The 144,179-nt window shown below is 46.7% G+C and overlaps 1 long non-coding RNA gene across 1 annotated transcript; it reads right to left on the reverse strand.

Annotated features, from left to right (window-relative positions):
• Positions 1-19,964: 19,964 nt before the first annotated feature.
• On the reverse strand, positions 19,965-84,307 carry LOC138296114 (uncharacterized). The gene is made up of 2 exons (XR_011203766.1): positions 84,181-84,307; positions 19,965-20,546 (listed from the first exon to the last, which is right to left on the reverse strand). It is a non-coding gene; the product is annotated as an uncharacterized lncRNA (long non-coding RNA).
• Positions 84,308-144,179: the final 59,872 nt, after the last annotated feature.

Here is a 144,179-nt window from a genome sequence, read left to right on the forward strand (position 1 = left end):
CAGACTCAGGGAAGGCATGAGAGCATTTCACAGCAGGGTGGTCACCAGAAGAGAGAACTCGGGACCACTTTGTCTTGAATCAACAGTTTCTGTATCTGAACACAAGTGGGGAGGGAGGAGTAAATCATTGAAAGTGATCAGTCAGAAATAAAGGTCTGTCCGCGAGATGGCTTTATTGACAATAGGTGCAGATTTAAAGTGTTTGGGCTGGAATGTAGCTAAGCCAATGTGGCTGTCCAAGCACTGCTTTGATGTGTTGGTGCCGCCTGTTACCTTTGGCAGGGTGATTGATTCCTTAGAGCTGAAATTGGCTGACTAGATATTGAGGCAGGCTAAGGTATTAGAAGTCAGCAAAAGCATGACTTGCAAGTGACCTTAGTTTTTGCCTGTAAAAACAGAGACGTGGCAGTCTGAACACACAAATCCCATATCCTGCCTTCTCCGGCTGGAGGCACTGGCTATGTATATTGGGTTAGCGCTCTGCAAAGCTGAGATGGGTTTATCATTATTCGTTAAAAAATAATTCATATTCTCTGTCTTGGCATAATTTAACTAGAGACAGCGACCTGTCACCCATGAATGTATGGCTACAGAACTTGAGGGTAGGGATTGGGAAACCCGTCGACCAGTTCCGAAGAGAACCTTCATGTTATATAAGTAACTGAAGAGTTGAAGGCTAAAATCATCTAGCTGAATAGCCAAATCTTCTAGCAGAATAGCCAGCGGCTTACATATACATTGAAAAGAACTGCATGTAAAGATGAGCCCCAGGGAGACGAAAAATTTGGAAAGGCCACATCTAAGAATGGTCTATGAGGAGGGAAGCAAACCATTTTATGGCAGGGCCCTCCACAGTTGTATTCATATTCAGTTGTTTAGTGTGGCAAAGGCTGCAATAATTCATATTGGATGAAGGTTCAAACAGGGCTAGGATTTCCATCAAATCTAAAATATATGGGCTCTTAAAGCTCAGATGGAGGATAAGAAGCTTATTTTATGTAATTTAGACATCAGTTGAGGTTACAGATAGTATGCTATGTTCAAGGAATCTTCAGCTGGCCACTATGGTAACTTTTTTTACCAATCTAGTGGTTAAGTGTGTAATTCAATGGGCCTTTGGTAGAGTTTCTGGATTTGTACAAACACCAGAGCCTAAATCAGAGCTGAGTAATAATTATTTTTAAGTTTGTGAGAAAAGCCAATTTTTTAGCATTTTCCTGAACTGCAGCAAATTTGATTGAGATCTTAGGTTCAAACGGCAGAGTATTCCAAAGTTTAATAACACCGGATAATAAACTCCTGCCGCCCGATCTTGCTTTATTTATTCTGGGGACAGCCACTAGTCTAGCAGAACTTGATCTAAGTAAACAGTCAGGTGAGTGCCAAACAAAGATTTTTTTGAAAGAATTCTGGTCCTGCCCAGTGAAGAGCTTTGTGCACAAGACATAGGCCCTCATTATGACAGTGGCGGTAAAAAACACTTACCGCCATGGCGACTGCCGCCAAAAGACCGTCGCTGCGGCTACTAGCCGTCTGCCATATTATGACCGTAGCTGGAATTCCGCCAGAAGGATGGTGGAATTCCAGCTGCAGTCATGTCGGTGTATGGCGGTAAAGTGGTGGTGCGGCCAGCAGCAGCGCCACGCCTGTAGACTGCTGCAGACCGTATCATCACCTATGATATGGCCTGGCGGTGTTCTCCTGGCAGACGCTGCTGCTGGCAGCAGCGCCCCATCATGTCTCCTGCCGGAGAACCCCCTGAAATCAGGTAAGTTGGGTGCTCCTACAGGGGAAGGTGGTGGGGAGTGTTGTGTGTGTGTGTGGGTGTGTGTGTGTGTATGTTTATGTGTGTGTGAATGCGGGTGTGGGTTGTGTGTGATATGTGTGTGCATGCATGTGTGCTTGTATGTATGTCAGTGTGTTTGGATGTGTGTGTGAAAGGATGTATGCATGCGTGGGTGCATGTGGGTATGAGTGTGTGTGATGGTGCATTAAGGTGTGTGTATGTTGGGGGATGGGTCTGGAGAGGGAGGGGGGTTAGGGGTATATCCGGGGAGGGAGAGGGGGGGCGGGGAAGATCCCTATCAGTGACAGGGAAGGAACTCCCTGTCACTGATAGTGCCTACTGCCATGGTTTTCGTGGCGGAAAGGAGGCCACGAAAACCATGGCGGTAGGCGGGGTCATAATCCCGCGGGCATGCTAGTGACGGTTGCCTGGCTGGAGACTGAAGTCTCCAGCCCGGCGGCTGTTACCACCGTGGCGGACGGAGTGGTACATTGGCGGTTTGGCTTGAGCCAGACCACCAATGTCATATCGTGGGGAAAAGTACCGCTAGCCTGTTGGCAGTACTTTTCTCCACAATACCGCCGTCCGCCAGGGTCGTAATGAGGGCCATAGTGCTTTGAAATGAATCCTCTTTTCCAGACTCGTAACCAGTGAAGACTCTGCAAGAATGGAGAATTGGGAGCGAATTTTGAAATTTTCAAAAGCAGCCTGGCAGCTGCATTTTGAAGAGCCTGAAGTTTTTTTTTTACCAAATGCTTCTGGGTTCTCATATACAAGGCAGTACAATAATCAATCCTTAAGATAACAAGTACATTTTTTTTGTAATTCTAAAGGAATGAAGGGGAAGATCTAATTAAGAGTCATATGCAGGAAGAAACAGGAGGAGGTGGTTTGATTTATTTGGTCTGAAAAACATAATTTACTGTCAAATAAAACTCTCAGATTTTTTACCTTTTGAATTGGGGAGGGAAGCGTACCAAGAATGGTCAGCCACCAAAAGGAATTCCAGAAGGTGGAGTCATTCCCAAAGAGCAATACTTCAATGTTAGACTTTTCATCCTTGGCGTGGTCTCCCGTAACTTTTTGCCTCTGTTTCCCAGGTTGTTGATGTATGCTGGACTCTGATTTTGCTGTTTTTGTTACTCTGGGCACTTTACCACTGCTAACCAGTGCTAAAGTGCAAGTGCTCCTTTACAAAATGTGTATGTAATTGGCTTATCCATGATTGGCTTATTTGATTTATTAATAAGTCCCTAGTACAGTGCACTAGAGGTGCCCAGGGCCTGTAAATCAAATGCTAATAGTGGGCCTTCAGCACTGGTTGTGCCACCCACATAAGTAGCTCGGTAATCATGTCTCAGACCTGCCACTGCAGTGTCTGTGTGTGCAGTTTTTACTGTAAATTCGACTTGGCAAGTGTTCCCACTTGCCAGTCCTAAACCTCCCCTTTTCTTACATGTAAGACACCCCTAAGGTAGGCCCACGGTAGCCCCAAGGGCAGGGTGCAGTGTATGGTTAAGGTAGGACACATAGGCCCTCATTACAACCCCAGCAGTAAATGCCGCCTACCGCCGTGCTGATGGCCGCCAACATACCGTGACCACTTGACGTGACCATTTGATTTTGATTTGATTTGATTTGATTTGACCACTACAGTATTCCGCTACGGGTATTATGACCCACACTGAGAAATCCGCCACTATAAAGACACCCACCCAAGTCCGCCAGATCAAAGGTCAGTGATAAACTGGTGATAGCAGAACCCACACTGTTACGCCAACAGGAATACGCCCACAGTATCACGACCCACGAATCACCGCAGCGGTCTTTCAACTGCGGTAAACCATTGGCGGTACACAACGCTCAAAATACACACACATTTACAAAACACCACCACATTGGACAATTCAAACTACACACACCTGACACATACACACACACCACACCCACACACTCACACCACTATAAAACACACACCCACATTACCCACAACCCCTTACAGCGAAAAAAACGATAGCACACAGAGAGAGACAAGCCAGGAGCACCCACTCAATCAGAGGCACTGAACACCATCACCCGTACACCATCCACGCACATCACAACATACACCACAAAACATCACGCCACACATCACCCCACATATCACTCGCACCACATCCGTGGCACCCCAAAGACACCCCAGGTTTTCCGAGGAGCAGCTAACGGTAATGGTGGAGGAAATCATCCGGGTAGAGCCACAGCTTTTCGGATCACAGGTGCAGCAGACGTCCATTGCTAGGCAGATGGAGCTATGGCAGAGAATAGTGGAAAGGGTCAACGCCGTGGGACAGCACCCAAGAACCAGGGATGACATCAGGAAAAGGTGGAATGACCTACGGGGGAAGGTGCTTTCCGTGGTAGTAAGACACCACGTAGCAGTACAGAGGACTTGCGGTGGACCCCCACCTTCCCTCCACAACTAACAACATGGGAGGAGCAAGTTTTGGCGATCATGCATCCTGAGGGCCTCGCAGGAGTAGCAGGAGGACTGGAATCTGGTAAGTCATATCTTTACTATTAGATCCCCCATCCCAATACCAAGCCCTGCATGCAGCACCAATGCATGGACCCCCATCACAGACCTGCAGGTACACCCATTACCACAGCATGCCCAGTGAATCACCACTCACACAAGGCCAAGCTGGCAGGGAAATCACAGGCATAGAGGGAAACACACCCATGCACATTATGGCCCACGCAGATACACTAACACTGCATTTGCATCCCCACAGGACCCCTACTCAACGTCACCGGAGAGGAGATGCCAGCTACATCCAGTCCCCCCACAGAAAAGGCCCACAGTGACGAAAGCAGCTCTGCACCCCTGGATCTCAATGACCAACCTGGTCCATCTGGGACCTCTGGACAGTCCGTTCCCCTGCCCCAGTCCCAACCCACCACAGAGGCTCCCCCCTCAGGAAACACCACCACAGAACCCACCCGGCGGGCCCATGCCACTGTCCCCAGGACACGTCAATCAGTAGTGTGTCCACCACTACAGGGATCCCAGACAACCCCACAAACCCAGGACGATCAGGGACCTGGGATAAGTGGCAGTGGGCACCAGGTTCAGGGGACAGAGGTACAGGACAACAGGGAAGCACGGAGGACTGCTGTGTGACAGGGGGAGGACAGGCCCAGGGAACCCACTTTCCATGAGGCACTCTCCAACATCCTGGGAGCATACCACCATTCCCAGAAGACGATGGGCCAGATACTGGCCAAGCTGCAGGAGACCCAGCGGCTGCAGGAGGGACAGTACCTGGGGATCAGGGAGGACCTAACAAAAAATACACCATCCTGGTCAGCATTGCAGGGGTGCTGGCAGACATGGGCAAGACCATGAGGGAGGCAGTGGCACAACAACGGGCGCCTAACACTAGCCAAACCGAGGAACAGCCTTCCACCTCTGCCAGCACTAGTGGACAGGAGGCCCTGCCACAGGACCAACAGGCCACCAGCACCCCACCCCCTGCAGAAGGAGAACCACCCCACAAACGGTCCCTGCGATCCAGGCAGAAGACAGAGAACATCGCCAAGACCCCCGCCAGGAAATAAGACTCTCCTGATTGTCAACCTTGTGTCCCACACTGTCACCCTGTCCACCTTGAACTGCCATTACTCCCCTTCCTATGCCCCATTGGACAATGCACCTGTGATACCACAAGACTGGACTTTACCTTGAACTTCCTTCCACCATCAGCCCAGCCCTTTGCACCACCCCCTCTACTTATGAGCACCTAAATAAACACAGTTGGAGCAAATACCAATCTGGAGTCTGTCAAATGATTCAAATATGTATTAGTACAACATTATAAAAGCACTGCCACTCAAAAGTACAGTGAAATATAATTTAGGATGACCTCTGGTGGGCAGCAGTACACATAGCAGGAACCAGAGTGGGGCACAGAGATCTGAATATAGAGATGCCAAAGGGTACAGTCAGTGGCCATAGACATAGGCTGCCTTGTACAATGTCCAACAGATGGACTGAAATGTTAAGTGAAGTTACATTGTCTTACCTGTGTGTCACTGGAAGTACTGCTGAATAATATTGGTTCTGTTGTCAACATCTGTTTCCTCTGCCTCCTCTTCCTCACTGTCCACAGGCTCCACTGCTGCTACAAGACCATCTCCAGGCACATCCTCCTGCAGAAAAGGCACCTGGCATCTCAAGGCCAGGTTGTGCAACATGCAACATGCAACGATGATCTGGCACATCTTCTTGGGTGAGTAGTACAGGGATCCACCTGTCAGATGGAAGCACTGGAACCTGGCGTTCAGGAGGCCGAAGGTCCTTTCAATAATCCTCCTTGTACGCCCATGTGCCTCATTGTAACGTTCCTCTGCCCTTGTCCTGGCATTCCTCACTGGGGTCAGTAGCCATGAGAGGTTGGGGTAACCAGAGTCACCTGCAAATATCGAGGGACAACTGTTAGTCACACACTAACCCTTAGGGCCAACCCCATACCCAGACACCTACTCATACTGTGTGGGGACCTTTGGCTCACCTATTAGCCACACCCGGTGCCTCTGGAGTTGGCCCATCACATATGGGATGTTGCTATTTCTCAAGATATAGGTGTCATGCACAGAGCCAGGAAATTTGGCATTCACATGGGAGATGAACTGGTCCGCCAAACACACCATCTGGACATTCATTGAGTGATAGCTTTTTCTATTCCTGTAAACTTGTTAATTTCTCCGGTGGGGGGACAAATGCCACGTGTACCATCAATGGCACCAATGATGTTGGGGATATGTCCCAGGGCATAAAAGTCAGCTTTCACTGTGGCCAAATTCTCCACCTGGGGGAATATGATGTATCTGCGCATGTGTTTCAGCAGGGCAGACAACACTCTGGTCAACAAGTTAGAGAGCATTGGCTGAGACATCCCTGATGCCATGGCCACTGTTGTATGGAAGGAACCACTTGCCAGGAAACGGAGCACTGACTGGACCTGCACTAGAGGGGGGATACCTGTGGGTTGGCGGATGGCAGACATCAGGTCTGGCTCCAATTGGGCACACAGTTCTTGGATTGTGGCACGATCAAGTCTGTAGGTAATGATAATGTGTCTGTCCTCCATTGTCGCTAGATCCACCAGGGGTCTGTACACCAGAGGATGCCGCCATCTCATATTCTGTCTCAGCAGTTGAAGCCTATGGAAGAGAACGGTGAGCAGAGGGTCACAAAATTCACACTTATATTGCACTAATGACGAATTGTTGACTTTACAGAAACAGTATGTGAACTCGAGAGTCTGTTGATGTGCCAATGTCTGCTGTGATGCAGTTAGGTGCCATGCCCTGTGCCCCCCTGAAATGGCAGCTGCCTGACCTGTGAGGAGGGACAAGTGGAAATGAGGTAATTGCACTGGCGTTGTGCGCCGTCGCGATAGGCGGTCGATGACATTCGCATTGGTTATCATTGGGCCCTATGGGTTCCAGGAGCCAACAGTGATGTACGCCGGTGGTGACAGTACGCACCGCCGCAAACGTCACCGACATTTTCTATCTGTTCACTCACTTGCTACCTGACCTTCAACAGCATAGGACCTACACTACAAGTGCTGCTGTGACCTGTGTCTGGAAGCGACAATGCCTCATGTGTCTGGGGAAAGGGCCCCTGCCTTCACTGCGGAGGAGTTGTAGAAACTGGTGGATGGGGTCCTACCCCAGTACACGTTACTCTATGGACCTCCAGACAAACAGGTCAGTACACTGTGAGCATGATGCGTGGGCCATGAATGTATGGAGTGCTGTGTGTGTAAGCCACATGTAGGGGGGCAGAGGGGCCCTGGCCAGTGTGCAGCATGTGAGGTGGTCAATGTATGTGCGTCAGGTGATGTGTGGGATCTGGTGGGCAATGAGTATGACTGTCCGGACCGGTGAATAATTCCCTTTTTCTGCTGTCTTTTCCCTGGAGGTCAGAACCCACCAGAAAAAGGGTATTTGGCATGCCATCGCCAAGGAGGTGCAGATCCTGGGGGTCTTTGACAGGCGGAGCACCCACTGCCGCAAGAGGTGGGAGGACCTGCGCCACTGGGCAAAGAAGATGGCGGAGGCCCAGCTGGGGCTGGCCTCCCAACGAGGAAGGGGTGCCCGTCGCACCATGACCCCCCTGATGTTCTGCATCCTGGCTGTGGCCTATCCGGAGTTGGATGGGCGCTTGAAGGCATCACAGCAGCCACGAGGGGGTGAGTACAGAATCTGAAACATGACTTTGCGCACCTTAGGAAGTACCTGGGTGGGGGATGTGGGCTGTGGGTGCCCCTAGGCCAGGGCGAACATAACAGGGTAGGTCTCTTGTTGGCAGGCTCAGAATCACTCCCACCCCAATAGTGTTGGCGGCCATCTACTACTGGGCAGGGTCCTGTGGGTTTCAGGTGTGCAGCTAATGGTGTTAGGCATTGAACCCCATGGGCTGGTGACTGTCATAGTAAATTGTTGGGCATGGCCTAGTGCAGGGTTCTGCAAAGTCGGTCCTGGGGAGCCGGGTCCATGGCAGATTTTTTGCATATCCACATTTAGAAAAATGTAGATTTCTGAAACAGCTTTTTTCTAAATGTGGATCTGCTAAAAACCTGGCATGGACCCGGCTCTCCAGGACTGACTTTGCAGAACCCTGGCCTAGTCCATAGGGCTGCTCCCTGTGTGTTGTGTACGGCAACTGTAGTGGTGTTGCTGGCATTGACCAAGTGTATCCTCTGTCTCTCCCCTTTTTGTTTTGTCACCCTGTCCTTGTGTGCATTAGCATCATCTGGCGGAGAGGATCAGAGACACCGGTGACGGAGGGAGCTGCATCCCACATGGCCCATGAGGCCAAATCCACCAAGGGTGAAGGCACCAGTGGGACGGATGGCGAGGGGAGCACCACAACAGGGACAGGAGGGGAGACCACAGACAGCGACTCCTCCTCCGATGGAAGCTCTATGGTGGACACCTCTGTGCCCACCCCAACAACAGGTACAGCCGCCACCCCCCCTACCAGCACCGCCCTCCCAGCAGCCCCTCAGCGTGTTTCCCCTGTCCGCTCACCCAGGAGGGTGGGCATCTCCTTTGCCAGACACCTCAGGCCCTGCCCTAGTCAGCCCTGCTGCCCTCAGTGAGGAGGCTACTGACCTCCTGAGATCCCTCTCTGTTGGGCAGTCAACCATACTGAATGCCATCAAGGGTGTAGCAGGGCATTTGTAGCAAACAAATGCATACCTGGAGGGCATTCACTCTGACGTGGCGGCCCAACAGAGAGCATTTCAGGCTCTGGCCAACTCCCTGATGGCAGCCCTTGTCCCTGTGTCTAGCCTCCCCCCTCCAACTTCCTCTACCCAGAGCCAATCCCCTCAACCCCAGCCTATCCCAAGCACACCTTCAGACCAGCATTCACCCAAATCAACACACAAAGGTGGCTCAGGCAAACATACGCACCACACTTCATCTCACAGGCACTCACACAAACACCATCCCCATGCAGACACACCAACATCCACTGCTTCCACTGTGTCCCCCTCCTCCTCTTCGTCCACCTCCCTCCCAGTATCGTCTCCACTCACACTTGCATGCACTACATCCTCATCCACTACCTCCATCACCAGCACGCCCATCACAACACACCCCTCACTGACAGTCACCACCCCCACAACCATACACACGTCCCCTCTGTCCTCTCCCAGTGTGTCTGTGACCCCTCCTCCCAAAGTACACAAATGCAAGCACCCACCCACCCAACAGCCATCCACCTCACAACAGCATCCAGCCCATGCACCTTCACCCAAACTCAGCAGACAGACACCTCTTAAAACCACCCCCTCTCCATCTTCCCGTCCCAGTGTGTCAAGAAAACTTTTCCTGGCAAACATTGACCTGTTCCCTCCCCCTCCCCCCTGTCCTTCCCCTCGGGCAAGGGTGTCCAGAACCTAGGCCAGCACCTCGGCCACCAAGTCGGCGTCCGCTGTGGTACCTGCAACTCCCAGAGGCTCTAAGGGGGCACCCATCAGGCCAGCCAGTGTGCCACCGACCCCTGCAAAAAACCATTCCGCCACCTGCCAAGCTGAAGAAAGGGACAACATGCACCAAGGGCAAGGAGCACGACCCACCCAGCAAGACCTCCTCCAAAACTCCAGCTGCCAGAGCCAAGGTCCTAACAGCAGCTGCCAAGGTGAAGGGGCAGAAAAGCCAAGGCAAGGCACCTCAGGTGTCGGTGCCTGCGTCTGGGGGCCTGGGGCCCACCATCAGAACCGACAGCCCCGCCACCTGCACCACGGCCAGCACCACCAGCATCCCCACCACAAGCACCACCACCTGCACCGCCACTGCCATCACTACTGTCAGCAGCAGCATCCCCAGTGGCCCGCCGTCCAAGGCTGCAGGAGAAGGGCTGGTGCCTCCCTCCACCACTGGCAGCACCGGCACCTGCACCACGGCCAGCACCGCCAGCATCCCGCCGCAAGCACCGCCACCTGCACCGCTGACAGTAGGACCACTAACAGCAGCAGCAGCCTAGTGTGCGTCTGTCCGGGGCTGCAGGAGACGGGCTGGAGCCTCCCACCAACACTGGCAGCCCCCCCACCAGCACCACAACATCCACCAGTTTGCAGCCTTAGTCGCCGCAGGATGGAGTCTGGCCCTGCCTCCATGGATTTTCCTGCCACCTGTCCCCTGCAAATCTTGTGCCTCAGACACCCTGGTGATGGAATGTGAACTGCCACACCCCATGTGCTGCATCACTGGGCACAAAGCCCCCTCCAGAACCAGTGGAGATATTCATCCACTCACCCAATCCTAAGCAGGATGAAGCACACTGGGCCCCCTCCAGAACCTGTGGAGAAAGGCATCCACTCACCCAATCCTTGGCAGGATGAAGCAGAGTGGGCACAAAGCCCCCTCCAGAACCTGTGGGGAAATGCATTCACTCACCCAATCCTTGGCAGGATGAAGTAGACTGGGCACCAAGTCCCCTCCAGAACCTGTGTGGAAAGGCATCAACTCACCCAATCCTTGGCAGGATGAAGCAGACTGGGCACCAAGCCCCCTCCAGAGCCTGTGGAGAAAGGCATCCACTCACCCAATCCTTGGCAGGATGAAGCAGACTGGGCACCAAGCCCCCTCCAGAACCAGTGGAGAAAGGCATCCACTAGAGAGACTGTGGCCTTGCACTCCCCCGGACCAAGCAGTGGGCAAACCACCCACTTGAGAGACTGTGGCTTTGCACCCCCCAGGACCAAGCAGTGGGCAAACCACCCACTAGAGAGACTGTGGCCTTGCACTCCCCAGGACCAAGCAGTGGGCAAACTACCCACTAGAGAGACTGTGGCCTTGCACTCCCCAGGACCAAGCAGTGGGCAAACCTCCTACTTGAGAGACTGTGGCTTTGCACTCCCCAGGACCAACCAGTGGGCAAACCACCCACTTGAGAGACTGTGGCTTTGCACTCCCCAGGACCAAGCAGTGGGCAAACCACCCACTTGAGAGACTTGAGAGACTGTGGCCTTGCACTCCCCAGGACATTGCTGTGGGAATGGAGCCCCCTCGAGGAGCAGTGGTGTTATTCCATCTTCAATCAATCAAACAATCAATCAAAAGAATTTATAGAGCGCCCTACTCACCCGTGAGGGCCTCAAGGCGCTTGAAGGGGGGGGGTGGCGGAGAGTTACTGTTCGAACAGCCATGTCTTGAGGTTCTTTCTAAAGAGCAGGAGGTCTTTGTTTTTGCGGAGGTTGGTGGGGAGGGAGTTCCAGGTTTTGGGGGTGAGGTATGAGAATGCCCTGCCTCCTGTGGTGGTTCGTTGGATGCGGGGGGATGTAGCTAGTGTGAGGTCGGCTGAACGGAGGTTGCGGGTGGGAGTGTGGAAGTTCACTCTTTCGTTGAGGTAGGTCGGGCCTGTGTTATGGAGGGATTTGTGTGCGTGGATGAGGATCTTGAAAGTGATTCTCTTGTCTATGGGAAGCCAGTGAAGTGATTTGAGGTGTGGTGAGATATGCTCGTGGCGGGGGAGGTCGAGGACGAGGCGTGTCCGGCCGTGTTCTGGATTCTCTGGAGTTTGCGTTTGAGTTTGAGTGTGGTGCCAGCGTAGAGGGCGTTACCGTAGTCTAGTCTGCTGATGATGAGTGCATGGGTGACAGTCTTCCTGGTCTCTGGGGGAATCCATTTGCAGGATTTTTTCAGTGTACAGAGTGTGTGGAAGCAGGAGGAGGTTACTGCATTGATTTGCTGCGTCATGGAGAGGGAGGGGTCCAGGATGATGCAGAGGTTGCGTGCGTGGTTTGCGGGGGTGGGTGCGGGGCCTAGGGTGGTGGGCCACCAGGAGTCATCCCATATGGTTTTGTTGGGGCCGAAGATGATGATTTTGGTTTTGTCAGAGTTAAGCTTGAGGTGGTTTGTTGTCATCCAGTTGACGGTGTCGAGGAGAGCGGCCTGTAGGTTGGTTTTGGCAGTGGTGGGGTTGCGGGTGAGGGAGAGGATGAGTTGGGTGTCGTCTGCGTAAGAGAGGATGGTGACTCCATGTGGTCGGAGAATGTTGGGGAGGGGGATCATGTAAATGTTGAAGAGTGTGGGGCTGAGGGAGGACCCTTGGGGGACTCCGCAGATGATTTCCTCAAGAAAGTGGGATAGGCGGGCGTTGACTAGTTTCTCGGCGACCTTGGCGGGGAAAGGGAGGAGGGAGATGGGGCGGTAGTTGGAGAGGGCCTTCGGGTCGGCTTTGTTTTTTTTTAGGAGAGTGGTGATTTCTGCGTGCTTGCAGGGGTCTGGGTAGGTGGCGGAGTCGGATTAGGAGTTGATTATGTCGCGGAGTATGGGGGCAATTGTTGGGCTGGCTTTGTTGTAGATGCGATGAGGACATGGGTCAGAGGGGGATCCGGAGTGGATGGAATTCATGGCTTTTTCGGTTTCTTCGTGTGTGGCAGGGGCCCAGGTGGTAAGTGTGGTGGGGGGGTCGCGAGTGGGGTTGGAGTTGGGCGAATGAGGGTTGTGTGTGGTGGGTGTGAGTGGTTGGAGAGGGCATCACATAGGGGTTGTATGTGTGTGGGGTCTATGTTGCTGGCTTTGGGTTTGGATAGCTCTTTAATGATGGTGAAGAGTTCTTTGCTGTTTTGAGAGTTGTTGTTAAGGCGTGTCTTGTAGTGAGCTCTGTTGGTGGTGCGTATGAGTTGGTGGTGGGTGCGGATGGAAGTTTTGAGGGTGGAGAAGTTGGTTGTGGAGGGTTCTTGTCGCCAAATTTTCTCCGCTTGGCGGCATTTGCGCTTGGAGTTCGGGGGTGAACCAAGGGGCATTCTTGATGTTGCGGGTGGCGATGTGTTTTCTGAGGGGGGGCTAGTGTGTCTGCGCAGGCAGTGATCCATTTAGAGAGGCTGTGCGCTCCTGTGTTGGGGTCGTTGGTGTGGAGGGGGGTTATGAGCCAGTTGGGAGTTCAGGCGTTCTTTGGGGACCTTGTCCCATACGTGGTATGGCGTGGTGTGTTGCCGGTGGTGTGTGGTTGGGTTTGGTGAAGGGGAAGTGGACGCAGTGGTGGTCGGTCCAGTGGAGTTCGGTGGTGTGGGTATAGGTTATGTGTTGGCTTGAAGTGAAAATTGTGTCAAGCGTGTGTCCTGCTGAGTGGGTGGGTGCTGTGACCAGTTGTTTGAGTCCGAGGTTGGTGAGGTTGTCTATGAAGGAGGTGGAGTTGTGGTCTTGAAGGTTCTCCAAGTGGAAGTTGAAATCACCGAGGAGGATGTAGTCTGTGGAGGTGAGGGCGTGCAAGCTGATGGTGTCGGCGATGGTGTCGCAGAAGGCGGGCGTGGTTCTGGTGGTCTGGAGATTAGTGTACCTCTGAGGGTGGAGTTGTTGTTAATGTGGATTAGGAAGTGCATGTGTTCTGTGCTGTCGATAGTGTCTTGGGAGCTGGTGGTGACTTTAATGGTGTCTTTGTGCGGATGGTGATGCCACCTCCTGGCTTGTTAAGGTGGTTTTTGCATTGGAGTTTGTATCCCATGGGGATGGCAGTGGCTATGTCGGGTTCTGAGGAGGGGTTGGTCCAGGTTTCCGTGAGGAAGACGATGTCAGGTGAGTGTGATGTGATGAGATCCCAGAGTTCTATGGCATGTTTGTGAAGGGAGTGGGTGTGGAGGAGCAGGCAGTTGACGTGGTTATGGTGAGTGGTGTTGGTGTGTTGTATGATGGTGTTGTTGCGGGGTGTGTTCTGGTTGTGGGGTGGTATGCGGTGGGGCTTGTTGGGGGGCATGGGGGCAGAGCAGGTGTATATTGCGTTGGAGGTGTTGTGTTTGTTGGGGTGGTCGCTGTGGTTGGTGTGTGGTGTGAGGGGTGTGGAGCAGGAGAAATGACAGGTGTAGCAGGTGAATGGGCCGTGTGTGTGTGGGGCTGAAAAGGGTGCAGGTGGGGTGGGGGCCTGGGTTGAGTGAGTGGAGGGTGAGAGGGGAGTAGAGTAGTCTCGGGGGACCAGTGTGACTGGCGCTGGGCGCGGTCCAGGCACGGACGGGCGCAGACGGTCTTGCCTCTGGCGCGACTCCAGCGGCACATCCGCGCAGCGGCCGCCATTAAGAGGGTGTGGCAGCTGGGAGGAGGGAGGGGGCCAATGGGTGTGTGCGGGGGCAGGGCTGCATGGGAGGCAGCGGCAGGGAGCTGGAGGGCTGAAAGAAACGGGCGGGGGGAGGGAGAGCGAGGGAAGAGAAAGCGCGGGGAAGGGGGTCAAGAGAGCATAGAGGGGCAGAGAAAAACAAAACAGGCTGGAACAATGAGGCGGATTACTATTTAAACAAATATACCAAAATACAAAGGCCCAGAAATGCTAACGCAAAGAATACAAAACAGGCTGGAACAATGATGCGGATTACTATTTAAACGAATATACCAAAATACAAAGGCACAGAAACGCTAACGCAAAGAATACAAAACAGGCTGGAACAATGATGCGGATTACTATTTAAACAAATATACCAAAATACAAAGGCACAGAAACACTAACACAAAGAATACAAAACAGACTGGAACAATGATGCGGATTACTATTTAAACAAATATACCAAAATACAAAGGCACAGAAACGCTAACGCAAAGAGTACAGAAAAAGTCACAAGAAAGCACTTACACGATTATCGGAGATTGGAGAAGCCTACCACTAGGCACCAGGGATGAGGCGCAGGTGCAGGGGCCTGCGGGTAGAGGAGGGCCTCAAACTGCTGTCCAGGCGGCAGTTGGGGGATCAGGAGCACGGGCAGGCTGGTGGAGCCGAGTGGACTCCTGGCCAGAACCAGGTTCAGGCTGAAGTGCCCCCCTTCCCTATCCCCCTGAGGTGCCTGTGTGTTTTAGACCTGATGCCCCTGCAGTGTTCTCTCCGTATTGAGGCAGGAGCCAAGTGTGGGCTTGGCCCATGATTTTTGGCTCAGTGGTCCACAGACATCTGCAAAGGACAATGTGCAACCTTATGTACATATTGTATATTTTTGTAAATACTGTTTTTGAATTTGTTACGTATATCTGCCTATTTCTAAAATATCACTGTTTAACTCAATTCCTTTTGTCTTTGCGTTTTTCCAGGATGTTACGGGGTGTATATGTAATGTTGCTGCATGTGTTTGTGTGTATGGTGTTGTGGGTGAGGGTGGGGGTGGGGGTGTTGCGTGCTGCATGTGTGTGTCACTCTCTTTTTCCTCCCCCCTCCCCTGTGTGCTAGGTGCAGTACTCACCGTGGTCGTCGCCGCTGCCTTTGATATTCCTGGTTTATGAGGAGGTAAACCAGCATGGGGAGGACCTGTAACTCAGGCTCTATGGCGTCCTGGTTCTTCGTTGAGTGTTGAGAGGTGAGTGGTTTCCCTTCCAAAGACTGTTTCCGCCGTGCTTTTGATGAGGTTGGTACCGCCCCGGAAAAGCTGGTGGATTGGCTGGTTGTAATGGGGTGGGCAGTACATTGTCTTCCGCCTGTCTGTTGGCCGTGGCCGCCGTGGTGTTGGTTGCTACCGCCATAGCGGTCGGAGTGTTAAAGTGGCAGTCTATGCTGGCGGTTTCCGCCGTGGTCTTGATCCAATTTTTTTTACCGCTGACCTGCTGGCGTTATTACTGCCGCTTTAACACCGACCGCCATGGTTGTAATGAGGGCCATAGTGATGTGTTTTATACGTCCTGACAGTGATATATTGCTAAATTTGTTTTTCACTGTTGCAAGGCCTGTCCCTCTCATAGGTTAACATGGGGGCTACCTTTAAATCTGATTAACATGTAGATTCCCTTTGGGAGCGGATGGACATGTGGAGTTTGGGGTCTCTGAGCTCACAATTTAAAAATACATCTTTTAGTAAAGAGATTGTGGGGGTGATTCTTACCTTGGCGGGCGGCTACCCCCGCCAGAACACCGCACCGCGGTCGTCAGACCGATGCAGTGATTCTGGGATTTCCACTGGGCTGGCGGGCGACCGCCAAAAGGCCGCCCGCCAGCCCAGTGGAAATCAACCTTCCCACGAGGACGCCGGCTCTGAATGGAGCCGGCGGAGTGGGAAGGTGCGACGGGTGCTGTTGCACCCGTCGCGTATTTCAGTGTCTGCAAAGCAGACACTGAAATACAAAGTGGGGCCCTCTTACGGAGGCCCCTGCAGTGCCCATGCCATGCCTGCAGGGCCCCAAGACACCCCATACCGCCATCCTGTTCCTGGCGGGAGAACCGCCAGGAACAGGATGGCGGTATGGGCTGTCAGATTCTCCATGGCGGCGCAGCTTGCTGCGCCGCCATGGAGGATCTATTTGGGCAGCGGAAAACCGGCGGGAGACCGCCGGTTTTCCGCATCTGACCGCGGCCAAACCGCCGCGGTCAGAATGCCCTGCGGGGCACCGCCAGCCTGTTGGCGGTGCTCCCGCCAACCCTGGCCCCGGCGGTCCATGACCGCCGGGGTCAGAATGACCCCCTGTGTGTTTGAAAATGCCACTTTTAAAAAGTGAGCATTTTCTTGCTGATACCATTTCTGTGAACCTGCCTGTTTGTGGATTCCCTGTCTGGGTCAGTTTGACAGTTGGGCTGGTTGCACCTCACACTAGACAGTGACACAAAGGGAGCTGGGGTGTAGTCTGCATTTCCCGATGAGCCATCTGTGCTAGGAGGGAGGGGACCAGTGGTCACTCACACCTGAAAGAGCTGTGCCTGCCCTCACACAATGCAGTCTCGGACCCCCTGGATGAATGTCTGGGGCCTGGCCTGGGCAAGGCAGGATTTCACACTCAAGAGAGACTTTGCTTTGAAGTATGCCTACTTCAAAGGAGAAATTGGATATAAGAATGGCGCCCAAAACCACAGACTTGAGAAAACTTCTGGAAACCAAGAGGAACCTCTGCCTGGAGAAGAGCTGAGGAAGAAGAGCTGCCCTGCCTGTGACTGTGCTTTGTGGAGCTATCCTGCAGTTGCTGCTTCTGCCAGAGTAAGAGGGCAAAGACTGGACTTTGTGTGCCTTCCATCTTGTAAAGATCTCCAAGGGCTTGATTTAGAGCTTGCCTCACGCTGATTGAAGTCTCAGGGACAGCAAAGACCTCTCTGCCATCACCTGGAGTCTCTGGAGAGACTCCTACTCTGCCCTGTGGTGCCCATCCAGTTCCTAGAACCCTGAAAGGAGAAGCTGGCACCCTAAGAGGAAGAAAGCCACGCACAGAACTCTGTGCGGGGAAAAAATCGACGCAACTCTGATCTGCGGCTGAAAAATCAACGCACCACTGGCTTCGCAGCTGAAAATCGATGCTCGCCTGCAACGCAACAGAAGAATCGACTGCACAGAACTGGTGAAATGAAGCGCAGCATCGCTGACAGAGCCTGGTGAGATCGCAACCCGCGCTGCGGGGTTTTCGGATCATCGTGTGGCTGGATTTCTGATGCAGGTACCGCTGGGTGTGAAAAAACAATGCAAGGCCTGCCCGGACCCGAGAGTGCTGACCAGATCGAAGCATCGCTCTCCTGCGGAGAGAAGAAACAACACCCCAGACCCGACGTAAGGAGAAACGACGCAAGGTCCCGCTCGTGAGTAAGTGAAATTGATGCATCGCAAGCCCTTTTTGACGCACACTCGCCCGTGCGGGGTTATTTTTGACGCACCCAGGAAGAGTCTTTTTGCTTTTTAATTGATAACTTGACTTGTGTATTGTGGATTTTTGTCATTTTGGTCTTGTTTTGTTTAGATAAATATTCTCTATTTTTCTAAACCTGTGTTGTGTCATTTTGTAGTGTTTTCATTAAGTTACTGTGGGGGTCATTCCGACCCTGGCGGTCCTTGACCGCCAGGGCCGGGGACCGCGGGAGCACCGCCAACAGGCTGGCGGTGCTCCATTGGGCATTCTGACCGCTGCGGTACAGCCGCGGTCAGAAACGGAAAACCGGCGGTGTACCGCCGGTTTTCCGCTGCCCATGGGAATCCTCCATGGCGGCGCAGCTTGCTGCACCGCCATGGGGATTCTGACCCCCATACCGCCATCCTGTTCCTGGCGGTTTTGCCCGCCAGGAACAGGATGGCGGTATGGGGTGTCGTGGGGCCCCTGGGGGCCCCTGCAGTGCCCATGCCAGTGGCATGGGCACTGCAGGGGCCCCCTAACAGGGCCCCATTAAGATTTTCAATGTCTGCCTTGCAGACACTGAAAATCGCGACGGGTGCCACTGCACCCGTCGCACCCCTTCAACTCCGCGGGCTCCATTCCGAGCCGGCTTCATTGTTGAAGGGGCTTTCCCGCTGGGCCGGCGGGCGGCCTTCTGGTGGTCGCCCGCCGGCCCAGCGGGAAAGTCGGAATGACCGTCGCGGTCTGTTGACCGCTGAGCGGTCTTCCGACGGGGTTACTTTGGCGGGCGGCGGAGTCGGAATGACCCCCTGTGTGTGTTGGTACAAATACTTTACACCTAGCACTCTGAAGTTAAGCCTACTGCTCGTGCCAAGCTACCAAGGGGGTAAGCAGGGGTTAGCTGAGGATGATTCTCTTTTACCCTGACTAGAGTGAGGGTCATTGCTTGGACAGGAGGTAACCTGACTGCCAACCAAAGACTCATTTTCTAACATTCAGGGTTTATTTAAGTTTAATTTCAGTTTATTTAAGACAGTTTCTTTGCATCTAGCACACAATGTGAAGCATGAAATTCCACACATTTTTACCCACCTTTTCTGCCTCAGATGATACAACACCACAATTTGTGTGTCATCAGCGTAGGAGATTACAGCAAAACTGTGGCTGTGGATAAGATTAGCCAAGGGGGTGACACAGATGTTAAAAAGTATGGGGCTAAGGTAGGATCCCTGAGTCACCTCACACAAAAAGGAGAAAGGATCAGAGAGGAAGTCTCCAAGTGCCACCACCTGCTCCCTATCACACAAAAATAAGCTAAGCAACGCGAGTGCTGAGTTTCTAAAGCCTATCACCTCGAACCGGTAATATACTATTCTGTTTACTATTTAGTATTGTCTGAAGTATGCATGTTAATTTATTTATCTGCATGTACTGTACCATAATAAGATTTAAATTTAAATATACACCGCTGTTGTCAAGCTCATCTAAGGGAGCTACAAGGAAGGATTCTGTCCCTCATTATGGATGAAACACAATCAAAGTGATCAACAATTACATTTAACGACTGGCCATACACTAGCAGGGTCGAAAAGGCAATAAATCACAACTGAAGATATTATAAAAGCATACATCTGCTGCAACATGTGCTGTGTTAATGAACGATGGATGCAAGCATATCCCTTAGTTGGGAATGCAGTGAAAGATGAGAAATATGAGATATCACACTCTGGATGGTTCTCTTCATGCTGAAGTAACTTATTTGAGCCATACAGACAAAATTCTTCTCCTTTCTACTACATCTCTCTGTACGTTTTATCTCTGTAAAGCGTTCTGATACTCCCTGGAGCCTGGATCAAGCCAAAAAGACCTGAAAATAGACAATAAAAATACACACATGTTAGAAATTGGGTTCCTTGTTGACTGGGGTGTGAGCCCTAGTCAAGCAGCAATCATAATCCTAGTCAGGGTCCGGCACACGGAAACCTCAAATTAACCTGTTCTTAACTCCATGGTAGTTTGGCACAGAGTAGTAAGGCCTAACTTAGAGGCAATGTGTAAAGTATTTGTGCAACATTTCAAACAGTATTAAAGAGAAAGCGCCACACAGAAAGGATCACACATTAAGTTAGAACACTAGAGCTTTCTTTACTAAATACAACAAGACCAAAACCACACAATTCCAATCAGTAGAACCAGAGATATTCAATTTTAAAGATTTTAGTGAAAATTGTGCCAAAAAGCACCAAACGCCAGCTGTCGGTATCTGGTCACCCCGGACAGGGACAAAGTCATAACTTCAAGTCAACAGCACTGAAACAGGCTACAGAGACCCAGTTTGGCTCACTGAACAAATGACCTTAAAACCTGGCTTGTGGAGTGTTGCCAGGATCAGTGTCAAAGGAGCGTTGGGCAGCCAAATCGATGCATCATTCCAAGATACGGTGAGGCTGCATTGCGAGGGCCCATGTCATCACCAAGGATCCCATTGACAGGGCTTTGAGGATGAAGAACTCAGTATGGACGATGCATCGATTCCAAAGAGCTGCGAGTCCGTTGCCATCGTTGAGGCTGCCGTCGACGAGGGATGCGAGGTCCTGCTCCGAGGAGGTGTTATGCAGTTGGGCGATGCAGCAGTTCCAAAGAGCTGTGATGTGATGCAGGTCTTTGTGCCTGGTCTAGTCCCCCCAGAAACTGTGATATGTTGGCTCTGCTTGGGGAAAACACACCACACAACAAGATTGCCACACCAGGTTAGAAAAATAGAGCTTAATGTATTAAATAAAACAAGACCAAAACAGCACAAATCCAATCAGAACCAGAGATATTGAATTTGAAAGTTTTTAGAATAAATAGTGCCAAAAAGCATAAAGTCTATATAGGGAACAGTGGTTCAGGGTGGAAACAACCCTAGTGAGATTCTCTGTATTCAATATGGAAACAATAGAAGGTACTTGGAGACATATAGCAACAAATATAAACACAATAAAGATGTTATCCCCAAACATTGATTTCAAACACAGAGATCAGGCAAAGTTACATTGTGTGATAATTTAGTTCCAAAGTACAAAATAGTAGTATGTGTAGTATTTCTAGTGTTTTTGCAGTGTCTTCAATTATTTAGAGAGATCCAGTGCTCTCAGACATGGAGTAAAAAAATTAAATGTGCAGTGATAAGTGGCAAGTTAACAGAGCATCAAAGATAATAAAAAAGACATATGACTCCTAGGGCCAGATGTAGCAAAGGGTTTGCGCCTCGCAAACGGCGAAAAACGCCGTTTGCGAGGCGCAAAAGCCTCTCTGCTATGCAGAAATGCATTTTTCTAGTCGGATCCGACTCGCAAAATGCATTTCCGACTCGCAAATAGGAAGGGGTGTTCCCTTCCTATTTGCGACTCGCAATGCTATTCAATTTCATTTGCGACCGCGAAAGCGGTCGCAAATGAAATCGCAGTTACCATCCACTTGAAGTGGATGGTAACCCAGTCGCAAACGGGAAGGGGTCCCCGTGGGACCCCTTCACCTTTGTGAATGGAAACAAAAATATTTTTTCAGAGCAGGCAGTGGTCCAATGGACCACTGCCTGCCCTGAAAAAAAACGAAACTAAAGGTTTCGGTTTTTTTTTCCAAATGCAGCTCGTTTTCCTTTAAGGAAAACGGGCTGCAGATGGAAAATAAAAAACTGCTTTATTAAAAAGCAATCACGGACATGGTGGTCTGCTGACTCCAGCAGGCCACCATCCCCGGGAGTGCCCATACTCGCAATGGGGTTGCAAACTGCGACACACCTCATTAATATTAATGAGGTGGGTCTTTGCGACCGCATTGCGAGTTGCAGAAGGTGTCTGAGACACCTTTCTGCATAGCAAATTGCGACTTGCAATTTGCGAGTCGCACGGACTCGCTAATTGCAAGTCGCAATTTGCTTTTTTGCTACATCTGGCCCCTAATTCCTTCCATAGTTTTTGAAGTAAAAAGTGGGTTCTATAAATATCTGCAGTCAAAGGGGTCTCGACCTCAGATTAGAACGAGGTCATCATCAGAACAAGACAGTGAGCACCCAGTTACTATAGATAGAAAACATAATTATAAGTCAGAACAGGGGCTAAATGGGAGCCTGTCTAAACAATAAAGTGTATAGAAAAAGTAGGGGAACCTTGCTGGGAAGGTCATGAAAAATAAATCTCTATGGGCATCCCATGTGGCCCTACAGAAAGAAGGAAGAGTAAATAACTGAATAAAACTCATTAAGTCACAGAAAACCCACAAAAATCTGATAAAATCACCAAGGCGTAGCATGTCTTACCCTAAGGTGAATAGGCACTCCTTATCCATTTAGACGTCTTGTGATTTTTTTAATACTATACAGTAAGTAAGAGGCCCTGTAAATAACAAATGTTCAATTACGAAGTAAAACATATGGCTCTCTGAAAGTAACTTAAATACTTACCCGTACAAAGTGGCCTGGGAGATTCAAGGGTCAGAAAGCAAATTATGGGCCAAAACCAAGATGGAGACCTGGACAATGAGCCACCAAAATCGAGGCAGCAATGGTGTGCGTCAGTTCCTAGTGCTGGAACTTGGATGCGGAGTCCGGCATCGTCATCGAGGCTGCTGTCAATGGGGGATGCAGGGGTCAGTGATACATTGCGCAGCAGCGGTTCCAATGCAGAAATCGGGCTGCGATGCAATGTGGGTCTTTTGTAGCAGTTCTGGTCCACGCAGTGCGGCGATGCCTCTCTTCTGCTCGAGTTTGAGCCGCCCAGCAGAGGAGATGTGACTGTTGTGCTAGAAACACAGAGTCTGTCTGAGCACCTTAGACCCACTTCCAGAGGTTCAAGACTGGGGTGGTACGACTTTGCTGGGAAGACTCACAGATGGCAGAGTCCAGTAGCAGATACAAGGTTGTTGGAAGCCTATCATGTCCTTGATGATTCAGATCAGGAGACCAGCCAACTAGCCTTTGGAGTCACTCTGAGTTCTGGGTTCAAGTGATGCAGGTCCAGTCCTTCTCACCCAGGCATGAGGGCAGCAGCAGCAGGTCAGCACAGCAGGACAACATTCAGCAGAGTGACAGTCCTTGTAGCATCACAGCCATCCTTCTTGCTGGCAGGGTATCCACAGGTCCAGAGGTGTACTGAAGTGGTGGTATCTGAGGTCCTTCTTTTATACACAGTAGTCGCTTTGAAGTGTGGAGAAGCTTTGAGAGGCATACCTTTGAATTGCATAGATGCCCTGCCTTCCCTGCCCTGGCTGTAGACTAACTACACCTTTGTGTGGTGCCAGAACACAGCCTATTCAGAGGTAAGTGAGGCTGGGCCAAGCTCCTCCCTCCCATTCTGCCAGTAATCGCTCACCCAGCCACATCTAAGCTCCCATTGTGTGTGGCTGTCTAGCAGGAATACACAAAGCCCAACTGCCAACTACACCCAGTCGTGTGTCGCGACACAGTCTGCAGACACCAAATGGCTAAGGAAAGAAAATGCCAACTTTCTAAAAGTGGCAATTTTAGAATTGTAATTTAAAAACTGACCACAAGATAGAATTTTAAATTTGGATTCCAGAGACACCAAGCATGAATCACTTATCTCTTCCCGTTTGGAAATTACACTTATAAAATGTAATAAGGCAAATCCAAAGTTATGCTATGGGAGAAACAGGCCGTGCAGTAGTGAAAAACAAATTTAAGAGTTTTTCACTGCCAGGACATGTAAAACTTGAAAGTACATGTCCAACTTTTTAAATACACTGCACACTGTTCTTGGGGCTGTCCAGGGCCTACCTTAGGGGTGACATGTATTAAAAGGAAGGTTTGGGCCTGGCTAAAGATTTATTTTGCCAGGTCGAAATGGCAGTTTAAAACTGAACATACAGGCTCTGCAATGACAGGACTGAGACATCTTTAAAGGGCTACGTAAATGGGTGGAAGGATCAGTGTTGAAAGTCCACTACCAGCATTAAATTTGCAGTCCCTGGGCACATGTAATACACTTTACTAGGGACTTTATGTGGGAGGCTGGGCTGGCTTATAGTGGGTACCTTGTGGTACTCACACCTTGTGCCAGGTCCAGTTATTCCTTATTAGTAGAATAGAGGTGTTTCTAGCAGCTTAGGATGATAGAGGTAGCTATAGCTGAGCAGCTTATGCTGAACTAGGAGACATGCAAAGCTCCTCCTATACCACTTATACCATATAGCACTATATCACAAGAAAACACAATACTCAGAGTTACTAAAAATAAAGGTACTTTATTTTAGTGACAATATGCCAAAAGTATCTCAGAGGATACCCTCACTTAGGAGGTAAGTAATATAAACAAATTATATGTACACAAACCAAAAATCAGGTAAGTAACAGTTAGAAAAGTATTGCAAACAATGTAGAATCACAATAGGATGCAATAGGTAGAAATAGGCCTGGGGGCAACACAAACCATATACTCCAAAAGTGGAATGCGAACCACAAATGGACCCCAGGCCTATAGTAGGTTGTAGAGGGTCACTGGGACTGTGAGAAAACAGTAAGGGTGTCCAAAATACCCAACCCCAAGACCCTGAAAAGTAGGAGTAAAGTTACCCTACTACCCCAGAAAGACAGTATAGTCGAGATAGGGGATTCTGCAAGAACAACAACTGCTACCAAAACACTGAAGACGGATTCCTGGACCTGAGGACCTGTAAAGGAAGGGGACCAAGTCCAAGAGTCATGCAAGTGTCCAGGGGGGCAGGAGCCACTAAACCCCGGATGAAGGTGCAAAAGGGCTGCCTCTGTGTGGAAGAAGCTGCAGATTCTGCAACAACAGAAGGTGCCAGGAACCCCTCCTTTGGTCAGAAGATGTCCCACGGCATGTTGGAGGATGCAGAGTTGTTTCCACGCAGAAATATTGCAAACAAGCCTTGCTAGCTGCAAGAGTCACAGTTGAGGATTTGGGTGCTGCTGGAGCCCAAGAAGGACCAGGAGGTCGCCCTTTGGAGGAGGAGACTGAGGGGGTGCTCAGAAACTCAGTGAGCCCCCAAAGAAGCAGGCAGCACCAGCAGAAGTACCGGAACAGGGACTTAGAAAATCTGAGGACAGCAGTCAACTCAGAGTCACAAAGGAGGGTCCCACGACGTCAGAGTCCAACTCAGCGAGTTGGGCAATGCAGGACGGAGTGCTGGGGACTCAGGGTAGGTTGTGCACAAAGGAAGTCTTGGAAAAGTGCACAGAAGCCCGAGCAGCTGCAGATCACGCAGTACACAGGATTACTGTCTGGCGTGGGGAGGCTAGGACTTACCTCCACCAAATTTGGACAGAAGGCCCACTGGACTGTGGGACCCAGCTCCTGTGTTCCAGGGACCACGCTTGTCAGGATGAGAGGGGACCCAGAGGACAGGTGATGCAGAAGTTTGGTGCCTGCGTTAGCAGGGGGAAGATTCCAGATTTCTTCTTGGCTTCCAGTGCAGGGTAAAAGCAGACAGCCCTCAGAGCATGCACCACCAGGAAACAGTCGAGAAAGCCGGCAGGATGAGGCGCTACAATGTTGCTGGTAGTCGTCTTGCTAGTTTGTTGCGGTTTTGCAGGTGTCCTGGAGCAGTCAGCAGTCGATCCTTGGTAGAAGTCGAAGAGGGAAGTGCAGAGGAACTCTGGTGAGCTCTTGCATTCGTTATCTGAGGAATAGCCCAGAGGAGAGACCCTAAATAGCCCAGAAAGGAGGATTGGCTACTGAGAAAGTTAAGCATGTATCAGGAGTGGTCTCTGACGTCACCTGCTGGCACTGGCCACTCAGAGCTGTCCATTGTGCCCCAGCACCTCTTTATCCAAGATGGAAGAGGTCTGGGACACACTGGAGGAGCTCTGGGCACCTCTCCTGGGAGGTGCTGGTCAGGGGAGTGGTCCCTCCCCTTTCCTTTGTCCAGTTTCACGCCAGAGCAGGGCTGGGGGAATCCCTGAACCAGTGTTGACTGGCTTAAGCAGAGAGGATACCATCTGTGCCCATCAAAGCATTTTCAGAGGCGGGGGGAGGCTACTCCTCCCCAGCCCTTCACACCTATTTCCAAAGGGAGAGGGTGTAACACCCTCTCTCAGAGGAAATTCTTTGTTCTGCCCTTCTGGGACCAGGCTGACCAGGCCCCAGGGGGGCAGAAACCTGTCTGAGGGGTTGGCAGCAGCAACAGCTGCAGTGGAGACCCCGGAAAGCAGGTTTGGCAGTACCCGGGTTCTGTGCTAGAGACCCAGGGATGCATGGAATTGTCCCCCCAATACCAGATTGGGGGTGATAATTCCATGATCCTAGACATGTTACTGTGAGAAAGTAGCCTCTTTCTAGCCTTGTTACCCCCACTTTAGGCCTGTTTGTGAGTGGATGTCAGGGTGTTTTCACTGTCTCACTGGGATCCTGCCAGCCAGGACCCAGTGCTCATAGTGAAAACCCTATGTTTTCAGTATGTTTGTTATGTGTCACTGGGACCCTGCTAGTCAGGACCCCAGTGCTCATAAGTTTGTGGCCTATATGTATGTGTTCCCTGTGTGGTGCCTAACTGTCTCACTGAGGCTCTGCTAACCAGAACCTCAGTGGTTATGCTCTCTCATTTCTTTCCAAATTGTCACTAACAGGCTAGTGACTAATTTTACCAATTTACATTGGCTTACTGGAACACCCTTATAATTCCCTAGTATATGGTACTGAGGTACCCAGGGTATTGGGGTTCCAGGAGATCCCTATGGGCTGCAGCATTTCTTTTGCCACCCATAGGGAGCTCTGACAATTCTTACACAGGCCTGTCACTGCAGCCTGAGTGAAATAACGTCCACGTTATTTCACAGCCATTTTACACTGCACTTAAGTAACTTATAAGTCACCTATATGTCTAACCTTTACCTGGTAAAGGTTAGGTGCAAAGTTACTTAGTGTGAGGGCACCCTGGCACTAGCCAAGGTGCCCCCACATTGTTCAGAGCCAATTCCCTGAACTTTGTGAGTGCGGGGACACCATTACACGCGTGCACTACATATAGGTCACTACCTATATGTAGCTTCACAATGGTAACTCCGAATATGGCCATGTAACATGTCTATGATCATGGAATGGCCCCCTCTATGCCATCCTGGCATAGTTGGCACAATCCCATGATCCCAGTGGTCTGTAGCACAGACCCTGGTACTGCCAAACTGCCCTTCCTGGGGTTTCACTGCAGCTGCTGCTGCTGCCAACCCCTCAGACAGGCATCTGCCCTCCTGGGGTCCAGCCAGGCCTGGCCCAGGATGGCAGAACAAAGAACTTCCTCTGAGAGAGGGTGACACCCTCTCCCTTTGGAAAATGGTGTGAAGGCAGGGGAGGAGTAGCCTCCCCCAGCCTCTGGAAATGCTTTGTTGGGCACAGAGGTGCCCAATTCTGCATAAGCCAGTCTACACCGGTTCAGGGGACCCCTTAGCCCTGCTCTGGCGCGAAACTGGACAAAGGAAAGGGGAGTGACCACTCCCCTGACCTGCACCTCCCCTGGGAGGTGTCCAGAGCTCCCCCAGTGTGCTCCAGACCTCTGCCATCTTGGAAACAGAGGTGCTGCTGGCACACTGGACTGCTCTGAGTGGCCAGTGCCACCAGGTGACGTCAGAGACTCCTTGTGATAGGCTCCTTCAGGTGTTGCTAGCCTATCCTCTCTCCTAGGTAGCCAAACCCTCTTTTCTGGCTATTTAGGGTCTCTGTCTCTGGGGAAACTTTAGATAACGAATGCAAGAGCTCATCCGAGTTCCTCTGCATCTCTCTCTTCACCTTCTGCCAAGGAATCGACTGCTGACCGCGCTGGAAGCCTGCAAACCTGCAACATAGTAGCAAAGACGACTACTGCAACTCTGTAACGCTGATCCTGCCGCCTTCTCGACTGTTTTCCTGCTTGTGCATGCTGTGGGGGTAGTCTGCCTCCTCTCTGCACCAGAAGCTCCGAAGAAATCTCCTGTGGGTCGACGGAATCTTCCCCCTGCAACCGCAGGCACCAAAAAGCTGCATTACCGGTCCCTTGGGTCTCCTCTCAGCACGACGAGCGAGGTCCCTCGAATCCAGCGACTCTGTCCAAGTGACCCCCACAGTCCAGTGACTCTTCAGCCCAAGTTTGGTGGAGGTAAGTCCTTGCCTCACCTCGCTGGGCTGCATTGCTGGGAACCGCGACTTTTGCAGCTACTCCGGCCCCTGTGCACTTCCGGCGGAAATCCTTTGTGCACAGCCAAGCCTGGGTCCACGGCACTATAACCTGCATTGCACGACTTTCTAAGTTGGTCTCCGGCGACGTGGGACTCCTTTGTGTAACTTCGGGTGAGCACCGTTTCACGCATCCTCGTACTGCCTGTTTCAGGCACTTCTCCGGGTGCTACCTGCTTCAGAGAGGGCTCCTTGTCTTGCTCGATGTCCCCTCTCTCTGCTGGTCCAATTTGCGACCACCTGGTCCCTCCTGGGCCTCAGCAGCGTCCAAAAACGCTAACCGCACAATTTGCAGCTAGCAAGGCTTGTTGGCGTTCTTTCGGCGGGAAAACACTTCTGCACGACTCTCCACGGCGAGAGGGTCCGTCCACCAAAGGGGAAGTCTCTAGCCCTTTTCGTTCCTGCAGAAACCTCAGCTTCTTCTGTCCAGTAGAAGCTTCTTTGCACCCGCAGCTGGCATTTCCTGGGCATCTGCCCATCTCCGACTTGCTTGTGACTTTTGGACTTGGTCCCCTTGTTCCACAGGTACCCTAGATTGGAAATCCATAGTTGTTGCATTGTTGGGTTGTGTCTTTCCTGCATTATTCCTCTAACACGACTTCTTTGTCCTTAGGGGAACTTTAGTGCACTTTGCACTCACTTTTCAGGGTCTTGGGGAGGGTTATTTTTCTAACTCTCACTATTTTCTAATAGTCCCAGCGACCCTCTACAAGGTCACATAGGTTTGGGGTCCATTCGTGGTTCGCATTCCACTTTTGGAGTATATGGTTTGTGTTGCCCCTATCCCTATGTTTCCCCATTGCATCCTATTGTAACTATACATTGTTTGCACTGTTTTCTAAGACTATACTGCATATTTTTGCTATTGTGTATATATATCTTGTGTATATTTCCTATCCTCTCACTGAGGGTACACTCTAAGATACTTTGGCATATTGTCATAAAAATAAAGTACCTTTATTTTTAGTATAACTGTGTATTGTGTTTTCTTATGATATTGTGCATATGACACTAAGTGGTACTGTAGTAGCTTCACACGTCTCCTAGTTCAGCCTAAGCTGCTCTGCTAAGCTACCATTATCTATCAGCCTAAGCTGCTAGACACCCTATACACTAATAAGGGATAACTGGGCCTGGTGCAAGGTGCAAGTACCCCTTGGTACTAACTACAAGCCAGTCCAGCCTCCTACATTGGTTGTGCAGCGGTGGGATAAGTGCTTTGAGACTACTTACCACTCTTGTCATTGTACTTTTCATAAGAGAAAAATATACAAAACAAGGTCAGTGTATATACACATAGCCAAAAAGTTTTGCATTTCCTCTTTTCACTCTTTTCTAAGTGCTGAAAAGTACTTCTAAACTTTCAAAAAGTTCTTAAAAGTTTAAAAAGTTTTTTTTCTGTCTTTCTAAAAAGTTCTGAAAACTTTTTTTCTTTTTCTATCACTTTACTCTCTAAAAATGTCTGGCACAGGCCAAAATGTTGATCTGTCCAAACTTGCATATGACCACCTTAGCTGGAAAGGAGCAAGGAGTCTCTGTGTAGAGAGAGGTTTGAGTGTAGGGAAGAATCCTTCTTTGGAATTATTGCTTAACATGCTTAGAGAACAAGATAAGGCCATAGGGGCCACATCTGTTGAAAAAGTAGCAAATGGTTCCCAATCTGATCCAGGGACTCCCCCAGGAAAAGATTCAGGAAAGAAACTTCCTAGCCTGCCCATTACTAGACAGTCTAGCATAGTTGGTAATGATGATGAGCCACACCATATAAATAGTGTTGTCTCACATCATAGCAAAAGCATTTATTCTCACCATACTGGTAGTGATGTTTCTGTTAGCCAAGCTGTTAGGGTGGCTTCTGTAAGGGACAGGCCTCCTTCTGTCCATTCTCACCATACTTCTGTTTCAAGGCATGTCCCTCCCACCCACCCTGATGACAGATTGTTAGAAAGGGAGCTCAATAGATTGAGAGTGGAACAAACCAGACTGAAGCTCAAGAAGCAACAGCTGGATTTGGATAGACAGACTTTAGAAGTAGAGAAGGAGAGACAGAAACTGGGTTTAGAAACCCATGGTGGCAGCAGCAGTATTCCCCATAGTCATCCTGCAAAAGAGCATGATTCCAGGAATCTGCATAAGATAGTTCACCCTTATAAGGAGGGGGATGACATTAACAAGTGGTTTGCTGCACTTGAGAGGGCCTGTGTTGTACAGGATGTCCCTCAAAGGCAGTGGGCTGCTATCCTATGGCTATCATTTAGTGGAAAAGGTAGGGATAGGCTCCTTACTGTGAAAGAAAATGATGCCAATAATTTCCAAGTTCTTAAGATTGCACTCCTGGATGGTTATGGCTTAACCACTGAACAATACAGGATAAAGTTCAGAGAGACCAAAAAGGAGTCTTCACAGGACTGGGTTGATTTCATTGACCATTCAGTGAAGGCCTTGGAAGGGTGGTTACATGGCAGTAAAGTTACTGATTATGACAGCCTGTATAACTTGATCCTGAGAGAGCATATTCTTAATAATTGTGTGTCTGATTTGTTGCACCAGTACTTGGTGGACTCTGATCTGACCTCTCCCCAAGAATTGGGAAAGAAGGCAGACAAATGGGTCAGAACAAGGGTGAACAGAAAAATTCATACAGGGGGTAACAAAGATGGCAATAAGAAGAAAGATGGTGAAAAATCTCAAGATAAGCATGGGGATAAGGGTAAAACCAAAGATCCCACTTCAAATCTTAAACACTCTTCAGAGGGTGGGGATAAAACTAATTCTTCCTCTTCTTCTCAACCTGCACACATTAAAAAGCCTTGGTGCTTTGTGTGTAAAAACAGAGGCCATAGGCCAGGGGATAAGTCCTGTCCAGGTAAACCCCCTGAGCCTACCACCACTAATACATCAAGCTCTAGTGCCCCTAGCAGTAGTGGTACTAGTGGTGGGACTGCTGGCAACAGTCAAGCAAAGGGTGTAGTTGGGTTCACTTATGGGTCCATCATAGAAACTGGGGTAGTCAGTCCCAAGACAGTTTCTGTCACACCTAGTGGCATTGGCCTTGCCACACTGGCTGCTTGTCCCCTTACAATGGATAAGTACAGGCAGACAGTTTCAATAAATGGTGTTGAGGCCTTGGCCTACAGGGACACAGGTGCCAGTATCACTTTGGTGACTGAAAACCTAGTGCACCCTGATCAACACATCATTGGACAACAGTATAAGATTATTGATGTCCATAACTCCACTAAGTTTCTTCCCTTAGCTATAATTCAGTTTAGTTGGGGTGGAGTTACTGGCCCTAAGCAGGTGGTGGTATCACCTAGCTTACCTGTAGACTGTCTCTTAGGTAATGACCTAGAGGCCTCAGGTTGGGCTGATGTAGAGTTGTATGCCCATGCAGCCATGTTGGGCATCCCAGAGGAATTGTTCCCTCTCATTTCTACTGAAATGAAAAAGCAAAGGAGAGAAGGCCTGAAAACTCAGGATCCCTCTCCATCAACAGGTAAAAAGGGTATCACAGTATCCCCTAACCACCCTGCCATTCAGGATACCATTCCTGTGGTGGGAGAAACCTCTCCTGGGGTGGCACCTGTTCCAAGGGAATCATCAGCTGGCAAAGCTGGACTCCCTGAGGTAGAAGTACCTCTCTGTGGGATAACTAACATTGGTGAGAAAAAGAGCACCATTTTAGTTAACATGGAGCATCCCTCCAACCCTCCCAGAGAAACTTTAGTGCAGAAACCCTGCACTGCCTCACAACACTTAGGACAGCATCCCTGCCCTAGTGTGGAGCTCATAGGACAGCATCCCTGCCCTGCTCCAACTCAAGAGAAACAGCATCCCTGTTCTCTCTTCCAGCCATATGGACAAAGTTTTTGCCCAGCTATGGCTTTTCTGAGACAGCATCCCTGTCTGGCATTTCCATCACTACAAATAGGTTCAGTGGACAATTCCCACTGCTCTAAACTAAAACTTACTGATAGAAACTCTGAAAATACACCTTCACATTGTTGCTTAGCTAAAAAACTTCAAACAGGGTGGTTTGCATCCCCACAGGGAAGTAACCATATAGTGGATGATAAAGGGAGTAACCAGTCTATTGCAGAGCTACTCTCTACTTATCACCACTTAGACAATAAAGTCTCAACTGGCCAAGGTTAGCCTTATTGTCCTTCGTTTGGGGGGGGGGTTGTGTGAGAAAGTAGCCTCTTTCTAGCCTTGTTACCCCCACTTTAGGCCTGTTTGTGAGTGGATGTCAGGGTGTTTTCACTGTCTCACTGGGATCCTGCCAGCCAGGGCCCAGTGCTCATAGTGAAAACCCTATGTTTTCAGTATGTTTGTTATGTGTCACTGGGACCCTGCTAGTCAGGACCCCAGTGCTCATAAGTTTGTGGCCTATATGTATGTGTTCCCTGTGTGGTGCCTAACTGTCTCACTGAGGCTCTGCTAACCAGAACCTCAGTGGTTATGCTCTCTCATTTCTTTCCAAATTGTCACTAACAGGCTAGTGACTAATTTTACCAATTTACATTGGCTTACTGGAACACCCTTATAATTCCCTAGTATATGGTACTGAGGTACCCAGGGTATTGGGGTTCCAGGAGATCCCTATGGGCTGCAGCATTTCTTTTGCCACCCATAGGGAGCTCTGACAATTCTTACACATGCCTGCCACTGCAGCCTGAGTGAAATAACGTCCACGTTATTTCACAGCCATTTTACACTGCACTTAAGTAACTTATAAGTCACCTATATGTCTAACCTTTACCTGGTAAAGGTTAGGTGCAAAGTTACTTAGTGTGAGGGCACCCTGGCACTAGCCAAGGTGCCCCCACATTGTTCAGAGCCAATTCCCTGAACTTTGTGAGTGCGGGGACACCATTACACGCGTGCACTACATATAGGTCACTACCTATATGTAGCTTCACAATGGTAACTCCGAATATGGCCATGTAACATGTCTATGATCATGGAATGGCCCCCTCTATGCCATCCTGGCATAGTTGGCACAATCCCACGATCCCAGTGGTCTGTAGCACAGACCCTGGTACTGCCAAACTGCCCTTCCTGGGGTTTCACTGCAGCTGCTGCTGCTGCCAACCCCTCAGACAGGCATCTGCCCTCCTGGGGTCCAGCCAGGCCTGGCCCAGGATGGCAGAACAAAGAACTTCCTCTGAGAGAGGGTGTGACGCCCTCTCCCTTTGGAAAATGGTGTGAAGGCAGGGGAGGAGTAGCCTCCCCCAGCCTCTGGAAATGCTTTGTTGGGCACAGAGGTGCCCAATTCTGCATAAGCCAGTCTACACCGGTTCAGGGGACCCCTTAGCCCTGCTCTGGCACGAAACTGGACAAAGGAAAGGGGAGTGACCACTCCCCTGACCTGCACCTCCCCTGGGAGGTGTCCAGAGCTCCCCCAGTGTGCTCCAGACCTCTGCCATCTTGGAAACAGAGGTGCTGCTGGCACACTGGACTGCTCTGAGTGGCCAGTGCCACCAGGTGACGTCAGAGACTCCTTGTGATAGGCTCCTTCAGGTGTTGCTAGCCTATCCTCTCTCCTAGGTAGCCAAACCCTCTTTTCTGGCTATTTAGGGTCTCTGTCTCTGGGGAAACTTTAGATAACGAATGCAAGAGCTCATCCGAGTTCCTCTGCATCTCTCTCTTCACCTTCTGCCAAGGAATCGACTGCTGACCGCGCTGGAAGCCTGCAAACCTGCAACATAGTAGCAAAGACGACTACTGCAACTCTGTAACGCTGATCCTGCCGCCTTCTCGACTGTTTTCCTGTTTGTGCATGCTGTGGGGGTAGTCTGCCTCCTCTCTGCACCAAAAGCTCCGAAGAAATCTCCCGTGGGTCGACGGAATCTTCCCCCTGCAACCGCAGGCACCAAAAAGCTGCATTACCGGTCCCTTGGGTCTCCTCTCAGCACGACGAGCGAGGTCCCTCGAATCCAGCGACTCTGTCCAAGTGACCCACACAGTCCAGTGACTCTTCAGCCCAAGTTTGGTGGAGGTAAGTCCTTGCCTCACCTCGCTGGGCTGCATTGCTGGGAACCGCGACTTTTGCAGCTACTCCGGCCCCTGTGCACTTCCAGCGGAAATCCTTTGTGCACAGCCAAGCCTGGGTCCACGGCACTCTAACCTGCATTGCACGACTTTCTAAGTTGGTCTCCGGCGACGTCGGACTCCTTTGTGTAACTTCGGGTGAGCACCGTTTCACACATCCTTGTAGTGCCTGTTTCTGGCACTTCTCCGGGTGCTACCTGCTTCAGAGAGGGCTCCTTGTCTTGCTCGACGTCCCCTCTCTCTGCTGGTGCAATTTGCGACCTCCTGGTCCCTCCTGGGCCTCAGCAGCATCCAAAAACGCTAACTGCACGATTTGCAGCTAGCAAGGCTTGTTGGCGTTCTTTTGGCGGGAAAACACTTCTGCACAACTCTCCTCGGCGAGAGGGATCCGTCCACCAAAGGGGAAGTCTCTAGCCCTATTCGTTCCTGCAGAAACCTCAGCTTCTTCTGTCCAGTAGAAGCTTCTTTGCACCCGCAGCTGGCATTTCCTGGGCATCTGCCCATCTCCGACTTGCTTGTGACTTTTGGACTTGGTTCCCTTATTCCACAGGTACCCTAGATTGGAAATCCACAGTTGTTGCATTGTTGGGTTGTGTCTTTCCTGCATTATTCCTCTAACACGACTTCTTTGTCCTTAGGGGAACTTTAGTGCACTTTGCACTCACTTTTCAGGGTCTTGGGGAGGGTTATTTTTCTAACTCTCACTATTTTCTAATAGTCCCAGCGACCCCCTACAAGGTCACATAGGTTTGGGGTCCATTCGTGGTTCGCATTCCACTTTTGGAGTATATGGTTTGTGTTGCCCCTATCCCTATGTTTCCCCATTGCATCCTATTGTAACTGTACATTGTTTGCACTGTTTTCTAAGACTATACTGCATATTTTTGCTATTGTGTATATAATCTTGTGTATATTTCCTATCCTCTCACTGAGGGTACACTCTAAGATACTTTGGCATATTGTCATAAAAATAAAGTACCTTTATTTTTAGTATAACTGTGTATTGTGTTTTCTTATGATATTGTGCATATGACACTAAGTGGTACTGTAGTAGCTTCACACGTCTCCTAGTTCAGCCTAAGCTGCTCTGCTAAGCTACCATTATCTATCAGCCTAAGCTGCTAGACACCCTATACACTAATAAGGGATAACTGGGCCTGGTGCAAGGTGCAAGTACCCCTTGGTACTAACTACAAGCCAGTCCAGCCTCCTACATTGGTTGTGCAGCGGTGGGATAAGTGCTTTGAGACTACTTACCACTCTTGTCATTGTACTTTTCATAAGAGAAAAATATACAAAACAAGGTCAGTGTATATACACATAGCCAAAAAGTTTTGCATTTCCTCTTTTCACTCTTTTCTAAGTGCTGAAAAGTACTTCTAAACTTTCAAAAAGTTCTTAAAAGTTTAAAAAGTTTTTTTTCTGTCTTTCTAAAAAGTTCTGAAAACTTTTTTTCTTTTTCTATCACTTTACTCTCTAAAAATGTCTGGCACAGGCCAAAATGTTGATCTGTCCAAACTTGCATATGACCACCTTAGCTGGAAAGGAGCAAGGAGTCTCTGTGTAGAGAGAGGTTTGAGTGTAGGGAAGAATCCTTCTTTGGAATTATTGCTTAACATGCTTAGAGAACAAGATAAGGCCATAGGGGCCACATCTGTTGAAAAAGTAGCAAATGGTTCCCAATCTGATCCAGGGACTCCCCCAGGAAAAGATTCAGGAAAGAAACTTCCTAGCCTGCCCATTACTAGACAGTCTAGCATAGTTGGTAATGATGATGAGCCACACCATATAAATAGTGTTGTCTCACATCATAGCAAAAGCATTTATTCTCACCATACTGGTAGTGATGTTTCTGTTAGCCAAGCTGTTAGGGTGGCTTCTGTAAGGGACAGGCCTCCTTCTGTCCATTCTCACCATACTTCTGTTTCAAGGCATGTCCCTCCCACCCACCCTGATGACAGATTGTTAGAAAGGGAGCTCAATAGATTGAGAGTGGAACAAACCAGACTGAAGCTCAAGAAGCAACAGCTGGATTTGGATAGACAGACTTTAGAAGTAGAGAAGGAGAGACAGAAACTGGGTTTAGAAACCCATGGTGGCAGCAGCAGTATTCCCCATAGTCATCCTGCAAAAGAGCATGATTCCAGGAATCTGCATAAGATAGTTCACCCTTATAAGGAGGGGGATGACATTAACAAGTGGTTTGCTGCACTTGAGAGGGCCTGTGTTGTACAGGATGTCCCTCAAAGGCAGTGGGCTGCTATCCTATGGCTATCATTTAGTGGAAAAGGTAGGGATAGGCTCCTTACTGTGAAAGAAAATGATGCCAATAATTTCCAAGTTCTTAAGATTGCACTCCTGGATGGTTATGGCTTAACCACTGAACAATACAGGATAAAGTTCAGAGAGACCAAAAAGGAGTCTTCACAGGACTGGGTTGATTTCATTGACCATTCAGTGAAGGCCTTGGAAGGGTGGTTACATGGCAGTAAAGTTACTGATTATGACAGCCTGTATAACTTGATCCTGAGAAAGCATATTCTTAATAATTGTGTGTCTGATTTGTTGCACCAGTACTTGGTGGACTCTGATCTGACCTCTCCCCAAGAATTGGGAAAGAAGGCAGACAAATGGGTCAGAACAAGGGTGAACAGAAAAATTCATACAGGGGGTAACAAAGATGGCAATAAGAAGAAAGATGGTGAAAAATCTCAAGATAAGCATGGGGATAAGGGTAAAACCAAAGATCCCACTTCAAATCTTAAACACTCTTCAGAGGGTGGGGATAAAACTAATTCTTCCTCTTCTTCTCAACCTGCACACATTAAAAAGCCTTGGTGCTTTGTGTGTAAAAACAGAGGCCATAGGCCAGGGGATAAGTCCTGTCCAGGTAAACCCCCTGAGCCTACCACCACTAATACATCAAGCTCTAGTGCCCCTAGCAGTAGTGGTACTAGTGGTGGGACTGCTGGCAACAGTCAAGCAAAGGGTGTAGTTGGGTTCACTTATGGGTCCATCATAGAAACTGGGGTAGTCAGTCCCAAGACAGTTTCTGTCACACCTAGTGGCATTGGCCTTGCCACACTGGCTGCTTGTCCCCTTACAATGGATAAGTACAGGCAGACAGTTTCAATAAATGGTGTTGAGGCCTTGGCCTACAGGGACACAGGTGCCAGTATCACTTTGGTGACTGAAAACCTAGTGCACCCTGATCAACACATCATTGGACAACAGTATAAGATTATTGATGTCCATAACTCCACTAAGTTTCTTCCCTTAGCTATAATTCAGTTTAGTTGGGGTGGAGTTACTGGCCCTAAGCAGGTGGTGGTATCACCTAGCTTACCTGTAGACTGTCTCTTAGGTAATGACCTAGAGGCCTCAGGTTGGGCTGATGTAGAGTTGTATGCCCATGCAGCCATGTTGGGCATCCCAGAGGAATTGTTCCCTCTCATTTCTACTGAAATGAAAAAGCAAAGGAGAGAAGGCCTGAAAACTCAGGATCCCTCTCCATCAACAGGTAAAAAGGGTATCACAGTATCCCCTAACCACCCTGCCATTCAGGATACCATTCCTGTGGTGGGAGAAACCTCTCCTGGGGTGGCACCTGTTCCAAGGGAATCATCAGCTGGCAAAGCTGGACTCCCTGAGGTAGAAGTACCTCTCTGTGGGATAACTAACATTGGTGAGAAAAAGAGCACCATTTTAGTTAACATGGAGCATCCCTCCAACCCTCCCAGAGAAACTTTAGTGCAGAAACCCTGCACTGCCTCACAACACTTAGGACAGCATCCCTGCCCTAGTGTGGAGCTCATAGGACAGCATCCCTGCCCTGCTCCAACTCAAGAGAAACAGCATCCCTGTTCTCTCTTCCAGCCATATGGACAAAGTTTTTGCCCAGCTATGGCTTTTCTGAGACAGCATCCCTGTCTGGCATTTCCATCACTACAAATAGGTTCAGTGGACAATTCCCACTGCTCTAAACTAAAACTTACTGATAGAAACTCTGAAAATACACCTTCACATTGTTGCTTAGCTAAAAAACTTCAAACAGGGTGGTTTGCATCCCCACAGGGAAGTAACCATATAGTGGATGATAAAGGGAGTAACCAGTCTATTGCAGAGCTACTCTCTACTTATCACCACTTAGACAATAAAGTCTCAACTGGCCAAGGTTAGCCTTATTGTCCTTCGTTTGGGGGGGGGGGGTTGTGTGAGAAAGTAGCCTCTTTCTAGCCTTGTTACCCCCACTTTAGGCCTGTTTGTGAGTGGATGTCAGGGTGTTTTCACTGTCTCACTGGGATCCTGCCAGCCAGGGCCCAGTGCTCATAGTGAAAACCCTATGTTTTCAGTATGTTTGTTATGTGTCACTGGGACCCTGCTAGTCAGGACCCCAGTGCTCATAAGTTTGTGGCCTATATGTATGTGTTCCCTGTGTGGTGCCTAACTGTCTCACTGAGGCTCTGCTAACCAGAACCTCAGTGGTTATGCTCTCTCATTTCTTTCCAAATTGTCACTAACAGGCTAGTGACTAATTTTACCAATTTACATTGGCTTACTGGAACACCCTTATAATTCCCTAGTATATGGTACTGAGGTACCCAGGGTATTGGGGTTCCAGGAGATCCCTATGGGCTGCAGCATTTCTTTTGCCACCCATAGGGAGCTCTGACAATTCTTACACAGGCCTGCCACTGCAGCCTGAGTGAAATAACGTCCACGTTATTTCACAGCCATTTTACACTGCACTTAAGTAACTTATAAGTCACCTATATGTCTAACCTTTACCTGGTAAAGGTTAGGTGCAAAGTTACTTAGTGTGAGGGCACCCTGGCACTAGCCAAGGTGCCCCCACATTGTTCAGAGCCAATTCCCTGAACTTTGTGAGTGCGGGGACCATTACACGCATGCACTACATATAGGTCACTACCTATATGTAGCTTCACAATGGTAACTCCGAATATGGCCATGTAACATGTCTATGATCATGGAATGGCCCCCTCTATGCCATCCTGGCATAGTTGGCACAATCCCATGATCCCAGTGGTCTGTAGCACAGACCCTGGTACTGCCAAACTGCCCTTCCTGGGGTTTCACTGCAGCTGCTGCTGCTGCCAACCCCTCAGACAGGCATCTGCCCTCCTGGGGTCCAGCCAGGCCTGGCCCAGGATGGCAGAACAAAGAACTTCCTCTGAGAGAGGGTGTGACGCCCTCTCCCTTTGGAAAATGGTGTGAAGGCAGGGGAGGAGTAGCCTCCCCCAGCCTCTGGAAATGCTTTGTTGGGCACAGAGGTGCCCAATTCTGCATAAGCCAGTCTACACCGGTTCAGGGGACCCCTTAGCCCTGCTCTGGCACGAAACTGGACAAAGGAAAGGGGAGTGACCACTCCCCTGACCTGCACCTCCCCTGGGAGGTGTCCAGAGCTCCCCCAGTGTGCTCCAGACCTCTGCCATCTTGGAAACAGAGGTGCTGCTGGCACACTGGACTGCTCTGAGTGGCCAGTGCCACCAGGTGACGTCAGAGACTCCTTGTGATAGGCTCCTTCAGGTGTTGCTAGCCTATCCTCTCTCCTAGGTAGCCAAACCCTCTTTTCTGGCTATTTAGGGTCTCTGTCTCTGGGGAAACTTTAGATAACGAATGCAAGAGCTCATACGAGTTCCTCTGCATCTCTCTCTTCACCTTCTGCCAAGGAATCGACTGCTGACCGCGCTGGAAGCCTGCAAACCTGCAACATAGTAGCAAAGACGACTACTGCAACTCTGTAACGCTGATCCTGCCGCCTTCTCGACTGTTTTCCTGTTTGTGCATGCTGTGGGGGTAGTCTGCCTCCTCTCTGCACCAAAAGCTCCGAAGAAATCTCCCGTGGGTCGACGGAATCTTCCCCCTGCAACCGCAGGCACCAAAAAGCTGCATTACCGGTCCCTTGGGTCTCCTCTCAGCACGACGAGCGAGGTCCCTCGAATCCAGCGACTCTGTCCAAGTGACCCCCACAGTCCAGTGACTCTTCAGCCCAAGTTTGGTGGAGGTAAGTCTTTGCCTCACCTCGCTGGGCTGCATTGCTGGGAACCGCGACTTTTGCAGCTACTCCGGCCCCTGTACACTTCCGGCGGAAATCCTTTGTGCACAGCCAAGCCTGGGTCCACGGCACTCTAACCTGCATTGCACGACTTTCTAAGTTGGTCTCCGGCAACGTGGGACTCCTTTGTGTAACTTCGGGTGAGCACCGTTTCACACATCCTTGTAGTGCCTGTTTCGGGCACTTCTCCGGGTGCTACCTGCTTCAGAGAGGGCTCCTTGTCTTGCTCGACGTCCCCTCTCTCTGCTGGTCCAATTTGCGACCTCCTGGTCCCTCCTGGGCCTCAGCAGCATCCAAAAACGCTAACCGCACGATTTGCAGCTAGCAAGGCTTGTTGGCGTTCTTTCGGCGGGAAAACACTTCTGCACAACTCTCCACGGCGAGAGGGATCCGTCCACCAAAGGGGAAGTCTCTAGCCCTTTTCGTTCCTGCAGAAACCTCAGCTTCTTCTGTCCAGTAGAAGCTTCTTTGCACCCGCAGCTGGCATTTCCTGGGCATCTGCCCATCTCCGACTTGCTTGTGACTTTTGGACTTGGTCCCCTTGTTCCACAGGTACCCTAGATTGGAAATCCACAGTTGTTGCATTGTTGGGTTGTGTCTTTCCTGCATTATTCCTCTAACACGACTTCTTTGTCCTTAGGGGAACTTTAGTGCACTTTGCACTCACTTTTCAGGGTCTTGGGGAGGGTTATTTTTCTAACTCTCACTATTTTCTAATAGTCCCAGCGACCCCCTACAAGGTCACATAGGTTTGGGGTCCATTCGTGGTTCGCATTCCACTTTTGGAGTATATGGTTTGTGTTGCCCCTATCCCTATGTTTCCCCATTGCATCCTATTGTACCTGTACATTGTTTGCACTGTTTTCTAAGACTATACTGCATATTTTTGCTATTGTGTATATATATCTTGTGTATATTTCCTATCCTCTCACTGAGGGTACACTCTAAGATACTTTGGCATATTGTCATAAAAATAAAGTACCTTTATTTTTAGTATAACTGTGTATTGTGTTTTCTTATGATATTGTGCATATGACACTAAGTGGTACTGTAGTAGCTTCACACGTCTCCTAGTTCAGCCTAATCTGCTCTGCTAACCTACCATTATCTATCAGCCTAAGCTGCTAGACACCCTATACACTAATAAGGGATAACTGGGCCTGGTGCAAGGTGCAAGTACCCCTTGGTACTCACTACAAGCCAGTCCAGCCTCCTACAGTTACATGGCCATGTTCGGAGTAACCATGGTGACGAGACATATAAGTATTGACCTATGTGTAGTGCACGCGTGTAATGGTGTCCCCGCACTCACAAAGTCTGGGGAATTTGCCCTGAACAATGTGGGGGCACCTTGGCTAGTGCCAGGGTTCCCACACACTAAGTAACTTGGCACCTAACCTTCACCAAGTGAGGGTTAGACATATAGGTGACTTATAAGTTACTTATGTGCAGTGAAAATGGCTGTGAAATAATGTGGACATTGTTTCACTCAGGCTGCAGTGGCAGTCCTGTGTAAGAATTGTCTGAGCTCCCTATGGGTGGCAAAAGAAATGCTGCAGCCCATAGGGATCTCCTGGAACCCCAATACCCTGGGTATCTAGGTACCATATACAAGGGAATTATAAGGGTGTTCCAGTGTGCCAATGAGAATTGGTAAAATTAGTCACTAGCTTCCAGTGACAATTTTAAAAGTAGAGAGACAGCATAAACACTGAGGTTCTGGTTAGCAGAGCCTCAGTGATACAGTTAGGCACCACACAGGGAACACATACAGGGCATACATTATGAGCACTGGGGTCCTGACTAGCAGGATCCCAGTGACACAAAGGCAAAAACAAACATACATACAGTGAAAATGGGGGTAAAGATGATACTTTCCTACACTTTACAAGTAAATATGTCAATTTAGTATATGCCAATTTTACCATGTTTTGAGCGGAGAGGACAAGCACTTAAGCCACTGGTTAGCAGTGGTAAAGTGTTCAGAGTCCCGATGCCAGCAAAACTGAAGTCAGCAAAAACAGGAGATCTGAAGGCAAAAGGTTAAGTTGAACCATTCCAAGGATGTCAGGACTAACAGCCCATATTCAAGATCAACGTTCATTCATGCCTGCTCGATGGCAAGGAGTGGTGTTTTGGAATCGGAAGCAAGTGTAAGTCATGGGTGATTTATTTACACGCACATCTTTTAGGTCCAGCTATTCGCTGCTTGATGTATCAATCCGCCTCCTGTGCAGTGCTTGCATTTCACTGCATGAGGAGCTATTATACATCTATCTCAAAAGTACTCTGAATTTGAATCAAAATAATTTACAATATTTTTCTCTTCGATGCATTGCAGATAGAATACAATTGTTTTGTTGTATTATGTTCGAGGTGCTGTTACTGGTTAGGGTGTCCTGGCCATGGATCCAATCAGGTGATGGGTGCTGCTGAAGTTTACTGTGGAAATTCCCAAATGTTAGATTTCTTATTTTTTTTATTTTTCTATTTTTTTTAATTAAGGTTTTATTGTGAACATTGCAAAGTCCTACAAAACCCAAATGAGGTCGAAGCCCCAGCATTTGTCAACAGTCATATACAGTGAATACACGAAATGGGGAGAACGAAGGGGACAGTGAGGTATTGTCGAGCGTAACTTGGGGAGAAATATGTTATACTAATCAAATCACATGGAAAAGGGGGGAAGAGGCAGTAAGGGGAAGAGGTAGTGAGAGAAAAAGGTGTAGGTAGGGGTAAGAGGTATGAAACAGGGCGGGGGCACGGTGCCAAGTCATAGCTCATAATAATGGTTATAAAAAAAAATTGTTAGGTTATAAAATTGTAAGGTGGTAAGGTTGTGAGGTTATAAGGTTATGAGGTTATAAGGTTGTAAGGATGTAGGGTTGTAGGGTTGTAGGATCCCGGGGTGGGGCGGTGTAGTTGGCGGAGGTGGGGGGGTCGGTACGACGGGAGGATGGGACTTGTAACACATTGTCTGCGCTCAGCCAACTTCTACTAAGTACGAGTATCCTATCGGCGGCGCATGGGAGGGGACTGCAAAAGGAAGGGGGAACGGGAAGAGAGGGGTGGAAAACGATATTGAGGAAGAAGGAGAGGAGAAGGAGGGGAAAGGAGGGGAGGACTAGTTGGAGAAATGGGGGGGGGAGTGAGGAGGGGGAAAGAGAGAGGGGAAAAGGGGAAGGAGTAGCCTACGGTCTACGGGCTATGAGCTACGAGCTACGAGCTCCCCCTGGCTAGGAAAGGGGCCCACACCTGGGTGAAGATTTGGTCTTGGTCTTGCAGGTTGTAGATGATTCTTTCATGCGTGGCTCTGCGGGTCATGGCTATGATCCATTCTTCCGGGGTTGGGGAGATTTCTGACCGCCAGTGGCGGAGTATGCAGATCTTTGCAGTGGCCAGTGCCGTATGCAGCAGTCTTTTTTGCGGCCTAGAGAGGTCTGGGAGAGAGGTCGTATCTTGTAAAAGTATTAGGGAAGGGGGGAATGGTGACGGGAATGACAATGATTCAGCCAAGGTGGAGCTCACCACATCCCATAGTGGTTGGACCGTTGTACAGTCAATTAAGATATGGTTTAGGTCCCAGTGTGCCTCTGGGCATCTCCAACACTGTGCGTGCGGGAGGAGCCCTATCTTGTGCAATTTCGCCGGGGACCAGAACCAGTCGTGTAAGACCTTGAAAAGGCAGAACTTTAACCGAGCCTCACGGGTACCTCTGTCCAGTGCTTCCAGGATGTCCTCCCAATCGGCTGGGTCTAAGGGCTGTTGTAACCGGGTTTGCCAGTGCAGTCGTAATTTGTCTAGGAGAGGCTGGGAGTAGAGCTGACGGGTGATTAGGTCGTATAGACCTGCCATAACTCCCTTATGTTGGGCCCACTTCTGCAGGTAGGCCGCTATGGGTGAGGGCTGGGACCCCCGATGGGTGGCTTCGACTCTTTGGGAGATGCAGTGTTTAAGCTGAAGGTATCTCCATTCTTGGTTCGGCTGCAGACCGAATTCGTCCCTTAACCTTGGGAAGGACTTAAGTACCTCGTTCTCCAGTATCTGAGAGAGTGTGTGAATACCAGCCTCCCTCCATTGAGACCAGTTGAGCACTTCCCCACCGATCCGGAGTCCGCTATTGCGCCACAGAGGTGCCTGAGCGTGGATGAGATGGTGTACCCCGAACAGTCTGTGGGCCCTTCGCCACGCTGCTCTGGTCACTTTCAGGATGGGGTTCACCGGGTTAGCAGGTGAGAAGTCATCACGGTAAGGACCTCCAAGTCCCTCGTTCGTGGATAGTAGTCACCTTTCCACCGCGATCCAGTGTGGTTGGTCAGGTGCCGTGAGTAAGGTGTGGGACAGTTGTGATAGCTGTAGTGCTAGCGAGTAGTGTTCCACAGATGGGAGTCCCATGCCCCCGTGGGAGCGGCGTGCTATGAGCTTGGCGGGTGATAGTCGTGGTCGCATAGGGCCCCATACAAATGATCTAATGAGGGAGTCTATGCTTCGTAATGTGTGGAGGGGCACTTGTAAGGGGAGAAGTCCTAGGATATAGGTAAAACGTGGCACAGTGACCATCCTGACCGCCTGTACTCGGCCCCACATGGACAGGCCCAGGTGGGTCCATTTTGCGAAATCAAGTTTCATCCGTGCGATGAGGGGGCTGATATTGTCTGCCACCATGTGTGCCATGCCCGGGTTGATTAGCACGCCTAGGTATTTAAGGTGCTTCGGCGTCCACTGAAACGGGAAACCCAGGAGTGTTGCTTTTGTGGTCACCCGCGAGAGGGGAAGTGCCTCACTCTTGTCCCAGTTGACGCGGTAACCGGACAGTGTCGCGAATCCATCAATAACATCCAGTAGGGCTGGTATAGAGCTTTCTAAGTCCGTGAGGGTTAACAGGATGTCATCGGCGTATAAGTAGATTTTGGATAAGCCGTCAGGAAGTGCGAGGCCAGTTATAAGGGGGGAGGATCGGATAGCTGCGGCTAGAGGCTCCATGGCAAGTAAGAACAGGAGAGGGGAAAGAGGGCAGCCCTTTCGTGTACCTCTACGGATAGGGAAGGGGTCTGAAAGGAAGCCCCCGCAGTTGACTCTTGCCGCTGGCTGGTCGTAGAGTAGTTGCACCATTGAGATGAATTTATCTCCCAGACCAAATCTCTCTAAGGCCGTGAACAGGTAGGGCCATTCAATGCGATCAAACGCCTTTTCGGCATCTAGGGACAGGGCTAATGCTGTCTCCGGCAGGTCCCTTGAGGTCCATAGGGTGTGGCATACGGTACGCAGATGATTCTTAGAGGTGCGGCCGGGTACAAACCCCACTTGCGTATGGTGGATTAGAGACGGTATAACTTTTCGGAGTCTGTTTGCCAGGATGCTTGCTAGAATTTTAATATCGCCGTTTAAAAGAGATATGGCCCGATAGCTGCCACACAACAAGGGGTCCCTCCCGGGTTTCGGTATGACAGCTATAGTTGCATTATTAGATATGGCGCCTAACGACTGTGTGGAACAGGCTTCATTTAGGGCCTCGTGAAGGATATCTATTGCCTCTTTCCCCGTCCATTTATAGAACTCCGCTGGGAACCCATCCTCCCCGGGCGATTTGTGATAGGGAAGGTTGGAGATAACACTCTCTAATTCCTGTCTGTTTATTTCTCCTTCTAGGAGACTACGACCGTCGTCTGATAGGGAGGGTAAATCAAGGTCTTCTAGGAAAGTTGCGGCTTGCGCCGGGTTGAATCTTATTTCTGGGGTGTATAGGTGTCTATAGAACAGCGCAAATTCGTTTGCAATGGCTTGCGGGTGCGTTAGTATTTCTCCGGTGGAGGCGCGGATGGCTGGTATGGCAAAAGCTGCCGTTCTTTGGCGAAGCTGGGCTGCCAGCAGGCGTCCCGCTTTTTCACCTTGTTCTTAGTGCCTCCCTTGTAGTCTCTGTAGGGCGTATTCGGCCTGGGTGGTGTATAGCTCGTTAAGGGCCATTTGGGCGCGTTCTAGAGTCCGACGTCCTGATAGAGAAGGATGTGTGGTATATTGTCTTGTGAGACGAAGGATATCGAGTTCTAGTGTTGCCTGTTGTTCTTTCCTGTCTCTATTTGCCAACACAGCGTCCCGCATGAGTTGTCCACGTATCGTGGCCTTGGCTGCGGCCCACATTATGCGGCTAGATTCAACAGTGCCTTTATTATCTTGGGCAAAGGAGGCTGCGTGCTCCTGTAGCTGTAACTTACCTTGTGGGGATCGGTAGCGGTGAACTGCAAGCCTCCAGGGCTATGGCTAGGCCTAGTTGGACGGCTACACTAATTGGAGAATGGTTGGAGAGGCCACCCTCCAGTATGCTGTTATCTTGGGCGTTAGCCACAAGGCTGTCGGATAGGAGGAAGTAGTCGAGTCGGGATTGGGTGCCATGTACAGGCGAGATGAAGGTAAATTCTCGTTCCGTCAGGTGGGTCAGCCTCCAATGATCCACAAGACCGTTGTCTGAAAGGACGACATCAGTTTGTAGGGCTCTATCTGCGTTATTACTTACGTCTAAGGGTCCTGTTCTATCCATAACTGCATCCCTGGCTATGTTTCAGTCCCCTCCTATTACATAGCGAGATGCTCCTATATCCGTCAGAAGCCGATTAATTTGTAGGAAGAAGAGGCGTTTGGGACCCGTTGGTGCGTAAACTGAACCCACACATAGTGAGGAATCACCAATCTTTAGTTTGGCAAATACGTAGCGGCCCTCGGGGTCGGTCCAAGATTTGGTGATCCTATAGGGAAGGGTTTTACGTAGCAGTAATGCCACCCCACATTTTCTCTGGGTATTCTCCACGATGGGCGAGGGTGGGCTTCAGCTAAATAGGACAGTACCAACCCAGTCACGTCGTATTTTATCGGATTCTAGTCTGTCCAGGTGTGTCTCTTGTAAGAGGGCAATATCAGCCCGTTTGTCATTGAGGTAGGTCAGGATTTTTTTCCGTTTTATGAAATGGGTGAGGCCGTTTACGTTCCATGACATGATCGGTAGCGGTACTACTGGTGTCTTGTTCGAGTTAGGCATCCCGGCCCTATGGGGGAGCTTGCCCGAGGGAGGATGGGGGGGCGCCAAGGATAGGGCAAGAGGGGACAGGGGAAAGTGGAGGGGAAGGGGGGGAGTAGGAGCTTGCCTCTAGAAGCGGGGAAGAAGAGGGTGAGATGGGGACGGGAGAAACTATAGATGTTTAAAATAGTAAGGGGAAGAAGGGAGGGGGGGGGAAAGAAAAGAAAAGAACGGGACACGGGTCCCGGTTGTTCTCGAACTGTAACCTGCGGGACTAAAACCCAGGTCAGTCGAGCTCCACTGCCCGTCCGGCGGGCCGCTCACCCAGGGAGGCAGCGTGAGTTCCGCACCCTGGCCCCCGTCGCGCTCAATTTTCCGTACTCAAGAAGGGTATGAGGGACAGGCCCGGCTGCCGGGGGGGGAGGGGTTGCTTAGGATTCGCATGGGGGGGCATTTGCGCGGTTCCCATATTGGCTTAATTCCAGGATCGCTGTGCTATTGCGCCTTTAAGAGAAAGAAGGGGAGGGGTAAGAGACAATAAAGAAAGAAGGAAAGAAAGAGGAGGGGGGGAGCGGGGGGGCGGAAGAGTGGATCCACGAGGTTTGTGGGTGACAGGATACCTGAATAGGCCGGTTCTGCAAGGTTTATCTTATCTAGAGCACTGCATTGCGTCGCTGCACAATCTCCACTACTACTCTACTGTCCTCAATGGGTCTTTCACTGCCCTCCCTGTAGGATGAGGAAAAACCAACGAGCAAACAAACTGCCATACACACAAACAAATGAACAAGCAAGCGAACAAACAAACAGACAAATCACCAAACAAACGAGCGAACCCCCTTCGAGACAGGTTGGCGGGAAGAAGGGAAGAGGGGGGCCTTGTAACAGTTCCAGCCGCTCCAAGAGAAAGGGAAGGGGATGTGCACTTTCGGTTGCTAGATAAGCCTGGTCAGAGTGGTATGTCGCTGAGGGCGAAGAGAGAAAGGGAAGAGGGGAGGGGGGAGGGTAGGGGGTGGGTCTCCTGGGGAGAGGAGAGTACTTGGAAAATTGGTGGTATGAAGCAGGCACAATCCCACTCCAGCCAATCGGGCCGTCCGGAGGGGGGGGAGAGAGAGAGAAAGAGAGGAGAGGGAAAAGGAAGAGAGGAAGAGGGGCAGACGCAAACAACAGTGATGCTGCAGCGTCGGGCAGAGTCAGACTGGGACAAAGGCCCGCAGGATTAGGATGGCTCAAGGGTTCACAAGATCAGGTACTCATCTCTCCGTTTGTTCTCCTCCGCCACAGGATCTCTTTGGCTCAGTCACGGTAGTCCAGGGTTCATTATGGCAGGATCTCTGAGAGCTCCGAGGGGGGGGGGGGTGCTGGTGCCCGGTCGGCCTCAGGAGGGGGTCACCGCGGGCTTCAGGGGGGAGCGGGATTTGTCCCTGTCCGACAGCTGGGTGTACATCGCCACCGCCTGAAGTACTTGACCCCTGTCGTAGTGGCATTTTGTGAGTCTCTCTAAGCATCTTCCCCTGGAGTGGGGATCCATGGTTGCTCCCCCCTCTGAGTTAGAGGCGGTTTCTGGGTGGCTGGTTCCCGAGGATACACCTTGTATGTCTTGGAGTGTCAGAGTTTGTCGTTTCCATTAGTTGCGCCTGTTCCTGGAGTCTATCTAGGAATGTTCTCAAGTCCTCTGGATCGAAGAAAGTCCGTGATTCGCCGGTCTTGGTGATCCACATCCTGGCCGGTTCGAACAGGCCAAATTTCACATCCAGGTGACAAAGGCGAGGGTGGAGGGAAAGGAAAGCTCTCCTGCGGTCTACAGTCTCTTTGGAGAAATCGGCTGAGAGTCGGATTTCCAGGGTGCCCAGTAGTAGTGGACCTTGCGCCCGGGCTATCTGCAGCATTTGGCGAGCCTGGCCATGGCGTAGTAGACAGGCTATGATTGAGCAAGGGCGTCCCCTCCCTTCCTGCCTCTTTGGGCCAAGTCTGTGCACCCTTTCGAACTCCAGAGGAGGGTCGAATGTTATGCCCGTCAGCTTGGGGAGTATGTCCCGAAGGTAGGAGATCAAGTCCGTACCCTCTATACCCTCCGGGAGTCCTGACAGGTGGATATTGTTCCTGCCGCTTCTATCCTCCAAGTCCGTCAGTTTGCTGCGAAGGTACATGAGTTCTTGGCAGCTGTCGGTCCAGGAAGCTACCTGGGTTTCCACTGTTGTCACCCGTTGGTCCAGTCCCGACATTTGTGACTGGAAGCCCGCTATCTCCAGGCGCATGGATCTTGTCTCTGCTGTCAGCGCCACCATGGCGCTGTCCATACCTTCCAGTTTGCGTCCCACCGCCGATATCTCCTGTAGTATACGGTCCATGGACGCTCCTTGCGAGCCCTCTGCCATGTTGTTGGTGGCGTTGTGAGAGTGGGGCGGAGGGTCCTGCGTCGGAGGGTACTTCTTCTGGCGCAGGGCCTCGGAGAAGAGTAGTTGTCGGACTGGTTTACCCGCTGGTTTGCCCGTCCCTTTGACTCTGGGTATGGCAGGTCTCCCCCGCGGTGATGGGGGTCTGGAGGGTATTTATTCTTGGCTCTGCAACGTGGTAGGTTAGGTTTTGGCGGTTTTGGAGGTTATGGCGGTTTTGGAGGTTTTGGAGGTTTTGGAGGAGTGGAGGCTGGAGGGGGAGGGAGGGCTCTGGATGGCGAATGAGGTCAGGTAGATGCTTCTTTGCTTGTTCCCCAAGACAACATCGGAGAACTACCTTTCGTGCGTTAGAGCAGAGTATGGGATAAATTTTTAGGTGCCAACTCGGACAGTCTTTGATGGGCTCTCCCTTTTTTGGGAGGGAGAGAAGGGCTGTGCGTGTGTACGTTCGGGTGGGCGGTGATGATGCGGGAGCCACTTGTCACACCAAGTCCCTTGTCGCATGCCACAGCGGGGGGGGTCCACAAAGGAGAAGGGGGGGAGTAGGGACGCCGGTGAGGTGCGCGCTCCTGGTCAAGACTCCTCGGCTCTTGAAGGCCCGGTTGTTGGCGTTGCACCCCTTTGCCGCCTCTCCCCTCCCCCTCCGCGCACTCCCTCCCTTGGTTTCTTTTATTGATCTCTCTTCTTCCTTCCTCCTTTTCCTTCTGTCTGTCGTTTCTTTATTTTGTTTTTCCGTCACCTCTCCCCCTCTCCATCTCCTCCTCCCTCACCCCTCTCCCCCCCCCTTCCCATCAGATCTGCCTCTCCCTCCACTCCTCTCCGTTCCAGTCAATGCCTCTCTGCTGACCTTTTTCTTGAGAGGAAGAGAGAAAAAAGAAAGAAGGTGGATGCTGTGAGGATCGTGGCACCAATCACCTCCTCGTTCCCCTCCGATCCGCTGTAAGGACGCATGCCCATCCGGGGTCCTCAGCGAGGGGGGGGGGAACACTAGCCGATCCCCGCGGGCAAGAGAGTCCTGAAAGTCTGGCTGGTCGCTGAACTCGGGGGTAGGTGGGACCCCAGCAAATCGGCCACAGTGCTAAAGTGCAAGTGCTCCCTGTGTCAATTGTATTGCTGATTGGTTTCTCTATGATTTGCATATCTGAGTTACTAGTAAATCCCTAGTGCACTATGTGTGCTCAGAGCCTGTAACTCAAATGTATATAGTGGGCCTGCAGCACCGATTGTGCCACCCATATGAGTAGCCCTGCAAACAAGTCTCAAGTCTGCCATTGCAGTGTCTGTGTGTGCAATTTTAAACTGCCATTTCAACCTGGCAAGTGCACCCACTTGCCAGGCCCAAACCTTCTCTTTTACTACATGTAAGTCACCCCTAAACTAGGCCAGAGACAGCCCATTGGGCAGGGAGCAGTGTATTTAAGAGGTAGGACGTATACTGGTGCATTTTACATGTCCTGATAGTGAAATACTGCTAAATTAGTCTTTTTCACTATTGCAAGGGCTATCTCTCACATGGGGTAACACGAGGATTGCCTTGAATTATCTTTTAAGTGTAATTTCCCATTGGGAGCAGAAAGAGGTATAAAGTTTGGGGTCTCTGAACACACAATTTAAAAATACATTTTTTGGTGAAGTTGATTTTTGAATTGTGAGTTTGAAAATACCCCTTTTAGAACGTGGGAATTGTCTTGCTTAACCATTCTGTGCCTCTGCCTGTCTTTGGAATACACATCTGGGCCAGGACAACAGTTGGGCTATTTGTGAATTCATTCTAGACAGTCACACAAAGTGAGCTGAGTTGTGCCCTGCATATTCTGATGGGTATTCCTAAGCTAGAGGGGTGGGAGGAGCTGACCCTTGGACCTCAATAGAGCTGTGACTGTCCTCACATAAAGTGGTCTCCAATCTCCTCGAGTGTGTCTGGGGCTAGAGCAGGGAAAGGCAAGGTCTTGTGCACTACAAAGACTTCTCTTTGAAGTTTGCCTACTTCAAAGACAGAAATGGGTATAAGTACTGGAGCTCTGACAACACATAGTTAGAACACTTTTGGACTGAGGAGATTCTGCCAGGTAGAAGATTTGGATGTTGTAGGAGATGCTGCCACTCTGCGTGTTGCTTTGTTGTGCTGGCCTGCTTTTTGCAGCTACCGTCCTGGAAGTGAAAAGTCTGGGCTTTGCTTTCTACATCCTGCTTTCCAAAGTTTCAAGGGCTTGAACTGAGCTTGCCTTCTGCTAAGAAGTCTCAGGAAAAACAAAGACATCTACCAGTGCCTGGGCAATTCTGCTGAGAGTCCTGACTTGCCAATGGGGGTCCAATTCCAGTCCATGGTCCCTTGGACGTGTGAGCTGGTGACCTGAAGGTGAAAATCCACACACTGACACACGTGGCTGAAAAAATCGACGCAGCGCCTGTCCTGTGGCAAGAGAATCGATGCAGCGCCTGTCTCATGGCTGCAGAATCAATGCTGTGCTTGTTTCACTGTGGCTCCATAAACACAGCGTGTCTGGATTTTCCATGAATCCTCCCGGTACACCAATTTCTCATCGACCCAGCACCTCAGTAAGAAATCAAGGCTCCCTATCTGGAAATCAATGCATTGCTTTTCCTGCAAAGAAAGAATCAATTCATGCTCTCCGTTGCTACTAAGCAACTGGTGCATCACCTCACCTGCGAGGAAAGAATTAACGCAGCACCTCCCTTGGGCCTGAGCTGTGTGTAAGAGACTACTTTTTTCTTGAAGTAACTGGTCAACTGTTGATGCCCTTCCTTTTCATTTTCTTGGAAATAAATAGCAAGAGGACCATAAAGGCTGTGCAACCTTTGGTCAGCAGAAGGTTTTTTAAGAAGTGCCAGTACAAAGGTGTATTTCCAAGTCCTAGGAACAAATACAGTGGTGAAAAAGCAGTTAAAACATAATATAATAGAGGAAAGTTTATCAACAGCTAGGTGGAAAATAGAAACGCTGCAAGGATCTAAGGTGGACTCAGATTTTGTTGCCATGGTTGGACAGTTTGTGTTGCTAGGTGATAAAGATACAAAGTCAGTGAGAGTTCACTCATTTTTACGGTACGGTACCTGGATTGTGTAATAAACTCACCACCAAGAGAAAGAATGAAAGTGGACTGAATTAACTGAATGTTGGTGCTATAAAATGCTGCAAGAATTTCACAGAATTCCAAGGAAGGGGTTTCTGAGGAAGCAGGGTTTGCAAAGTCATTAAAATTTTTAAACACTTCACTGGTGGAGTTTTGAACATTTGCAGAAGAAAGTGCGAGCCATGTAAATCTCCTTTTTGTAATTCTTTAGAGCTGAGGTGTGTAGATGTTTTTCTTCGCAGGAGTGATCTTGATGCCAGGTTTCGTGAGATTTACAATGCCTCTTAGCGATACTTAAGGGCAGATTTACAAGAAACTTTTTTGCGTCGCCCTACTGCCACCTAATGACACCATGGTTGTGCTGTATTTATAATACGGAGCACCATGGTGGTCATTAGCATAATAGCGTCAATATTTTTCACACTATTGTTGCGCTTTGCTGTACTAGAGTCAAAAATGTTGACTCTAGTGCAGCAAACAAAGGAAGCCCCATATGTTACTATGGGTGTGGTATTTTAATGCCTGCTATGAGCGGGCTTTAAAAATGATGGAACAAATGGTGCAGTATAATGTAAATTTCACTGCACAATTGTTTTGGGCCTCCCTACGTCGGAACGCCCGCCTTGCATACATTATGCCAGATGCAGGCATAATGTGGTCAAGGGTTTACAAATTGGCACAATGCAGGCTTTGCAACACTTTGTAAACCTGGCACAGGGAAAAGGCCACTTTAGAGTAAACAAAAATGACACTAGGGCGAAGCAAGATGGAGCAAGGAGCTTGTAAATATTAAAATCTTTGTGTACTAATGTAATTTGGTCAGATACGGTGGAGTGCGACTGCTTTTTCAGCGGCTATTTTATTACGAGTGTTAATGAACCAAGGGGCAGATGTATGAAAAATTTTTGCACTCGCAAACGGTGCGAATCGCAAAATTCGGACTTTTGCGAGTGCAAAAACGTGGTCTGCAATGCATGAAAGGCATTCGCAGACCAAAAATAAGAAATTGCAAAAATTGTGATTTTTTGCGTTGCATTTTGCGTTGCATTTTGCGATTCGGTATTTCCAGTAGAAAATTGCGAGGCGCAAATTGTGATTCACAAAATCCAAGTCGCAAATCAATGCATCAAAAAATCGCAAATTATGATTTGTCACAGAATGGCATTTTGCACATGCAAAATACCACTAAGTGAAACCAGGTGGTAACCAGGTGCAACCTATATAAAGAGGCCCAGAATGCCTCAGATTCTTTTCCACAATGGCTGCACTCTACTTCACTACTCGCTGAATTTGAGCTTCCTCTTTCTCTCTCCCTCTTTCCTTGGGTTGAGGTGTCCATCCTTGTTCAGGTGTGCTGCCTTCTTCAGAGTGTTGCTCAGTGTGGCTGGGCTGCTCTCTCTGGATGCTGGTTTGGGTGTGCCACCTGAAACTGCCTGGGATGACTCACTTCCTGCTTGTGATGTCATCAGGCTCCTCCAGGTGTGCTTTCTCGAAATTTCTCGCAATTTGCGATTTTCAATTACTGAATCGCAATTTGCGAAAATGCGAATTGTGATTCGGTAAATCGGCCTCGCAAACCACAAATAGCGATTTTTAAGAAATCGCTAATTCCGATTCGCAATTATGTTACATGGCCTATTGCGACTCGGAAATAGCGATTTCTTTAAAATCGCTATTTGCGATTCGCAAGGCCATTTCTTCATACATATGGCCCCGAGTGTTATCAAAACTAGCAGTGACATCAATATTACAGCCAATAGAGATTCTAGCGCCTAGAAGTTCAGAATGTAGGATGGTCACGCTAGCTTTGCTGAAGTTACGTTTGAGAACCGATTCAATAACGAAGGGGGTAAAGATTATTTTTACAGACATTAAAGAGAGAAAAGAGTAGCTTTGGATCAAACTATCGGAAGGCTGGTAGGCTGTGAAATCTATTCTGATGAAGTGAAAAAGAGGTCTAGCTTATGGTCTCCAGGATGGCTAGAGAATCTGGCATTTTGGCGCAGCCCAATTAATAACTAGCAGACCAGTAAGAGTTTTGTAAAGGGATTGCTAGGATTGTCTAACTGCATGTTGAAATCGCCTAAGAAGAGAAATACACTCTAAAAACTCTATCTCAGTCTCTATCTCAAATATATCATCATAAAATATTGCTCAGGGGGTTATTTAATGAGGTATAGAAATTGAAATGGACTCAATTAGCGCATCATGTAGTTGGTAAAACAAGGGAATGTGGACATGTCGCATAAAAGCATACTTTGTGAAATACTGTCTTGGCTTTAAATTGATAGTATAATTATTTTCTACGAGGAACAAGTCCCTAGTACTGAAGTGTCTGGTAATTCTTCACAGACATTGTAAGGCTGCAGTAATTTGCGGAAGCAGATGTGGGTAATAGATGCAGCACATTATCAGAGCTATCTCTGGCATTTATGGAAATGACAAGTTATAACAATGATTCTGCTAGTTATTCCCTACAACTCCGGGCCAACATTAAAGTACTCAGAATTGGTGCTTGGTAATGTCATTACCACACCTACCATTTCCTCAATCATTTAAGGCAAGTTTTCCGTTGGGGACTCTACTACAGAAGAAGTTGCATGTGTATATGAACTAATGACTTTTCGAATGCTCATGAAGATATAGGAAATCGGCAAGCCATGCATTTATATTTTTTAATCTCATGAAATATATCAAGACAGGGGGGAAAGGGAGAGAGAGAAAATAAATGATTATGTGTATAGATCGATAGAGAAGGGCAGCCTCATTAACAAAGCGATTTATGTTGATAAACCTCCTTTTACACCTGAAAGGTAGCCACAAAAGGATACCTGCCAGGGACATTAGTAAACCTGATGCAAGTGGTGAGCAGTGGCCCAATCAATGTGTAGTTTACATTGAGTCTGTGAATTCCTGATGACTTGTGAGTTTGTTGTCATTCACAAACTCCTCTCCAACACTTTCCCATTCTGGAAATATCCGAAATTTACTCCAGCAAAGGGCTGGATTAATTCCTCTTCAATGAAGAGAAGGTTGTGGAACATCCCCAGATGGTGTGTCAGGGAAGGGGTTTCCATACACAGTATAATGTTTCCCCTCTAGAAGAAAAAATTGAAATGAGAAAGATGCAACTGAACACTCTGCTTCTTTCCCAATGCTCTATTCTATGCAGGAGACTATCGACATGTAAAAAGTCACATGACGTTCACCCATAGTATGCCTGGAAACTGACTGGCGCAGCTTTCCAGATACCCTAACGGAAAATTTGGTGAGTTGCAAAAAAAGTTGTAAATCTATACCTGTGCGTAGCTCTGTGTCTACTGCTGTAGGTTTACTACCGTCTTTGTAAATCAGATTCTTACTGTTTGAGTGTAGTATAGCCTCTCTGAGTTATTTCTCTCCTATTTTATAATGCACACTGACTAGTCACTCACATTTAACGATATGATAGTGCTGTAGAATATGACAAGATGAAAGACCAGTCCTCATGTTTAATATTACTTTTTGACGCTGTGGGTACAAGATGTGATGGGGTATCTTTCTCTCTCTCAGCAAAGGTCCTTGGCTAATTCAACTTAAATCTTATGGGCTCTCTGCATGGTGTTAAACTATTTAGTACATGTGACGGACAGCTGCCGTCACACACACCCTCCCTGGTGCGTCTGACAGCCATTGACCGTCACCAAGGAGGGATTTAAAGGCCCTTCTGGTGCTCAACACCAGAGGGAGTCCTTTATTTTTTTGTATTTAAGGCTGCCCAAGAAGATTTTCCTGAGCAGTCTGAAGTATTTTTATTTTATTTACTACAATAACAATTGCACTGACGTCATTGCAGTAAAAGTGAAAGTAGAACGAGTTGATCAGTTGTATCAGTGCTCGGGGGCTATGTCAGGCCCGAGCACTGATTAAAACAAGAATGGTACCGTTGGAAAGGGGAGAATCCCACTAGCCACCAGGGATAGGGGTGCAGCCCCTTGGTGAAAGGCTACTGCTTCCACAGGGGCACATTTTTACATTTCAGTCAGGGAGGACAGAAAGCCCACTAGGCACCAAGAATATTTTTTTTCTGGGTGTAGGTTTGTGACTTCTCGTGGATTCCAGAACTTTCCATCACAGAAATGTGAGGAAAATTTGCATTTTTAGTCAAAGTTTGAGGTTTGCAAGGGATTCTAGGTACAAAACATGCTGAAAGCCATGCACATCAGTCCACTCTCGATACCCCTAGGTGTCTAGATTTAAACAATGTTCAGGTTGGCTAGGTTTCCTAGGGTGCTGGCTGAGCTAGGGTCCAAAATCTAGAGCTACCCACATTGGAAAAAGAGGGTCGGCTTTCTGTGGAAATATGCGCTGCGTCTATGTTGCGTTTTGGGACGTGTCCTGTCGCAGGCACTAGGGGCCTGATTACAACTTTGGAGGAGGGTGTTAATCCTTCCAAAATGTGACAGATATACCACCCGCCGTATTACGAGTCCATTATATCCTATGGAACTCGTAAAACGGTTGGCTGGATATGAGTCACATTTGGGACGGATTAACACCCTCCTCCAAAGTTGTAATCAGGCCCTAGGTCTACCCACACAAGTGAGGTACCATTTTTATCGAGAGACTTGGAGAAATGCTGGGTGGAAGGACGTTTGTGGCTCCCCACAGATTCCAGAACATTCCATCACAGAAATGTGAGGAAAATGTGTCTAGTGGACGTAATGGTATATAGCTTTCATCAATCGGCCATTGTGCAAAAGTTACAGATGAAAATGTTGTCACAAATGCCTGTTTTTTCCTATTAATTTTCAATATTTCTATATTTCAACAGTTCTTTTCCTCGGGAAAACCTTCAGGGATTTACACATAAGACCTCTTGTTGAATTCGATATTGTATCTACTTTTCAGGAATCTGTGGTCTTTCTGGATCACCCAAGGGTTTAGCACTGGTTTCCAACACAAATTAGAAGTAGGTTGAGAGCACAGAAAAATGGGAAAAATAGATTATCACTTAGTGAAAGGCCAAAACTGTGGTACAAAATTAGGTTTTTTGATTCAGCTCTGCATGTTTCTGAAGAACCATAGGAAACATAGTGACTTTAATACAGCAAACTGTTCGGCTCAGCAGCTAAGGGGTTAATTACGTTCGTTATGATGCTACAATGCCATAAATATTTATATTTTATTACTGAATTCATATAATAGGGTATTCACTTTGTCTCATTTAGGCATTTTTTCTAATGTTTCATACAGTGCTTAATTTGTAAATAAAAAGGTGCTGGTGCTCAAAGCCCTCCTCTTAAACATGTGGCTGCTGCAGTTAAATGTGTGAACAGGGAATACTGAGGTGGCTTAATCCTGAAACCATCTCAGGCCTCTTCAAACCATATAAAGCCACTCCCTGCCCCTTCAGCTCACCCTGCAGCTTTCTACTTCCTCCCTTTGTGAAGCTTTTTCATTTTTCACTTCCTCCGTCTTTCCCATATGTGTCTTTTGCTCGCAGCAAATGCTTGAGGCAGAAGAATAAGCCCCGGCCCTCAAAAATAAGTGCTGGTGCTCAGTACCGGAAACAACAAGCACAAATTAAGCGCTGGTTTCATATGTGTTTAACTTCAAGTTTGATGGGCAAAGACAATGCAACCAAGCCATAAGGTGTGCACTACTGGAGGCATAAGCAACTGTCCGAACCAATGTGTTTGTGTGTAAAATTCATTTGTTTATTAAATGTTTAACCACACAACTCACAACTAAGCAAACTATGGGCCTGATTTAACCCCTTCGCTGCCAGGCCTTTTTCCCCTTCTGTGCCATTCCTTTTTTTGGCTATTTGGGGCAGTCTGCGCTTAGGCCTTCATAACTTTTTGTCCACATAAGATACCCATGCCAAATTTGCGTCCTTTTTTTCCAATATCCTAGGGATTCTAGAGATACCCAGAGTTTGAGGTTCCCCCAGAGGAGACCAAGAAATTAGCCAAAATACAGCTACATTTTTTTTTTTTTAAAACAATCGCAAAAAGGGCTGCAGAAGAAAAGGGCTGCAGAAGAAAACGTGTGTTTTTCCCCTGAAAATGGCATCAACAAGGGGTTTGCAGTGCTAAAATCACCATATTCCCAACTTTCAGGAACAGGCAGACTTGAATCAGAAATCCACATTTTTCAACACAATTTTGGCATTTTATTGGTACATACCCCTTTTTAAATATTTTTTGTGCTTTCATCATCCTTCCAGTTAGTGACAGAAATGGGTGTGAAACCAATGCTGGATCCCAGACAGCTAAACATTTCTGAAAAGTAGACAAAATTCTAAATTCAGCAAGGGGTCATTTGTGTAGATCCTATAAGGTTTTCCTACAGAGAGTAACAGCTAAAATAAAACAAAATATTGAAATTGAGGTTAAAAAAAGAGCCATTTCTGTCCATGTTTTCTTCTATAACTTTTTCCAGCTATGGCAGATTATTGAAAGCAATATAACATTACATCTGCTGCACTCTTCTGGTTCTGGGGATATATAGGGCTTGTAGGTTCATCAAGAACCCTAGGTACCCAAAGCCAATAAAGGAGCTGCACCTTGCAATGGGTTTTCATTGTATACCGGGTATACAGCAATTAATTTGGTAAAATATAAAGAATGAAAAATAGGTATCAAGGAAACCTTTGTAATTCCAAAATGGGCACAAGATAAGGTGTTGAGAAGCAGTGGGTATTTGCACATCTCTGAATTCCGGTGTCCCCATACTAGCATGTGAAAAACAGCACATTTCTCAAATTGACTACTTTTTTTTACACATTGTCTTACATTTGAAGGAAAAAATATAGAGAAAGACAAGTGGCAGTAACATTTGTACTGCTATTTTGTGTTCCCCCAAGTCTCCTGATAAAAATGCTTCCTCACTTGTGTGGGTAGGCCTAGTGCCCGCGACAGGAAATGCAACATGGACAAATTACATTTTTACATTGAAATCTGATGTGCCTAGCTGTGGATTTCGGCATCAAGCTCAGCGGGCACCTAGGGAAACCTTACCAAACATGTGCATTTTGGAAAACTAGACACCTAGGGAAATTCAGAATGGGGTGTTTTGTGGGGCTCTCACCAGGCACTGTTACCCACAATCCTTTGCAAACCTCAAAATTTGGTTAAAAAACACTTTTTCCTCACATTTTGGTGATAGTTCTGAAATCTGAGAGGAGCCACAAATTTCCATTCACCCAGCATTCCCCCATGTCTCCCGATAAAAATGGTACCTCACTTGTGTGGGTAGGCCTAGTGCCTGCGACAGGAAATGCCCCAAAACACAACATGGACACATCACTTTTTCCCGAAGAAAACTGACCTGTTTTCTGCAAAGTGCCTAGCTGTGGATTTTGGCCTCTAGCTCAGCCGGCACCTAGAGAAACCTACCAAACCTGTATATTTTTGCAAACTAGACACATAGGGGAATCCAGGATGGGGTGACTTGTGGGGCTCACCCTAGGTTCTGTTACCTAGAATTCTTTGCAAACCTCAAAATTTGGCAAAAAACATACTTTTTCCTCATATTTCGGTGATAGAAAGTTCTGAAATCTGAGAGGAGCCACAAATTTCCTTCCACCCAGCATTTCCCCAAGTCTCCTGATAAAAATGGTACCTGACTTATGTTGGTAGGCCTAGTGACGGCGACAGGAAACACCCCAAAATGCAACATGGACACATCAAATGTTTACACTGACAACTAATGTGTTTTTTGGAAAGTGCCTAGCTGTGAATTTTGGTCTCCAGCCCAGCCAGCACCTAAGAAAACCTACCAAATCTGTGCATTTTTAAAAACTAGACACCTAGGGAAATGTAGGATGGGGTAACTTGTGGCGCTTTCACCAGGTTCTGTTACCCAGAATCCTTTCCGAACCTCAAAATGTGGCAAAAAAAACACTTTTAACTCAGATTTTGGTGATGCAAAGTTCTGTAATCTGAGAAGAGCCACAAATTTGCTTCTACCCAGCATTCCCCCAAGTCTCCTGATAAAAATGGTACCTCACTGGGTGTGGGTAGGACTCGTGCCCGTGACAGGAAATGCCCAAAAACACAACATGGAGACGTCACATTTTCTCAAAGAAAACTGACCTGTTTTTATCAAAGTGCCTAGCTGCAGATTTTAGGCCTCTAGCTCATCCGGCACCTAGGAAAACCTAGCAAACCTGGACATTTCTAAAAAGTAGACACCTAGGGGAACCCACAATGGGGTAACTTGTTGTGCTCTCAGCAGGTTCTGTTACCCAGAACCCTTTGCAAACCTCAAGATTTGGCAAAAAAACACACTTTTCCTCATCGGTGATAGAAAGTTCTGGAATCTGAGAGGAGCCACAAATTTCTTTCCACCCAGCATTCCCCCAAGTCTCCTGATAAAAATGGTACCTCACTTGTGTGGGTAGGCCTAGTGCCCACAACAGGAAACACCCCAAACGGCAACTTGGACACATCAAATCTTTACATAGGCAACTGACGTGTTTTTTGGAAAGTGTCTAGCTGTGGATTTTGGCCTCTAGCTCAGCCGCAACCTAGGAAAACCTACCAAACCTGTGCATTCTTTAAGACTAGAAACCTGGGGGAACCCAGGATGGGGTAACTTGTGGCACTCTCACCAGGTTCTGTTACCCAGAATCCTTTGCAAACCTCAACATTTGGCACAAAAAAAAAAATAACTTTTCCCCACATTTCAGTGATAGAAAGTTCTGGAATCTGAGGGGAGCCGCAAACTTCCTTCCATCCAGCATTCCCCCAGGTCTCCCGATAAAAATGGTACCTCACTTGTGTGGGTAGGCCTAGTGCCTGCGACAGAAAATGGCCCAAAACACTATTTGGACACATAAAAATGATCAAATACAATACTACCTGTTTTTGACGGGCCGGGAGGGCACCTTTGTTTTTGGGCCTGAGCTCAGCAGCCATCTAGGGAAACCTACCAAACCCAGACATTTCTGAAAACTAGTCACCCGAGGGAGTCCAGGGAGGTGTGACTTGCATGGATCCTCTGGTGTTTTCCTACCCAGAATCCTCAGCAAACCTCAAGTTTAGCTAAAAAATCACATTTTCCCCACATTTCTGTGTGGGATCACCGCACCAGCACAAATTTCCTACCACCCAACGTTTCCCTCAGTCTCCCAATAAAAATGATACCTCACTTGTGTAGATGGGCCAAGTGCCTGTGACAGGGAAGAGCCAAAAACATGTCGAAATTGAGGGGGAACCAAAGCGGGTGCAAAAGGGCAGTTTAAAAAAACTTTTTTAGGCTGATAAGTGGGGCAGAATTTTTATCGGGATAGATGCAACAATCCTGGGTGGTAGGAATTTTGTGGATTCCTGCAAATAGGAGAAGTTTCCATTACAAACATGTGGGGAAAATGTGTGATTTCAAGCAAAGTTGGAGGTTTGCAGGGCATGATAGGTAAGAAAATGGTGTGGGATGCATGTGAAGCACACCACCCTGGACTCACCCAGATGTTTAGTTTTCAGATGTTTCTAGGTCTCATAGATGTTTCTACATGGCAGTGTCCCAAAGTCCAAAAAGTGCAGCCCTCACCATTCCAAGTGGGACGATTTTGAGAGTTAGCCAAGCTCTCATGGCCCAAATCTAAAATCAAAACCCAAAATAATCAAATGTCCTCTTGCTTGCCGTTGGGATAAGATCTTTTAGTCTGCGGGGTAGAGCTGAAAGACTGTTACCCCCTTCAGTTGGGGTGGGGGCATAACCATGCCCATAGTGTTTGGAAGCCACCACCCCACTATTTTCTTTTCTTTTAATTCCCTGGCATATAGTAGGCTTTTTGCTTTCCCCCCTATCCCCAGGGAGTGGATTTGGTGTAATTGCCCTATCTGCCCACCTGTGGTCAGAACAACTTGGTCCCCATTTATTTGGGGTGGGGGTATGGTCATACCCCACCCTCTTTTTTTGAAAAAAAAATCTTCCCTGGTGGCCTTTCTGTCCCCACTTAGGGGCAGATGGGCCATAAAAAAAATAGGCCGATCTTCCCCCAGGGGGGAGGCAGAAATGACCAAAAGTAATGTGCCCCGATGGGGAGTGACTCTTGCCCAAGGGATTACCCCCTCAAACAAAACACACACACACCTATCCCTGGTGCCTAAGTGGTTTCTGCCCCCCGCCCGGGGTCAGATCGGCCTAATAGAAATAGGTGGATCTGCCCGCTTTAGGGGAAGAAATGTCCTAAAATAAATTTGCCCTGCAGTGGAGCGACTCTTGCCTAAGGGGTCGTTCTCCATCTGTAAAAAAATTAAAATCCCTGGTGCCTAGTGGTATCTGCCCCCAAGGCCTAATTAAAATAGGCTGATCTGTCCCCAAGGTGGCAGAAATGGGCTAAAATAAATTTGACCACCCCAGGGGAGTGGCCCTTGCCTAAGGGGTCGCTCCCCTTGCGTGTAACTGACATAAAAAAAATCCCTGGTGTCTAGTGGTTTCTGTCCCACCTGGGGGCAGATGGGCCTAATAAAAATAGGCCGATCTGCACTCGAGGAAGAAATGGCCTAAACACAATTTGTCCCCCTCCCCAGGGGAGCAACCCTTGCCTAAGGGTTCGCTCCCCAAATGTAAACAATCCAAAATAATTTTTAAAAAATGATCCCTGGTGTCTAGAGGTTTCTGCCTCCCCCCCCCTCAGGGCAGATCAACCTAATTACAATAGGCTGTTCTGCCCTGCGGGAGCAGAAAAGGCCTTAATAAAATGCCCCTCAGAGGAGCCACCCTTGCTCAAGGTGCCGCTTCCCTTCATTGTTTCTAACAATGGTGTCTATTGGGCATTGTTGCAGCCCGATTGCTTCACGATCGGGCTGCAGAAATGCTCAGACAGACATATCATGTCTCTGTGCTCTTCCCCACCCCCCGATCGGAAGAGAAATGCAAGCATTTCTTTTCCAAGCGTGCTGGAAGCTGAGCTTCCAGGGCGATGTGGGTGACCTCTGATGAGGTCACTGAGCGATCGCATGCTGATGTCATCAGATGTCACTAGGGGAGGGGCGGGGAGGCCGGGGGTGGTTCCCCTGTCCATGGGACGGTGGTGGGAGGCCCACGGGAAGCGTGGGCCGGGTGCAGGATGAGGTGGTTACGTCCGTGGAGCATGAGTACCCACCTCATCCCAGGCAACCTAGGGGTTAAGGAAAGTGGTGCTACACCTAGTGCAGCGCCACTTTTCTTGCGCCCCTTAGCGCCCCCCTAACACCACCAAGTGTGCGCTGTATCTAAGATACAATGCACCATGGTGGTAATTAGGGGAACTAGCATCAACATTTTTGACGCTAGTTTGGAGCTTTGCAGGAATAGCATCAAAAATGTTGACGCTAATCCTGCAACGCCCATTGAGGTCCATTGAAAACAATGGTGTGTCTCCTTATAACGCCTGCTCTGAGTATGCGTTGAAAGTGTTGAAAAAAACGATGCAAAGAAATCTTTTTGAGTTCTTTGCGCCATTTTTTCAGCCCCCCCCAATCGAAGAATGCCCCCTTTGCATACATTATGCCTGGTACAGGCATAATGTAGCGCAAAGGGTTACAAAGTGGCACAATGCATGCATTACGCCACTTTGTAAATTTGGCGCTGCAATTTTGGCCTTTGGACCAGATTAGCATTTTAAAAAATTACGCTAATGTGGCACAAGTAGGCGCTAGGGGCTCTTGAATCAGCTGCTGGGCTTGGTTCCATTTGGTTACAAATACTGCATTTCTCCTGTTGCATACCAGGGTGTGGCATCACAGTGTCTGACAAACCTGACATCAAAGGGGCTGCCGTTCTCCTTTAACACGTGTTGGAGTGTGATCTTTAAAATTAATATTAAAATGAAAAGCTTGCAATATATTCTGTAATGAAGCTGCATAGAAAATGTGTTAACGTAGAAAATAATGCACACGTTTGAAATGTGCCCACGGGGAGTGGCCCCAATGTATACGAAGGCTAATGAAAGTTATTACTGATGCATAAATCGTGTACTAACATTTTGAATTTGTATTAGCGTATCTTAATTAAAATCATGTATTAGGGGTTTGTTAACTTAAATTACTAGGCCTTAGTTTAGTGAGGGTCTGGGCCTAGCTGCCTGGTCTCATATTAAACTGTGCTGCTTTCCTGAAGAACACCAAGCTGTACATTTCCAGAAGCTAGAGATATGTGTGTAGCCGTAGTAAAATATTTCTCTTGGGACCCGACTTGCTCAAGGAGATTTTCTTACCGAATGCAACAGTGTAATTCGTAACAGGTACAAGGCTGTCTAGACTAGGAGAAGACAATGGGATTACTGACTGGAGCGTAAAGTGTAACTTTCTTACCTGACATTCCTATCGAGGAAGATGTCAACAACTGCATGAGAACTGTGTTTTGTGGAAAATTCTAGTGAGGTGCGTGGATAAATATTGGACAGAGATAATGATGCACCAAAATTGATCCAATGAGGAATTAAGGGCTAGTTCGACAGTTTTAATATAACCGCATGACCCGAGGAGAAATCAGCCATTCTTCACCATTCCTTGCCATTCTACAGAGAAATTATTAGCTTTTACTGGCCATTCCACCGAGCTATACTTTTGCCATTAATCTTTGAGACTTTGTTGTTTATTCTTCTGATATCTTAACCATCCTCTATTAAATTCTTACCTGATACTTACTTCTCCTCCGTATGAGGGAAGAGCTTTATTCTTAGCTACGCCATACTGAGACTTTGCCCTGTCCTATCCTTGCTGATGCTGAATCGACTGATGTCCTAAGGACGAAGACTGATGCTGATTGCTGATTCGTTGGAGGGGTAACTATCTGATGCAAATTGTAATTGTCTGTTTGCCTTTTCTTTCTAGGTACCAACTGCTCTTTTGATAGAAGCCGTAGTTAGATGTTTTCCAAATTTGTGTTTACTAAATTGTTTTTGCATGAAGCCCAACATGCCGATGCTAATTCGAGGTTAGTTAAGGTGCTCACTAAAATCTGACGCAAATAGACAAATGACTGGGGTCTTGCTTTGTTGAATCTTGCACAACGGAGACTTTGCTAAACTGCTTCTTATTAATGGTGTGATAATGCTGAATAAGTGTTCTCTACGAATAGATTAAGTGTGTTCTAATTAAAAGTTGAAGAGTTACTAATGAGATTGGTTGCTAATGAGAATATCGGAAATGACTATTAGATTGCAACTAATAGGGAATATATATCCTAACACTTAAATTAGATTTGTGTGGTTATTCATTGGCCGAAAGGTCATGGTGTGTTCACTTATCAATTCTTATTGAATGTCATTGATTAACTTGTTGATTTGGTATTGCGAATATTGCTTGACTTAGAGTCATATTGATTGTGATGTTAAAAAGATATCTCGTTCAGGGAAGTCTCCGAACGTGGTCAAAAGGTTAATCGGCCTAGGCGTGTCTCCTTGTAAGTTTACCTATCAAGGTCCTGACGCGCTATCAGTTTTTGGTAGCGGAGGTAATGGTTTGGCCCTTTGGGGCCCCAGGACGAAAGGTTTGTTAGAAATTGATGAGCACAGTTTGAAAATAAGCAAGGTGTATCGGAAAATTGGTTTGGGGAAAATTGTTCTTTTTCAATTCTCCTAATTGGAGAAATGATGTGCCCCTAAGTCCCAAATGACCTTCCTGGAATCTCGGAGCCTGCTGAAGGGACTTGGGTATGTTTTTGGCGTTCTAGTGATAGTGTGAATGAAGTAGGGTTTTGTGCTTGCACAGCTTATGCATACCGCAGGTGAATTGTGAAGTCTGTGAGAATTTTAGGCCAGGTAATGTTTTAGTAGGAGTGTGCGTACTCCGCAGTATGAGAGTAGGGAAGTCGGCAAACTTCATGTGAGTGTGGCACTTTGTGCTAAAAAAATTGTCCACGTGGTTGTTGGTAATGTACGGACCCTGCGTGGTCTAAGACTCCAGAGTATATTGATAAGTGTATGAGACACTTGGTTTATGTTGTAATTTGCACGGTTTAATAGGTTAATAGGGCGTGGTTGACGAGTCGAGTTTAAGTCAATGTGAGTGAATGAAAACTTCGATGGAGATTTGGTGAGTTCTTAAGTGCACTAGGACAACCCATTGACAAGTCGAGAGTAGAATTTGCGGGTCAAATTTTGCTTGCGAGTGCTGGATCTGGGAAGGAGACAGTAGCGGCCGAGGCTAAGCAAAATCTCTGTAAAGTTCTGAAGCGATTGTATTGCCCTTTTCTCTAGTAAACCGGCAAATTTGAGTTTTTGTTGGTGCTCGCAATATATTGCATTACTTTCGTGTGAATTGAGAGTGAGGAAGACAAGCTGCAATACTTTGTCAGCCACAGTGTGTGTGAGTGTGACGTCATTGGAGCCGCGCTGGGATAGGTCGGTTAGTGAAAAGGGTTGCGCACGGATTGGCAGCCATCCGTGAGAGGCAATTGGTTGAGAAGGTAAGCGAAGAGAGTTCTGGGAATTAAAGTCACTTCCTGATTCGATTGTAAACAAAATAAAAGACGCAAAAATGACATTATTTTAAGGCTTTAAAGAGCGCTCTGAGGGGAGATACATATATTACTGCGAGTGTAGGAGAGGTTACACCGGCTTATGCCGTAATAGAGGAGAGGGGAGTCGCGCCATGTCTTTGGCTAAAGCAATGGTGCAAAGCGACAGAGAAAGAAGGGTGCTTGGTGTTTCCGGCGCACGGAACGTTCAACATAAGAATTTTGGAAAATTTGCAGAGGGTGTTAAATGAACTAAAGCCACCTCCGAGGCCAGCACAGTTTGAGGCGCTAGCAATATGGGAACTGATGGCAATACGACAGCAGCAACAGAAATTTGAGAGGAGAATGAGGAAAGCAGAAAAGACACTAGCAGAGGCTAGGTGGGATAGTGCACAGAGAGTCTGGAGAAGAGAAACAATAGATGGAGTTAGGATGTTCAGCAATAGCTCAAGATAATGAAAACAAAGGGGGAAAAGCCACTTGTAAGACTGACAAGAGTTCTTCTAAAGACAAAGAGGCTAAGAAGCCCTGGTCAGAGATGGATGACTCAGACGATGACGAGTTCCTTAATCAATTACTGAATGACCGACCACTGCCATATGCAATAGATGACAACAGACTGAGTACTAGTACAGGCCCTGTAAGTTCAACTCAGAACAAGGTGATAGCAAATCCAGTACCGGTTACTCCTGTCTCCATACCAGTCCCGGTGCAGAGTAGTATTAGTATATCCACTGCTCCAGAGATGCAACCTCAGCTGCAGCCACCGCAGGTTCAGAGGCTTTACCCTGATGCCCCAATATTAGAGATTACCACTAATTTGATGGTGCAGTCAGATACGACATATATGAGACCAAAGCTGATACAGACCTAGCCAACTCCACCTTTTCTGCCCCAGGCACAGCAACAAATGTTTCCGAATTACACTTCGGTCACAGGACCGCAGTCAGCCATGGCGCCAATAATGAACCAGAATATGAGATGACAAGAGGAGGGTTCGTAGGGAGCTCTCAAGGGATGACTCCAGTGGAACCGACATTCGAAAGATCTAGGTCTTTGTTAGACTTCAGTCCGATTGGGGCTCCTCCAGATGCTATGAGACAATCAGATTTGGGACTGCTGACTCCGCAGATCTCGAGTACAAACATACCGCAAACACCTATTAATGCAGGCTGTGAATATCTCCTTGCAAGGTTTAACTGCGCAACAATTGAACGATTGCTTAGACAAGTTGAATTCGCCACAGACTACTCCTGCAGTGGCAGGAAGGTCAGAAGGGGAAGAGTACCTGAATTTTGTGAGGTTGGGCATGGAGGCAAATGAACTAGTTGAAGGGAGCATGGAAATGAATAGGCTAGAATCATACACGGAGACAGAACTGAGGTATTTGTGTCCAAAAATAACCAAAGAAGTGAGCAGGGTGCACCAGAGGTTGGCAAATTTGGCAGACAAATATGGAATAGACATAGACAATACCAAACATCTGAAGAGGAGTTACAGGTTAGACTTTCAGCCTAAGGATTTTGAACATATGAGATCTACTGGGATGAAGGCACACCTTAAAGGAATACTGCAGAGTGCACAGGTTTGGGGAGCCTTAGAGAAGTAGGAAGGCAGATGGGCGAAGAAAAGAGATAAGAGGAAAAGTGATTGCATAGAGCAGCCAGCAAAGGCCTCACTGGATGTGGACGCGGTAAAGATGTTCCCGATGAGAGAGACGGCTGGAGGGGTTCTTGTCCATGTGCCGTGGACCAGAGGTGATATCCTGTCATTTACGAATTACTTTCCCAGGCTGAGGGAGAAACCAATAGAGTGGTATCAGCAGACGGACAGGTTTGTGAAGCTTGCGAAATGTCTCTGGGAAGACCTGAATACTCTCTTTGAGATCATAGTTCCAGCTGATTTGTGGCTTGAATGCAAGAGGAGTGTGGACTGGCCGATCGCGGAACCAGCAAGGGAGTCACAGGAGCACCGTGTCCTGAGTTGATGAGATACTACTATAAGGTGATTGAGTTCTTGAAGCAGAGAGTTTCCCCGAAGAATGTTGATTGGCAAAAGATTGATCGGACAGCAATGGAACCCAAAGAATCGATACACGCCTATTATGAGAGGTTGTTCAAAGCGTTGAAGAACTACATCGGTACAGAGGTTGTTGAAGCGAAGGACATGAATCACCTTGTGTTCAGATGTGTTGAAGGGTTGAGACCTGAGATTAGCCAGATGATTAAGAATCACTTGATCTGTTGGCAAGCAAAGCCAATTGACGAGGTGTTGCCGTATGCGAAATACTGTAGTGACGAGATTGAATTGAAGCAGAGAAAGTTGAAGGAGAAAGCGATGGTGATGCAAATTAAGCCAGCACAGTCAGGGATGCAGGGAGGGTGTCTACAACAGATGGTGCAACAGCCGCAAGGAAACGGGATGTTTCAGGCGCAAGTGAGAGGCAGAGGTCGCAGAGGTTTTGTGAACAGAAGCACAGACTTGAATACTATAGTGGTTCAAAACGATGTGCAGGGGATGAAGAAGATGTTACCTTGTCATGCTTGCGGGGGCGTTGGACATTGGAAGCGGGAGTGCCCGATGATGGTGCAGGAGGGTGTCGTTCAACAAAGCAATGATGTCAGTGCATTTCAAAACGTGAAGGGACCAAGGTTGAGAGGTCCTAATCCGAACTTTCAGAATAACATGATTCAGATGCAGGGTCTCCAACCCATTCAGCTGCTGCAGATGCCACGTGTACAGCCGATGCAGATGCAGCAAATGCAGCAGCAGGTTCCCATGGTACCTAGACAGCAAATGCAATTGCCCCAAGTGCCAATGGAACAGCAACAGGTGATGCTTCCTCAACAGGACACAGGTCAAAGAATGAGTCAAAGTAACTCAGTACAACAGTTCGGATGAGAGTTCAGATAGTGAGGAGTGCAGGCTTGCAGTGTCCCTAGAGGTAGATCAGAAAGGGCCCTATGTGCAAAGGAAAGTAATGGGTCACAAGGTCTCATTCTTGGTTGACACAGGAGCTACACGCTCTACAGTCAGAAGCGCAGAGGTTCTGAAACTGCCTATTTCGGGACGTACAGTTAAAGTAGTAGGAGTGGCAAACCAGCTCCTGACTAACCCGATCACAGATTTAAAAAAAAGTAGGACTGCTAAAAGGAGTAGAACCAGTTAAAGTCAGTGTGAAGCCAAATGCTGTGTTCCCCCAGGTACAGCAGTACCATATGGCGCAAGATGTCCTTATAAAGGTAGCGCAGTTGATTGCAGACTTTGTGAAACAGGGAGTCTTGAAAGAAGTGATGAGCAGTCCGTGCAACTCACCAATAATGGGGTTGAGAAAGCCCTGTGGGAAAGTTCGAATTGTCCAAGACTTGAGAAAGATTAACGACATAGTAGTGAAATGTTGCCCAGTGGTGTGGACTCCAGCTGTGATCATGTTCCAAGTTCCATGTGATGCAGAGTGGTTCACAGTGCTTGATTTGGCACAAGCGTTCTTTTCTGTGCCTCTTCACAAGGACAGCCAATTTCCTTTCAGTTGCAAATTCCTGGATAAGGTTCACAATTGGTGTTGAATTCCTCAAGGGTTTTCGGAATCACCTTCCATATTCAATCAGATACTGAAGAAGGATTTGGAGTCATTGGAATTGCCTTTTCAATCGACTCTGGTGCAGTACATTGATGACCTGTTGATTGCATCCAAAACGAGGGATGAGTGCAAGTATGATTCAATTGCCTTACTGAACCATTTGGGAAAGAACAGACACAAGGTGTCCCTAAAGAAGTTGCAATATTGTTAGAAAGAGATTAAATACTTAGGTCATCAAATTGAGAAAAGGTCGAGGAAGTTATCCAGGGAGAGGGTGACTGCCCTGTTGCAGATGAATCCACCAACGACATGGAGCGATTTTAGGATGTTTCTGGGAATGGTGGGCTACTGTCATCAGTGGATCCCGAATTTCACAGTCATCTCCAATCCATTGGTGAGATTGACAGTTAAGGAAAGGCCAGATGTCATAGTACTGTCAGAGAATGAAATGAAGGCATTCACTGAGTTAAGGGAGAGCATGTGCAGGGCTCCAGCTTTATATATGGCTGACTACATGAAGCCTTTTGTTCTGTTTTGTCATGAACGTGATGCATGTTCTTTGTCTGTCCTGACACAGGTCAATGGAGGTGTAAACCGACCAGTAGCATATTTTTCAGTTACTTTGGACCCAGTTGCAGCAGCCTTACCAGGTTGTCTGTGTGCAGTAGCAGTAGTTGGTCAAAGCCTCACACAGTGTGAAGGCATAGTGATGGGACATCCTTTAACAGTTATGGTCCCTCACTCAGTTGAGATTTTGTTAACCCGTACCAAAACGCAGCACATGACAAATGCAAGACTGACAAAATATTAAACAAATATATTGGGGTCACCAAATGTAACGTTGAAAAGATGTACAGTGTTGAACCTGGCAACGTTGCTTCCAAATGAAAACACAGAAGTTGAAGATTTTGAAGATGTAGAACATGATTGTCTTGAGGTAACAGAAATGTGCACCAAACCGAGGCTTGACATTAAAGATACCCAATTGGAAGAAAATGACAAAATTATCTTTGTCGATGGCTCATGCTTAAGAGACTCAGTAGGAGTACTGAGAGCCGGATACGCTGTATGTACAATCTCTGGTATCATTGAAGCGTCTTGGCTTGAGAGAGTATATTCTGCTCAAGTGGCTGAATTGGTTGCTCTTACTAGAGCATGCCATGCTTCTGCCCAGCTGAGGGTGACTATCTATCCTGATAGCAGATACGGTTTTGGAATTGTCCATGATTTTGGCCAACTATGGTCACAGAGGGGTTTTCTGACCTCTTCTGGTTCTCCAGTGAAAAATGGTGAAAGAATTAAGGAGTTGTTGCACGCAATTCAGTTACCTCATGAAATTGCCGTGGTGAAATGCAGTGCTCATTGAAATCACAAGACTTTGGGGGTGATTCTGACCGCGGCGGATGGCGGTCGCCGCCCGCCAAGCGGTTCCCGCCGAAAGACCGCTCCGCGGTCAAAAGACCGCGGCAGTCATTCTGGCTTTCCCACTGGGCCGGTGGGCGACCGCCGAAAGTCCACCCGCCAGCCCAGCGGGAAACACCCTTCCCACGAGGACACCGGCTCAGAATGGAGCCGGCGGAGTGGGAAGGTGCAACGGGTGCAGTTGCACCCATCGCGAATTTCAGTGCCTGCAAAGCAGACACTGAAATTCTTCGTGGGGCCCTCTTACAGGGGCCCCTGCAGTGCCCATGCCATTGGCATGGGCACTGCAGGGGCCCCCAGGGGCCCCGCGGCACTCCCTACCGCCATCCTGTTCCTGGCGGGAGAACCGCCAGGAACCGGATGGCGGTAGGGGGTGTCAGAATCCCCATGGCGGCGGAGCGCGCTCCGCCGCCATGGAGGATTCTCAAGTGCAGTGGGAAGTCGGCGGTACACCGCCGACTTTCCGTTTCTGGCCGCGGCTGAACCGCTGCGGTCAGAATGCCCAGCGGTGCACCGCCAGCCTGTTGGCGGTGCTACCGCCGACCTCCGCCATGGCGGTAATTACCGCCAGGGTCAGAATGACCCCATTTGTTTCAATTGGAAACGGATATGCGGATCAAGTCACATGGCTTTGCGCATTGAACTGTATATCGTTTAAGGATTAGTGGGAATTGTTACCTGAAACAGAAAATGAGACATGCACAGGTTACGCATTAAGGGTGATTGACACGTTAGAAGAATTGAGATTGTTGCAGGGACGTGCCAGCAAAGATGAGAAGCGTTCTTGGGTTAGGATGCAATGTGTACAAAGACCAGATGACTTGTGGGTCTCAGATGAGGGGAAAATGGTTTCCTGTCACAGTTTGCAAGGTTTTACCATGGTCAAGCACACATTGGGAGGGATGCCCTGATCAGGTTGTTCAAAATTGACAGGTTTAACCCAAAGTTCAGACAAGCTGCAGAAGCGATTTGTCACAGGTACATCATCTGTCAACAGATGAATGCGGGGAAAGGGACAGTGGTGAATTTGAGCCACATCGAGAGAGCAGGAGGTCCATTTAGCAGAATGCAATTGGATTTTATTGAGATGCCTGTGTGTGGAGGTCTGAGGTATGTGTTGGTGATTGTGTGTATCTTTAGTCACTGGATTTTTTTTTTTGGGGGGGGAAGCGCATTGGAGGCGGCAGGAGGTGGTGCCACTGAGTTTTAGGGCAGAAGCCCTTTAACTTAACTTCGCGCTCCCGCCGTCGCGGGAAGCGCATTGGAGGCGGCAGGAGGCGGTGACACTGAGTTTTAGGGCAGGAGCCCTTTAAATTAACTTCACGCTCCCGCCGTCGCGGGACGCGTGCGGTAAAAGCCCGGGCCAAGGGCGGGCCCGTCCTTCGCCTGTCAGCGCCTGGAAGAGGCTGGGCTGGGCCACACTCCTTCATTTTTTGTTTTTGTGTTGTGCTGACCAGCGGTGCTGAGTAAGTCTTTTCCTTTTTTCTCTTCTCTATTCTCTATTTAGCATGGGAAAGCGTAAGGTTTGTTCTAGTCCTGACCCAGCTATAGTCAAATCCAAAAGCTCCAAATCCAATAGAGTAACGCAAATCCATTCCAATTGCGTCTCTAGAGAAATTGACAACTTAATTGAGGAAGTGGAATCCATCCTTAAGGAAAAAGAGGGCAATGCCCGTAAGAGACTGAAACCAGGATCTTTACTTCCATTTTTAACAACCGGTCCCATTAACCCTACTGATATACAGCCTCAGAAAACTTTAGCCCATGTTTCTGTCCCTCCCAGCTTGACTTGTCTGGCAAATTCTTCGTTTTCACCTGGTATTGGTTCCAATTTGGATGTAATCCCTCCTGTCTCCATTCTTAATAGGATTCCATGTACAAATCGGTTCTCTGTTTTGGACCAATCAGAATTGGCGAGTGCCAAACAGTCTTTGCCCTCTGTGCCTTCTAAATCCATTTGTGATCCACCTAGCGATGATGTTTTAATACTGGTATCTAGTCTAAAGCGTGAAGTCGGGGAATTGAAGAGTCTTTTATTTGAGGTCCTTAAACTCCTTAAAAAATCTGACCTAACCCCTCAGTGCATCTCGAATCCAGTGCCAGCACAAGTTTCTCGGCCTTCGGTTCCTGTTGCCCCACCAGTAGACTCTCCACTGCTACGGGAAACGGATAAGGGTCCCAGTTATAGACCTCATTATGGAAATCACTCGACCTCAGTTCTAGCGAATTCGTCATTCTCTCCTTTTAATCCGGGTCAATCTGCGGCCTATTTTATTCACGTGCCCAATCAAAATTGCATCGACATGTGTAATGTCCCTCGACTTTCACCTCATACGAGGGAAGACACTTCTTCTCTTATTAACAAGGTGTCGTATTGGATTCGCCACATTAGGGGTTGTGGCTCTATCATCCACGCTGATATTGTTTTTGCTTCTCATGTGCGAGGCCCTGGTGGGCGGGACATTATTAAACTTCATCTCGTCAGCCCCGCTTTAGTTAAGGGGATTTTGCAGATGGAAGCTCGCAACTTATCAAGAACAGACTCTGATATATTTTTTAGAGAAAGTTTGCCTGTTACGGGTCACAAGATTAAGTCCTCTCATCCACCTAGAGTCAACCCAATTCTTCGAAATGCTTCTGTTTGAACTGTCCCCCCTGGCTCGTTGCCTTTTCCTGTCAATGGGGCTGCTCTGGTCTGCAACAATAAAGGTACTTTCACACGAGACCCCGTCACCCCAGGGGACACATCAGATGTGGATTGACTACGCCATCCTAATCTTTGCAAACATAACGTTCCACATGTCCGGGTAGCGCCACTTCCAAGATCTTCATTCGGTTTGGGTGCCAATACTATAAGGGCCTTACCTTGCATTACTAATGGGACTTCCAATTCAGCTCTCAGTGTTGACTCTTGTACGCCAGTTTGCAGCACTATATCAAGGAAATTACTGTCTTGGAATGTGGCTGGCATCAAGAGCAAATTATCTGATCCGGACTGGAGGACTTATGTTGAATCTTTTTCCATATGTATGTTTCAGGAAACTTGGTCTACGGATTGTGTGTATAGGCAAGGCTATTGTTGTTTTACTAAAAAGGTGATTCAGTCCTTTAGGGGAAGGGTGATTGGGGGTCTATGCACTTGGGTCAAGCTGATTGAGGTGGGCAGGATAAAGGAAATCGCTTGGGACATTCTTGCAATAGCAATATGGCCTATCACAGGTACTCCGGTGTTATGTATTAATATTTATAACAGGCCAGGCCCTTCTAACCATCAGTCTGATACTATTCATCTGTTGCACAATTTTTTATCTGACCTTTATTTTAAATACTGTGTTATTATTGCAGGTGATTTTAACGCCCAAATTGAATTCGATTCAACTTTTGCCGAGTCTATTCAGGCTGAAGATGAAGTATGGAATCTCCCCCCGCTTTTAACCCAACCAGTGTCATGTACTCCTCCCCCTAGGGTGTTGCAGATAATAGACCTTGTAGTAACATATGGCCTTCGTTTTGGAAATTGTCGATTTTCAAATGACAACCTTGTCAGACCTACCTTTTACAGAGGCAACTATAGCAGTACTCTGGATTACGTTATTTTTGATCTGCGAGATTTGGAATTTTATAATCAATGTAGAGATGGGTGCTCGGTGCACTAGTGACCATGCCCCTTTACAAATTGAATATAATGCAACTCTTTTTTTAGGGCTCACTCCACTTCATGTTTCGGATGCTCCCAATGACTGGTTGGAATTATCCAGCAATAGGCGCGTGGTGAGATGGTCTTCGTTTTTGAAATCCAATCTGCTTAATGATAAGCTCCGCGACTTAGTTTCCTGCCACCAGCTCTTTGATGACTTTACTGTCCTATCTCCCTCAGAAGTTATGTCCTCTCATGTGGCTCTTTTTGTGGATCTTAAGGAGTTTTTTACTAAACCTCCCTCAACCCAAAACAATTCTTCTTTGCCTAATTGTAAGTGGTTTGATAAGGAGTGTCGGGAGGCCAAGAGACTTTTGTCCAAAGCTTTAAAGCTAAAGAGCCGGGACGCCATTACACATGCGAGAAGAAACTATGCTTCCACTTGCAAGTCATCTAAATTTAAATATGAGGAAAAATTATGGGAGTGTCTGTTGGAGGCGGCTAGTGCTCTTAATCCCAAACTTTTCTGGACCTTGGTCTCACATAGAGACCCCGCCTTTTCACCTATTCCTGAATGCCACATTGATGCAGAAACTTGGCTCTCCCACTTTCGGGAACTCTATGGGTCCTGCCCCGATTCGAACAACACTCCAACTGATTCTTTATTGTGCCTCCCCCCTGTGCCGCCCTTTACCCTAAAGGAAACAGAGCTGGCAATTCGTGCTCAAAGATCCTGGCTCAGACAGTGTTCCATCGGACTTGTATAAATCAGACTTATCCGTTTGGACCCGGTACATCAATAGGTTATCGAATATCGTTCTGACAACTCGATCTTACCCAGACTCGTGGAAGGTGGCTATTATTGTCCCCATACACAAAAAAGGAGATAAGAGTTCCCCTGGGAACTATAGACCGATTAGTCTATTAGACAACTTGCAAACAATATTCTCCTTCCAGTTGTTATCCAGATTAAAATACTGGATAACAAAAAATCAGGTTTTAAGCCATCTCCAGGCTGGATTTCGGGACAAGGTTAGTACCATCGATCAGGTCTTCCGATTTACTACCATCAAGTGGAAGACCGTAGACGCAGACAAAGGCCATTTATTTGTGGCCTTTGTTGATTTGAAATCTGCGTTTGATCTTGTCCCGCGTGTCAAGCTTTGGGAGGTCCTGAGCAATATTGGAGTTCCGGGTTCTCTGATTAATATTATCAAAGATGTTTATTCTGATAACTATGCCAGAGTTCGCTGGGGTTCGGCTGGCAACCTGACCCCAGCTTTTCCTACAACACGAGGTGTGAGGCAGGGGTGCGTTCTTGCGCCTACGCTATTCTTATTGTTTATTAATGCATGTATCTCATACCTTTTAGATTGTTATGGCGATGCCCCGAATTTGGGTGGGCAGAAGTTCCCCTGTCTTTTGTTTGCAGATGACACCCTGCTACTCTCACGAACTGCCATGGGCCTTTCCAGATTGCTCTCCCGATTTCTGGAGTTTTGCAAAGACCATGGGTTGGAAATCAACTCAGCAAAAACTAAATATATGGTCTTTGGGGACAATAGGTGCAAAATGAAGAGGCCGGTATACCTAGATGGCGCTCCCTTGGAAAGAGTGGGCACTTTCGACTATTTAGGTATCAAATTGGAAGACTCACACCTTTGGCATGCACACCGCCAGAAATCTTTATTGCGCCTGAAGCAAAGGGCGGGTGGCATCGTAAGATTTGCTTCTAGATCTCCCAAATTTGCAATGTCTCCCGCCCTCGAAATATATAAATCTCAAGCCCGGGGGGGGCCTATATGGTGCCGAACTTTCGGGCCATTGCAACCTGGTGGATTTGGCAAGGGCGGAAAATCAATTTTTGAAACTGTTGTTAAAAGTTCCCTCTAGTACTCCATCTCTGCCCATCCGTATGGATTTAAATCTTTTTTCTATCTCGCAGATTGCTGCCTTAAGGCCCTTGCTATATTGGATCCGGCTTTGGTCAACAGACGCCCTTTCTCCATTTCGCTGTGGGCTTCTCAAACTGGTGGGCAGCAACACTATTAGCAAAACGAAATGGTGTGCTTATGTCAAAGAGTCCTTAATCCATCTAGGTCTAGGGTCCTATTGGTTGAACCCATTTTCCATTCCTAAAAATGCTGTGCAGTTACTGAAGGATGCTTTTTGGCATAACGTTCAGATTGTGCAATTTACTAAGATTGTCCCGCTGTCTATGTCTGATAGTTATTTATCAATCAAATGCCACTACGAATTTGAGCCTTTCATGGATATAGCACTATCCCCATTTGCGCGAGCTCTTTTTGTTAGATTCAGAATAGGGTCCCTCCCTCTGTGCTCCTTAACGTACAAATGGCTTTGTCCCACTAATAGATCCAAGCTTTGTCCGATGGGTTGTCAACGTGAAGAGTCTATTTCACATGTTCTCTTTTATTGCTATGCATATCAGAAACAAAGAGCTTTTTGGATCATTCCGCTTTGCAAATCTATAGGCGCCAGGTCCTATCTTCATGTTGAGAGAATTTTAAAATCTGATTCATCTGTCCAGGTAGTTTTACCAGTGGCAAAATTTCTCGAATCAATCTGGCGCCTTAGATTAGCAATTCTAAAGAATAAGACTGGGTAGCTAATTTTTAGACCTATGTATGTATATTTATTGACTTTTGATGTCTGATTTTAGTATTAAATTTTTAGTATAAAGACATTGTCCTATTGTATTATCGAACATCTATGGGCGCAGGGAATAGGGTCCTTGTTGAGTGGAACACTCTATTTTTAGGAGACATATATTTTGATTATTCTGTTTGGATTTTAACTTCCTTTTATCTTCTTAAATTCTTTATTGTGCTTATATTTTTAGTGTTCTATCAATCTTAAAAATCCAATTTTTTTTTGATGTTTGTACTGTACTTTTATGGTATGTTTTTACTTACCGAAATAAAGTTAAATGATGATGATGATGATGATAGTCACTGGATTGAAGCATACTCTACACGTAGGAATGACAGTCTCACAGTAGCGAAGCTGCTGCTTAGGGAATTGATACCACGTTTCGGGTTTCCGATCTCTTTAGAATCAGATAGGGGAAGTCACTGCAACAACAAGGTGGTTAAAGTATTGTGTGCAGCATTGAACATTGAACAGAAATTGCATTGTAGTTACCGCCCTGAAGCATCAGGACTAGTGGAACAGATGAATGGTACCCTGAAGTCGAGAATGGCAAAAATGTGTGCAGCCACAAATTTGAAATGGCCTGATGCATTGCCTTTGGTGTTAATGTCCATGAGAAACACACCTAACAAGAAAACAGGACTATATCCTCATGAAATTCTCATGGGCTGAGACTGCCCGCAGTGCCTGCGAATGCTCTTGTGAATATCACGGATGATATGGTGTTGGACTACTGCAAGGGTCTGGCTGACGTGGTCTGCTTTTTCTCTCACCAGGTGGAAGATACCACCCTGCCACCAATAAGTGATCCAGGGCACAATCTGAAGGCTGGTGACTGGGTTGTCATCAAGAAACACGTACGGAAGTCGTGTTTGGAGCCACGTTGGATGGGGCCATATCAAGTGATACTAACGACTACTACTGCTGTGAAGTGTGCGGGAATTCCAAACTGGATCCATGCCAGTCACACGAAAAAGGTGACGTGCCCAACTGAGTAGGAAGTTGAATTGTTGAAAGTACCACCAACAGAGAAGGAAGTCTCAGGGCCGGAGAGTGATCGAAGGGAAACTGAGACAGAAGGAGAGCCCATTGAGGACGGCTTAGTCACTCCAATAAGAGACGAAGGAGAAGAGACCCACAGGGGTGACGATGAGCCTATCTCAACTGAGGCACCAGGAGGGCCAAGTCAGAAGGAGGTTCTCCCAAAAGCAGACAAATATGGAAAAGAGCTAGAGCCCCTGACAGACCCAGAAGGAGAAGGAGTTGAGGCGGAAGAGAGTCAGAGTGTCCAGACTGCTCCTGAGCAAATTGCAGGTCCATCAAGAGAAAACACCATAGAGTCAGAGGAGGGCGAAGGGCTGCCACAGGAGAGATCAAAGGCCAGAGAGACACTGAAAAGAGATATGTGGCCGGAATTGCAAGTGAAGAAAGGGAAAGTGGTCGTCGAAGATACAATAGAGGAAGAGATTGATACAACAAGGAGAGAAGATCTTAGTGAAGGAAAGTTGCAAGGCGATCTCAAGTTGAAAAGAAAGAGAGTAGCGAACAGAAGGTACGCAGGTCCTGAATGGGCGTATGCAACGTCAGCTGAATGGCAACAAGAGTTCTTGGTGTTTTGCTTTGATCGAGAAGTCCCAGGTCAGTACTTTGGCACCTGAGTTTGGCCGAAGAGACTGCGTTGGCATGAAAATTGAGTTAAAGAAAGAGAAATTGAGAAAAGAGACTGATAACTTACCAGATGTGACACTGTTAACCTGAATTGACTTTTGAAAACTGATTTTGACATGCTGCTAACCTGAATTGACAAGGATCCTGAGAGTGAATGTGAGAGCTGTAAATAATTGCTGAAGAAAGACTTTCGCTTGCTTTAGCTTTGCTGAGAAAAAAGAAGAATTTTAACCATCCTCTGTTGGTTGTTGTTTGAACAAATCATCCTTCACTTTCTGATTCTTTACAGATCATGGTTAACATTAGAGCATTAGAGATGATAATGGGGGAAGTAGGCGTTGTAAATGTTTGGGTGTCATGTGTGTGATATTCATTATAATTGTGATTGTGGGTATGCCATTAGTGGGTAAGAGTGGAACTAACAATGCTACAATTCCTGAGACCGCCACTGCACTAACAGCTTGGGAGAGGTTTGAGCAGGATACGAAATATTTGCATGAGGGGACTAACGCAAAAGGGGAATTATCAACTAATGTTTTCTATCGCTTGCTGAGTGAGTATGTTGACACAATGGATGCAAAAGATTGTTATGTGTGTACACAGATTCCTGTTTCGGTACAAGAGGGGATTACTTATCACAGTTTGCCATTAACATATGGGATAAGCTGTAGTCTGTTACTAACAAGATTCTATAATCAGGAAGAGATTCAATATTTTTACTCCAATCACGACCTTGTGTTTTCTTATATGCCTATCATAGAGGATTTGAGTAGTGTAGCTAAATACTATAGCATAAAGTTAGCTAAGGGATTCTTTGAGGCAACACTAACAATTAGTGCATCTTATGCACACCGCAATAATTTGACACGTTTGCTTACACCTGTAGAGAAAAGCTTTTTAGATCACACGGAAGATAGATGACGGGCATTGAAATGTAAATTAGAAAAAGGGTTGCAGCAGCGAGCTTTTGCTAGTAGTGAAAGTTACAGTGCGGTTAGGGAACAAGGGAAGTTAGCTTTAGATGCACTACACGTAGGTAAACTTTGCATATCTAGACCAAAGTCATATTATGACAATATCTTTGTGGGAGTGAGTGAACGTAAGCATGTGTTTTTGTTTCAGAGTAAGTGGGCGTTCATGCTAAATGGACAGGATCCAGCGATCCCTGGGATCTATTATATATGTGGACTTAATGCTTATTACCGTCTTCCAAAGCGATGGTATGGGACATGTTATTTGGGGATAGTCTTCCCAAAGATATATCAACTTGAGGACTTGAAAAGGTTTCCAAAATTGTCTGAATTACATCTTACTAGACAAAGGAGAGAGACTGCTGCTGGTGTAGTAGGAGACATATTTGGGGCGATAATTCCCTCAGTGGGAGTTATCTTAAACTCCATAAAGATTTGAAAGTTGTCTACTATTGTGGATAACATGCTGACAAATTTTACAGGGGCTATACTCCTGATGCGGAGAGGGCTATGACTCTTCAAAACAGGCTTGCTTTAGACATTCTTTTAGCAAAAAATGGCGGAGCCTGTAAGATGTTTACTAAGTGCCATTGTTGTGCTTACATACCTGACAATAGTAATGAGATTAGAAGTATGCTTACTAACTTAACTGGGAATAGTACAGATTTGAAGGAACTGAAAGAACCAGGTGTTTGGGAAAAGGTTGGGAAAGGACTTGCTTCAGTGGGGAGTTGGTTTAGTAGTATTTGGCATGGGATACTGGCGATAATAATACAGGGAATATTGATTTTTATAGCTTGTATATTTGGATTATGTCTGTCATGTAAAATTAGTAAAAGAATTAAATTGAAAATGGCGCAAAATAATAAGAGGAGGGAAGAAAAACAAAGGGAAAAATTGTTTAGGGCAAAATCACAGGGGGAACAATTAAGAGAAGAAATTGAGATGAAGGAATTCTAGAATGTAAATTGTAAGGGGAAAGGTTTGTGTGATGACAACAGTCATCAGAGGAGGGATTGTTGGAGTGTGATCTTTAAAATTAATATTAACATGAAAAGCTTGCAATATATTCTGTAATGAAGCTGCATAGAAAATGTGTTAACGTAGAAAAAAATGCACACGTTTGAAATGTGCCAACGGGGAGTGGCCACCAATGTATACGAAGGCTAATGAAAGTTATTAATTAATGATGCATAAATCGTGTACTAACGTTTTGAATTTGTATTAGTGTATCTTAATTAAAATCATGTATTAGGGGTTTGTTAACTTAAATCACTAGGCCTTAGTTTAGCAAGGGTCTGGGCCTAGCTGCCTGGTCTCATATTAAACTGTGTTTTTCTAATGTGCAATGTGCTGCTTTCCTGAAGGACACAAAGCTGTACTTTTCCAGAAGCTAGAGATATGTGTTTAGCCGTAGTAAATTCTTTCTCATGGGACCCGACTTGCTCAAGGAGACATTCTTGCCGAATGCGACAGTGTAATTCGTAACACGTACAAGGCTGTCTAGACTAGGAGAAGACAATGGGACTTCTGACTGGAGCGTAAAGTGTAACTTTCTTAGTTGACATTCCTACCGATGAAGACGTCAACAACATGGGCCAATCAACTGCATGAGAACTGTGTTTTGTGGAAAATTCTATTGAGGTGCGTGGAGAATTATTGGACAGAGATAATGATGCACCAAAATTGATCCAATGAGGAATTAAGGGCTAGTTCGACAGTTTTAACATAACCGCATGATCCGAGTAGAAATCAGCCATTCTTCACCATTCCTTGCCATTCTACTGAGAAATGATTAGCTTTTACTGGACATTCCACCGAGCTATACTTTTGCCATTAATCTTTGATACTTTGTTGTTTATTCTTCTGATATCTTAACCATCCTCTATTGAATTCTTATCTGATACTTACTTCTCCTCCATATGAGGGAAGAGCCTTATTCTTAGCTATGTCATACTAAGACTTTGCCCTATCCTATCCTTGCTGATGCTGAATCGACTGATGTCCTAAGGACGAAGATAGATGCTGATTGCTGATTCGTTGGAGGGGTAACTATCTGATGCAAATTGTAATTGTCTGTTTGCCTTTTCTTTCTAGGCACCAACTGCTCTTTTGATAGAAGCCGTAGTTAGCGGTTTTCCAAATTTGTGTTTACTAAATTGTTTTTGCATGAAGCCCAATATGCTGATGCTAATTCGAGGTTAGTTAAGGTGCTCACTAAAATCTGACGCAAATAGACAAATGACTGGGGTCTTGCTTTGTTGAATCTTGCACAACGGAGACTTTGCTAAACTGCTTCTTATTAATGGTGTGATAATGCTGAATAAGTGTTCTCTACGAATAGATTACTTAAGTGTGTTCTAATTACAAATTGAAGAGTTACTAATGAGATTGGTTGCTGATGAGATTATCGGAAATGACTATTAGATTGTAACTAATAGGGAATAAATATCCTAACACTTAAATTAGATTTGTGTGGTTATTCATTGGCCGAAAGGTCATGGTGTGTTCACTTATCGATTCATATTGAATGTCATTGATTAACTTGTTGGTGTGGTATTGCGAATATTGCTTTACTTAGTGTCATATTGATTGTGATGTTAAAAAGATATCTCGTTCTGGAAGTCTCCGAACGTGGTCAAAAGGTTCATCGGCCTAGACGTGTCTCCTTGTAAAGTTTACTTATCAAGGTCCTGACGCGCTATCACACGTAAAGACCAATCATCAATTACTTGGTTATTACAACTGATTCATAAACTACTTTTCCGTTTATTTTCACTTCCTGACTGGTGATTTCTTTTTCTTGAGTGCACTTCTCAGGATGTCGCTTGATTGCCCCGACTTTAGCCTCACATCAACACCTCTCAGTCATACCAGGCGCTTGTCACTTAGTTACTCCAGTATATCATAGGGATACTTTAAATTAATCAGTGCTGCACAATGCTGTGAATCCTGGCAGTTGACTATAAACACTAATTATATAATTTGCCCCTGTCCTTGATGGAGACAGGTGTTTAATTTTATCGGAAACGTTTTTGAGGTTCTAAAACACTCTGGGGATTTTCTCAGGTCTCTGTCCGAGAGAGGCCTTGGATGCTTATAAAATATAAGTTACCTCAGAGGGTAACCTGTACGAATGCTTCTGCGCAGGTTACCTGTAAAAACGTCACCATTCTCTGGTCTTCACCCCTTCCCGGGCCCCCTACATTCCTTCTTCTTCAGCCGCCCATTCTGGAACCCTCTGTGTCCAACAGATCTCTTCTCTCCAACCAACACTGTTTCTCCCTTCACGACCGACATTCCTTAAATGACGTAACGGCAGCTCAGCACCTACTGGCTCCAGAATCTTCTGCACAACAGCACGCGCGCAGAGGACTGACGTTCAACAGAGAAACCCTGAGAGATGTAATCCATTTGGCAAGCAAAGCACCACAATGAAAAGAAACAGACCTCCATAACACTGATAACCACTGTGACTCAACAGTACTCCTTGCAGTTAGATTTCTTTGAGTACTTAGTTATCTTGACCTAGTTTACGGTAAGCCATTACAACGGACAAGTTTAATCGGTCGTACCTATGTATTAACTGATTGTATTGCTAGTGGTTAATAGAACGGGCTTCATATAATTAGGAATATTTTAAACACGTACTGAGTGTTTACCCTATTGCTGAAAAAATATTTTTTAAGTACGTATTTCCTTGATACATATGTTTCATTTGGTATGTACTTCACATCCTATTTAATGATACATTTTATTCGGAATGCTCCAATAAAATGATACTCAAATATTACACCGAGAAACTCATTAAAATACATTGTCGAAATTAAAATAGGTGTTTACATTCCTAAATTAACTTAATTATCTCTGGCAGTTTACATGTCGCTTACTGAATGCTTTTGCTCGGGCCACTGATTATGTTTTTATGAAATTGTAATGACATAAATCTCCCTCAGCTACCTTTTCCATCTGGACTACAGAGTCTAAGGTGTTTTGAACCAGTGCTGCTGAGAATATCCCCCGGTTCCAACATCTTGTATAAATCTGTCTTCTGAAAGCCATTGGTAGGCATATTTTTGTAGCTTATGTCACATCTTGTAAAATCATTTAAGCCTCCAGCAATTCTCAGCCATCTGTTTTAAGTTTTCTGAACAAAACTGTGTATTGAGAGTAAATCAAAACGCTAATATTAGTCCTTGTATGTAATCATTAAAATTGCCTGGATGTCTTTTGTTGAATATCATTACAAGAACCTTTATTTGTTTTGTAGAAAGCAACGCAACACTCAGGTATGTCTTCTATAAGGTCACTTTTAGGCAATGCAATTCAATCAGACCCTATACACGTCTGTACTTCAAGAATGAAAACATATTCTCACCACGGCTTTATCTACAACAGAAGGGTGCCACAACTATCTGCTCCAATGTTGCTCTGCCTAGCTGTCACTCGTTTCATCATTCTTTTTCATTTCTTTAGAACTTACTTGGGCCATCTACCTTTGTTCATCGCTTGCCTTCTTTTTCAAGAGCTTTCTACCTGTGTAGTTCTCCCTGTGTAGTTCTCTATCTCTCTTGCCCAATGCAAGTGTGTATTTTTTGTCTCTGTCAGGGCATGGCTTGAATGTGTAAACTAAAAATCTGTGCTTCCCATAGTGTGTCGCCTGACTGGTATTTTGCTGCTTTTCAATGCTTCCTCTTAGTTCATCCAGATATATAACACAACTGACAAACACTTAAACAAGCCAGGATTATTGGTTTTGCCAATGGTTGCTAGCTGTATAAGATTAATAAGTAATTATGATTTTTTGTAAATAATTATGGAAAATTTCCAACTCCTAAATTGTGCGACTGAATTAAACATTCCTGAAGTATTTGGAAGGGTTAGTGGTCTTTAGAGTATCTCAATCACTCCCATGTTTCCTTCACACTCCATTCTTCTGAATCTGTGACAGTTGTGCCCTTTTCCCTTCACATCTTTCTGAAAACCTCCATCTACATATCTCATATTTCATCTCTTTCCTCTTCACCACCATTTTTTAACTCTTCTCTGTATGCACTTCCTCACTTCTCCTTCACTTCACCACCCCAAACACAACATGCCCACTGACCTGTAAGCAAGGCATTTTCTTTTACTTTCCCTTGTCAATATTTTGGCACCTGTATACCACCTTCTTTACATGTGTCTGCACAGAATCACAGGTAGGCCAAGGATTCGATGACTATGTATTCCGAACACCTTTTTGACCCAGTGACATGCACTGTGAGAAACTCGCACTGCTTTCAGCCTCCGCCTGGGGGTGACCCAGTTCAAAATGTACATTATACCAGTGCTTAATTTATAAATAAAAAGTTGCCGGTGCCCAAAGCCCTCCTCGTTAAACACACGGCTGCTGCAATTAAATGTGCGAACAGAGAATACCGCGGCAGCATAATCCTGAAGCCATCTTGGGCCTCTTCAATCCATATAAAGCCACTCCCCGCCCCTTTAGCTCAAGCTAGCAGCTTTCTACTTTCTCCCTTTGTGACACTTTTTCGTTTTTCTTTTCCTCCGTCTTTTCCATATGTGACTTTTGCTCCCAGCAATTGGTTGAGGCAGAAGAATAAGCCCCGGCCCTAAAAAATAAGTGCCGGTGCTCAGCAAAGGAAACAACAAGCACAAATTAAGCACTGCATTATACAGGAGTCATATGCTTCACGATAGAACCATATCATGCAAGAAATAACAAACACCCCTAGGGAAGAGATTACCTTAATGTGTATTACAATAATTGTTCGGAAATCTAGCAGTGTTTTGTCTACAATGTTAAGGACATGATTATAGAGACCATCAGGGATCCGTTTCAATGTTAGCTTTTAATTACTACCAGATCTGAGATATATAGTGCTCCAGCAAACTTAAAGCTATGGTCCCTGACAGTTGGCATCAGTAGTAACAGGTGCATTGTATTAACATGTGACTAATAAATTGACTGTTACATTTTAGTAGAACAATGTATTGTACCTAGTACATATGAATTTCTTGATGACTCACATCCTCGGCATTCCAATGATAATAGGATTGTCAATATCACCAGTTACTGGTAATCTTCATTACACTGGTTCCTGGTCTTCCATGTTACAGTCTTAAGTAAGTTTTCCTTCTTGAGCAGACACTATTTACCTATCCTAGCCAAAATATGATACTAAAAAGTGCTACTTTACCATGTCGGAAGACTAGGGGCCACGTTTTGCTTGATGTAGGGCAGGACTTGACCTACTGAATTCATGAAATGTCAGGCTCTCTATAGGCCCGGTGGGTGCCCCTAACTAAACCAGTACTGTGATTAGGAAACTGGGACTCAGAATATTAAAACATACTGGTAGATACCTGGGTCATTACGTCCTCTCAAAAAACAGAAAGACGCAGGTAAAAGAAATATGCGGAGGAAAGATCTGTCTTAGGTGATCCACAGGCCCATTCTCCCTCCCCTGCAGATAAAGTTGAGCCAAGAAATGTATATTGAGCCCGACCCAAAGGTTAATGTCCTGAACCAGGGTTGCCAAATTCAAAATTTATGTTCCCCTGTCGATATAGGCCTGTGCCAAGCAGTTGTCCAATCTCAAATGAATTGGCTGATTCTCAAGAAGAGGGACAACATGTACGATAGCATGAAGACCAGCTGTCAGTGTCCTCCAGTTGGAGAGATTCCTCACCTCCTCAGGATACCAGAGACCCTGGGGTCAGTACTTACCTAGAGTTGCCTTGCAGCCCTTGGCAAAGGCATATGTAGGCAGGAGGCAGACGGGGGAGTCAGAGCGGCACTTCAGTCTAGGTTCTCCAGCACTAATCATGACCAAAAAGCATGAGGAATGTGTGAAGTCACTGGCACCAGGGATTTCAAGTGTTCAGAACTGAACTCCAGTGGAAGAGGAGGTGTTGGACGAGAGAGGCACTACTTGAAGATACACTACCATCTCATCCTGAGTTGTCTACCTCACCTTGGACCGAGCCAGCAAGGATGACACGCAAAATACCAGTTGCAGCTGTTTTAACTCGGCAATGATGTACTAGTACCCCAGCCCTGTCACCTCCAGATTAAGACAGTGCCTGCAGTGCTACACAGTTCAGTTGCATGCAAAGTAAAACAAATTGTTAAAAGCAACACTCCCATCAGCCTGTCCAGTTCAGCTGGTATTAGGGAAGGCAAGACCAGTGTGTGAACTGACCAATCAGGAGAAAGCTGGCAGCTGGTGTTGTGGAGATCAGCTGTTCTCACTCCATGCGACAAAGGAATACTCTGGCTCTGAATAGTGTTGCCTCTCACTGCACAGGTCTTCCAGATCAGAAAAGTGCTTGCAGTGTGATACAGTCCAACAGTATTTAAAGTAAAACTGTCAAAAGCAACTAGTGTCAGTTACTTTTAGGTGGGAGGAACTTTTGACCCAGCTGTGCAAAACACTGCTCCAGTCAATTAAAGATGTAGAGAAGGCACAAAGGGAAACTTTGCCAAAATTGGAAAAAAACTAATGGGACTGAAGCACTTCACAGACCTGATAAACATCCTTGCTTCCTTCGGAAAAAGAAGAGGCACATATTAGAGAATCAACTGGATATAGAAACACCTGTATGCCTTGAAAGTGGTGCATACCCACCTTTGTGAAACACCTTGGTAAAAGAAAGTACCAGAAGCAAGGGAACTTCTGGGAGTCTGGATAGACTGACATATGGATGTATGGGCCCATGATATACAACAAGACTAGGAGATATTAGGGGGATTGTAGTGTAGTATCATCTGAAAAAGCAGATGTGGCAGAAAAACATTTACCTTTTTTTCAAATTTAGGCTAGGCATGCAGTCCCTTTGTGGTCTGTGCACTTATAACAGGAAGGAGCAGTGTCCTGGATTCTTGTGTGACTTTGGCGCTTGAATACAGGTAGAGTATTTTTAGGTATGCTCTAAACGAGGTCAATAAATCTTTTCAACCTAAGCAGGGGTAAGAGATGGCAATTGCGACAGTCAATCAACATTTCATTTACAGCATGACGAATGTGGCCACACAATGAAAACCCAAATCTGAAATTAAATTAAATGGTTTTATTACAAGTTAAAACTCAGGTTAATGGAATGGAAATAAAAAGCAAACTATAAAGATACAGGGGCATATTTATACTCCGTTTGCGCCGGAATTGCGTCGTTTTTTTTAACGCAATTTTGACGCAAAACTAACTCCATATTTATACTTTGGCGTTAGACGCGTCTAGCGCCAAAGTCCATGGAGTTTGCGTCATTTTTTTGCGTGGACACCTACTTTGCGTTAATGAGATGCAAGGTAGGCGTTCACGTCTAAAAAATCGACTCCGAGGCATGTGCGTCGGATTTATACTCCCGGGCAAAATTCACGCCCGGGAGTGGGCGGGTCAAAAAAAATGACGTACGGCCGCTTTTGTGCCGTTTTTTAGCGCCTGCAAAAGGCAGGCGTTAAGGGACCTGTGGGCTCTGAAGGAGCCCAGAGGTGCCCTCCCATGCCCCCAGGGACACCCCCTGTCACCCTTGCCCACCCCAGGAGGACACCCAAGGCTGGAGGGACCCATCCCAGGGACATTAAGGTAAGTTCAGGTAAGTGTTTTTTTTCATTTTTTTTTTTTGTGGCATAGGGGGGCCTGATTAGTGCCCCCCTACATGCCACTATGCCCAATGACCATGACCAGGGGGCATAAGTCCCCTGGGCATGGCCATTGGGCAAGGGGGCATGACTCCTATCTTTGCTAAGACAGGAGTCATTTCTATGGGGGTTGGGAGCCGAAAAAAATGGCGCAAATCGGGTTGAGGCGAAAAAATTGCCTCAACCTGACTTGCCCCATTTCTTGACGCCCAAGCCCCATATCCCCCTACGCCGGCGCTGCCTGGTGTACGTTGTTTTTTTACACGCATACCAGGCAGCGCCGGCGGCTAACGCCGGCTAATGTCATTGATTAAATACGGCGCCCGCATGGTGCTTCAGAATGGCGTTAGTCGGCGCTAATTTTTTTGACGCAAAACTGCATTAGCGCAGTTTTGCGTCAAAAAGTATAAATATGGCCCTCAGTATCATCATAGGGTGAACAACACAGCAAAAAAGATTTAGGTGGAATAATATGAAACAACCTAAACATTTGATATGTGCAATTCAAAATATCAGTAGCAGGACTTGATGTTTGGAAAATAAAGGTTGTCCAACTCATCTAAACATTAGTGCAAACTGAAATAATCTAAATATAGCTAGCTAAGCAATGGGAAAACATCAGAGACAACAAGTCATTAAGTGACATGCTGGGCTACAAAACATGGGGACAAAATGTCAAAAGGAAACAAAGGACAAAAAGAAGTTGCAAAAATGAAATTTGGGGCAAAATGAAGCTAACCAAGACTTGAAAAATGTAAGAAAAAAATGGAAGGTGTCAACATCTGAGAAGTTCAGTCAAGAGTCTTCTCTGGGGTCAAAGAAAAATCTGTCATCTCTGCAAGCATTGGGAAAATGGAGGTCAATGAGGTCTGTACTCCTCTTTTTTTTTTTTTTTAAAGTGTTTATTAAATTTTGAATGTTTACATTGGTAGGATTATGCGGGTTCATTGCAACTCTACTTCCTTGCCCAGCAGCAAAGGAGAGGTAGGTACAGCAGGATCAATAGTAATAAAACAGAAAATACATATACAACAAAATAAACAAACTAAAACCCCTCACCATACTCATAACTAAACTTAGGTCAAATGTTGCTACAGTATATCTATTTAACTGCTGAGCTTCTTTGAAGGGACGTTCTTTGTGGCACCCAGTGATCCTGTCTCGGGGTACCTGAGTGATGTTGCCCACTGATGTTACTTATTAATTATGCTGAGAGGAGAGGAGCCACATTTTATTTCTGATTGTTCGGTGTGGCTTGATAGTGTGTGTTGTGCCCATGTTGTTTGTGTGTGTGTTCCTCCCTGGGCACCAACTGTGAGTAATGCCGGTCTCTAGGGAGAGGATGTGGGCCTCCAGCCCTCCCGTGAGTTGTGTTGTGGGTTTGATTTGGGTGAGCTGGCGCTAAATGAGTTCTGGCCGGGTCTGTACCCTCCCGTGATCTCCATCTGCTTCAAGGCGACCTCTCATCATTTTTGGCCTCTAGTCGGGTAACCAGTGTTTCCCAGGTTTCCTTTCCCGTGTGGTGTTGTCCTGCGCGTGCAAGTTTGCTCAGTACCAGAGCCTCTGTCCTAGTCCAGCACAGTGTGAGGGAGTGCCAGGCTTTCAGATCCGGGGTCCTGGACGCCTTCCAGTTCATTGCAATCAGTCTTTTGTACAACACGAATGCTAGGTCTACAAACTTATGTAGGTGTCTGTGTTTCTTTTCTCTGACTCTCAACCCTAGCAGGCAAGATTTGGGGTTTGCTGCGAGTGTCAGGCCTGTTAATTCTGCTACCACCTCTGTCAATCCTCTCCATTCCCTATATATATGAGCGCATTCCCATACCATATGATAGAAGTGCACTTCTGAGGCGCCACACCGCGGGCAGGCAGGTGTCGACCCGGGGAACATGCAACGTATCCTAGCTGGAGATAGGTATGTTTAATTAAATTGTGTGTAGCGGAACCTAGGGTTCCTGGACACCCCCCTGATGTGGTAGAGGTCTTTCAGCCACTCCGTTTGCGGAATCGGGTCAGTGAGGACTGCATTCCACCTGTCCCTCGTTCTCTCTCAGTTGAGCTCAGAGGGTTTGTTCAGAGTTTTGTACAAATTTGTCACTATTTTTGTTTGGTTGTCGAAACGCAGCATGTGGTGTAATGTGGGAGAACACTCAGGTTCCCTATCCCCCGCTACTCACGTCTTTTGGATCAGGTGGCTTCTTGCAAAATGGGACAGAAATTGCCCGGTGTTCACTGCTGTGAGGGCTTGCATAGCTTCAAATGTCCTCAATTTCCCTTCTTCAAAGCAGTCCCCAACCATTATTATTCCGGCCTCGGTCCAAGTCTTGAGTGAGTGTAAGCCCACCGCGTTAGCACAGCCCGGGATCGATCCTAATGTTAGGAGTGGCGAATATGGAAATGTTTTATGGCCCTTTTGTATGTATCTTTGCCAGCACAATTGTGCTACCTCCATTAGTGGGTTACCGGGTAACCCCCTTGGTGTTTTATTCATTAACCATGTGATCAGTGGTGCCCCATTCAGCCGCGCCAGAAGCCACTTGGACTCCGCCTGTGTTGGCCTGTGCAACCAGTTCAGTATCCACTGTAGTTGTGCAGCCGCATAGTAACGTTCGAAGTTGGGGGCACCCAGCCCACCCGCAGCGAGCGGGCGCTGCAGGGTGGTGAGTGCAACCCTTGTCCTGCCGCCGCCCCATATTAGTTGCAGTAAGACTGCATTCAGATCCTTGAAGAAACTCATGGAGGCAGCGCCGCAAAATAATATGGTAGCCTAGGTGGCAGCAGCATGCCCCCGCCACCCTGCCCAGGGGCGACAGTGGAAGTTTGGTCCAGAATCTTAGCGATCCCTTCATGGAGGCTAGTGCTCTCCCTAGATTCCCGTCTCTGAGGTCTTAGTTTTTGTGGTATATATGCACCCCCAGGTATTTGAATGTGTCAAAGCACCATTTCAGACGGCTTGCTGGGGCATTCTCTTGTCTTGTCGTGGACCATCTAGTTAACAGAAATATACATGATTTGTCCCAGTTCACCACTAACCCCGATAAGTCCCCGTACTTAGTTAGTAGTGACAATACTAAAGGAATTGTCTCAGACCCGTTTCACACGTATATTAGCGCATCATCTGCGTACAGCGATATACTGTGATGTAGCCCACTCCTGATCACCCCCCATCTCGCCTGTGTAGCACGTATTCGGATGGCCAGCGGCTCCATTGCTATGGCGAACAACGGGGGGATAAGGGACAGCCCTGTCTGGTGCCTCTTGTGATTGGGAATCTATCTGATATGACCCCGCCTGCTTTTACCCTGGCTTGTGGTTTGGTGTACAGTACCTGTACCCACTGTATATAATTAGGCCCTATTCCCATGCCCTGCATTGTGGCAAACAGGAAGTCCCACTCCAGGGTGTCAAATGCCTTTTTGATATTTAACGACAATACCATCTCATCGTAAGCCTCCGGGGGAGTGTCCCCCAGTACTCCTAGAAGCCTGCGGATATTTAAGAAGGTGTTACGTCTTGGGATGAAGCCGTTTTGGTCTTGATGTATCACAGTGTGTAGTAGGGGGGCCAGCCTTTTGGCCAGGATATAGCCTAGTATTTTGCAGTCTAAATTCAGGAAAGATAATGGTCTGTAGGATTTAACATCGGTGGGGTTGCGCCCTTGTTTGGGGAGGACCACCATCATTGCCTCTCTTAATGTAGGAGGCAGAATTTTATTGGCCCATGCCTCCTCAAACACTTTCAGCAAGTGTACCTTCAAGTGTGTCGAATATGTGGAGCCCGTCTGTGCCTGGGGCTTTATTCCTGGGCATCTGCAACACTGCTCTGTCTATTTCTTCCAGTGTTAGTGGAGCCTCTAGTAGCTGCCTATCTGTCAGTGATATTTGTGCCATTGGGGAGCCCTCTAGAAAAGACCTCAGTTGCAGAGGGGTACATGTTGTGCGTTTGGTGTATAAATTTTTGTAGTATTCTCTGAATGCCCTGTTAATTGCTTCCTGCGTGGTGAACATTTTGCCTGCGTGTCCCTTTATAGACCCGATGGGGGAGTGCTGCCGGTTCTCGCGGAGAAGCCACGCCAGCATCCTACCAGACCTATCGCCCTCCGCGGGCAAACGCATTAAGCAGTATTTATAGTTGTGCTTTCGGACACGAAAGTCTGCTTTGTTATATTTCGTTCGTGCCTCTGTTAGTGTTGTATAAGGGACCACTTTATTTGCCACCGCTTTTTCCAGTTCTCCCAGTTCCTTCTCTAGTTTGTTTATTTCTGCGTGCAATGTGCGCCTGACTCCCCAGCTGGTTGAGATGCAATACCCTCTAACTACGACCTTGTGTGCCTCCCATTCCAGTGCTCTGGAGCTGGTAGATTCCTTATTTATTTCCCAGTACTGCTTCATCGCTGCGTTTAGTCCTTCTCTGAACGCTTGATCCTGGAGGGCCTCCACCTGCATTTGCCAAGTGAGGATCTGTGAGCGTCTCCTGCCCCAGTTCAGAGTTATTCTTAGTGGAGAATGATCGGATAATGTTTTGGCCAAGTATTCTGACTTGTTTATCAGGGCGCAGATATCCCGGGTCCCCCACATTATATCTATTCTTGTGTATACCTTATGGGGTATTGAGTAGAATGAATATTCCCTCCGTCGGTGATATTTCATGCGCCATAAGTCGAATATGCTCATATCTGCCGCCCAGCCGAGCAGGGGGCTTCTAGCTGTTCTATTTGGTGTTGCTTTTGAGGTAATGTTGGACCTGTCTAAGTCTGCATTTGGGATACTATTGAAATCGCCTCCCCAAATAGCTGGGACTTCGGGGTTCACTATTAATGCTGGGGTGAGTGTGCCCAAAAATTCGACTATAGCACTATTAGGGGCGCAGACACCGATTATTGACAGCTGCTTCCCGTCTAGGTACCCCTCTAATACCACATATCTGCCCCCTTTATCGATCGTCCGATGGGTTATGACAAAGGGGAGCCCGCCAGCTATCCAAATCAGCACACCCCTGGCGTATGCCGAGAACGTTGTACCCACCACCTGTCCACCCCATCTTTCTCGTAGTTCCCGTAGGTTTGGTTCCAGGCAGTGTGTCTCCTGCAGGATAACTATGTGTGCGCCCTGAGGCGATCGTATACCCGGTGTCTTTTGCTTAGAGCACCCAGGACTCTTACGTTCCACGTGATTATATCATATTGATGCACAGAGAGGTTTGCACTTAGCGCCATTTCACATTGTATATATAGCACCTACACGCCTCCTTGCGTCGTTAACTGTGTCCGCGCGGGTCCCCTCCAGCTCAATTAAGTGTGCCCTCCAATGTGTCAGCGCTAGCAGTATTACCTGTATTTTGTATTGACCTTTTGAGTTCAACTTAACTGTTGTTCCCACTACACACCCACTACTCGCACCCAATACCAAACTATTAACTAATAACAAACTACTAATCCCACTAACACACAACAAACTTTGTGTCCATTCGAACACCTGTGGGGCAGCCATGTTAGCGACCAGATGTGGCTCGTGTGTGGGGCCAACATCTTTCCGCAGCCGTAGACTGCCTATGTCACTAGGCACTCCCAGCCCCCCCCACCCCGTCCAGCCAGCCACCGGCATTAAGCAATACCATAGATGGAATAGTCAGAGATACTCAAGGTCGGCGGCAGCATTCTTCAGTGTGCAGGTAAGCGTGGAGTTGGCACAGTCGTCCTAGCCAAGTTGTCGTTTCCCACGACCGAGGGGACGGGGGGGAGAGAGGAGGGGGGAGCAAGAGGGTGGGAAGGAAAGCGGGCGGCAACCCTCGTCTACAGTTCGTCCGAAGCTCGAGGTGTGAGTTTCGGCCCTGTAGGTGATTCTGTAAGCACGGATGCCGAGCTGATCGAGTCGGAGTCTGGGCTGTCCGCTGGTGTCTCCTGCAGAGCCGCAAAGGTATTTTGCGTGTGCAGAGTGGTGTCTTTCAGGGCTTTTGCCCTTTCCTCTGCTTCCTGTTCCTCAGTGGGCTGGCCTTTGGGCCTTTTCTTGGGGCGCTTCCGCAGTGGAGCGGTCAGCCATTCCTCTCTCTTCTCTGCTCCGGATTGGGATCGCGCCAGACCTTTGGTATGCAGCCACGTCCAAGCGTCCTCGGGGGAGGTGAATACATGGGTGCGCTTATCCGATATTACTCTTAGCTTTGCAGGAAACAGCAGTGCATATTTAATGTTGTGCTCACGGAGGCGTTGTTTGACCCTCACAAATGAGTTGCGCTGTCTTTGCACTTCGTGTGTGAAGTCTGGGTAAGCGTTGATTTCTGAGTCTTCGTGTCGGAATGGGCCTTTGCTGCGGAATTGCTGCAAGATAAGATCCCTGTCCCTATAGTTTCAGAATCTCGCTATCAGAGGTCTTGGTGGCTGGCCCGGAGCCGGGGGTCTCCCCGGTATCCTGTGTACTCTTTCCACAGAGAAGAATTTCGACGGTGTCCCATTTAGCACTTCCTTGATCAGCCATTGCTCCAGGAATATTTCTGTACTCTGCTCTGCTAACTTTTCAGGGAATCCTAGAAAGCGTACGTTGTTTCTCCGGGATCTGCCTTCCGCCTCTTCGGCGCAGCACCAAAGTGTTTTTACCTCTGCATCCAGCCGCTGTATTTGTTTTCGATTGGCCAAGACCGAAGGATTCAGTTCTTTTAGCTCCGCCTCCGCTGACTTCACCCTCTCCACTAAATTACGATTATCCACTCTTAGCAAGTTTAGGTCTTGTGACACCAAGTCAATCCTGTTCTCAAAGGAAGTTTTACTGTCCATAATTGCTTGCAATACTATTTCTAACTGGGTGGAGTGGGCCTGCAGAGTGGTTTCCAGTGCTTGTAGAGTTGATGCTAACTGCTGGTCACTTGTCGACTGCCCCTGTGTGAGACGGTCCTGGTTTTTCGTGGATTTGTTTCTTGCAGCCATGATGTGCGGCGGGTGGGCTGCTCGCAATGAGCAGGGCAGTGTAACTGTGCAACTATTGAGCAGTGCAGAACTCAAGTGTAGCCTTTGTGGGCAGCCAGTCGAGCCCCCTCTTGCGCCACAGCCAGCCCAGTCCGCCGCTCACACCGATCAGGGGAGCGAGAGGTAGCCGCGGCTCCACGCGATCTGCAGGCGTCCATGCTTATAGCACTCCCGGACCGGCGGGTCTCGTTAATCCCTTCGAGGCCGTGGTCCCACTTTAATCCCCATGGGGGAGCTGCTATTTGAAGTGTTGCACAATCCTTGTGCTGGGTGCCCTGTCCCTCCGCTGAATAATGGTTCCAGTTTTCTAGAAGGAGATACCGTGCTCCATTAGGCTTTGTATTCTGCAGCCACTGGTAGTTTGTAGGATGGTTGTTCCGATCCACCCAGGGGCCCCGGGCCTGCCCCTCTCTCCCCGCGCTGCTTCAGTCCGCGCCCCCCCCCTCCCTACGGTAAGCACTGGGGGAGGGGGGAGAGACAAAACAATCCCCAGAGCAGCCGAGGCCGGGGGGGGAGCGGCCCGGCACAGCCCGCGTTCCACAAGGCCCGCCCCCCTCGCGCAAGCGGCCCCAGCCGTTACCTTCGCCCCTGCTGGTGGGGGGGGCGGCCTGAAGTATCCCTCGGCGGCCTCGCCTCACCACTTCTGTGCTTCCGCCCCGGGGGATCACCGACCTCACAGCTCCACTCGCTGCGATCCTGGGCAGGGCTCCAGAGCACTCCACCTCACCCTCAACGCGGCCGCTTTTGGCCGCTAAGGCCCGCCGTTAGCAGATGGTGCTCCAGCGGGGGAGGGGCGGCCCACGCGTGGGTCCGCGTCCACTGCAGTCTCCTCAAACAGGGGGGGGCACCTCCTCAGCTTAGCCCCCCACCCTGGTAAAGATTCCGCTGGGGTCCTTTTGCGGCACGGGGCGCTGCGTCCCGGTGCTGCCGCGCCGCTCAGGGCACATCGTGCGGGCTCGCCCGCCAGCCTCACTCAGGCCGCACTTCAGCTCGTCTCGCGGTTCAGCGCGGGCGAGCATGTCCAGGTCCCGGGGGTCGCCGGTTGTCCGCACCGGCCCCCCTCACGCCTGCACCCCCCGCAGCGGTCCGGGAGCGCCTACAGGATGGTTTTGTGTGGGCACGGGCCGGAGCGCAGATTTTAAGCTCCCGTACCGGCCGCCATTTTGGCTCCCGAGGTCTGTACTCCTCAAAGTTCAAAGGGTCTCTCCTACTGTGACTAACTGAAAACAGTAAATTAAAGTCAAAAGTGAATGATGATTTTTCCATTGGTAACGCCATATTGATCAAAATATTTAATTGTCCAATCACAGCACATCATGCCACAGATAGCTGAAATATCCAAACATGTTTCCAAGACCATCATGGAAAGGTATCCATCTTTGCTCTCCTGTACGACTTCGGAACAATTTATGAATTAGTTCAATCTTTACGCTCTCTGTTTCTCTGTGCATTATCCTCAAGATTACTTTATCGAAACTTCTATGAATAAGACAATAGCACATCTATTTCCAAATTAACATTTCATGTTAAAGAAATCTGAAATAAATGTCATGTTAGCAAAAAGAAGACAACTTTCTCGTGTTTCATGAGGCTAGGGCCTAGCAGGCCTTAACATAACTAAACTAAAGCAAAATTAAAATGGCACACCTTATTCATGTCAAACATTGCAAATACAAAACCATAATTAATACCTCTTCTCTAATTTCATATTACAGTAAATTACAAAAGTGAAATAACTTGTTAATACCTCAGTAAATATGATGGGGAACTAAGGGGCATATTTATACTCTGTTTGCGACATATTTAAACTATGACGCCCGACCCCGCGGATGTCAAAAAACCTCTGTGTGCGTAATTTTTTGGATGCGGGAAACCGCCTTACAGTAATGACATGCAAGGTAGGCGTTCCTGTCCAAAAAATGACTTTAAGGCCTGTGCGCCTTATCTATACTCCTGCGTCATTTTGACGCACAGGAGGGGGCGGGCCTTACAAAACGGCTCACAGCCTGATGTGCGCCGTTTGTTAATGCCTGGGTGAGGGCAGGCATTAAGGGGGTCATTCTGACCCTGGCGGTAGACTACCGCCAGGCCAACGACCGCGGATGCACCGCCAACAGGCTGGCAGTGCATCCATGGGCATTCTGACCGCGGCGGTACCGCCGCGGTCAGAAACGGAAAACCGGCGGTGTCCCGCCGGTTTCCCGCTGCCCTGGGGAATCCTCCATGGCGGCGCTGCAGGCAGCGCCGCCATGGGGATTCCGACCCCCGTACCGCCAGCCTGACTCTGGCGGTTCTGACCGCCAGAACCTGGATGGCGGTAACGGGTGTCGCGGGGCCCCTTGGGGCCCCTGCAGTTCCCATGCCACTGGCATGGGCACTGCAGGGGCCCCCTAACAGGGCCCCACCATGATTTTCAGTGTCTGCCAAGCAGACACTGAAAATCGCGACGGGTGCACTGCAGGGGCCCCCTAACAGGGCCCCACCATGATTTTCAGTGTCTGCCAAGCAGACACTGAAAATTGCGACGGGTGCAACTGCACCCGTCGCACCCCTTCCACTCCGCCGGCTCCATTCGGAGCTGGCATCCTCATGGAAGGGGGTTTCCCGCTGGGCTGGCGGGCGGCCTTCTGGCGGTCGCCCGCCAGCCCAGCGGGAAAATCAGAATTACCAAAGTCAGAATGACCCCCTAAGTGACCTGTGGGCTCACTTCTATGGTCTCAGACCATGGAAGCAGTCCAGAGGTGCCCTTCCCTGCCCCAAGGGACACCCCCTGCCACCCTCGCCCACCCCAGGAGGAGACCCATGGATGGGGGGACCCATCCCAGGTAAGCACAGGTAAGTTGAGGTAAGTATTATTTTTATCTTTTTTAAAGTGGTATGGGGGGGCCCAATTTGGGCCCTCCTACATGCCACTGTGCCCAGTGGCCATGGCCAGGGGACAAAAGTCCCCTGGGCATGGGCATTGGGCAAGGGGGCATCATTTCAATGGGGGTTGTGTGTCAAAAAATGGCGCAAGTCCGGTTTGAGCCATGATTTTTGACTCTAACCTGACTTGCACCATTTTTTGACGCACAGACCTCATTTTCCCCTACGCTGGCTGGTTTGAGTCATTTTTTTTTACTCTGACCAGTCCGCAGCGCCAGCTAATGTCAATCCTTAAATAAGGCGCCCGCATGGCGTATAGGAATGGCGTTAGCCGGCGGTAAATATTTTGACCCAAACCAGCACCGCCGCTGGTTTGCGTCAAAAAGTATAAATATGGGCCTACATTTTTCAACATTAGCATGCAACATTTAAAACATTTTCATCAGAGAATCCATTATAATTTCAATGATAGCTATTCTTTAACATTATAAGTAAACATATAAAGTTAGGTTAAATAATTATTTCTTAGTTGGCATAACTATACTACAAGCATTAAAGTACTAGGGCCATATTTATAGAAAAGTGACAGAGTGCAGCACAGCAATTCAACCTGCTGCGCTGCCTTGCCTTACAGGGAATGGGCAGGAATGCATGGTATTTAAAAGAATACCTTTTCCCCTGTGCTGGTGCACAATGTGCTGCCTAGCGCCATTGCAGGCACTCTTGCACCATGGTCCAAGGGTTCCTGCGTTGCATGCAGGATTGTTTTCATGCAGGAAGGTACACCTTCCTGCACAAAAACAATCCAAAGAGGCATATTCCGCTTTCTATGTGTGCTGCAAAATGTAAAAAGAGGAAGTAACAAAGAGAAATAAAGATATTTCTCCTTGTTACACCTCACCCGGGGAGGTGTTGGATTTTAACATATTCCTAGGTTTACAACTTCTTAAATCTGGGAATGCATCAAAATCCATTGGAGTTGCATGGAAACACCCATGCAAAGCCCATGGAACGCCTTCCCAGGGCAGAGTAAGTCAACACAAATTTTTGCTGCATTGCGTTATTCCAGATTTATGAAGCCACACAAGGCCTCATAAATCACCTAAAAGTCACAGGGTAATTTAGTGTTAAAAAATATATAAATGCAGCATAATTATTAGTCTATTAACCTTTTTTAAACATAAACAATAATGCAAGATTAATTTTTAATAACATAATTAAATTACTTTTAATTAATTCCAAAATCTTAAGAAAAATAGTTTTATTTTTACATAAGTTATTTCCAAACAATAACATGTTTAATTCAAAATTAACTTAACAATGTAGCGTCTTTTATTTTGTTCTACATTTAAAAATGTTTTTTCTAATCACGTATTATCGATTTTTTGCACAAGAAAATATAAGCAACAATAGCCATCAGTACAAGTATAATTAGCATATCGCAGTTGAAGCTCCACATCACAATTTAACAGAATTGGAGTTCACACATGGGCATTCATGAACAACATTACTGCAAGGGACCAAGTCCGAAGTAATCCCATCATTTAATCCATATTTTGGCATGTTTTGTCGAGCATTCCTGAGCTTTATACACTGTTTTTTCCTGTTGTGCACACCAGTCTTCTCCCAGGCACCACTGGTTCAGTGAGGGTGGCGTGGGGCTTTTCCATTCACTGGCTATGTCACATTTTGCAAAAATTGTGGCTACTCCAATTAGTGCTTGTTCGGTTCTTATGCCCCATACCCATTCAAAAATCCCCAGAAGGGCAACATTCGGGGACAGTTCCACCTCCCATCCTAGCACTCATAAGAGCTTTCAAGTCACATCACCCCAATATCCAGCAATAAGACAGCAGGTCAATACCATGTGGTAGAAGTCTGCTGGGGCATGGGGCCATCTGAAACATGTAGGGCTGAGGAAAAGACCAGCCGGATAGAGGTGTCCAGGGTAGGTAGGCTCAGTGAAGGCAATATGCCTGTACCAATCACAGTTTAGAGGAGATGGTGATTATAAAGGGGCCATTCTGGCATCTTGCAGTCCTCCTCCTCCAAGGGCCCATCCCACTCTGTTCCTTAATTTTGCAACAATGCAAATTCGTCTGGGACATTGACGATCAGGGAGCGAAAGATTTGTGAAGTCCTCTTCTTAAGTAATGCTCCCATCATGAGCTTGGCTTCTATGGGACTATGTTAAGGGAGTTCTGTGGCCAGAGGAATGTGCACACATAGGGCATGTCGTAGTTGAAGATATTTATGGAATTGAGTGAATGATAATGCATAGATTGATTGAAGCTCTTGAAAAGAACGCATCCAGTCACCGGGCCACATATCCCCCCATACAGAGATGCCTATTAAGTCACACTGTTAAAAGCTTGTAGACCGGCCGTCTCTCTCAACCAGGTCCCTCTCCAAAAGGGGATCTGCATCATATATTTGGAGTCCCAGCCTGTGTATCCAAGAGGTACATGCCAGCAGAGAAAAACTATTCTGGTTATCTTGGGGAGCGCTCGGTGAACTGGGGTGCTGTAAAGCATCCCCTGCACAGTTTTAAAGCCCATCGCAGCTAACTCAACTCTGCACGCTGGGTCAGACCAGCCTCCATTGAGCCAGTCATTACTGACAAGGGTTTGAGGTTCCAGATAATACAAAATAGAGATTAGTCATTGTAGGAGGCTGGACTGGCTTGTAGTGAGTACCAAGGGTACTTGCACCTTGCACCAGGCCCAGTTATCCCTTATTAGTGTATAGGGTGTCTAGCAGCTTAGGCTGATAGATAATGGTAGCTTAGCAGAGCAGCTTAGGCTGAACTAGGAGACGTGTGAAGCTACTACAGTACCACTTAGTGTCATATGCACAATATCATAAGAAAACACAATACACAGTTATACTAAAAATAAAGGTACTTTATTTTTATGACAATATGCCAAAGTATCTTAGAGTGTACCCTCAGTGAGAGGATAGGAAATATACACAAGATATATATACACAATAGCAAAAATATGCAGTATAGTCTTAGAAAACAGTGCAAACAATGTATATTTACAATAGGATGCAATGGGGAAACATAGGTATAGGGGCAACACAAACCATATACTCCATAAGTGGAATGCGAACCACGAATGGACCCCAAACCTATGTGACCTTGTAGAGGGTCGCTGGGACTATCAGAAAATAGTGAGAGTTAGAAAAATAACCCTCCCCAAGACCCTGAAAAGTGAGTGCAAAGTGCACTAAAGTTCCCCTAAGGACAAAAGAGTCGTGTTAGAGGAATAATGCAGGAAAGACACAAACCAGCAATGCAACAACTGTGGATTTCCAATCTAGGGTACCTGTGGAACAAGGGGACCAAGTCCAAAAGTCACAAGCAAGTCGGAGATGGGCAGATGCCCAGGAAATGCCAGCTGCGGGTGCAAAGAAGCTTCGACTGGACAGAAGAAGCTGAGGTTTCTGCAGGAACGAAAAGGGCTAGAGACTTCCCCTTTGGTGGACGGATCCCTCTTGCCTTGGAGAGTCGTGCAGAAGTGTTTTCCCGCCGGAAGGACGCCAACAAGCCTTGCTACACGCAAATCGTGCATTTGGCGTTTTTGGACGCTGCTGGGGCCCAGGAGGGACCAGGAGGTCGCAAATTGGACCTGAAGAGAGAGGAGACATCGAGCAAGACAAAGAGCCCTCACTGAAGCAGGTAGCACCCGGAGAAGTGCCAGAAACAGGCACTACAAGGATGCGTGAAACGGTGCTCGCCAAAGGAGTCCCACGTCGCCGGAGACCAACTTAGAAAGTCGTGCAATGCAGGTTAGAGTGCCGTGGACCCAGGCTTGGCTGTGTACAAAGGATTTCCGCCGGAAGTGCACAGGGGCCGGAGTAGCTGCAAAGTCGCGGTTCCCAGCAATGCAGCCCAGCGAGGTGAGGCAAGGACTTACCTCCACCAAACTTGGACTGAAGAGTCGCTGGACTGTGGGGGTCACTTGGACAGAGTCGCTGGATTCGAGGGACCTCGCTCGTCGTGCTGAGAGGAGACCCAAGGGACCGGTAATGCAGCTTTTTGGTGCCTGCGGTTGCAGGGGGAAGATTCCGTCGACCCACGGGAGATTTCTTCGGAGCTTCTGGTGCAGAGAGGAGGCAGGCTACCCCCACAGCATGCACAAGCAGGAAAACAGTTGAGAAGGCGGCAGGATCAGCGTTACAGAGTTGCAGTAGTCGTCTTTGCTACTATGTTGCAGGTTTGCAGGCTTCCAGCGCGGTCAGCGGTCGTTTCCTTATCAGAAGGTGAAGAGGGAGATGCAGAGGAACTCGGATGAGCTCTTGCATTCGTTATCTAAAGTTTCCCCAGAGACAGAGACCCTGATTAGCCAGAAAAGAGGGTTTGGCTACCTAGGAGAGAGGAAAGGCTACTAACACCTGAAGGAGCCTATCAGCAGGAGTCTCTGACGTCACCTGGTGGCACTGGCCACTCAGAGCAGTCCAGTGTGCCAGCAGCACCTCTGTTTCCAAGATGGCAGAGGTCTGGAGCACACTGGAGGAGCTCTGGACACCTCCCAGGGGAGGTGCAGGTCAGGGGAGTGGTCACTCCCCTTTCCTTTGTCCAGTTTCGCGCCAGAGCAGGGGCTAAGGGGTCCCTGAACCGGTGTAGACTGGCTTATGCAGAATTGGGCACATCTGTGCCCAACAAAGCATTTCCAGAGGCTGGGGGAGGCTACTCCTCCCCTGCCTTCACACCATTTTCCAAAGGGAGAGGGTGTCACACCCTCTCTCAGAGGAAGTTCTTTGTTCTGCCATCCTGGGCCAGGCCTGGCTGGACCCCAGGAGGGCAGCTGCCTGTCTGAGGGGTTGGCAGCAGCAGCAGCTGCAGTGAAACCCCAGGAAGGGCAGTCTGGCAGTACCAGGGTCTGTGCTACAGACCACTGGGATCATGGAATTGTACCAACAATGCCCGGATGGCATAGAGGGGGCAATTCCATGATCATAGACATGTTACATGGCCATATTCGGAGTTACCATGGTGAAGCTACATATAGGTAGTGACCTATATGTAGTGCACGCGTGTAATGGTGTCCCCGCACTCACAAAGTTCAGTGAATTGGCTCTGAACAATGTGGGGGCACCTTGGCTAGTGCCAGGGTGCCCTCACTCTAAGTAACTTTGCACCTAACCTTTACCAGGTAAAGGTTAGACATATAGGTGACTTATAAGTTACTTAAGTGCAGTGAAAAATGGCTGTGAAATAACGTGGACGTTATTTCACTCAGGCTGCAGTGGCAGGCCTGTGTAAGAATTGTCAGAGCTCCCTATGGGTGGCAAAAGAAATGCTGCAGCCCATAGGGATCTCCTGGAACCCCAATACCCTGGGTACCTCAGTACCATATACTAGGGAATTATAAGGGTGTTCCAGTAAGCCAATGTAAATTGGTAAAAATGGTCACTAGCCTGTCAGTGACAATTTGAAAGTAATGAGAGAGCATAACCACTGAGGTTCTGGTTAGCAGAGCCTCAGTGAGACAGTTAGGCACCACACAGGGAACATATACATGCACACCTATGAGCACTGGGGCCCTGTGTGACAGGGTCCCAGTGACACATACATATAGGCCACAAACCTATGAGCACTGGGGTCCTGACCAGCAGGATCCCAGTGACACATAACAAACATACTGAAAACATAGTGTTTTCACTATGAGCACTGAGGCCTGGCTATCAGGATCCCAGTGAGACAGTGAAAACAGTGACAAACACCCTGACATACACTCACAAACAGGCCAAAAGTGGGGGTAACAAGGCTAGAAAGAGGCTACCTTCTCACACAACCCCCCCCCCCAAACGAAGGACAATAAGGCTAACCTTGGGCAGTTGAGACTTTATTGTCTAAGTGGTGATAAGTAGAGAGTAGCTCTGCAATAGACTGGTTACTCCCTTTATCATCCACTATATGGTTACTTCCCTGTGGGGATGTAAACCACCCTGTTTGAAGTTTTTTAGCTAACCAACAATGTGAAGATGTATTTTCAGAGTTTCTATCAGTAAGTTTTAGTTTAGAGCAGTGGGAATTATCCACTGAACCTATTTGTAATGATGGAAATGCCAGACAGGGATGCTGTCTCAGTAAAGCCATAGCTGGGCAAAAACTTTGTCCATTTGGCTGGAAGAGGGAACAGGGATGCTGTTTCTCTTGAGTTGGAGCAGGGCAGGGATGCTGTCCTATGAGCTCCACACTAGGGCAGGGATGCTGTCCTAAGTGTTGTGAGGCAGTACAGGATTTCTGCACTAAAGTTTCTCTGGGAGGGTTGGAGGGATGCTCCATGTTAACTAAAATGGTGCTCTTTTTGTCACCAATGTTAGTTATCCCACAGAGAGGTACTTCTACCTCAGGGAGTCCAGCTATGCCAGCTGATGATTCCCTTGGAACAGGTGCCACCCCAGGAGAGGTTTCTCCCACCACAGGAATGGTATCCTGAATGGTAGGGTGGTTAGGGGATACTGTGATACCCTTTTTACCTGTTGATGGAGAGGGATCCTGAGTTTTCAGGCCTTCTCTCCTTTGCTTTTTCATTTCAGTAGAAATGAGAGGGAACAATTCCTCAGGGATGCCCAGCATGGCTGCATGGGCATAAAACTCTACATCAGCCCAACCTGAGGCCTCTAGGTCATTACCTAAGAGACAGTCTACAGGTAAGCTAGGTGATACCACCACCTGCTTAGGGCCAGTAACTCCACCCCAACTAAACTGAATTATAGCTAAGGGAAGAAACTTAGTGGAGTTATGGACATCAATAATCTTATACTGTTGTCCAATGATGTGTTGTTCAGGAGGCACTAGGTTTTCAGTCACCAAAGTGAAACTGGCACCTGTGTCCCTGTAGGCCAAGGCCTCAACACCATTTATTGAAACTGTCTGCCTGTACTTATCCATTGTAAGGGGACAAGCAGCCAGTGTGGCAAGGCCAATGCCACTAGGTGTGACAGAAACTGTCTTGGGACTGATTACATCAGTTTCCACTATGGACCCATAAGTGAACCCACCTACACCCTTTGCTTGACTGTTGCCAGCAGTCCCACCACTAGTACCACTACTGCTAGGGGCACTAGAGCTTGATGTACTAGTGGTGGTAGGCTCAGGGGGTTTACCTGGACAGGACTTATCCCCTGGCCTATGGCCTCTGTTTTTACACACAAAGCACCAAGGCTTTTTAATGTGTGCAGGTTGGGAAGAAGAGGAAGAATTTGTTTTATCCCCACCCTCTGAAGAGTGTTTAAGATTTGAAGTGGGATCTTTGGTTTTACCCTTATCCCCATGCTTATCTTGAGAGTTTTCACCATCTTTCTTCTTATTGCCATCTTTGTCACCCCCTGTATGAACTTTTCTGTTCACCCTTGTTCTGACCCATTTGTCTGCCTTCTTTCCCAATTCTTGGGGAGAGGTCAGATCAGAGTCTACCAGGTACTGGTGCAACAAATCAGACACACAATTATTAAGTATATGCTCTCTCAGGATTGTGTTATACAGGCTTTCATAATCAGTAACTTTACTGCCATGTAACCACCCCTCCAAGGCCTTCACTGAATGGTCAATGAAATCAACCCAGTCTTGTGAAGACTCCTTTTTGGTCTCTCTGAACTTTATCCTGTACTGTTCAGTGGTTAAGCCATAACCATCCAGGAGTGCATTCTTAAGAACTGTAAAATTATTGGCATCACTTTCTTTCACAGTAAGGAGTCTATCCCTACCCTTTCCACTAAATGATAGCCATAGGATAGCAGCCCACTGCCTTTGAGGGACATCCTGTACAACACAGGCCCTCTCAAGTGCAGCAAACCACTTGTTAATGTCATCCCCCTCCTTATAAGGGGGAACTATCTTGTGCAGATTCCTGGAATCATGCTCTTTTGCAGGATGACTATGGGGAATACTGCTGCTGCCACCATGGTATCTAAACCCAACTTCTGTCTTTCCTTCTCTAATTCAAAAGACTGTCTATCCAAATCCAGCTGTTGCTTTTTAAGCTTCAGTCTGGTTTGTTCCACCCTCAACTTATTGAGTTCCCTCTCTAACATTCTGTCATCAGGGTTGGTGGGAGGGACATTTCTAGAAACAGAGCTATGATGGGAATGAACAGAAGGAGACCTGTCCCTTACAGAAGCCAACTTAACAGCTTGGTTTACAGAAACATTACTACCAGTATGGTGAGAATAAATGCTTTTGCTATGATGTGAGACAACACTATTTATTTGGTGTGGCTCATCATCATTATCATCTATGCTAGATTGTCTAGTAATGGGCAGGCTATGAAGTTTCTTTCCTAAATCTTTTCCTGGGGGAGTCCCTGAATCAGATTGGGAACTATTAGGTACTTTTTCAACAGATGGGGCACCTATGGCCTTATCCTGTTCTCTAAGCATGTTAATTAACAGTTCCAAGGCAGGATTCTTCCCTACACTCAAACCTCTCTCTATACAGAGACTCCTTGCTCTTTTCCAGCTAAGGTTGTCATATGCAAGTTTGGACAGATCAACACTTTGGCCTGTGCCAGACATTTTTTAGAGAGAGTTAAAGTGATAGAGAAAGAGACAAAAGTTTTCAGAACTTTTTGGAAAGACAGAAAAAAACTTTTTAAACTTTTAAGAACTTTTTGAAAGTTTAGGAGTACTTTTCAGCACTTAGAAAAGAGTGAAAATAGGAAATGCAAAACTTTTTGGCTATGTGTATATACACTGACCTTGTTTTGTATATTTTTCTCTTATGAAAAGTACAATGACAAGAGTGGTAAGTAGTCTCAAGCACTTATCCCACCACTGCACAACCAATGTAGGAGGCTGGACTGGCTTGTAGTGAGTACCAAGGGGTACTTGCACCTTGCACCAGGCCCAGTTATCCCTTATTAGTGTATAGGGTGTCTAGCAGCTTAGGCTGATAGATAATGGTAGCTTAGCAGAGCAGCTTAGGCTGAACTAGGAGACGTGTGAAGCTACTACAGCACCACTTAGTGTCATATGCACAATATCATAAGAAAACACAATACACAGTTATACTAAAAATAAAGGTACTTTATTTTTATGACAATATGCCAAAGTATCTTAGAGTGTACCCTCAGTGAGAGGATAGGAAATATACACAAGATATATATACACAATAGCAAAAATATGCAGTATAGTCTTAGAAAACAGTGCAAACAATGTATAGTTACAATAGGATGCAATGGGGAAACATAGGTATAGGGGCAACACAAACCATTTACTCCAAAAGTGGAATGCGAACCACGAATGGACCCCAAACCTATGTGACCTTGTAGAGGGTCGCTGGGACTATCAGAAAATAGTGAGAGTTAGAAAAATAACTCTCCCCAAGACCCTGAAAAGTGAGTGCAAAGTGCACTAAAGTTCCCCTAAGGACAAAAGAGTCGTGTTAGAGGAATAATGCAGGAAAGACACAAACCAGCAATGCAACAACTGTGGATTTCCAATCTAGGGTACCTGTGGAACAAGGGGACCAAGTCCAAAAGTCACAAGCAAGTCGGAGATGGGCAGATGCCCAGGAAATGCCAGCTGCGGGTGCAAAGAAGCTTCGACTGGACAGAAGAAGCTGAGGTTTCTGCAGGAACGAAAAGGGCTAGAGACTTTCCCTTTGGTGGACGGATCCCTCTTGCCGTGGAGAGTCGTGCAGAAGTGTTTTCCCGCCGGAAGGACGCCAACAAGCCTTGCTACACGCAAATCGTGCGTTTGGCGTTTTTGGACGCTGCTGGGGCCCAGGAGGGACCAGGAGGTCGCAAATTGGACCTGAGGAGAGAGGGGACGTCGAGCAAGACAAAGAGCCCTCACTGAAGCAGGTAGCACCCGGAGAAGTGCCAGAAACAGGCACTACGAGGATGCATGAAACGGTGCTCGCCGAAGTTGCACAAAGGAGTCCCACGTCGCCGGAGACCAACTTAGAAAGTCGTGCAATGCAGGTTAGAGTGCCGTGGACCCAGGCTTGGCTGTGCACAAAGGATTTCCGCCGGAAGTGCACAGGGGCCGGAGTAGCTGCAAAGTCGCGGTTCCCAGCAATGCAGCCCAGCGAGGTGAGGCAAGGACTTACCTCCACCAAACTTGGACTGAAGAGTCGCTGGACTGTGGGGGTCACTTGGACAGAGTCGCTGGATTCGAGGGACCTCGCTCGTCGTGCTGAGAGGAGACCCAAGGGACCGGTAATGCAGCTTTTTGGTGCCTGCGGTTGCAGGGGGAAGATTCCGTCGACCCACGGGAGATTTCTTCGGAGCTTCTGGTGCAGAGAGGAGGCAGGCTACCCCCACAGCATGCACAAGCAGGAAAACAGTCGAGAAGGCGGCAGGATCAGCGTTACAGAGTTGCAGTAGTCGTCTTTGCTACTATGTTGCAGGTTTGCAGGCTTCCAGCGCGGTCAGCGGTCGTTTCCTTATCAGAAGGTGAAGAGGGAGATGCAGAGGAACTCGGATGAGCTCTTGCATTCGTTATCTAAAGTTTCCCCAGAGACAGAGACCCTAAATAGCCAGAAAAGAGGGTTTGGCTACCTAGGAGAGAGGAAAGGCTACTAACACCTGAAGGAGCCTATCAGCAGGAGTCTCTGACGTCACCTGGTGGCACTGGCCACTCAGAGCAGTCCAGTGTGCCAGCAGCACCTCTGTTTCCAAGATGGCAGAGGTCTGGAGCACACTGGAGGAGCTCTGGACACCTCCCAGGGGAGGTGCAGGTCAGGGGAGTGGTCACTCCCCTTTCCTTTGTCCAGTTTCGCGCCAGAGCAGGGGCTAAGGGGTCCCTGAACCGGTGTAGACTGGCTTATGCAGAATTGGGCACATCTGTGCCCAACAAAGCATTTCCAGAGGCTGGGGGAGGCTACTCCTCCCCTGCCTTCACACCATTTTCCAAAGGGAGAGGGTGTCACACCCTCTCTCAGAGGAAGTTCTTTGTTCTGCCATCCTGGGCCAGGCCTGGCTGGACCCCAGGAGGGCAGCTGCCTGTCTGAGGGGTTGGCAGCAGCAGCAGCTGCAGTGAAACCCCAGGAAGGGCAGTCTGGCAGTACCAGGGTCTGTGCTACAGACCACTGGGATCATGGAATTGTACCAACAATGCCCGGATGGCATAGAGGGGGCAATTCCATGATCATAGACATGTTACATGGCCATATTCGGAGTTACCATGGTGAAGCTACATATAGGTAGTGACCGATAAGTAGTGCACGCGTGTAATGGTGTCCCCGCACTCACAAAGTTCAGTGAATTGGCTCTGAACAATGTGGGGGCACCTTGGCTAGTGCCAGGGTGCCCTCACACTAAGTAACTTTGCACCTAACCTTTACCAGGTAAATGTTAGACATATAGGTGACTTATAAGTTACTTAAGTGCAGTGAAAAATGGCTGTGAAATAACGTGGACGTAATTTCACTCAGGCTGCAGTGGCAGGCCTGTGTAAGAATTGTCAGAGCTCCCTATGGGTGGCAAAAGAAATGCTGCAGCCCATAGGGATCTCCTGGAACCCCAATACCCTGGGTACCTCAGTACCATATACTAGGGAATTATAAGGGTGTTCCAGTAAGCCAATGTAAATTGGTAAAAATGGTCACTAGCCTGTCAGTGACAATTTGAAAGTAATGAGAGAGCATAACCACTGAGGTTCTGGTTAGCAGAGCCTCAGTGAGACAGTTAGGCACCACACAGGGAACATATACATGCACACCTATGAGCACTGGGGCCCTGTGTGACAGGGTCCCAGTGACACATACATATAGGCCACAAACCTATGAGCACTGGGGTCCTGACCAGCAGGATCCCAGTGACACATAACAAACATACTGAAAACATAGTGTTTTCACTATGAGCACTGAGGCCTGGCTATCAGGATCCCAGTGAGACAGTGAAAACAGTGACAAACACCCTGACATACACTCACAAACAGGCCAAAAGTGGGGGTAACAAGGCTAGAAAGAGGCTACCTTCTCACAGTCATTACCAAGCCCCCACTGTAAGTAGCGTGCTGGCATACGGTGAGAACAAATCTTCGCCTGGAGTTGTACCACAGAAATGCTCTAGCAATGGAGTCCATCTCGTTAAACTAGTGGAAATTTTGAAAAAGATATATGAATTCCAGCAGGATCATCATTTTATATAGCACAACCCTAACTGTCATATTATGTGATAGAGTTTCCCATCTCTTTAAGGCAACTTTCCCTTTATGGACTGATGGTGCAAAGTTGAGGCTCCACCCCAACTCAGAAAAGAGAGCGATTTGGATACCTAGGTAGTAAAAACTCAAGCCGGGCACAGGTATGGATATTTGTCACTCAGTATAGTCCAGAGTGGGATGGAGCAGGACCAGCGCTGACTTAGTATTGTTAACCCCTAGGTCCGAGGCCTCCCCGTAGATTTGAAGAATCTGCATGCAGTTCAGGCTCGTCACCAATGGCTTGGACAGATATAGCAGAATGTCATCTGCATACAAGGTGATGCAATCTTTGTGGCCCGTCTCCCACCTCCAGCCTTGTATTTGTGCATTATTACGGATGAGTTTTGCCAAGGGTTCTATAACAAGAGTGAAGAGAAGGGGGTAGAGGGGACAGCCCTGTCTTGTCCCCCTACAAATAGGGAAGGGGTCAGAAAGCGTACCATTGATTTGCAGCTGTTTGACGTAACTGCAGAAACGAGGGCCAAGGCCTGACTTGTGAAGGACGTGAGACAATAAGGACTAGTTCACAGCATCATAACCCTTTTCAAAGGCAATCAGTAACAGGGAATTGGGGGGCATCAGGAGGTGTTGGCGTGCTAGGGCAACATGCACCTTCCTAAGACAGTGTTTTATGCTTCTAGCTGGCATGAAGCAACATTGATCCATGTGGACAAGAGAGGGCAGAGCAGCTTTATTTTGTTCTCTATTTAGGATTAAAATCTCTTTATTGAAAGAATATGTAAAAGGTTGTACAACTGTTCCACCTCCAACTACTGGCCTGTGGATAGCAGGAACATATAAACCAAGGGAAAACAGAGGAGCAGGAAAAGCAAAACTAATAACATCCACACTTATAATCGTTGCCGCAGAGCCTACTCTTAGCCCACTCCGCATGGGTAAGCCCATGGCACCTATGTATTGTCTGCTGCCTCAATTGGGCATATGTCTGAACTAGTCAAGTGTAGTATGTGTACGTAACGTGGACACATCAGCTCCCTAAATTTGTCAGAAAGATAGGAAATATTGGGACCCAAGTCTTGTCAAATAAGGGCAGTGATACGGTAGCCATCATGTCTCTATTCCTAGTATGTCCCATAGCTTATGTAACCAGTCTGTGTAAGTGGGGATCACATCTGAACCCCATCGGGCTAAGAGAAACTGTTTAGCTGCCTGACCGGCAGCATGATGGCTCTACCTTTCGGGGCCTTAAGAGGGTATGTCTGTGGATTCAGTAGCCCTTACAGCCTGTAACTAGGAAAGTGTGGTATTGTTGTATCATAGACCTCATCAATTGTTTGCAGGATGGTGTCCCAGAAGGAGGTTATTTGGGGGCAATGCCACAAAATATGTGTTAATGTACCCAGCTGTCCACATTGTCGTCAACACTCATCGGTAGTGCCCCTCCGCCATCCTGCACCTCTTGCCGGCGTAAAGTACCATTATGGGTGCTATTTTCATAAAATAATTATTTGTGTTCATACTGTGGGCTGTTACCCACACGCGATGTAGAATGCCTCGCCATTCCCTATCTGTATAAGAACTACCACATTCGGCCTCCCATCTACTCCTCACAGGTGTCTGGTGGAGGAGTGGCTGTATGGTCAAAAAGCCATAAATGTTGGAGATAAGTTTCCTATCATTCATGCATGTTAATAGCCACTTCCCAAATGAAGGATGGGCCTGCTCACATGTGTTTGAATTGCTGGGGAGGACACCCAATGCCTGATCGCCAAATATTGCCAGTAAACTGCCTCTGGGAAGTCATAGGCCAGTCGGAGTTGGGAAAAGTCCATAATGCCTTTGACATCAAAGAGATCCCCAATTCGTTTACAGTTAGAGTCCTGCCAGATCTGGAAGGAGGACCCGGGTAAGTGTTGGTGGGAAATATGGATTACCAATAATCGGCATTTGCAGGGATATGGGGGATGACAGACTCTTACGCATTTGCATCTTGTCCCAGACATCCATTGTGACATGCTGAATCGGAGAGATATATACTCCCGGGGGTTGATGTGCCAGTGGGATCCAACACACCTTCCAAATATGTTGCCCAGCCACTGCTTGGTCAATAAAGCACCAGTGCTTCTCAGTGCTTATACAGGACCATTCCACCAGGTAGTGCAGTTGGGCAGCCAGGTAGACTCCCAGCCCTCTGACTGTGGCAAGTAGGCCTGCCCCTGTGCCATTCTCGCCTTTTTCCCCGTCCAGATACATTTCCATATCAGCCTCTGTATAGTATCAAGTACCTTGATTGGTGGTTGTAATGGCAGAGTTTGCACAAGGAGCAATGCTTTGGGCAGGAGCGTCATCTTTATAGCTGTCACCAGGCCCAGCCAGGAGAGACCATAGCCTTTCCACTTAGATAAGGCCTGCAGGCCTCACTAAACAGGGAGGCATAATTGCATTCAGCTGTAGCTGCTAGGGTGGTGCAAACTTGTAAGCATAAATATTGCTCTGCTTGATTCGCCCAAATGAAGGGCAGGATGGGTTTCAGCGCCTCCGCCTCTGTCTCTGTCTCTGGGACTGTCAAGTTAAGAATGGAAGATTTAGACAGATTTGCCTTAAAACTAGCAACTCTCCCAAAGAACAACAGTTTGTCCAACACTGCCAAGAGTGATCTGTTCAGTTGAGTTAAATAAAGCAGATCGTCATCTGCGTAAAATGCTATTTTGTGGGATCGACCACCCCCATCAGGATGCCACCTATATTCTGATTTCATTGTATATGCTCAGCGAAGTGCTCCATATATAGGGCAAACAATAATGGCGACAGCCCTGTTGGGTACTCCTTGCAATAGGAAATGACGCAGATAGGTGGCCATTAACGCTCACCCTGGCCTGGGGGGAAGTGTATTTGCAAGGAACCGATTTGCAAAATTTCGGACTCAAACGATAGCGGGGTAGGACCGCAAAAAGAAATTCTCAATGGACCAGTCGAAGTCCTTCTCCTCATCAATGGAGAGCAGCAATGACGGAATTAGGGCACGCTGAGCCTTGTCTGAAAGATGGCAAAGTCTCCTAGTGTTTTCGGCACAAGTCCTCAAAAGGATAAAACCGGTCTGGTCTGGGTCCACCAAGCCATGCAAATAAGGACCCAGCCTGTTGGCCAAGATGCCAGTAAAAAGTTTCGCATCCACATTCAACAGCGTAATAGGCAGTTACGACAAGCAACTGCTAGGATCCTGCCCGGGCTTTTGAATAACCGGAATCGTGCCTAGTTGCATTAATGGGTGAGTGATCCCATAGTAGCAAAGCCATTAAATACCCAAGCCAACACTCGGGGTCAGAAGGTCCCCAAAGGCCTTATAAAACTCTGCCCCAAGTTCATCATGTCCCTGCGCTTTGCCCGTGGAGAGGTGTTGTAGAGCCAGTAGAACCTCAAATGGGATGATATCTTTATTTAATGCAGTGGCTATCGACTGGGGAAATCAGGACAAAGGCACTGCATCTAGATACCACATTTCTGCATCAGTCATCCAATTGCTCAGCTGTATAGAGGTAGGCATAAAACACCTCAAATTGCTTAAGAATCAGACCTTCATTATTAGTTACAGTGCCGAACTGGGTCTGTATTGCATTCACCCGCCTTTGCGCCATCTGCGCACGGAGCCGGCAGGCCAAGAGTAGTCCTGCCCTATTCCCTCCTACATAGTACATTTGTTTAGTACACAGTAGAGTGTATTCTGCTCCATCCTGTAGCATAGCTATTTTAGACACGCTATTTTAGCGGACTAGGCCTGCCGTTGTGCACTTTAGACCAGATACATTTTATTCAGCAACACTTTATTTTTCCAGCATTAGCCATATTTGCGGTGTTGTTTCTATTCTCTCTATCTAATTGTTCTTTTGCCTAGGAAAGCATTACAGTCCTAGCAGGATATTAATTTCACTTTGTGCTTTCCTCAAGGCTGCAGTCAGATAGGGTTGCCACCAAAAGTGGTACGCTGAGTCTCCAACATTCACAGAAACATACCCACTTATACTTGGGGACCATTTCTTAGAATGTCAACTGTTTTATAATAAAAACACTCCTTTGTCCCATACATGTTAGAGGGAGATTCCAGCCAGATGACCACAACTGCACGCTGACTGCGGATTGCCTAGCTACAGCTGCTTGCTTAGACTGCTGAACCCTTGGCCTACATGGGGACGGTGTCTCTCTAGACCACAGCCTTCCTTACTCAGGTATAAGGGATGATGTCTTCCCAGGCGGGAAACTTGAAGGGCTGACTAGGTCTATTATGCTGCGTTCTAACATTGATTAGGTAGGAGAACTATATATCACTCCTAGTGACAGTATGGTGGGATTGTTTTTGTGTTTCACTCTTCTTGTCACAATCTTGCTTTTATTGTGTTTTATCATCCTAGTTATTGCAATACATGCCATTTTATCTAAGTTGCAGTTACTTCAGGTAACCATTTTTGAATCCTATTCTGCCTCTGCTTGTCTTTGTCTTTGTGAGATTTATGTGACTGAGAGAAAGGGATGTGATCTGATTCACCATGATTCCCCGAAGGAGTCTTTCTTGTCATGCGCCCGGTTGCCAGAATCATCCCTGCTCTTGGGTGGAGATGAGGCGCTGCTAGTTAGCTGGAAAACCTGGATTAGGCTGACAGGCATCACATGGTGTGGAATTGTACTTAGTACCCCACAATCTATGTGATTCTGCTGCTCAAATCCAGTAGCCTCATTACGATAATGAGAACCTACGCAACAATCCGTGTCTAAGGCCTTTAAATGTTTCCGAGTCACTGGAAGTTATCGTCTCGTTTCAACAGCACTCGCTTCCCTATGCCTCCCTTCAAGTACTTTTATCTTGGCCTCCAGTTGCTGATGCTTCTCCCTATGGAGTGGGTTAGCATGCACCACAATGGCTATGAATTAGCCTCTTACCACCGCCTTCAGAGCCTCCCAGACCACTACAACAGAGGTCTCCAGTATGTTGTTCATGTCCAAGTAAGATCTGATTGTGTTCCTCATTTCTGTGCACACATCAGCATACGCAAGATTGTGTTAAGAAGGAGACCCAGGGTGATTAGGAAGAGTCCCTAAGTGTTGGGTTGTGTGCACGCCAAACGCCTGTTAACCCCCCTACTCCAACCAGTGTCGAAAGTCCAAGGAATAATCCCCTGTCTGACCATAACGCTGCGCTGATCTGTCCAAGAGAGTGTCTGGGACCATGTTGAATTCGCCCCTATGAGAATATCCGTGTCTGAAGTAACAGGTACCTGCCCAATAGCCTCTCTAAGGAGCATTTCTTGATATTCCTTAGGGCCATAAATACAAGCCACCATAACTTTATATCCATGCATGTATATGTGTAAGGAAATGAGCCTCTCACCCATCTCTGTCTGAATACCCGTTACTTTCCCAGATAAATGTGTGGCTAACATTATCTCCACCCCTGCCCGCCTCCCAGGGCCCAGCATGTAATACTGCCTATCAAACCAGTGCGATCTCAGTCGCTTTCAGTCCATTTGCATCAAACGAGATTCTTGTATCAGGCATATATCACACTTGGATTCCCTCAGTAGAGAAAGCAGGGCCCACCTCTTCACTGGGGCATTATGGCCTCTAACACTGAGAATAATTACTTCAATGGGCATGCATGTGGGGTGAAAAAAAAAACGAGAATGCCCTTGGGTGCCCAGTATGTAACTAAGGAAGTCAGCTACTAGCGGCGCAGTTGCTGACACCAAAAAGTAAAGTGCAGCAGAAAGAATCAACATAAAAACAAATATAACAAGTAAGTAACAATGAACTAAACTGGTTCCCCACCAGGGAACCACACAAGGTCTGTTGGGGGGTACATTGTAATGTACCAGGTCATTCTTCTCCCCTGAGCCATCCTCAATGTTGGGAGCTCCAATGTCCATCTTGTCTGTCCTCCAGCCTCCGACCGCCGTAAGCTGCTGCCCACCGTCTAATAGCTCACATCCAGGAAGCCCATCTGTGGAGGGAGGGGGGGACCTCCCCCCCAAAACGCCCATCTCCACTAGGTGCTAAGGATGTGCTTCTGCCTCTGATACACTCTCTTGGTGCCGTAAGCTGCAGAGCAGTTCCACCCTCTCTTTCTTGGACGGCATGTAGGCTTTTCGCCTTCGTTGTTGAGCCGCACGTCTGTGGCCACCAGCAGGCAGCCACAAGGCCAGGTCCTGGTCCTCAGGGAGGCCCACTATATCCGAAGTTCATGTCTAGGAGAGACTCCGCCTTTTCTATCGTACAGATGATGCGCGTCTCATTATGCCAAACAATCTGCATTTTGGAAGGGATGGCCCCATTTATAGCTAATTCCTTTCTCTTGGAACATTGCCGTGACAGGTCCAAGGGTGCGACGGTGCTGTATGGTCAACGAGGAGCAATCCTGATGCAAATATAGGCATGTAAATATGTCCTGCATTTGGCCTGAGGCCTGAGATGGGTGACCAGTCCTATGTGTGCAATTCAATATTATCTCCTGATCCTTAAGCGCTGGTGCGACAAGTCGAAACAAACTGATCACAAAGTCCTACAGGGGCCCAGGCTTTGCCTGCACCGGTACCCCCTAATGTTGATATTGGAACGCCGTGACCTATTCTCTAAATCTTCAAGTCGATATTGCAGTTCACAGTTACTGTCTTGGAGAGCGAGAATTTCTTGCCTGTAATGGTCCAATTCTTCCTCCTGGGCATCATGCGTGTCAACTTGCTGCCCCAGCTCCGCAACATCACTTTCACGTTCCTTAACATCAGTGGGAATCTCCTGCCTAAGGGTAGTGAGGTCCGCTCTAAGCACCTCAAATAATTGCTCCAGAAAATATCTTGTTATCGGGAGCTGTCTTCCTCCACCAGTTCACCATTGCCTGACCCATCTCTGTCTGTAGAGTTACCCCAGGTGAGCGCCTGCTTTTTTGCTGGGGTTTTTGCAAAGAGTTCTTTCAAGGTACCTTCCTTCTAATTGTGTTTTTGCAATGCCATACCATCAGGATGAGGGGGCACTCCCACTGCAGCAAAAGACTGGGTGACCCTCAAGAGGATCGTCCTGAGTGACAGCCTGGGGACCCCGGCCTTTACCAACGGCCCCCGCCTTCTCTGTTGATTTACGGGCCTGCAACTACAGGCGAGGGCCACTCAACCCAGCAAGCTGCAGTACTCAAGGTTCGCTTTCCTGCTCTGTGAACCACCCAACTGCCACTAAGGAAGGGTCTTCCAATCCTCGGGCCCTGCACACATGGGTTCTCCCCCCCCAAGGCTACCAACTCTTCCTGGGAGGTACTCACTTCACTGCGGGCAGGGAGAGCACCAGCTCCTATGCCTAGAGTTATAGGCAGGTACTCACAGTGACAGTTGTGTGCCGCTGAGGGACTTACACAAATGGGGGGGCCCGAGAGCGATTTCATACTGCCTCCAGTCTTTTCTCTGCATCCACATGCTTCTCCTGGATCAGCAACTGCACGTTTGGTGTCCCCCACACACTCATCATGCCTGCCCCTGCCGGACTCTTTGCTGGCTGCACCGTGGGGCAAGCACCACTCCCTTGGGGACCAGTCATCTCTCCTCCAGCCTCTCCACAGGTGGAGGGTACCCCTTCACAGGAATGCCCTCTAGTCTCACTTCAGCGGCCCCTAGCGGCTTCAAGGCTCATCTCCTCCTCTCATTTGGTGGCCTGCCATTTCCAGGGCCACTCTTACAGTCCCCTCAGGCTCCAGGCCTCCGTCTCAAGGGGAGGGGAAGTGGCGTGCCTCTCCTGTCCGCCTGCGTAACCTCCTTGATGCTGCAGGCCCCAGGCTACATGTCTCACCAATCCAGTCCACCGGGTGCTTCAACCACTCTGCGCCAGCGGGGAGCACTATGCTCATTCTCAATGTTGCCGGGCCACCCCTTCTGCTCCGCACCTGCCCAGCACCAATCACGGCAGGCCCAACCGCGTCCTCCGCCTCTGAGTCACGTGGCCAGCATTTTGTCTGCGGTCCACCGACCAGCAGCAATTCTTTTCCAATGAGGTTCTTCTGGCTTCTTGTCAGTTCTAGATGGATGCTCCAGCATCCACAAGATCTGGGACACATGCGTTTTATGCGGCTACAACCGCTTCCAGCCTGTATCCGACGGCGGAGCTCCGTGGCAGTGCTCCTATTAAGACTTTTACCTATGCTTTACCATAGGGAGATCTCTGTCCCACTGGCAGACATATCCCTCTATAGGTAAAACGCTACAAGTAGTAAATTTACAATCAGAAATTAGGCTCCACCCCCTGAGTTCAGGGGTTGGGATCATATAAGCCTACACTTGTTGGCTTGTGGGTGACGTGTTTAGTAGTAAATTTACTGAAAAATGTAGTAGTAAACTTGCACGTGTAGATTTACTTATGTGTAAATTTACCTTGAGTAGCCTCACTTGTTGCTTCTTTCTACAGAGTGGTTGCTAATCTGCCTTCGTCCCACTAGTTTAGGGCAATGTCTAGAGCAGAGTATGTTCAACTGACTTGGTAGCGCAGAAAGAACCTTGGTGCTTTCATGTTTATAATAAAGAAATATTTCCAGCATGCTTGGATTCTTATCATTTTTTAAATTCCACTACAATGAATACAGTGTCCTACCTTGTGATCCACAATGTTACCATTAGTTGTTTATACCCCTTGTCAAACCATCCCAGGTCAACTCAAGTCGCTGGTCATATGGCGCACACATTGATTTCTAACTTGGCTATCAGTAAGTTTCCCTCAGCTGCCTCTGGTTGTGCCTGTGTTCTCCCTGTATGAAAATAAGGCTCTGGACATTTCACTAAGAATCAGACTATTGGGCCTGCACTACTAGATGGTATGTTTGAAATTCTGAAGGCACCAGATCTTCCTTTGCAAAGGGTTTTTTCAAAGTTTTCCTTTCAGTTCTAGGTTTGTGATACATGTGGCAAAGCGTCTGTATGAATTTGATAATGTTACATATACTAAAGGCGTAGCTGTAAGCGAAAATAGTCACTGTTTGTGGATCGAAAATTCTTGGGTTAATGGTTCAAGTACAGGGCCTAGAAAGCAGACTTGCTTCTCTCCATAATGCAGCTAATAAAAGATGTGCTCAGTGTTTTTCTGAGATTCACTTTAACAGGCCAGAAAAAGAAAATGACATTCTCTTATTTGTATTTTCTTATGGTCTTTTACAAACACAGCAGTTGAATTGTGGCTGCAAGGAGCAATGACCTAGTTGGGTCAGTCTTGTAGGAAGAAGTAAGGAAAGTAATAGTAAACTTTTGAGTAGTACAATATGTTGAACAAGAAGCATGGTTCACATTCTGTGTAAGAAAATATGAGTAAGCATGAGCTGACCCTTTCTTGCAGAAAATATCAGACTAGTGGGATGCTGCAATATGATAATCTGACATCAGAGCTGTTGGCACATTATTAAGATATGTAAGAAGACATTACATGATCTGGGATATTATAATAAATTAATCAAACTATGATGTTTGGCAGCTTGTTTTTTTTACATAGGTAGGATTTGATTAAGGATGTTATAAAAAATATGATTTAAACTTATTTAACCTTTACCCTGATCTGTAAAATTCTTGCTGAGCTGAGTATAATCTTTACAATCGTTCTTATGCACATGACGTACATATAAATAATGTATTATAGTGATATAGTGTGAAAACAGTGACTGTGTGCATACTGGTTTCTGGGTATAAGGTGAGGCTTTATGTACTACCTGCAGGTGATAGGAATAATTACTAGACTGGAGGACAGCATTATGCTTGTGTGCTTTTATTATGCCACTCCTGCAGCACTTTAAAGCACTTGATAGAGCGTTCCGACCTAATAAATTACCTGTATGTGGACGCTCTTGGGTCGATGAATCTTTTGCCCAAGTGGGGCTCTCCTCACCCAAGATCAGTCAATTTAATCAAATCAATAATCAATAACGAACATAAGCAATGCCCTGATCAACATAACACTTCACAATTAATCCAGAAAACATTTCGGCGAACTATGACCTTTCGGCCATAAATAACCACACCAGTTTATTCAAAGTTAATGAATTTATTTCCCTATATTAATAAAGCTAGCACAATATAAATGTGTCTCAACACCAAATGATATATGTAAATGAACATTAATAGCTGTCCATAACGGTGGAAAAGATGCAATCTATGTAGCATTTGAATAACGAGGTATTCGATAATAGCAATGCAAATCACTAAAACTATAATCTGCAATGAGCTAATTGCATACATTGGTCAGCATAACAAGGTCTCAAATTGCATCGTGCAACAAATGAATCCTCATCTATCCTCAAATTAGCATCTGCATGTGGGACTTCATGCGAAAACAATTTAGCAACATTAATTTGGAAAACTCCTAACTAGGGCTCTTATCAAAAATCAGCAGTTGGTTACCTAAAAGAAACACAATGCAATTGTACATTTCCTCTCATATTTACCAAATTCAATCAGCATTCAAGGAAGTCTTCGTCTCACAGGTACCGGTTTCGATCAGCATGGATACCGGTTTCGATCAGCATGGGACGGGGCAAAAGGGGCAGGGTGGACGGGGCAATTGCCTCACAGCGGCAAGATAAAAGGACAAACTACTACTTCATGCAAAGGGACGAATCAAAGTTAAAGTCTCTAGGTCGAGAATTTCTTAAAGTCTCTTTCTCTCGATTAGAGAAAGCATCAAAGTCTCTTTCAAAATGGCGTCGCAGCAAGATGGGCCATAATAGCTGCAATGTCCTGCAAAATGGCGGGTAAAGCTGGTAATGGCGAATAATGGCGAATAAAAGCCAATGGCTAATGGCGAATGGCTCAAATGGCTGCTTTCTTCTTGTGCACCTGGTTTAAATAGACAACAGTTCAAGTCCAGTAGGGTCTTCCATTGGAGGGTTCATAGGTTGGCTTCGAATTGTCCAATCAAAAACTACAGTTCACAAGCTTCTACCTAAGCATACATTATCCTTGGAGTCGGGAACGTAAGTTGCAACATATTTTACCAATTAACTCACTTTCAGAGCGTCCATTGTCTGCACCTGCAGATTGACCTTGGAGCAAAGAAGAAGATGCCAGGCTGGCACGAAACCTTAAAGATAAGCATGTGAACCGATCTCACTGGAAAAGTACAGCTTCAAGCAAGAATACACGTTTTACTAACACATTGGAAAAAAACACGAGCATCTAAACCGTGAGACAAGGCAACTAGGCCAAAGCCTCCACTAAAGTAATGCTAAGCTAATACATTTCTAACAAGCAAATCATGGCACACGTTTACGATTATGTCAAATTCGTACAATTCTAATACATCACGTTATATAAAGCACGCTTATAAATGTTGGCGAACTACTCTGAGGGCACATTTGTCCCCGTACAATCTTTATTAGTTCGGTTAAAGTCACACTTGATTATTGCAGTACTACGTTTATGCGCTAATAAATGTAAAACCTTCATTTCTGCGTCATCAATCCCTCCTCTGATGACTACTTGTCATCACACAAGACTATTCCCACAAATTTTATTCCATTAAAATTCTGTCAGTTCTCTCTCTGCCTTTTAGTTCCCCTTGTTCTTGCCTTGTATTCTTCTGCCATTCTTTTCATCATTTTCTCTTCCTTCCTTCTTTTAATTCTTGCCATGATCATTAATATTCCCCTTTTTATTCCCCAAATCCCAAAGATACAAATCAGTACTATTAATATTCCCTGTATTATTTTTAGCAATATTCCATTCCAAATGCCACCAAGCCAATTTCCCACTGAAGCAATTCCCTTTCCAACCTTCTCCCAAACTCCTGGTTCTTTCAATTCCTTCAAGTCTGCACTCTCTTTTGTTAGATTAGCAAGCATTGTTTTAATTTTCACACTGTTGTCTGGTATATACGTGCAACAGTGTCGCGCACCAAGCATTTTGCAAACGCCGCCATCCTTTGCTAAAAGGATGTCTAGGGCAAGCCTGTTTTGAAGAGTCATAGCTCTTTCTGCTGCAAGTTCAGCATCCATCAGGATTATAGCACCTGAAAACTTTGTCAACATGTTATCCACTATAGTAGACAACTTTCTTATTTTGATGGAATTCAACACAACTCCCAATGAAGGAATCATGGCTCCAAATATATCTCCTACCACAGCAGCTGCGGTCTCTCTTTTCTGGATACGATGAGATCCAGACGTTTTTGAAATCACCAATGGGTCATCCAGTTGATAAACCTTTGGGAACACTATACCCAAATAACATCTCCCCCACCATCCCTTTGGAAGACGATAATAGGCATTATGCCCACAAATGTAATATACACCTGGTATGACAGGGTCAAGTCCGTTCAGCATGAATGTCCATTTGGCCTTAAAGATAAACGTATGTTTACATTCACTCGCTCCTACGAAAATGTTGTCATAATAAGATTCACCTCGATATATACAAAATTTCCCTACATGTCAAGCATCTAAAGCTATTCTCCCTTGTGTTCTTATTGCGGCAAAAGCATAATTATCTACTGAAGTCCTCTTACTTAGCTCTTTTTCTAATTTTGCATTCATTTGTGCCCTTCTATCATCTGTGCGATCTAAAAAGCTTATTTCTACTGTAGAGAGCGAGCAGGTAAGATTTTCCCTATGTGCGTGAGCTGTTTCAAAAGGTTGCATTGGCTCGAAAAATTCCCTCATTATTTTAGCATCCCAATCTTTAGCAATCTGGCTTAGCTGCGTGATTATAGGAACATATGCAAAGGTGACATCATAATTCGAATAAAAATACTGTATATTTGTCTGACCATAAAATCTAGAAGTTACTATACTACATGTAATCCCATATGTAAGAGGCATGTGGTGGTAAGTCACCCCTTCCTTTACCGATGTCGGTATCTGTGTACACACATAACAATCTTTCGCATCCATAGTCTCAACATATTCTGTTAGCAAGCGATAGAAAACGTTACATGAAAGTTCCTTCTTTTCATGCAAGTGTCTCTCATCTAATTCTAGTCTTTTCAAAGCGGTTAGTTCAGTGACAGCAATAGGAACAGGAGTAGAAGCATCAATTTTCTCATCCTCACCCTTACCATGCGTTGCAAGCACTATTGCCATTATTATTAGTACACATGCAGCTATCAAGCCTATACACGCATATTTACAATATTTCGCTCTACTGTTTTGTGTCATGATCTGTACAGAATCAGAGAGCTAGAAGCACCTATAAAAGAAAAAACTATTTAGCAATTCAGTTACAAAGCTGAACGAGCGCAATGTTCACACAGTTTTCTTCAGGAGCCCAGTCACTTATCGGTTAGCAGCCTTTGTCTCGATTCGGCAATAACTCAATCCTTTTTTTTTTTTTTTTTTTTTCTGTTAGCAACGTTGTCTCAAATCGGGTTTAAAAGTCAATCAGGTTATCAAAGTCTTATCAAGTTAGCAAATGTCTCATCCGGTTTAGCAATGTCTCAGCTGGTTGTATCACGTTAGATTATAGCAATGTCATTTATCAGCTTTTCAATCAACAGTGTCCATAAAACTTTTCTTTTCTATTGGTATCTCTTCTTCTTCGTTCTCGAGGCTAAGAGATACAAATTCGTCAGTCCAATCGTCATTGACTACATATGCCCATTCTGGACCGGAATATCTCCTGTTTGGTATTCTTTTCCTTTTCAATTTTGCCTCTCTCTTTGATTCTGCCTCACTGGTACTTTCCTCTTTGGCAAAGTCTTTTTCTTCACTTGGTGTTGGTACCACGACAGACACTTCCTTTCTTTTCTCTTTCACCTTTGGCCCTTCACCGTCGTTCAACTTTTCTCTAGTCTTTGCTTTTACTGGTGATATATTTGGTCTTTTCTTTGCACTGTGTCCATTTGATGGACCTGCGATCTCTTCTGAAGAAGTTTGAGCAGTTTCGTTCTGTTCTGCCTTGTCCCCTCCTTCTGGGGAGTCAATCACGTTTTCCTTTTCTCTTTCTGTGCCGTCTGTTTCTGGGAAAGCCCTCCTCTGATCAGGCTTTCCTGCTTCTTCACCTCTTTCGAGCCCTTTGTCACCGTTACTTTCTTCAGGCTCTTTGTCACTTTCAGCTGCTTCAGGCTCTTTGTCACCTTCAGCTGCTTCAGGCTCTTTGCTATCTTCAGCTGCTTCGTCGCTGTCTGAGGCTTCTCCTTGGTCTTCCCCAAGTGAATCGGTTGTTTCGTCCTCAGAGAATATTTCTCTCTCCTCTATTTCTGCCTGTTCGCTTCTAGTTCTGTTTTGCTCTGTCTCAGCGCTTGGCACTTTGTTATCAGGAACTGGCAGTTTCAGCGCTTCAACTTCCTCATCTGTGGGACACAACACTTTCTTTGTATGACTGGCGTGAATCCAGTTGGGAACTCCCGCACACTTCACAGCGGTAGTTGTCGTCAGGATTACTTGGAAAGGGCCTTTCCAACGGGGTTCCAGACACGACTTCCTCACGTGCTTCTTTACCACGACCCAGTCACCTGCTCTCAGTGTGTGTCCTGGACCTTGGATCGGTGGCAAGGTGGTTGCTTCCACCTGGTGAGAAAAAGAGCGAACCACGTCAGCCAGACCTTTGCAGTAGTCTAACACCATATCATCTGTAATATTCAAAAGCGCATTTGCAGGAACTGCAGGAAGTCTCATGGCCCTGCCCATGAGAATCTCGTGCGGGGACAATCCAGTCTTTCTGTCAGGAGTGTTTCTCATTGACATTAACACCAAAGGCAATGCGTCAGGCCATTTCAAATTTGTCGATGCACATATTTTCGCCATTCTTGATTTCAGTGTACCATTCATTTGTTCCACCAGTCCTGAGGCTTCTGGGCGATAGCTACAATGCAGTTTTTGCTCAATGTTCAGCGCTGCGCAAAGTAACTTTATCACCTCGTTATTGAAGTGACTTCCTCTATCTGATTCTAAAGAGATCGGGAATCCGAAACGTGGTATCAATTCCCTCAACAATAGTTTTGCAACTGTAAGGCTGTCATTTCTACGTGTGGGGTATGCTTCAATCCAGTGACTAAAAATGCACACAATCACCAACACATACTTCAGACCTCCATGCACAGGCATTTCAATAAAGTCCATCTGCATTCTGCTGAAAGGGCCGCCTGCCCTACCGATGTGGCTCACGTTCACAACCGTTCCCTTTCCTGGGTTCATCTGTTGACAAGTGACACATCGATGGCAGACTGCTTCTGCAACTTGACGGAATCTGGGGTTAAACCAATCAGTTTTGAACAATCTTATCATGGCATCTCTCCCTAGGTGAGCCTGCCCATGATAGAACCGCGCTAGCTGCGATAAGAGACAATTTGGTAAAACAAATTTTCCCTCATTTGAAACCCATAACTCATCTGGTCTCTTTGTACATTCTGATTTAATCCAGGAAGCTTTTTCATCCTCCCTGACGCTATTCTGTAATGCTTTTAGTTCATCCATTGTATCCACGACCTTCAAGGCAAATGCTTCAGCTGGTTCAAGCTCTGGCTCACTTATCGAATTCCATTCATCCCTGAGCAATATACAGTTCAAGGCACAAAATCTTGCGACTTGATCCGCATATGCATTTCCCAGGGAAACATAGTCCTGTCCTTTTGTATGAGCACTACACTTTACCACTGCAATTTCGGCTGGCATTTGAATGGCATGTAACAATTCCCTTATTCTCTCCCCGTTCTTCACTGGGGACCCTGAAGAGGTCAGGAAACCTCTCTGTGACCATAGTTGCCCAAAGTCGTGCACAATTCCAAACCCATACTGACTATCAGTGTAAATGGTAACCTTCATCAATGCAGACAGTTGGCATGCTCTTGTAAGGGCTACAAGCTCTGCTACTTGTGCGGAATATACTCCTTGAAGCCAGGACGCTTCCAAGACACCTGTTACAGTACATACAGCATATCCTGCTTTCAATATTCCCAATGCATCTCTTAAACATGACCCATCAACAAAAACAATTTGGTCATTTTCATCAAGCTTAGTATCCTTAATGTCAGGTCGGGGTTTTGTGCAAAATTCAGTCACCTGAAGGCAGTCATGCTCGACGTCTTCAGCGTTCTCAATTTCAGCATTTTCACCGGGAAGCAAGGTTGCTGGATTCAACGTAGTGCACCTTTTCAGCTGCACATTCGGTGAGCCCAGAATTATCGTTTCATACCTTGTGAGTCTTGCTCCAGTCATGTGTTGCGTTCGGGAGCGGGTCAAAAGTATCTCAACTGAGTGAGGGACCATGACTGTTAATGGGTGTCCCATCACTATTCCTTCACTATGAGTGAGGCTGATACCAACTGCTGCTACGGCGCGCAAACACCCTGGAAGTGCTGCTGCGACCGGATCCAAAGTAGCTGAAAAATACGCTACTGGTCTGTTTATGCCACCGTGGGCTTGGTTCAAGACAGACAAAGAACATGCATCACGTTCATGACAAAACAATGTGAAAGGCTTTGTGTAATCAGGCATACCTAAAGCTGAGGCCCTGCACATGCATTCTTTCAATTCAATAAAAGCATCCATCTCATCTCCTTTCAGCTCAATTTCATCCAATGCATCCTTCTGGGTCAGTTTCAGTAAGGGCTTTGCTAGAGTTGAGAAGTTGGGAATCCACTGGCGACAGTAGCCCACCATCCCCAAAAACTTCCTCACCTCCCTCCTTGTCTTTGGTGGACTCATTTGAAGTATACTTGTTATTCTTTCCTTCATTATTCTCCGTGACCCTTTCTCTATTTGATGTCCCAAATATTTCACTTTCTTCTGACAGAACTGCAACTTTGAAGGAGACACCTTGTGTCCATTCCTTCCCAAATGGTTCAGCAGAGCAATGGTGTCGGCTGTGCAGCCACTTTCTGTCTTAGACGCAATCAGTAAGTCATCGATGTACTGTACTAGGGTTGACTCGAATGGCAATTCTAACGCTTCCAAGTCTTTCTTTAGAATCTGATTGAAAATTGACGGTGACTCCGAAAACCCTTGAGGAATTCGACACCAACTGTAAACTCTGTCTAAGAATTTGAAACAAAAGAGAAATTGGCTGTCCTCATGAAGAGGCACCGAAAAGAATGCTTGTGACAAGTCGATGACTGAGAACCATTCGGCATCGCAAGGAACTTGAAACATTATCACAGCTGGATTCGGTACTACAGGGCAACATTTAACTATGATGTCATTTATTTTCCTCAAGTCCTGCACAATTCGGACCTTTCCACTCGGCTTTATCAGTCCCATGATTGGTGAATTACATGGACTGCTTAACACTTCTTTCAATACTCCCTGTTTTACAAACTCGTCAATGAGTTGGGCGACTTTCATGAGGGTGTCTTGTGCCATGTGGTATTGTGGGGTCTGGGGAAAGGTTACATTAGGTTTCACTGTCACTTTCACTGGTTCCACTCCTTTCACCAATCCCACCTCTTTTCCTGTCATATCCCACACTTCTTTTCCGACTGTTTCCCGTAATTCAGCTGGAATATCTGCTTCAATTATCATCGGAAAAAGGTTAATCAAAGGATACTCTTCATCGACAGTTTCCATCTCATCCCCTTCTACACTGTCCTCATCTTCCCCATCACTGCTCGTCTGAATTCTTATTCCATTGTTCGAACACATAATCGAACATCCCAATTTGCACAATAGGTCTCTCCCTAACAATGATATTGGGCTTGAGTCACATACCACAAAATTGTGTAACCCTTGATAGTTACCAATTCTGACTGGTACTGGATCTGTGATTGGGTTCGTCAGGTGCCTGTTTGCTACTCCTACTACTTGAACTGTCCTCCCTGAGAGTGGCAAATTTGGTACTTCAATGCTCCTAACAGTTGAACGTGTGGCTCCTGTGTCAACCAAGAATGAAACATGATGACCCATGACTCTTCCCTCCACATATGGACCCTTTTGATCAACTTCCAAGGATGCTGCAAGCACACAATTTCCCTCCTCTTCTGAACTTTCACTCTCCCATACATTGTTTATTCCATTCTCACTGTGTAATGGGAACTGTTGTACTGTGCCATTTGTACTCATCACCTGACCCGAGACCTGTGGAGGAACCATCACTTGCTGCTGACTCATTGGTGCCAAAGGTATTTGCATTTGCTGATTAGGTACCATAGGAAACTGCTGTTGCATTGGCTGCATTTGCGTCATCTGCATACGGGGCATCTGCATCTGCTGCGGTTGCATGGGCTGTAATCCCTGCAGCTGATTTATGGTCTGAAAATTTGGGTTTGGACCTCTCATTTTCGGTCCCCTCATTGTCTGGAATGCATTGACATCATTGTTTTGCTGACCAACACCTGCACCTTCCTGCACCACCATTGGGCACTCGCGTTTCCAATGTCCGACGATTCCGCACGCATGACACGGCATCACCTTTTTCATTGCCTGCACACCATTCGGAATCACAACAGTGTTCCAATCCGGACCATTACTCCCAAAGCCTCCTCTGCCTCTGCCTCTCGCCTGTGGCTGAAACATCATATTTCCCTGCGGCTGCGGCTGCGGCTGCGGTATCTGCTGTTGGAACCCTTGCAACCCTTGCAAACCTGTCTGTGCTGCTTTAAGTTGCATCATCATCACTTTCTCTTTCAACCTTTTCTGTTTCACTTCAATTTCGTCGCTACAGTATTTCGCATAATTCAACACCTCATCAATAGGTTTCGACTGCCAACAAATCAAATGCGTCTTTATCATCTGACTTATCTCTGGTCTCAGCCCTTCCACGAATCTAAACACAAAATGAAGCATGTCCTTCGCCTCTATTGTTTCAGTGCCACTGTAGTTCTTGAACGCCTTCAACAACCTCTCATAGTAACTATGAATCGACTCTTTAGCCTCTTGGGCAGTTCGATCATTCTTCTGCCAATCCACATTTTTCGCGGCAACCTTCGTCTTCAAATGCTCAATCACCTTATAGTACAAGCTCATTACCATAGGTGATGGTGCACCCGTGTCCCTGTCTCTCTCTGGTTCACTTGTCGGCCAACCTACAGCCCTTTTGCAGTCTTCCCACAAATCTGCCGGAACCACAATCTCAAAGAGGGTGTTCAGGTCTTCCCAAAGACACTTTGCAAGCTTCACAAACCTATCAGTCTGTTGATACCATTCAATCGGTTTCTCCCTCAATTTGGGAAAATCATCCGTAAAAGACTGAATGTCACTTCTGTGCCACGGTACATGTATTAATTTTCCCCCTGCTGTCTCCCTCATTGGTAACATGGCTATTGGATCACTACTCTGTGGTCTTTTCTCGTTGTGCTCTGGGACACTGTCTTTCTTCTTTTCCTTTTTCCTTGCCCACCTGCTTTCCCATTTGTCTAAGCACCTCCACACTTGTGCACTCTGCAGCAATTCTCTAAGGTGTGTTTTCATGCCTGCTGACCTCATGTGTTCAAAGTCTGTGGTTCCGAAATCCAATCTATAGCTCCTGCTCAAGTGTTTTGTCTTGTCTATCTCAACCCCGTTTTTGTCAGCTATTTCTTGTAACCTTCTGTGTACCTTGTTCACTTCTCTCGTAATCCTGGGACATAGATACCTCAGCTCTTCTTCTGAGTAGGACTCTAACCTATTCAAACCCATAGTCCCTTCCACCAACTCTTCTGCTTCCATGTTCAACCTTACCCTATTCAGATAGGCTTCTCCCTTCCCACTGGCTGAGCTTTGTGTGGAATTCAGACTGTTGAACCACTGTGTTAACTGTTGCGCATTCAACCCCATCAGTGTAGCATTCACATCGACTGCCATTGATGGTTGCGGCAACTTTTCAGTGTTCGATGATAGTGGTATCATCAGTGGGGGACTCGACCTCACCATTGTTGACTGAGCACATATGGGACTAAACTCCATCAAGGACCCAGATCCAGTTGGCTGAGCCACTATCGGAGTTGTCTCTGGAGTGTTTTCTATGCACCTTCTTTCCGTCCCATTCTGCACCATTAATCCTTGACCGCTCATACCTGAGTTAGGTTGAACGTACAAAGGTACCGGTGGACCTACAGTAATGGGTAGGGATATTGCATCTGGGTTCTGTCCGTTCCCCAGGTTCTGAGGCATGTTCATTCCCACACCATGGGTCATCATTGCTGGTATGCCCGTCTGACTCCCCGTCATCTGAGCATGTGCATTTCCCCCCTGCATCTGCTTTTGAGGCATCAAAAACTCGGTTGATTCAACTTGTGCCAATGTTGGGTTGCGACCATTCTGTACTCCCATTACGGTTGGATCTAGAATCATTCCCGTACTGTTGTCACTGCTGTAGTACCTTGGGACCTGCGACTGATAATTTTCTGCTGTTTTCAATATAGGCACATCTGGATATATTCTCCTAACCTGCGGTATCTGCGGGGTGAACAGTAAACTCGGGTCCTTAGATCCCGATGGCATTTCTGAATTCGGAGTTTCATTATTCTGTACCGGTGCCGGAGGGGCAGAACTGGTACTTGGACCTTGTCCACTCTCTGCATAAGGTGGTGGACGGTCGTTCAGCAATTCCATGATGAACTCCTCATCCTCTGACTCGTCTTCCTCTCTATCTTTGGAACACCTCCTGTTTGTCTTACAGGTAGCTTTCTTGCCTGTCGCCTCTTCTTCCTTAGCAATTGCGGGAAACAATTTTATCCCCTGCAATATATCTGACCTCCACACCTTCTGTGCATTATCCCACCTAGCGTCCGCTAGTGTCTTTTCTGCCTTTCTTATCCTGGTCTCGAACTTCTTTTGCTGTTGCTGTCTAGCCATTAGTTCCCAAATCGCTAAAGCCTCAAACTGTGCTGGCCTTGGAGGTACCTTCATGTCGTACATCGCGAATCTCAAATTCTCTAGGATCCTTATATTGAATGTCCCATGGATCGGGAACGCTACGCTCCCATGTTTCTCTGTCAGCTTGTGCCATTGCTTTAGCCAAAGGCACGGAGCTACCCCCCTTTCCTCCATTACAATGTAAGCTGGTGTACCTTCGGGTGGCGTCTCCTCTCCTACACTCGCCTTAATGTAAGACTCTCCCTTCATCGCACTCTTTAATGTTTTCAAAAATTTCATTTTCTCGTCTTTTATTTCACAAATTTGTAATCAATAGGTGATTTTAATTTTTAATTCCCGGAATACTCTTCGCTTGCCTTTCCCCTTCCAATCGAGCCCCACGGACTGCGTCCAATCCGTGCGCGACCCTTCTCTGCAACCAACCTATCCCAGCGAGGCTCCTAGTGACGTCACACTCACACACACTGCGGCTGACAAAGCCTCGCGGCTAGTCCTCCTTCACTCAGCTCCTCTCGTAACAACTTCTAGCATATATCGCGAGCAACCAAAATAATAATAAAACAGATCTGTCGGTTTACTACAGGAAGGGTAACACAATCGCTTCAGGACCTTAGGGATTTTTCACTAGCCTCGGCAGTTATTCCATCTTTCTCGGTCCCCACGTTCGCAAGCAAATCTGACCCGCAGACTGCTCTCAACTTGTCAATGATCTATTCTAGTGCACTTAGAATTTGTCAAAGCCCGAAGTCGAAGTTTTCTTTCACTCCCTTAACACACATACCGACTCGTTGACCACGCCCGGTCAACCTATTAAACCGACCAGCCCACAACATAAAACAAGTGTCTCATACACTTTTCAACATACTCCGGAGTCTCTTGACCTCGCAGGGCCCGTCTCAACAACAACAACCACGTGGACCTTTTTCTGCACAAAGCGCCACATACACATGAAGTTCGACGACTTCCCTACTCTCACACTCGGAGTCGCACCTCCGCTATTCTCTAAAATCCTCGCAACCTTTTCACACAATCTGCAGCAATAAGCTGTGCAAGCGCAAAACCCTGACTTCACTCATACCGTCACTAGTACCGCCAACGCCGATTTCACACCTCCATTCTCTCCATTCGCAAGCTCCGAGATCCCGGGAAAGTCGCGGGGGACTTAGCCCATCATCATTTTCTCAATCTGTTTTACCCAAGAAAAATCTAATTCAACACCATATACCTCTCGAGTGGGGTCCCAAAATGCCAAACCGTTAATTCAACACCATGTACTTTAAGAGTGAGGGGTCCCAAAAGGCGAAACCGTTAATTCAACACCGTGTACTTTAAGAGTGAGGGGTCCCAAAGTGCGAAACCGTCCTCTGCTACCATCTACTGATAGAGCGTTCCGACCTAATAAATTACCTGTATATGGACGCTCTTGGGTCGATGAATCTTTTGCCCAAGTGGGGCTCTCCTCACCCAAGATCAGTCAATTTAATCAAATCAATAATCAATAACGAACATAAGCAATGCCCTGATCAACATAACACTTCACAATTAATCCAGAAAACATTTCGGCGAACTATGACCTTTCGGCCATAAATAACCACACCAGTTTATTCAAAGTTAATGAATTTATTTCCCTATATTAATAAAGCTAGCACAATATAAATGTGTCTCAACACCAAATGATATATGTAAATTAACATTAATAGCTGTCCATAACGGCGGAAAAGATGCAATCTATGTAGCATTTGAATAACGAGGCATTCGATAATAGCAATGCAAATCACTAAAACTATAATCTGCAATGAGCTAATTGCATACATTGGTCAGCATAACAAGGTCTCAAATTGCATCGTGCAACAAATGAATCCTCATCTATCCTCAAATTAGCATCTGCATGTGGGACTTCATGCGAAAACAATTTAGCAACATTAATTTGGAAAACTCCTAACTAGGGCTCTTATCAAAAATCAGCAGTTGGTTACCTAAAAGAAACACAATGCAATTGTACATTTCCTCTCATATTTACCAAATTCAATCAGCATTCAAGGAAGTCTTCGTCTCACAGGTACCGGTTTCGATCAGCATGGATACCGGTTTCGATCAGCATGGGACGGGGCAAAAGGGGCAGGGTGGACGGGGCAATTGCCTCACAGCGGCAAGATAAAAGGACAAACTACTACTTCATGCAAAGGGACGAATCAAAGTTAAAGTCTCTAGGGCGAGAATTTCTTAAAGTCTCTTTCTCTCGATTAGAGAAAGCATCAAAGTCTCTTTCAAAATGGCGTCGCAGCAAGATGGGCCATAATAGCTGCAATGTCCTGCAAAATGGCGGGTAAAGCTGGTAATGGCGAATAATGGCGAATAAAAGCCAATGGCTAATGGCGAATGGCTCAAATGGCTGCTTTCTTCTTGTGCACCTGGTTTAAATAGACAACAGTTCAAGTCCAGTAGGGTCTTCCATTGGAGGGTTCATAGGTTGGCTTCGAATTGTCCAATCAAAAACTACAGTTCACAAGCTTCTACCTAAGCATACATTATCCTTGGAGTCTGGAACGTAAGTTGCAACATATTTTACCAATTAACTCACTTTCAGAGCGTCCATTGTCTGCACCTGCAGATTGACCTTGGAGCAAAGAAGAAGATGCCAGGCTGGCACGAAACCTTAAAGATAAGCATGTGAACCGATCTCACTGGAAAAGTACAGCTTCAAGCAAGAATACACGTTTTACTAACACATTGGAAAAAAACACGAGCATCTAAACCGTGAGACAAGGCAACTAGGCCAAAGCCTCCACTAAAGTAATGCTAAGCTAATACATTTCTAACAAGCAAATCATGGCACACGTTTACGATTATGTCAAATTCGTACAATTCTAATACATTACGTTATATAAAGCACGCTTATAAATGTTGGCGAACTACTCTGAGGGCACATTTGTCCCCGTACAATCTTTATTAGTTCGGTTAAAGTCACACTTGATTATTGCAGTACTACGTTTATGCGCTAATAAATGTAAAACCTTCATTTCTGCGTCATCACACTCCATACCTTCAACTTAACACCACTCCAGAATTAAACACCAGCATCCCTGTTAATAGTCCTCCAACAAAATGCTCTTCACCTTTTATATGATATTCCTTACACAGTAGCTCTTTTATATGAGATTAGAGTGTAAAGTAGAGTTAAGATTATATTGCTATTACATTTTAATTGTATTTTTCATTAATTGCTTCAAAATTTTAGATTGCTTTTTATTACTATTTATAGAGAATAATTTTAGTTCAGATAGTTGAGATGAAGGAAATTATAGTTTCAAAAATGGATTGTAAGAAATTGCAGTATTAGTTGAGGGAGTGAGAACCCACCTCAAATAATAATCCAGATATTTTTCAGGGTGAAACCCTGAAGTCACCAAATAAATGTGTGCTTAACTTTCTGGTAGTTTGTCACATAACAGGCTTAATTTAGAGACAATGTCCAAAGTATTTATGCAGCACTCAAATGGTAATAAAGTGAAAACATAACACAAGAAAAAATCCAACTCACTTTGGCAGAAGCTAGCAGCAGAGTTAGGGGCAGGCCCAATTGAAACTGGTCAGCTGGGCATTTGCCGGTAGGGAGGCCTCTGGAAGCTTACTGTGTCCTTGTAGTTCAAATATAAGTACAGCCACATCACCCTTGGAGTCACTTCTGGGGCCCTGGGTTCAAAGCAAGCAGGCCCGTTCTTCTTTCAGGTCCCTTAGACACAGGACATTTCTCCTGATTCTTCACAGATCCAGGAGTGATCTGAGCCAGCCTGTGGGTAGAGGGCAAGCCTTTGTCCACCCCTTCAACCAGTTCTGGTCACTTCCTGCCCTCCCACTGGGTTTAGAGACTGTCTGACTAGAGAGACAAAAGGGAGGCCTGTTTAGGTGTGTGCATTATCTGCAGTGACAAGGCAGGCATCCTTTTAAGCTCAGGCAGGGGCAGAGCCCCCAAGCCATCCTGTCAAGGGAGGAGTTCCCTTTCCCACAGCTAGATCCCTTTGTTTACTGTCTGGGAGCATACACATCTCACCACAGGGGAGCAACTAGGGGTCAGGTAAAACCTGGACTTTCAGTTTTACGCAGCAAAAGGGCAATTTTCAAAAAGTGTCATTTCCCAATTGGTAATGTAAAATCTGACTTAACCAATATGTTAGAATTTATATTACTATGAAAATCAGTCTTTGAACATTTTTTCTAGCTATTTCCAAACTGAATGTAGCACTTAGTAAAGGTAACAGTGTAAAACTATAGTAGACCTAGTCTTGCCACAGTGAAAAATGACTTTGGAGGTTTTTCATTGCCAGGACATGTAAGTATACAGGCCCTGCATTTTAACTACAGTGCGTTTTAAGGTTTACCCTAGCGGTGACTTCTAAGTATTAAAAAGGACGATTAGGCCTGGCAAAAAGTTTACTTGCCCAAATTGAAATGGCAGGTTAAAACTGCCCACCCAGGCTGTAGTCTGAACAACACAAGGACAACCCTGTTTGCACATGAAAACCCTGGTAAATATAATAGAGCCAAACAATTGTCCTATGGGGCTAATTTAGCCAGACTTCTCATCCGTTTTCGAGGTATGTGAACTGATGATAATCAATCACAAATTAGGGGACACGGCACAGAAGGAAAGGAGGGAGAATGTAAAAGGTTTATTTTTTGGAAAAGATTTGGTGAAGAGTATTGGAAATTACTTTCTACTTTTCACAGTGCTTGATAAAGCCCAGTATACCAAGAGAAAAACACTTGGTGACAGTGTTTTAGTAGGGCATGTAGAAGGGGACTGTCTTCCAGACGTGGCTGGTCAAGGTACCAGTATAACAATCATCAGAGAAGATATTTCAAACCGCTACAGGCTTCTTACCTCAAAGAGGAATATCATCATAGGGAAGCCAGAATTAATAGGAAGAGGACAAACAAAGGTAAGTAGAGTGGCTATACTCTGGTTTTATCGCAAGAATGGTAGGAGGCATTTAAATTGATTTGTAAACATTTGACTTTCATTTCACAAAAGACCCATGGGAAACTATTCAAGGTGTCAAAACAGAACTCACAGAAATGCTGATTCAGGACAAAGACCCAAAATAATTACTTTGAACTCAAGACAAAAGGTGTGGTATTATATGGAGAAATAAATCAGATGGTAGACAAACATGTTTTTCTTCCAATAGGAGATTGAGCAAAAGGTTATGTTATCAATCTTTTTTTAGTAGAAAAGAAAGACAAGGGATAGAGACCAGTGATACATATGAGTGAGCTGAAGAAATATTTGGTTTACCATAATTTCAGGATGAAAGGGTTCCATCAACTGAGGAACACATTATTAGAGAACGATTGGTTAGTGATGCTAGTTATACTAGTTTCATTTCTCACCATTCAGGTTATGCTCAGCACATTGGTGTTTTACAAAAGAAATAAGGGCAGTGGTAGGTTTTTTTAAGAGAAAGAAGGATCTCTTAAATAATATATTTGGATGATATTCTAATGATATCACAGATTTTGGAGTGGTGAAGTGGGGACTGATGATGCTCGGAGTAATTTTGGAAAACCTGGGATTCATCATAATTGAGTACAAGAGTTTTGTGATGCCTTTGAGGAATTTAGAGTGTTTGGGTTTTAATACAGATGCACAGAAAGTGATCTTATTTCTTACAGGACGGAAGTTGATAAAAAAGAGATACAACGTGTTTTAGGAAAAGGGAATATATCAGTAAGGTATTTAGCAAGAATTATATGACTTCTTTCATCTTCCATACAGGGAATATTTCCAGGTCCCTTACACTGCTGTGGATTGCAGAGAGTGAAGCAGACGCACTGAGGAAAGATTTGTGGTATGCAGACAAAACAGGTTTGACAGTACAAGCGAAGGAAGAGTTAAACTGGTGGCTGGAGAGCTTGGCAGCATGGATTGGCAGAGGCATATTTTGTTGTGTACCAGATATTGTTTTGGAAACTATTGCAAGTTTATATACCTGGGGAGCACCTTTAGGCCCACAAAAGCCTGGTAGTCAATATTAAGATTTGGACAGATTCCAACATTTAAAGTCCCTGGAAATTACAGCAGGGTTGTATGCATTAAGAAGCTTCAAGGAGAAATTGAAAGGGGAAGCTGTGTTAATGTGCATTGACAATATCTTTCCAGTGGCTTATATAAATCGATAAGGGTGAGGCGGGTCCAAGCAACTGTCAAATTTCTAATATGAGGATATTTTGTTTTGAACACCAGATGGTTCTGAAAGCAGATTACTTGCCAGAGAATATAAATACAGTAGCAGATTGGAATTCAGGGTAACTGAGAGATTACAGTGAATGGAAATTAGATCCATTTTGCTTCATGGAGGCAGACAAGCATTAGGGTCCAATTCAGCTAGACCTCTTTGTAAGAAGGTTGACTTCCCAAATAGACAAACACTACTGATTCTGGAACGGAAGCAGTATATGCATTTTAGCAAACATGGTCTGCACAATAAACGTATGCATTCCCACCATTTGCAATGATTCTCAGGGCTCTGCTGAAGGTGAAAAGAGAGAGATTTCAGTTGGTTTGTGGTATCACCCTTTGAGCTACATAATCGTGGTTTTCAACAGTGCTGGAGTTGGCTTTCAAAGCACCTTGTATACTTCCAGCAAGGGAAAGGTTGTTGATAAATACAGAGGGAAAGAAACTGTTAGTTCGGCAGAGCCTTAATAAGTAAACTTTCAAGGGGACGCTTTTAGGTCGACAAACCTTTGGACCACGTTTGGGGACTTCCCAGTACGAAATATTTTCTTGGCATCACCAATCAATAAATCAATGAACAATCAATAATGACAATCACTAATCAATAAACATTTAATAAGAATCAATAATTGAACACACCATGACCTTTCAGTCATGAATAACCACACCAGTTTAATTAATTGTTAGGCTGTTTATTTCCCTATTAGTTACAATCTAATATCGTGTCTATTAATCTCAATAACTATAAACCACGTCAGAAACACTCCAAATTAGTAATCAGAGCACAACTTAATCAATGCATAGACTATATTCATTCAATATTTGGGCACATCATTAATATGAATCAACTTAGCAGAGTCTCATTAGTACATGAATCAACAAAGCAAGAACTCAGTCATTTGTCTATTTGCACGAGATATTAGTGAACGCCTTAACTAACCTCAAATTAGCATTAGCATGTTGGGCTTCATGCAAAACATTTTGTGAACACGAATTTAGAAAACATCTCTACTAAGGCCTCTATCAAAATAATAATTGGTACCTAGAAAGAAAGGCAAATAGACAATCACAATTTGCATCGGCTAGTTACCAATCCAACAGATCAGCAAACAGCGTCAGTCTTCGTCCTCAGGACATCAGTTGATTCACCATCAGCAGAGATAGAACGGGGCAAAGTCTCAAGATAGCATAGCTAGGAAATGATTGCTTCCTTCAGATGGAGGAGGAGTTAGCATCAGGCAGGAACGGGGTAGAGGATGGTTTAAAGTACTCAGAATAAACTCAGGAATATGTCCTAGAGCAAAAAGGAATGACGAAATGGAGATGGCGAGGTGGAGTGAAGTAAAGTGAATTGAAGTGAATTGAAGTGGAGTGAATTCTTCTTGGGTCACGCCGTTAAATCAAAACTGTCTAACTATTCCCTAATTCCTCATTGGATAAAGTTTGGTACATTATTATCTCTGTCCAATAATTCGGTAAGCACCTTACTAGAATTTTCCACAGTTCACAGTTCCCATGTCACGGATTGGTCCATGTTATTGACGTCTTCAACGGTTGGAATGTCAGGTAGAAAATGTTACACTTTGCGCTCCAGTCAGTGTCTTCATTGTCCTCTCCTAGTACGGTTAACCTTGCACCTGTTACAAATTACACTGTTGCATCTAGCAAGAACGTCGCCTTGAGCTAGCCGGTTCTCATGAGAAAGAATTTACTACGGCTACACACATATAGCTCTTGGAAAAGTACAGGTTTGTGTCCTTCAGGAAAACAGCACACTACATGTTAGAAAATGCAATTCAATATGAGGCCAGGCAGCAAGGCCCAAACCCTCGCTAAGCTAAAGCCCTTCTTGTTAAATAAAGCAACTCTTAACACATAACTCTAATTATGATATAATAATACAAATTCAAACATTATTGCATAAAACTCAAAATTAATAAGCCTTTTCATTAGTCCTCGTATGCATTGGTAGCCACTCCCCGTGGGCATATTTAAAGCGTGTGCATTATTTTCTATGTTAACACATTTTCTATGCAGCTTCATCACAAAATATATTGCAAGATTTTGTATTAATATTGCTTTAAAAGACACACTCCAACAAAACATTATTTGATGATGACGGAAGTGCTGAACCTTCTTGTTTGGAAAATATCCTGAAACCTGAATGCTTCACAGGCCTTTTGAAAGATACTTTCTTTTGAAAGAGAGGTTTGGATTGCTTATTGGAGCAGTTTGCAAAAGTATTAAGTTACACAGCAATGATTTGTTACAGATCGGCAATATCAGTGGGTTGTGCTCAAGTTATGGTCAAGTAAATAGTAAACATATTGGAAGAAATGCTTTGATATGTAGGCCTATGAAAAGCATTAGATTAAGGAGGCCAAGATCCTCAAGATGGGAGATACTCAAGATTGGGTATTATTTGAAACATAGAAAAAAACAAAGACTGTGTCTAGCTCAAATTTGTATTTAAAATGTGAAGATTTTAAGAAGGTGTGTGCTGTGGACTGCATGCAAGAAATTGAGAGAAGAGTATTGGAAAGGAGAGATGATGGAGAAAATAGTTTTTGGATATCCTGTGTGAACTCTTATAAAGCCATAATGAATGTAACAATTGTAAGGTGGATGATGTGTATTATTCAGGAAACTGGAATAAACATGTAACGGTTTGCAGCACATTCAATGGAGATGAAATGGTTAGAAAGGCTTTCTGGACTGGAGGACACTTGGATGAGATTTGGAAAGCAGTGGATTGGTCTAACGCTGGTATGTTTGCAAAGCATTAACTTAGTATCTGATTTAGATCTTGGTGGTAATGGTCCCGCCATCAGTTTTCTGATGGAAATTCCGTTCGCCGGCTTGCCAGGCTGACTGCCCAATTTAGATTTTGACGTTCCCATAGGCAATAGACCACCCGAGTCCCCCGAATATGCTAGGAATCCTCAGCTGCATTGACTCCAGCCACTCCTACCACCAAAGAGATTTCGATGTGCCTTACTGCCAAGCCAACTCGGGAGGTCCGACCTTCACACCTGAGTTGGCAGATATGGGGGGAAATGAGGTAAAAATATAAATTTTTTCCAGATTCCACTTCTGCTTTTGCTTGGACACGACTAGACAAGACCTTCTGTTGCTGCTTCCACTGGACCACGAAGAAAACACGGCCCCCTATCACCGGACTCGAAATCAGGGAGCTCACATTGCCTGCGTACATTGTGGGGTCACTGCACATGAGCTCTGTGCCAGTGTGTCCCCATCCATGTCTGACACAATTGTGCTTTCGACATATGCATTGTCACAGTAATTTTCAAAAATTACTGTGACATGTATATTTGAAAATTACTGGAACAATGCATATGTCGAAAGCACAATTGTGTCAGACATGGATGGGGATACACTGGCACATAACACATATCTCACACATACACAACTGTCATTATGGTGTCAGTATTAATTGCCAAATTATTGTTGGCACCACAATAACGTCACAATCGCACTTGCAAGGGGACCGTACCTGTAATGTTGTATATGTGAGTCAGTACGTGTATGTGTGTGTGGGATTGGATTGGCTGGTTGAGGTGGAGAGCGCTGTAGTGGGTGATGTGGTTGTGTCAGCTTGTGTGCCACTTGCATGTGGGCCCGCTGTTGTGTATTTTTAGTTGTGTGTTGTGTTGCTGTATGTGACAGTCAGGTGAGTGCCGTTCTTGTGTGGTGGTCATTGTTGTGATGTGTGTAGTTATGATATTGTGTGAGTGTGTAGGCAGTTACTCCGCCTACTATGTGAATTTACTATGTTTGAGGATGCAATTTAGATGTACCCATGTTTGTGTGCATCTCTGAGAAGTCTGTAGTCCACTGTTGCTTCAGCCAGTGGTTGTAGATCCACTCAAGGGTTCTTAATAAATACTAGTATTTGTCTCTATAAATATTTAACAAAGTAACATGGTTGTAAGATTCATGTCCTCCATATTGAGGCTTCCCTTCCCTTGTTACAGCTCTATAGATATCATCAATAATGGAGAGGATAATGGACTTTTCAGTCTGGTTCTACGAGTCACTATGAAGCTGACTCTAGCCACTGATGCTGAATAACAATGATATGTAAATACTGAAAATTAACCCACTCTCAATCTGCACTAGACTTCCATTGGACTCCTATTGTGGCAATGGTCTTTTCAGTATCTAGTGTAGCCAGGGGCGCCCTGATAAAACTGACTGATCTGAACTATTTAGTATCAGCATTAGTTTATTTAACACTTTCATCAGTACCTTGGCAAGGACTTGATGATGGCTTCTCTAGTCTTTTGGAACAATTTTCCCTTGTGGATAGCATCTTAATTAATTTGTAACCATTGTAGTACTAGTAAACATTTTATGTTTTGTGTTTTTTGTCACTAGGCAGTGGGAGCATAATGCGCTCCTTAATTTCTCTTAGTATATATGGCTCGTTATGCCACACTCGCCATTTCTTTTCAATCCACAGCAGTAGATCCACTGCATTTGACCAATCAGATGCTTTCACACTTGAGTGCGATTTTGCTCGATCCACTCAGTGGGAATTCATAATTTTGTTCAATGTATTTTTCGATAATGACCAGAAAAAACGGCATTAATCTTTTCCTCACCCACAACTATTTTACCCTTTTTGTCTTTGCCTCCCACTTGTTGGTTGTATTTGCTTGTATAGCCTTGCAAGTGTGTGGCTACACCTGTCCCTCTCACCCTATTGCCTTGCTATACTTGTCACCCTATGAAGATAACCTCTCCATTGGCTGCTTCCCTGACGTCTTGCACTCCTGTTGTCTCCCGTTGTTTCATGCTACAGCTCCAGCTCCTTCAGCCTCTTGTTCTGTATATCCAGGATTCCTCAAATAGATTTAAGACCCCATTATCTTTAGCTATTCATGCCCCTCGGTTTTAGGCTCTAAATGCCATCCCACGGCTTGCTTTAGCAGGAGTGCTCTTACCTTCCAATGTACAATTTGATGTGCTCAACTTAGAATCCATCAGGGAGGTGCTTTTAATTTTCTAAGGTCTAATATTGTTGTAATTCAGTATGAATCTTAACTGGTGGAGGAGCCGTGAGTAATCAGACAGTATTTTAGGCATTTTGTGAAACTGTTGTCATTATGTATCACTTAGGTGACACCAGTATCTGCTCTATCCTTGAAAATGCATCATGTATGGTTCAGTAATGCAGATTGTCTTCGTTCTGGGTGCACCTGTCGTGTAACTTCTATTTGATCGAATTCTTGATATAAAAAAAATATTTTGGTCACTTGCTGTATCCGTGCATCTGTAATTGTATTGAAATCATCAGCATAGTCAGAGAGATCCAGGATTCCCAGCACTTTCCCATAATTGCTGTGTAAAAGCTAGCATCAACAAAGCTTGTGTAGAAACATTGATTAGAGTTAAACCCTGTCCTAGTAGATTTCCATGTACTATGGCTTATCTTCCATTGTCATTCCTGATAGTTTTCTCAACCCTTACGCCCACCGAATGAGGAATCATTGTAATTACTCCTCTGGAATAAATCCTAAAAGATGCGTACTACCCATGATATTCAAACCATTTGCTCAAGCCTTCATGCCCTATGCTCAACAGAAG

The sequence above is a fragment of the Pleurodeles waltl genome, chromosome 1_2 (genome assembly GCF_031143425.1).
Source record: "Pleurodeles waltl isolate 20211129_DDA chromosome 1_2, aPleWal1.hap1.20221129, whole genome shotgun sequence".
Classification (NCBI taxonomy): domain Eukaryota; kingdom Metazoa; phylum Chordata; class Amphibia; order Caudata; family Salamandridae; genus Pleurodeles; species Pleurodeles waltl.